Source organism: Nelumbo lutea, chromosome 1, assembly GCF_056320005.1.
Source record: "Nelumbo lutea isolate HS-2025 chromosome 1, American lotus-T2T, whole genome shotgun sequence".
Classification (NCBI taxonomy): domain Eukaryota; kingdom Viridiplantae; phylum Streptophyta; class Magnoliopsida; order Proteales; family Nelumbonaceae; genus Nelumbo; species Nelumbo lutea.
Window position 1 is genome coordinate 116,366,894 of NC_142684.1, and position 130,329 is coordinate 116,497,222.

General features: G+C 38.7%; 3 protein-coding genes and 1 pseudogene across 8 annotated transcripts; 1 reads left to right on the top strand and 3 right to left on the bottom strand.

Annotated features, from left to right (window-relative positions):
- Nucleotides 1-13,864: 13,864 nt before the first annotated feature.
- On the top strand, nucleotides 13,865-43,666 carry LOC148876976 (NEDD8-conjugating enzyme Ubc12-like). 2 transcript variants are annotated; one of them, XM_088979523.1, is made up of 6 exons: nucleotides 13,865-14,363; nucleotides 28,593-28,706; nucleotides 42,475-42,583; nucleotides 42,814-42,892; nucleotides 42,983-43,099; nucleotides 43,192-43,666. In XM_088979523.1, exons 2-6 carry the CDS (start codon nucleotides 28,598-28,600, stop codon nucleotides 43,327-43,329), a joined length of 552 nt encoding a protein of 183 aa, XP_088835649.1. In that variant the 5' UTR covers nucleotides 13,865-14,363; nucleotides 28,593-28,597; the 3' UTR covers nucleotides 43,330-43,666. The 2 variants fall into 2 exon arrangements, with proteins under 2 accessions (XP_088835649.1, XP_088835656.1); XM_088979530.1 differs by having other exon boundaries at nucleotides 14,235-14,363; nucleotides 28,307-28,706.
- On the bottom strand, nucleotides 26,085-26,694 carry LOC148876977 (mitochondrial import inner membrane translocase subunit TIM17-2 pseudogene; annotated as a pseudogene).
- A 2,624-nt stretch (nucleotides 43,667-46,290) lies between the features above and the next one.
- Nucleotides 46,291-93,900, bottom strand: LOC148876978 (aminopeptidase P1-like). Of its 5 annotated transcripts, none has more exons than XM_088979562.1 (8): nucleotides 93,674-93,900; nucleotides 93,244-93,307; nucleotides 82,103-82,330; nucleotides 81,836-81,958; nucleotides 73,801-73,885; nucleotides 70,525-70,592; nucleotides 54,595-54,661; nucleotides 46,291-46,625 (listed from the first exon to the last, which is right to left on the bottom strand). In XM_088979562.1, the coding sequence occupies exons 4-8, from the start codon at nucleotides 81,862-81,864 to the stop codon at nucleotides 46,464-46,466; spliced, it is 411 nt and encodes a 136-aa protein (XP_088835688.1). In that variant the 5' UTR covers nucleotides 81,865-81,958; nucleotides 82,103-82,330; nucleotides 93,244-93,307; nucleotides 93,674-93,900; the 3' UTR covers nucleotides 46,291-46,463. The 5 variants fall into 5 exon arrangements, 3 of the variants coding, with proteins under 3 accessions (XP_088835688.1, XP_088835670.1, XP_088835679.1); XM_088979544.1 differs by having other exon boundaries at nucleotides 82,103-82,382; XM_088979553.1 differs by lacking the exons at nucleotides 81,836-81,958; nucleotides 82,103-82,330; nucleotides 93,244-93,307; nucleotides 93,674-93,900 and adding an exon at nucleotides 77,575-77,849.
- A 1,133-nt stretch (nucleotides 93,901-95,033) lies between these two features.
- LOC148876979 (putative NAD(P)H dehydrogenase (quinone) FQR1-like 2) lies at nucleotides 95,034-104,834 on the bottom strand. The gene is made up of 2 exons (XM_088979576.1): nucleotides 103,877-104,834; nucleotides 95,034-95,514 (listed from the first exon to the last, which is right to left on the bottom strand). Exons 1-2 carry the CDS (start codon nucleotides 104,419-104,421, stop codon nucleotides 95,286-95,288), a joined length of 774 nt encoding a protein of 257 aa, XP_088835702.1. The 5' UTR covers nucleotides 104,422-104,834; the 3' UTR covers nucleotides 95,034-95,285.
- Between the last annotated feature and the right edge of the window lie 25,495 nt (nucleotides 104,835-130,329).

A 130,329-nucleotide genomic window follows, 5' to 3' on the forward strand; every position in this document is an offset into this window, starting at 1 on the left:
ATGAAACTATTTGTATTCTATTATCTCTTTTCCTCACTTGTGTAATTAATATAGTTATTATCAAATGAGTTTCACACCCATAAAACGCAACACATTCCCACCTTTCTTTGTTGGATCATTCAGGAGTTGCATTTAAGTGAAAAAAACAAAATCCTGGTTCCTAGAGAAGAAAGTATACATATTTCCTGCTCTTCTCAATTTCATTTCAAGTTATTGGCACCTTAACCGAGCATTTTTATCAATATACTATAGCTAAAAACCAAAAAATTAATATCTCAAGATGCCTGTAACCATTAAAAGCTATCTTATAGTTCCACAAAGAAAACTAGAACAACCAGAAAATTAATATGGTAGAATAAATTATACCTAAACAAAGAATATGGTAAAAATTGGGTCGAACAAGCACAATAAGGTAAAGAATCAGATAAATATGTATTAGTGTTCAATATAAAAATAAGAAACAGAGCAATAATAAACATCAATAGCTCAACAGAAAATTAAGAAATAAAGTAATATAAACATCAGTAGCTCAACAGAAAAATAAGAAACAGGGTAATAATAAACATCATTAACAGAGTAAGAATCAACATAAAAAAAAACTGTTGTAACCTTTAGTAGCTTAACAAAAACCTGAGATGACTTGAAACAGAGCAATAATAAACATCAAACCAGAAGATCTGGAACAATGAGTTCCCAACAACAAATCAAAACTAAAGTAGAATCACAATTACCGCTAATCTAGAACAAATAAAAAATCAAAAATAAAAAATAACATCAATGAGTTCCCAACAACAAAAAATAGTAGATCCGTTTCCCAACATTAACACTAGAGAGTTCCCAACTACAAAAAATGGCAAATCTATTATAAACACAACAAAAAATGCCAGATATGATGAGTTCTAACATTAAAATGCGAGATCTGGTGCTGAGATTTGGAACGATGGTAAGATGGCGCCAGAGATATTTGGTGTTGAGATCTGAAGGGGGATTTTGCTCACCGAAAGAAGACGATGGTGAGATGAAGGGGGAACTCATAAAACGAAAGAAGATAAAAATGATACAAAAAAGAAAGAAAATATTAAATGGATGCCAGATCTAAGCTAACCTTTGAAAGAAATCGTCGGAGATGGTGCCAGAGAGATGACTGTTGGGCGGTTTGTAGGAAGAACATGACTGTCTTCGAGGTGCTCTTTATAAGGCTCCGTTTGGTTTGAGGGAAAGTTTGGATGAGATGGGAAAGGGTGGGAGGGGATGGGATGGGATGGGATGGGAAAGTGTAAAAATTTACACTTCCAATGTTTGGTTGTGGATGTGGGAAAATAATGGGAAAGTGTAAAAAGCATTGTGACGAAGAGGAAGTCGTGGGGTGCTTTGTTCATGAAGACAAATAGTATTTTGCCAGTGGAAAGCTCGTTGAACCCACTACTATCATCACTATTTGCACATCTCGATCGATCAAAAGCTCACTGAACCCAAATCTCTATAAGGACCGGGTGATATCCCCTCCTCCCCGAGTCTTCCTTTCACTCTCCTCCTCAAGATCCTGTAAGCTCCAAACCCAACAATCCCAACAAAGATCAAGTTTGCTCCTACCAGCAGAATGATCCCAATAGCATAACCCAACAACTGCAGTTTCTGTCACAGAAACTCTAGCATTCTTCCATAGTTGTCATCTTTTCATAACCCATCAGTTCCTTGTAAGGCAGTTCGATGTCGTTCCTCCTCAAAACCCAATGTTGCTCTGCTTCAAACCAGAGAAGTTGTCGTCATTGCTTTGCTTTGAACCAGAGAAGCCGCTACGAACAGGGAAGGTAGCCGAAGAAGAAAGAGAAGTTGTCGCCGCCAATAACAGTTCATCGTTGGTTCTCTGCTTCAAACAAGGAAGGTAGTAGTCTCTACTCTGATTCTCTGCTTCAAACCAGAGAAGTTGCCTCTGCTTCGAACCAAGAAGCCGCCGCTGCTTCCAACGGGGAAGGGGAGGCACCAGTTATTCGTCAATAGTGATTTCCCAAATTTTTCCACCAGGGTCACAAGTTTTGGTGTAACCCCAAATCCATGATTTTGGGATCTGACATCCCACACTTTTCTCACAAATGGCCATGTTTTCTTTTCCCAACATATCGATTTTTGGGAACCCGCATCCCACCTCTTTCTCTCTCAATCCCAACTTTTCTTTCAAAACAAACACATGGAAAATGGAATATTCTTTAAAGATGTTTCCCATCCCATCTTTTTTTTAGCCAAGTGGACCATAAAGAAAGTCATTTTTTTGGGTAAATTAATTGTTGAAACCTCACCTGAAGTTTATAACCATTGCTAAAACTTCACCTAGAGTTTGGTGATTGCAATTACCTCCCCCATACTTTTTGACATAGTTGCAAATAAATCCCTTTGTTGGAATCCACTAATAAGAGGCACAAAAATGTCCAAAATACCTATCCAATTACTACTAAGGCTGATCTCTACAGAAAAACAACAACCACAACAATAACAACAACAACAACAATAATAAAATAGAATTTAAAGTTGCAACTTTATTTTTGAACGTTTGATATAAAGGGCAAATTTGAAAAAAAATGAATTTCAGAAAAGAGATTGGAAGGATTTTGGGATAGAGCGTAATTCATAATTTGAAAAATAAACATCTTGGTGAAAAGTAAATGCATGGGTTTTTTTTTTCATGATTTTCATGCCTCTTTTTAGAGGACTACGTGATAAATTTTTGATGATGATAGTATATAATATATTTTTTTCAATTTTTTTATATTTCTACATCTATAAAAATTATTCTTATTTATCACATTTATTATGGTTCATTAATATAAAGATATGTCCAAATGAAATTCTTGCAATGGTAATGAGAATTAATAAAATTCTTATTATTCTTTATTTATCATTAATAAAATTCTTATTATTCTTATTTATTATGGTTCATTAATAAAATTAATAATTTTTATCAATTACCTTTGTTAGAATTTTATTTGAATTTTTGTTACCTTTGCAAGAATTAACTTCTATATGATAAATCCAACTTCAGCTCCTTCAACTTCAACCGTTGAAAACCTTACAATGAGATGCTATAAAAAATATCACTTACTCATATCTTGTCATCCAATGACGTGAGCTTTAAGTTAATGGAAATGAAAAATTAACCCACCATACGGTAGGAATAAAGAAGAGAAAACCATCTGCTAACTTAATGATCAAGAATTGAACCAATGAAAATAGATTAAAAATATTTAAAATACAAGAAAATAGTTTAAATAATAAATTGCTCATCCATTTGCAACTTGAAAATCTCTTCATGGTGGTTAATGTGGCATAACATTGGCTATGGAGAACATAAGATGTACTTTTAGTTTTTTTTTTAATTTAAATAAATGAAAAGGTAAATTTCTAAAACTTCTCATAAATTTTTTTATCATTGTTGACCCCCGTAAAGTTTGGTAAATGCAATCACCTCCCATGAACTTTTTGACACAATTTCAAGTAGACCCTCTGTTACAATCTTCTAACAAAAAGCACAAAAATGTCCAAAATACCCATGTAGTTATTTTTGACCAAAATGTTTATTTTCCAATTTTTTTCTTCATATCAGTCACTACCTCAATCCCTTCAATCTCTTTTTTGGAATTGATGTATTTTCCAAATGTCCTTCATATTGCTCAAAGGTAAAATTGCAACTTTAAACTCTCTTTTTTTATTGTTCATAACATTTATATGATTTTTTATGTATAAAACAACCTCAATAATAATTACATGGGCATTTTAGACATTTTCATGCCTCTTGTTAGAAGATTTTACAAAGGGAGTTTACTTGCAATTATGTCATGAAGTTTAGCGGAGGTGATTGCAATTACAAAACTTCAAGGGAGGTTTTAATGACTAAAAACTTCAAGGGATGTTTCAACAATTACCATGATTTGTTTTCCAATTATTGAAAGGGATTTTTTTGTATTTTCCCTATCAAGCATTAAATGGGAATGTTAAATAACATTATTGCCATTTACTTGTTTTACAATTATGAACAAAAAGAATGAAGTTTGTGTTAAAATACAAAAACCTTCCTTGAAGTTTCTAACAATCATAAAAACCTCCCCTATAGTTTCATTTTAACAAATGCCTCCCTTGAACTTTTAAGAAACTCAACAAAAACCTCCCTTCCGTCACTGTTCCAGATGGAAAACGTTAGATTGATGCACCGGTTTTCTCCAAATACCCATTCTACCCTTTTATAAATTATTTTACATACAAAATTAATTACTAAAATAACTCCACTTTAACTCAACAAAAACCTCCTTTAACGATCATCTCAATAATTTTGCATACAAAATTACTAAAATATGTATTTTTGTTGAGTTAAAATGGGATTATTTCAATAATTTTGTATGCAAAATAATTTATAAAAGGGTAGAATGGATATTTGGAAAAAAACTGGTGCATCGGCCTAACATTTTCCATCTGGGATAGTGGTGGAAGGGAGGCTTTTGTCGAGTTTCTAAAAAGTTCAGGGGAGGTTTTTGTATTTTACCCTTTTATGTAATAAGCATTAAATGAGAAAGAAAAGTCATTTCTTGACAGGAATTAAATGGGAAAACAAAATTACATATTCACCACTGCTCCTTCTATGATTCAAACATTAGAGATATGGTATTTTAGTCTAGTAAAATTTTCAGAAACCAACCACATAACTATTGTACTTTTGTAAATAGTACAGATTTTAACAAAAGGGGTCTACTTGTAACTATGTCATAAAGTTTAGGGGAGGTGATTGCAGTTATCAAACTTCAGGGGAGGTTTCAGCAATAACCAAAAACTTAAGAGGAGGTTTCATCAATTTACCCCTTTTTTGTATTACACAACAGTACAATACACATTGTAGGGGACTATTGATGGGGAGAAAGGAAGACTGATTTGAGGTCCACTGACCATACCATGGAGCCTACAGTTTTGCATATTCTAACATCCACTTCCATTTTGGAGGGGCAACGACTGGGCATCTCAACTATTGGGTCATTTGCAAAATATGTTTATTCTGATCAAAATACAATGGGATATTTATTTCAACCAATATTTCATGATTTCTTCTAATGTTTTGGGATTTCAATCATTTATTTCTCTTCTAAAACCAGAAGCGTTATTGAAATAATATAGATTAATAATATAAAGGGTTCGACTATGATATGGAAAAGATATTATATTTGAAAATTTTATGACTAGTCAATTGAAATCATAAACGTGGTAGCCAATTCAATCAGGTGTTATATATCAAAATTCATGGGTGGATTTTGATTGATCAAAACTCTTCCCATACCATATCTTTTCTGCATCATAGATTTTTCCTAATATAAAATATAATCCTAACATAAAAATGCTAAAATATTTGATTACAAATTAGAGTTGTAAAATAATCCCATATTTCTACACTTTTTTGGAAAACAAATCATTGACTAAAGGGTACAAAATGAATCAAATTTCTGGAATATGGTGCCGATATGGTCAATTTGGGGTCTAGAAAGAGAAAATGGAGTATACCAAATATGGCTTTAATCAAATAAGGTTTGTATGAATTCTTCGTTAACCATATCTAGTCCAATGCTGACCATGATCACTCAGCATCCGACATGGGATCAAACCCATATAAAGGCTCTATGTGACCTCACGTGTACTATGCTCTATTCACACTCATTATTCTCACCGTAATGTATAAAAGTCCAATAACCTATGGCCTGGTTTAGTCGTACAGTTCCAAAGAAAAAAAAAACTGAGGCATTTCATCATTTTGAGCATAAAATGAAAATGTAAAACTTATGAATTATAGCCATTTAGTAAAACATATTAAAGTTATCGAAATATTCTCGATAGGTACCTTGTACTTAGGGGTGGATGCGAATTGAGCTTTTCACGAGCTATTCGAGTTCGGGCTGGCTCAGTTCAGACCAAGCTTCGAACCGAATTCGAGCCTAAGTATCGAGCTCATTTATTAATTGAGTCGAGCTCAAATAGTATACAATTCGGTTCATTAGGCTGGCGAGCCTATTTGAGCCCTATATATATAATTTTTATATGTATATATAATATTCATATATAGTTATATAATTTATATTTAAGTTTATTGGTGTACACCCACTTATATTGTGGTCCCTATTGTATTTTATATTTTCTTACTTTGTCTAATGGGATGGGAGGGAAAGAAAAAATCCTCATAACATTCGATTGAATCATGAACTGCCGAACTAGTTTGAGAACTTGAGAAGTGAGAAGAGAAGATTGAGAACACGAAAAGTCACAATCTCACAGATGAGCAGAGAGCAAGTGCGACTGTGCAAGTGTGCAACATGTGAAGATGCCGCCACCGAAGAGGATTGATTACCTATTGTTTGCGACTCTACGATTCCAGGTCTCCTCCTCCTCCTCCTCCTCCTCCTCCTCCTCTTCCTCCTCCTCCTTCTTCTTCTTCTTCTTCTTCTTCTTCTTGCAAGTTGCATCCACACCATTAAAAAGGTATTTGAAATCTGTAATTTTTAGTTTAGGACCTTTAGGTTCAACCATTCATCTTACAGATTCATTTGTAATTCTTATGGGTTCTACAGGGATTTTGGTTCATTTTACAGATTCCTCTATAATTTTTAGTATTTAGTTCCCAGACTACAAACTAAAATATCCAATTCCCAAACTAAAATATCTAGTTCCCAGACTACAGACTAAAACATAGTATTCGAGCTCGGGTAGGCTTGGATTCGAGCTCGAGTAGGCTTAGTTCATTTCAAGCTCGAGCCGAACCAAGCTCGAATATAAGTGTTTTTTATTCGAGCCAAATTCAAACTGATATTTCTAGTTAGAATCAAGCTCAAGCCTGAATTCGAGCTTGATATTTTATTGTAGAGTTGAGCTCGAATAGTCAAATATTCGGCTTGACTCAGTTCGTATCCACCCCTACTTGTACTTTAAGTTGAGTGACAATTTAGTACCCAAACTTCCAAAATGCGACAATTTAGTACCTACCTTTAACCAGCCGTTAAGTATAATGGAAAAAGACATAAACGCTCTTCAAGTGTCATTTAATTTTCTTTATCAACCATCAGCAACAACTGTGTAAGAAATGCCCTTCTTGGTTTTTTCCTTCCAAGATTGATGAATGCTGAGATGCGTTTAACTCAAAGACTGATGACTCATCGTTGGCCTAAACTACTGTTCACCGCCACTGTTCATCCTCTTCAAGCTCTCAAACAGCGGCAGTGCATAGTTCTCACCACGGCCATTATCTTCCTTCCTTTTTTCTCCTCTCAATGGGAACAGTTGTCGTTTTGCCATTTTATACCCTCATGGTTCTGGCACCTAAAGCTGAGCTAGTAAGCTTTCTGTGATTCTTCTCTCTCTGATTTATCAACAAATCTCTAATTTATCCTTTAATATTTACAGAATGGACCAACATATTGTATTTCTTCTTGGAGTTGTATTCCAAATTCCTTTTTAACTTTTGCCTTAACCAAGCCAATGAATTCAAGCATCTCTCGGGAATTTGAGCTGTCGGTATTGATGAAAAAGTTAGCATGAACTTTGGAAACCTCTGCACTGCCGACTCTGAAGCCTTTCAATCCAGTCTTCTCAATAAGCTCCCCTGTTGAAACTCCCATGCCAGGAGGATTTTTGAACACCGATCCAGCAATTCGTTCCAGCACAGGCTGAGACCATCGCCTCCTGTAAATAAAACCATATCCCATTGGCATCTCTGAGGAGAACAATGAAGAATTCAAGAAGCAAAATTTGAAATCCTTGTTACTTTTTCAAATATGCTTGTTGACGCTCCTTTGTTGATGCTGAAGGCAACAGACGAAATGTTACAGCTACAATTGCTGTCAAATCTTGCATCGCTTGAAAGGGTGACATGCGGTACCCAAAGGCAAGATCACTTCTGTACAAAATTTGATGCCTCCCATCCACTGTAACAATCTCAATTGTATCAATGGCATCGACAGTCTCCTATATAATAAACATATAAAAGATCATAGACCCTCACTGGTGTGGTTTCTTGACAAACAATTCCAAGCAGGTCGGAGCAGGATTACCTGTCCATTGTCTCCAACGTTCATGTAAACAACTCCACCTACGGTCCCAGGAATCCCAGAAGCAAATTCAAGACCAGAAAATCCTTCATTAGTGCACTGCACGCCTAACCGATTGAACAGGTAACCACTTCCCATTCTGTAGACGCCGGGTTCGATCCTCTCTAGGAAGTCAATCCGGTTCAGAATAACACAACCTTCAAACCCAGAATCATCGAAAAAGACAATTGGAGCCATTACCGACGATAATAAAAGGGATGCAGTGCAGCGCTCACAACAATATCTGTCGTTTAGCGTATGGTCTGGATTGTTTGAGAGTTTGGGCTCTGTTTCAAGAAGATGATGAACAATGTGTTTTATTTTAAGGGTAATTTTATCATTTTCAAAAGTCTTAAATAACACATGAAGTAACGTGATATACATACGGTAGGTGTTAAATTATCACATTTTGAAAGTTGGAATATTAGATTGTCATGTTTTAAAGTTTGGATATTAAATTAGCATTCAACCTAAAGTATAAAGTATAGGGTATCCATCGGAAATTTTCCCTAAAGTTATTACACAGGACAAGTGATGAGAGGTAAGCAAACTGTAGCTGTTCGGAAGGATGAACTTGGGTTGTTTTGGGAGCTTTTTGTGCAGGCTCCACTCAATTTTTTTATTTGTCCTATATTGATTGTAAATACTCTTTTACCCCACGTCCTCCATGATAATCTGTAATGCATTACAAACATTCAAAAAACCCATTTTCCCTTGGAGTCCAGATCTGCTCGTCAGAGAGCTTCAAACCAATCTCACAACTTATTCCAGTTATACATTGGAAAATGGAAACATTTCCCATACTTTGTGTTATTGTTCATGGGGGGATGTTCTCAATACACTGTGGAATGGGCTGTGAGGTCGGTGCAAGGTTAAAAATATTGATATGTGGGCGTATCAAGCAAATCGATGCTGTTTTTTTTAGTTTTTTTTTTATTTTTTTCTGAAACCGGTTCAAGGGGCCGTTTAGGTCTTCTCTATCCCCTACCCCCGATACACCCACTATAGGGACGTATTGGAGGGTTCCCAAAATAATACGTATCGGCTGATACGTGTCGATACTTTGAATCTTGAATCAGTGTAATGTGGGCTCTGTGAGGAGCAAATCTCGATTTTTTCCCTTGATGGTTGTGTAGGTGGAGTGAAGCACTATTATTGGAGAACAAATTAGCTAAACTTGATAGTTGCTTTCCAAATTGTGGGACCAACCATTTTTCTCTATGACAGACACAAATGCAAGTGAGAGATAGAGTGGTTGTGGGCCATAGGCTGTTGTGGAGAAAAATGATTGGTCCTGCACCTACGCAAACACCACTATCAAGTTCAGCTATTCCTATCTCTTATTATTGATTAAATAACCCCCACGCAGCCATCAAGTGCAGCTAATCCAGGTTTACAATTAGCTTGTTAATATTCAAGGTCCGTTTGGTTTTGTGGTTGAATTTGGAATCACCTATTTCCCCTACGTGTCTGGTTATAGGAATTAGAATTAGATTTCATAAGATATGTACAACTCATAAAGAGAGTTAGCATCTAAGTAAAGAAAAATAAGGTTTGGAGGGTTTAAGTCACTTGTTTCTTATGGCTTTCTTTCTGTTCGTTGAAATGAGATTCTCATTCCTAGGAGTGGGAGGATAGAATAGCCATTTCCTCAAATGGGGGAATGTCATTCTACTAGAAACAGGAATCAAAATCACATTCCAATTTTGATCTCAGACTCCTATTCTGGTTAAAAAGATACCACAAAGAAAGTGGCTAGTGAAATTGAGACCCAAAGATCCTCCTCCTTCACTGTTCACTTGGTTCCATTTGATAGTGAAGTTGATACTCAGAGATGACAATGTGCATCAAGGGTTTGAACGGTTTCTATTCATTACTACAAACCTTTGATGTCCAATATAAAAACATATAAAAGCAGTAAAAAAGGGGTTTTTATTGTTGAGTCCATCCATAAACTTTAGTATTTTTTTTTTCTCATTAGGAAGAGCAAATAGAAGGAAGAGGTATTGGAATAAAAAATGTATCTCCTTGGAAAAAGCTGTCCATGATTTTCTAAGGAGAGAAAGAGGTTTTGGGAAAGGAAAGACTTAATGACCTAGCGTGTTTTGTTTTAATATATAGAAAAGCTTTATATACTATAGGTAAAGTAATAAAGTATGATAGAAATAATTTGAATGTAAAACCTTAATCTGTTTATAAATTGGGAAAATTTCAGTTTATTACCCCAATTTTAAAACGTGTCAATGCAGTCAAGGTTTTTAAAATCGATCCAGAGAATGAACCGGTTAGGGCACCATTTTTCGATTTGGCGGTTCGACCTGTGATGTCATAAATAAATAAAAAAATAAAAAATATTTATATATAATAAATAATACCATAGAAATTTAAATAAAATATAAAATATACATAGAAAATATAGGAAAAAGAACAACATATGAAAAAAATAAAAATAAAAAATTATAGAAAAAATACCAAAAAATATAGAAAATTTTCCAAAAAAGCTTGTTTAGACTACAAGTTGCCGCTGCAAGCCTGCAAGTGCTGGTGAGTCTTTTCGCCGTTGGACACTGCTACAAGTGCTGGTGAGAGTGAGTCTTTTCGTCGGGTACCGCTACAAGTGTTGGTGAGGGTGAATCTTTTCATCGCTGCAAGCTCACCGGTTGCTATCAGTCAGTGTGTGTCACCATCGGACGCCGGAGGTGCTGGCCGTCGTAGGTAGTTGGTCAGTAGAGTTGTGAGGGTTGAGAGGAGGGAACTCGGGAAGGGTTAGAAGTTCTAACCCTAAAGCTAAAGGGAGTAAGGGATTTGAATTGGGTTGGGGATATACTAGGTATTTTATTTTTTGTTTTTTTATTTAAAACATTGAAAATAAAAATACGAACCACGCGAACCACTACTCGGGTCAATCAGTTTAGCGGTCCAACCGCCTGGGTTAGTGGTTTTCTGACCTTTTCAACGTTTTTTAACAATTTCCAGTTTTTAGTAAAACCAGACACCGGGGGCTGACTTGTTACCGGTTTTTCCTATCCGACCATCTAGTCCGGTCCGGTTTTGAAAACCATGAATGCAGTACACAAACTTTTTAAAACTGTCAATTTAGTCTAAAATCATTAACAGACGTTAAATGGCATGTGAAATGACACAAATGCCCTTTAAATGCCATATAATTTTCTTGTCGCCATTCCTTTGTTTTCCGCAATTTGAATCAATTCCAATTTTCCCTAATTTTCTTGTTTAGTTTTATCCGTTTGTAATCAACCCCAGTTTTCTTGTATCTAAGTATCGACAGTCTATTTTTTTAGTTTGGATCAACGTTTTTGAACTGTCGTTGACCCAGATAGTCAGACCATTCGGCTTAGGAACCGTCTAGGCAACCGGTTCCATTTTACCTCAAACCCAACATCTAGTAAAAAACCGTTGAAAAAGTTAACAAATCGTTGATCCGGGCGGTCGAACTATCAACTCATTGACCCATTCAATGGTTTTTTACTATTTTTTTAATTCTTTTTTAATTTTACTGTTAGAACAGGCTATTTATTCGAACCGAACAATTAGACTATTGACCCGGAAACCGGTGGCACAACAGTTCCGTTTCCGGGTCATTTTTTAAAACGTTGGTTTGGATAATGCAAACGGAGTTTCAACGAAAACGGGATCAGCTTCAGCACCAGCTACCGATCATGCTAGTGACTTAGTGAGTATAAGCTTACTAAATTACCCGATACTTCTTAGCATAGCAGCTCATCAAAACCTGAATTTTCACACAACTTACAATCATTCTACTAGTAAACCAACGATTTTCCTTCACCTAATTGCGCTGACGGCCTGACGCAAAATAAACCATTGAAAAGAGGAAAATAAGGTGAAGTTTGTAATTCTAATAGAAAGAAGCTAAGAGGAGACAATGAATCGGGGACGCTCCACCCAGTTGGCAGTTGCCCTACTCGAACCCTCTCTCATTAGCAGGCAGTTGCCCTTCTTGTTGCCTTGTTTGTAGCATAAACAACAAACATCAAATGAAAATGTGCATTTTTTTTCTCTTTCATGGGGAAGAAGGTAGATGAGCTTTCAATAAGATTCCAATAGAGAGAGAGAGTGGAGTGCAGTAGAAACAAATTAAAGTAACGATAGGGTAGTTCAATGCCCCAAATTGCGACTGCAATAGAAAGTGAGAGAGAAATGTCGCATGGATTTATTTAGAGTTTTCAGAATGGAGCACAATATTCCTGTACATTGCGCCAAACACACCAAGAAATGTCTTATACAGTTTGGTACTTCCACAAAGAGCTTTTAATTTTGAACGTATTGAAACTTCCAAAACAAGGAGTCATGATCCATGCAAAAAAAGCAAATTGGACGGCCATCAGCTACCAATCGTGCTAGAGAGTATAAGCTTACTAGCTCTTCAATTTTCTTTTAATTCAGATTAGTGTCCTTGTTTTGGTTTAGTTTTTAGGTGGTGTTTGATAACAGTTTTTTCAGACGTAGTTAGAGGGGTTTGGAAGTATATATGAATTTGGGTCTGAAAATCATTTTCAGGTTTGAAATAATAAGACATGGATTAGGTGTTGAATGCCTTCAAATACGTTTCATACCTTACCAAAAGTCCAAAATACCCTTGAACTCCTACCTCTCTCATTCTGTCTCTCTCTAGATCTCTCTCCTTTCTTCTTATTTTTCTTGTCGTTGCAACTCCTCCAATGAACTGGCAGCGGCGAGTTCTAACATTCTCTCTCTCTCTCTCTCTTTCTCTTTCTCTCTCTCTCTCTCTCTCTCTCTCTCTCCCCTCTCTTCTTCTTCTCTCGCCATTGCAACCGAATAGTTTAATTTATGGGTAAAATAGTAAAATTATTGAATTTCAGATGTTGAAGATTTAATCCAACCAATGATTAAAGTATCGGTATCAGGTATCGTATCGAACAATTCGAATACAGATACGCTTTTGAAATGCATGGATACGGACGAAAAATATGAAAATGCATGAATACGTTAGGAAAATACATACAAATTCCATAAATACAATAGTATCATTAAATTTAAGATCAAGATAATTGCAAATAATATATAAATACATAGAAAACGTATATTTTAGTGATATATATGAAGAAATATATTATAATTAATATATCAAGATGCATAGATATCATATAATTTTATTTATAATGCATCAATCAAGAGTCTAAGGCACTAAACATATGCATATATTATATTTTAATTATTATATAAATTAATTTTCTTTTTTTTTTAATTTTTTAACTAACAAAAAGTCAACTAAACATTAAATTCTCAAATACAAATTAAAATATTAAATAATACTTTATAAAAATCTAATATTAACTTAAATTATATCAAATTTGTTAAAATATATAATATATATATCATTTAAATTTTTTTAATTTTTAATTACTAAAATAATTATTCCTTTATTAATATTTTATTTATAATATTTTTCTAATATGAAAAATAATTTTTTAAAATAAATATATATTAATGAATTTAATAAATTCAATTTAACTTTTCAAATTTCAGATTTTAGATTTAGACAATGTTTTTTTTAAAAGGATTATTTTAGAATTTCAAAATGTTATTATATGTAACATCATTAACTGACGGAATATTCACAACGGATAGTAACTTCTAACACTACCCCAAAGTTCATGGTACTAAATTGAAAATTTTCTTTATAAATAAAAAATTATAGAAAGATGGATCGTAGAAGCTTCTTGTAATCTTGTTTGTTGTTTAGAAACCTGGGGTATTGTGCACATGGTTTGTGAGATATAGACACGTACTATCAATTATCATATAAAAAAATCCCAATCCAATGGTTTGTTCACAGAGATTATTCTACGACAATGTTACGTGTTACTGGATCTTGTTCTCAGTCATCACGTGGCGTGACTCCACTAATCTCCTTAGTCCTCAAGTCCTGATTAATGTCAGACCGGCGTAAGTGCGTAGCAGGCTGATGGGATACCTCCGTCATTGCACGTAAAAGGGAGGCGATCCTCGTCAAATAAAGATTGCTCCAGTGCATGACGGGACCTGTCGATTATCGAATATCGACTCGGATGGGAAGATATCAAGAGAGAGAAGAAGGAAAGAAAGACAAAGGAGAACGAAGGAAGAGAAATGAAAGCTTTTTAAACAGAAGACGCTTTCCAGAGTCATTCCCAAAATTGTCACCTTTTTTCTTTTCGTCTGCCGTCCGGAGGCTGTGATCATCTCCCTTGTTTTTCGCGGCTTTTCCTCGAACAGGTTAGCGTTATCTCCCATTCATCTCTGGTGCTCTGATGGATTTCTATTTGTTCATTTTTTTTCCTCTTTCATGGGTGCACTGAATTTAACATTTGTTCTATACGCTCGAAACCCTAAAATTTGACAACATTCTACCAGAAAAATTAGTCAGGTTTACATGTTCGTTTTAATAATTACTATCTTTCCTTTTCCTGTTATCTGCGTTTGATGGATCCTTCTTAGGGTTTGTGTAGCTCGATGTTGAGTTTCAGAGTTTCAATCTTAACTTTAATTAATTAATTTATTATGATCGTTTTTATTTTGGACGCTCTTCAGGGTCTCAAGTTAAATTTGTTATAATATTTAAGGTTCTCAAATTTTCATCTTCCTGTTTTGGTTTGATTCCCCATGCGTTACTTTTTCTTCAAATCGTAAATTATTCGTCTTATGCTCTCTGCACGGTGTTTATTGGGTTGATCCATTTTAGGAGACATGTCCTACCTATTTGGATTTTCCTTTCAGTTTATGCAGACAAAGGTTCTGATTATATTTACAATGAGTTTCAGAGGTCTATCTAGTTTATTGTATCTTCCACGGCTTTGGAAGGTTTGGGTTGTTTATGGTTGGAATTTTTATCTTTTGAAAAAGAAAATTCTTTGTGAAGTATCAGTTTTACATGGATACGGACGTGGGAATTGGAATACAAATCATAGGCAGACAGGATTCTGGCTCGACAAGTGGGAAAAACATGGATTGACAGGCATGTCTACGGAATAGTAAAATATTATTGAAACGGTCCATGCTTTTCAATTGTTAACGTTGAGAGTTAGGGAATGAGATTTGAGTTGGATGTGGGATGATGGAGCGACTGCAGTCTGTGGAATTTCTGAAAGTTGTAGTGAATGATGAGATTTGAGTTGGAGAATGAGTGGTGACTCCTGATCTGGCGATCAAGGGAGTTAGGGTTCTAATATACTGAGACAAGGGAGGAGAGCGAGACTATCCTTGTGATGAGAGTGGCAATTATGGTGGCTCAGATGCCTTATGCTTGAATATTGTGATGATTCTGAGTGTTTTGAGTATGCCGAGTGGGGTCTGATCTTTGTTTTATTTTTGCTTCGGAAGCTTCTCAATTAATCCTTTTTATAGTTGATCTTCTCTTTTGCGCACCTTTAGGGTGTGCAAGAAAAGCAAGGACACGTTTAGCACGGGAATATCCTTGTCAGAAAGGTATCTCAGTTAGTTATGCCAGGCCAACTCAGGTAGTTGCGGGAAGGGCACAAGGAGACTTGTATTGGACAGAGTGTCTTTCCCTGATCCACTTGTGTTTCTATGATTCTCTCTGATGCTGGTCCTGCCATGTGCCATTGCCTGTAATACTATTTCACATATCATGTTGTGTTATGAGGTGGTGCTTTGCAGGGTTTCAGTAGCTTGGGTGGCTGTTACATGCATTCGTTTGCACTTGCCCGTTATTTTGGACATATTGCTCTTACAAGAGAAAAAGATGAATGTTAGGGTTTCAGTAGCTTGGGTGGTTGTTACATTCATTCATACTTGCCTATGATGTTGGGCATATCCATTATCATACAAGAGAAAAAGATAAATGTTACATAAGTAGCATTCATCATGGGTGTTAGATGATCATTTATATAAAACAAGGATAAATAGGTTAATGTTAAATAAATTGAATGGGGATTGCATCTTTTTCTGGGATCCTTAAATGGTGCCTTCATATCCTCTATCCCATTTGACTGTAGGTTGTGGATCCCATCACCTGATGGGATATATTCTCCATATTTTCTCCAAAGCTCAGTGGCATTCAAATAACAATCGAATTTCTTGTTAGAAAGATTTGATTCTCTATCTCTTCCTATCTTGGATTATTTATATGTGAAGTTACATGTGTAAAGATAAACCTGTCTGATATGATGCAAAGAAGAAGAAGATACAACTGCAAGTATTTTTCTCTCCACATGCATTCATCCCCTGCTTGAAAGGTGAGGAGTCAATCAACCACTTGTTCCTTCACTATTCAGTTGTAGTCTTGAAGAGGACCTGTGAAACTTTTACCTAAACTTGGTTGCGCTTCAATAGGATCCTCTTCATGGTGCACATGACTTCAGGAATTAGAGGCTACAGGTACTGGATGTGAGGCAAAAGGTGTTTTGGAGACCACCCACACTGTCACGTGGGTACCTTGGGAGCAAAGGAACTGAAGAGTTTTTGAAAATAGACCTCAGCTCTTGGGGTCATTCAAGACAGAGTCCTTTATATGTTGGCTTTAGTGGCCACTATTCAAAAAGAGTTTAGGAATTGGAGGCCACAGGTATTGGATGTGAGGCAAAATGTGTTTTGGAGAGTAACCACCCACAGTCACGTGGGTACCTTGGGAGAAAAGGAACTGAAGAGTTTTTGAAAATAATCCTCAACTCTTGGGGTCAATCAAGATAGAGTCCTTTATATGTCAGCTTTATTGGTCACTGTTCAAAAAGAGTTCCAAACCGTATCTCTGATGACATGCAGGACTGTTTTTGGTAGAAAATAGAAACTTATACAACAATCTCTTGGTGATTCTCCAATGATGACTGTCTCCACTGGGGAGAGTTATACAAGAGCAGTCATTTCCCCCAAACTTCACTTTGGTGGCAGTTCACTAGGCAATATTGGGCCTCCCAGTGTAAGGACTTCATTTCCCATAGGTAGAGCATATGGTATGGGCATTTTAATACCTCTATTGGTAATGCTGACCCCACTGATATAGCACATGTTGTGTTACTCTAGAGCTTTTTGATAGTCGTAATGTTATTCCTTTTGTAAGGGTGACACCATTGATATAGTAATGTTATTCCTTTCATGTACATCTCATTTTGTAATTTTTTTATTCACTTTGATGAAGTTTTTTGATCATTGACTCATTGTTTTTTAATAAGTAAGCTTTTTGATCGTTGTTGGTTAAAAATCTTACTTAGAACTATCCCTCAAGAATCTATGTGGTGGCGTTCTAGAAATAAGGTACCTCAAGGTGTGAGGCATATACCTTGTATTTTTAGGAACAAGCTTCAAGGTTAAGCCTTATGGTCTTCTGTTCAAGATTCACCTTAAGGAGTAATACTCACACGATGTAGTGGTCATGCTTTTAACTTGAAAGGAATGATCTTATGGAGCTTGATCCTGTTCATGACTTTCCTAGTTTATTTGGGAAGTGCATAATGCTAGGGTATAAATCTATGCATAATATTTTTGGAAGGTAGTCGATGGCATTGCGACACTCATTTTCCTTGGTTAAGCTGTGAAGCTTTTGAAAATCATGCTTCTTTTTGTTGGGTTGACTTAATACTTCCCAATATTATTTCCTTTCTATGCTTCATATTTAGGGTTTCTTGCCTATAAGGGAAACTTTTGGGGGTTAATATCCATTTAGAGCATCAATAGAGGGGAATTACTTGGGATGGGCAGCTTTTTAAAAATAATAGCAAAAAGGGGCATTACTCCTAGTTGTCTATATACGGTATGGATTACTGTAGCTATATACATTTATTATTCCAAAAATGTCCCTATAAATACAACCAATGTTTCTAACTTTTTGATGAATGATAATAAATTTATTAATTCAGAAGCAGATTTAGAGTGAGTTCATACAACATCCCAGGGAGAGGCGCGAGCTGCAGCCCCTCCTTGATTCTTACAAGTAAACTAGGAAAGAAAAGCAAGAATCACAACTGAGCCCAAAACAATTCTTCCCTATTTACCCCTTGCTTAGCTAACACATCTGAAAAAGTATTTGCTGATCTCCCCACCCACTGTACAGTGACCAACATATTCCTTGTCAACCAACTAAATTTCTTCATTTCATTCTTGTAACGCCACAGCCTCTTCAGGATTTTTCAACCAACCCACCACCACTTTGGAATCCCCCTCGATTGTTAGGTGTTGTACCCCCAGCTGGTTTGCAAATTGCACCCCTTGTACAATAGCTAAAAGTTCTGCCCTGATGGAGTCCCCAATTCCCAAGGGACCTGAGTAGAGCAACAAAATCTCTCCCTAATCATTTCTCAAAGCAACCCCCCATTCCGGATAATCCTAGATTTTTACCCATGCTACTTCCATCAAAGTTCAACTTCAGGGAGCCTTCGGATGGAGGAGATCAACTTGTAATTGATTTGTCCTTTAGAGATGAACACCTCGCTATTGTTGACCAATTTCTCCAAAGGTCATTAAAGGAGAATTGATGAAAGATTTCCAAGGTTTTTAGCCAAGGTATTGCCCTATTTAACACACAATCTTTCAATTCCTGATTGCTCATTTCCTTTTCTTGAAAAATTTTAATATTCCTTTCTTCCCAAAGAGTCCAAATCAAGGCAACACGAGCATATCTCCACATAATTCTCCCTATTGTTTTTTTTGATGAATAATAATAAGTTTATTGATTCAGAAGCAAATTAGAGTGAGTTCATACATCATCCCAGTGAGAGGTGCGAGCTGCAGCCCCTCCTTGAAACTTACAAGTAAACTAGGAAAGAAAAACAAGAATCACAACTGAGCCCAAAATAATTCTTCCCTATTTACCCCTTGCTTAGCTAACACATCTGACAAGGTTTTTGCTGATCTCCCCACCCACTGTACAGTGACCAACATATTCTTTGTCAACCGACTAAATTTCTTCATTTCATTCTTGTATCGCCACATAGCCTCTTCAGAATTTTTCAACCAACCCACCACCACTTTGGAATCCCCCTCGATTATTAGTTGTTGTACCCCCAGCTGGTTTGCAAATTGGACCCCTTGTACAGCAGCTAAAAGTTCTGCCCTGATGGAATTCCCAATTCCCAAAGGACCTGCGTAGAGCAACAAAATCTCTCCCTTCTCATTTCTCAAAGCACCCCCACTCCGGATAATCCTGGATTACCCATGCTGCTTCCATCAAAGTTCAACTTAATCGAGCCTTCGGGTGGAGGAGACCAACTTGTAATTGATTTGGCCTTTAAAGATGAACACCTTGCTACTGCTGACCAATTTCTCCAAATGTCATTAAAGGAGAATTGATGAAAGATTTCCAAGGTCTTCAGCCAATGTATTGCCCTGTTTAACACACAATCTTTCAAATCTTGGTTGTTCCTTTCCTTATCTTGAAAAATTCTGAGATTCCTCTCTTCCCAAATAGTCCAAGTCAAGGCAGCAGAAGCACATCTCCACATAATTCTCACTATTTTTGTAGGCCAATAAAAGGTAGAATGGTTGAAGAGCATGTGCACTTCTACTGGTAGACTCCAACTACCCCCAAACAACGAAAGTATCCAAGCCCAAAGGTCTGCAGAAAAGGGACAAGATACTAATAGATGGTAACGATCCTCACCGTGAGCTCTACAGAGGATACACCAATTAGGAGAAATACAGAGAAAAGGTCTTCTCTTTTGTAGGTTGTCTAAAGTGTTTACTTTCCCATGGAAAACTTCCCAACAAAAAGCCAAAATTTTTGGGGGGATTGGCCTACACCAAATTTCTTTTGACGGAAAGGGTTGGTGAGTAGAAAGTTGAGAGATGGACTTGAAAAAAGAAGCATAAGTGAAGGTTCCATTGGGTCTAGGAGTCCAAACCCTCTTATCTGGCTTGGAGGGATCCAAACAAACCTGATTAAGACACCCAAGCAAAAAAGAAAGAGACTCAATTTCAGCATCCCTAAGTCCTCTACGAAAACCAAAATCCCAAGTAGGATCTAAGGGTGTTCCCAAGGGTGGTGAAACAAATTTCGAGACCACCTCTTTTTTGTACAAAGAAAGAGAAAAAAGAGAGGGGAACAAATCCTTTAACGGTGAGTCTTCTACCGAAATATCCTCCCAAAAAAGGATAGAGCTGCCAGAACAAACTTCATACCTGATAAAATTGAGGAATTGAGGAAGGGTGTTGTGAATAGCCTTCCAAGGTGCTGCTAGGTTAGCTTGCCTCGATACACTAGCATCCCATCCATTCTCTGACCTCCCATGAATGCTTCCCACCACCTCATGCCACAATCTCTCTCTTTCCAAAGGCCATCTCCACAACCATTTCCCTAATAGAGCTTGATTCTTTCTAGTTATCCTCCCAATTCCCAAACCCCCCTCTTCTTTACTTCTGCACACAATTTCCCAATTAACCAAGTGGTCCTTTTTCTCTTGTCCCGGTTCCCATAAGAAATCTCTCATCAACTTCTCCAACTTCCTAGCTTCCCTAACTGGTATCCTAAAGACAGACAAATAATAGGTAGGTAAGTTAGCCAAGTTAGCTCTTATTAGGGTAATTCTGCCTCCTAAAGAGATATGGTTCCTCTTCCATGAGACTAATCTCTTCTCAAATTTTTCTAACATTGGGGTCCAAAATCTACTCTCCCTAGGATTTGCCCCTAAAGGAAGCCCTAAATACGACGTAGGCCAAGCAGAGGTGGAACACTCAAGACACTCCGCAATAGCCTCCACCTCCCCTACCTCCAAATTTATACCTGCTACGCAACTCTTTTCCATATTTATTCTCAAATTAGAGACACTTTCAAATCCTTTTATTAGCTCCTTTAGGTTTGCGACCTTGTCACTAAGACCTCCTTCACAAAAAATCATTAGGTCATCTGCAAACTGAAGGTGGGTGACGGGGACTTGGTGTCTCCCTATTCTCCAACCCCTAATGGCATCTTCGCTGTCAGCCTTAGTAATGATCCTACTAATCACATCAGCTACTAAGGTAAAAAGGAATGGTGAAAGTGGATCCCCTTGCCTGACACCCCTGCAAGCTGGAAAAAAATCCCTCACCGTACCATTTACCAGAATAGAGTAGTGGCAAGTACTAATACACCCAAAGATCCAACTACACCACTTGTCCCCAAATCCACCATTTCGCATAACCTCTAATAGAAACTCCCAGTCCACCAAATCATAGGCCTTTTCAAGATCCAATTTACAAATGAATCCTTTCCTACTAGACCTTTTCATTTCCTCCACACACTCATTCTCCCTATTGTTGTAGGCCAATAAAAGGTAGAATGGTTGAAGAGCATGTGAAATTCTGCTGGTAGACTCCAACTACTCCCAAACAACGAAAGTATCCAAGCCCAAAGGTCTGCAGAAAAGGGACAAGATATTAATGGGTGGTAACAATCCTCACCGTGAGCTCTATAGAGGATTCACTAATTAGGAGAAATACAGAGGAAAGGTCTTCTCTTTTGTAGGTTATCTAGAGTGTTTACTTTCCCATGGACTACTTCCCAACAAAACACCATAATTATTTGGGGAGCTGGCTTGCACCAAATTTCTTTTGACGGAAAGGGTTGGTGAGTAGAAAGTTGAGAGATGGACTTGAAGAAAGAAGCACAAGTGAAGGTTCCATTGGGTCTAGGAGTCCATACCCTCTTATCTAGCTTGGAGGGATCCAAACAAACATGATTAAGGCAACCAAGCAAAACAGAAAGAGATTCAATTTCATCCTCCCTAAGTCCTCTACGAAACCCAAAATTCTAAATAGGATCTAAGTGTGTTCCCAAAGGTGAGACAAATTTTGAGACCACCTCTTTTTTTGTACAAAGAAACAGAAAATAGCGAAGGGAACAAATCCTTTAAAGGTGTGTCTCCTACCTAAATATCCTCCCAAAAATGAACAGTGTTGCCAGAACAAACTTCATACCTGATAAAATTGAGGAATTGAGGAAGGGTGTTGTGAATGGCCTTCCAAGGTGCTGCTAGGTTAGCTTGCCTTGATACACCAGCATCCCATCCATTCTCTGACCTCCCATGAATGCTTCCCACCACCTCATGCCACAATCTCTCTCTTTCCAATGGCCATTGCCACAACCATTTCCCTAACAGAGCTTGATTTTTTCTAGTTACCCTCCCAAGTCCCAAACCCCCCTCTTCTTTACTTCTGCACACAATTTCCCAATTAACCAAGTGATCATTTTTTTTTCTTGTCCCGGCTCCCATGAGAAATCTCTCATAAGCTTTTCTCCAGTTTCCTAGCTTCCCTAACTGGTATCCTAAAAACATACAAAAAATAGGTAGGTAAGTTAGCCAAGGTAGCTCTTATTAGGGTAATTCTCCCTCCTAAAGAGACATAATTCCTCTTCCATGAGGCTAATCTCTTCTCAAACTTTTCTATCACTGGGGTCCAAAATCTACTCTCCCTAGGATTTGCCCCTAAAGGAAGTCCTAAATGACATAGGCCAAGCAGAGGTGGAACACTCAAGACACTCAGCAATAGCCTCGACCTCCCCTACCTCCAAATTTATACTCGCTATGCAGCTCTTTTCCAAATTTATTCTCAAATTAGAAATACTTTTAAATCCTTTGATTAGCTCCTTTAGGTTTGCTACCTTTTCGCCAAACCTCCTTCACAAAAGATCATTAGGTCATCTGCAAACTGAAGGTGGGTGACAGGGACTTGGTGTCTCCTTATTCTCCAACCCTTAATGGCATCTTCACCATCAGCCTTAGTAATGATCCTACTAATCACATCAGCTACTAAGGTAAAAAGGAAGGGTGAGAGTGGATCCCCTTGCCTAACACCCCTGCAAGCTGGAAAAAAGTCCCTCACTGTACCATTTACCAGAATAGAGTAGTGACAAGTACTGATACACTCAAAAATCCAACTACACCACTTGTCCCAAATCCACATTTTCGCATAACCTCTAATAGAAACTTCCAGTCCACCAAATCATAGGACTTTTCAAGATCCAATTTACAAATGAAACCTCTTTTTTTTTTTTTTTTTGATCAATAACATCAATTTCATTAAATTAAGAGAATAAAGGGAAATGAATACAGAGGGAGATAAAATAACTTAGCTCCCCAAAAAACATAAAACTCAGGGAAAGCAAAGAAAATTAAAAACTAGCCCAGAAAACAGCCTCCCTAGTCACTCCTTGCTTGGCCAACCCATCCACAAATGAGTTGGCACTCCTCTTCATCCAGCTGTACTAAATCTCTATGTCCCTACCCAGCCATAAGAACTGTGTTTTTTCATTGTTAAAGTTCCACAAACCACTTCTCTCTGTCTTCAACCAATTAACCACCACCTTCGAGTCACCTTCCAGAATCAAACAACTAATATTTAGATCTTTTGCTCTTCAAATTCCTTCAAGCGCTGTAAGGATCTTAGCTCTAAGAGAGTCACCTTCTCCAATAGGGCCAGAGAATAAAGTAGTAACAATCCCTTCCTCATTCCTGAAGACTCCTCCAATCCCAAAGGGCCCTGGATTCCTTACACTGCTGCCATCAAAATTCAGCTTTATAAAGCCCGAGGGGGGAGGGGACCAGAACGGACAAAGAGTCCTCTTGCATCTTGTAGTGGAAGCAATCTCTTTCCAGTTTCTTAGCAAGGCATCCATAGGACAATCTGAAAACGACTCCAAAGATTTTAGCTAGTGGACCGCTCTTATAAGGATTCGGTCTAACGAGTCTTCCAAAGTTTTTTTCCTTGTCAGAAAATATGCGTGAGTTTCTTTCTTCCCACAAAGACCAGCAAACCGCTGCCCTAATACACCTCCACATATTCTTCCCTCGCTTCTTAGGCCAATTGAAAAGAGATGGGGAAAACAAACCTTGGACAGTTTCCGGAGGATACCAAGAACACCCAAAACGGGAGAAAACCCACTCCCAAACAAATTTAGCAACCTTACAAGAGACCATGAGGTGGTAGCCCGATTCCCCATCAGCTTTACAAAGAGCACATCTATTAGGAAGTAAACAATAGTTGGGTCTCTTTCTTTGGAGTAAGTCTAAAGTGTTGATTCTTTCCAGGAAAATTTTCCAACAAAAAAACCCCACCCGAGGAGGAATAGGTCTGCTCCAAATTTCCTTAACTGGAAAGGACAACCCCAGGGGGGTAGGAGGCTGAGTTAAAGTTTCAAAGAAAGAAGCACAAGAAAAGGTACCAAAGCTAGAGAGGGTCCAAAATATGGTGTCTTCCTTAGCAGGGTTTAGGAAGACACCCTCAAGGGAGGCTAGCAGAGCTACTAGGCTATCCAAGTCCGTATCCCTAATTGCCCTACGCAGGCCAAGGTTCCAACCAAAGCCCGAAGTGGAAGCTGAAGGGACTAAGAAAGAAGAAATGGGTTCATTTTTCAAGTCTGAAAGAGCATACAAGGAAGGAAACTTGTCTTTTAGAGGAGAATCCCCGACCCAAAGATGTTCCCAGAAATTTATTCGGTTACCAGAGTTTAGACCATACCTGATCCAAGGGGAGAAAACTGGAAGCAGATTGTGGATGGATTTCCAAGGAGAAGCTGCTAAAGCCCTTGCCAAGATTCCAGGATCCCAACCATTGTCTTCCAACCAATGAATGCTAGCCACAATCTTAGTCCACAATTTATCCCTTTCCAAAGAGAACCTCCACAACCACTTCCCCAGAAGAGCCATGTTCCTTTTCTTGAAATTACCAATCCCTAGACCTCCTATTGTTTTACACCTAGAGACCACCTCCCAACTCACCCTATGATCTCTCTTCTCCTCTCTAGGCTCCCAGAGAAAGTTCCTTATTAATTTTTCCAAAAGTTTTGAAACCTTTCAGGGGATCTTAAACACTGACAGAAAGTAAACAGGAAGGTTAGCTAGGGTAGATTTAATGAGAGAGACTCTTCCACCTAAAGAAAGATAACTCCTCTTCTAGGCCGCTAGCCTCTTCTCAAACCTCTCCACTACCGGAGCCCAAAAGCTGACACTCTTAGGATTATCTCCTAAAGGGAGGCCCAAGTAAGTCATGGGCCAATCCGTAATAGCACAACCTAGCTCATCTGCGGATTCCCTTAGGTCTCTTTCGCTCACATTCACTCCCGCCACACAACTCTTGTCGAAGTTTACCTTGAGGTTAGAAATCTGCTCAAAAAGTTTTATTGTCAACTTTAGATTCCGGATCCAATTGAGGTTCCCTCCTTCACAGAAAAGGATAGTATCATCTGCAAACTGAAGAAGAGTTAAGGGAACCTCCTCCCTTCCTACTCTCCACCCTCTTATTAGATTCCTCGAGTCTGCTCTATGGATCAATCGCCCAAATACATCAACAATAAGGGTGAAAAGAAAAGGGGAAAGAGGATCTCCTTGTCTTATACCTCTCAATGCCGGAAAGAAGTCCACCACGTTCTCGTTCACCAGGATAGAATAATGGCAAGTCCTAACACAACCCCAGATCCACTTGCACCACCTGTCAACCAAAACTCCTCAACACCTCCATCAAGAATGACCAATCAACCAAGTCGAAAGCCTTCTCCAAATCCAATTTGCAGACCACTCCCTTCTTCTTTGACTTTCTAAAGCTCTCAAAGCTCTCATTTGCAATGAGGATCTGATTGGTGATCTGTCTTCCCTCCACAAAAGCACTTTGGTTGGGTGCAATAATAGAGGAAATGAATGAAACCTCTCTTACTAGACCTTTTCATTTCCTCCACACACTCATTCGCAATTAAGATCTGATCTGTTATTTGTCGCCCTTGAATTAAGATCTGATCTGTTATTTGTTGCCCTTGAATTAAGATATGATCTGTTACTAGACCAATGTTTCTAACTTTCTAATGCTTTTCTTTCACTTTTCACTTTTGAACTTGAACTTCAAAGTTTACTGTAGTTTTCATGGAATCGAACCTGGAGAACAAAGTTTTCTCTTACACTTACATCTCTGTAAGAACCATTCTATTTCTCCTCTTTTTAGCTGGTTTTATATGTTTTTGTGAACTTATTTTCTCTCTCTTAGGTTTTTATCTCCCTTCTCCTTAACCTTCATGTTAGTGCCCTATCTCCTGCTTCTTTTTACTGCCAAATAACCCCCAAACCAAGAAGAAGAAGAAGAAGACCTCTCTATTGAAGTTTCAAGAGTTGGAGTCTGTGTCAGTTTTTGATTCGAAATTTTTCCACTAGGATACCCGGGAAAATTAAATGGGTTGGGCACACTGGGTACTGGCTCCTCCAATGGATGAAAATTCTAAGGAGCACCAAGAACCTTGCTTAGCATGATTCCAGTTCCTTTGATCAAAGCAAGCAACACCCCACTACAATACACATAGGTGCTGCACCGAAACCCTGACATATGCATCTGGAGGAACCTGCTGCTGGCAGCACCAGCGATGATGGAGTTCCAAGGGTCTTCCTTCTATCGAATATAGACCATGGTGCAATCAAAGACGAAGATAGACCGCCCTAGACGGTGAAGCTACCACCGATGCGGGGAGCGTTCATGTGAACGACTTGAGAACCGCCGGTTAGACGCTCACCTTTTGGGGAGTTGTAGACGCCTTTGAAGGTGGAAGACTGATCTGCTAGCGGAACCCATGCTGAAAGATCTGCTGACATCATCTAGGATTCATTCCGGGCTAGGGATCTCGAGAAGTTTCCAATGTCCCCATCTGATCAGATGAGAGAGAGAGACCTCATATCTTAATGTTCCTATATGATATTTTTCACAAAAAGTAACCTTGAAATTGTAATTCTTAAAAAAGTGTTAGTTTTGTTGCTATTAGGGGCAAAAAGTTGCCCTTATCTACTAGAATCCCTCATTTATTCAAATCTCCACCCATTACCATTACTCAATGTTGGTCCTAGCCATCTGGGATCTTGGGAGGGGTTGATGGACCTAAGCTTTGACATTCTTAGCTCAACCTCAAATGGATATTTTCGTGCTTGTTGACATGAGATTTAGTCGAATTCCTACTTTGCCTATAAAGCAAAGATAGGACAAACTTCAAAGACTAAATGGCCTTGATTCCTTCTTCCATAACCTGAGCTCTCAGAGAAGAGATAAGAGGCCCTATGGAGAATGTGGTAAGAAATCCATAATAGAGTCCAACCACCACAGCGACCAAATTGATTATCTTCATACATAAGGAGAATAGATTACCTAGTGGAAAAGATTTCAAAATCATAAAAATCTCCCTTTTTCTGTTTTTATTGTATTTTGTCAATTACTTCAAATACAAAATGGCCTTCTATCTCTAACTCAATTTTAGTTTGCCATCTATTGTGCGTATCACTTTGCCTGCATTGTGGATCTAAAAATTCTGGAAATACTGATATGGAGGTTTCATGTGTTATGCTGAATTGGTGGTCCATTTCAGGATTGATATTTACAAGTTATGTTTTATCCTATTGATCTTGAATAGTTAAACTTGGCTTTGCACAAGTATGACAATTACTTGCCAATGCTGTTATTTTTTTAAGAGTTCAGTACATGAGTCTTACCCAGCTAACATGGAGTCCTATTTTTTATCATTATCTCTTCTCAAGAATTGACAATTAATTTTTCATAGTGTTGGAGGATTCCATGGAAGTCAAAATTGAATCACAAAATCCTATAATGAGCACCCAAAAAAATAAAATAAAAGGGAGGCTGATTTGCTGACTTGGGAAGAGCTATTCTTTTCTGGGCAGCTTTGTAATACGAAGTAAACTTTCAGGGAGGATTAAGAGATTTTACCCTCCCTCCTGTTGTATCCTCCTTTCTAAACTCTTTATTAATAAAAGTTTCTGTTATCTATCAAAAAAAAAAAAAAAATCTCAGTCAAGTAGGTCATCAAAGGCCCTGTACTGGGTCTGCTCTGATTGCCCTAATATTTGTGTGCTTGAGTATCTATATGGTGTTTTTGCTGGGAACCTTTGTTACAAATGATTTCATTGTTTTATTACAGTGAACCTTTGACTTGGAGAAAGCAGTGTTTTATACTTGAATTACTATTCATTTTTTCCTAGTTGAATGAATAATGGCATGATTAGTAACTTACGTTTAGCTCTCCTGTTATTCTTTTGATCACTACTTTTTGAACTGTGATTTGTGGCTTTCCTTCATTTTGTATTGGAATGTTGTTCCCTTTATACATCTCTTTCCACTTTATTGAATAGAGTTATTTTATTTCTTAACCAATAATGGGAAAACGATTAAGATAGTGTTTGATTACTGCTGAATTGGGTGCTGAAAGAAGAGCTTGGAAAGTATTTCAGACTTGTAACAGTTTAAATGCACAGGTATTATTGGTATATGATAAAAATTGTAAGGATAAATTAATCATTCCAATTCCTGTGCTGCCATCATTCTGCAAATAGGTAGTCTGCAAGTATTTCAGACTTGTAACAGTTTAAATGCACAGGTATTGAGCATTTTAAACTTTGGAATCTCTTCCTTGTACTGCTTTTAGTGCCTATTTCTGCAGTTATCAAAACCAACCAAGATTTTCGAAGTTTTAAGAAAGGTAAAGTTCATATGCTATATGCCATGGGATGCTTTAGATACTAATTTCTATTTTAATTGTAGGCATAATGATTAAGCTTTTCAAAGTGAAGGAAAAGCAAAGGGAGATGTCAGAAAATGCCAATGGAAGGGCACCTGTCAAGAAACAAAGTGCAGGGGAATTGCGTCTTCATAAAGGTTTCTCTTATAAATGTTTGATTGCCTTTTCATTTACAAGTTTTACGGTCCATATCAAATGTTTTAATTATTCTTAATACTATCATAAGTAGTTCATTCTTAATAATATCATAAGAAATAGGTGCCAGCAGGTCTATTGATATTGCAATATGCAATTCTCTTTTCATCTCTTTTTTTCTTCATCTTCTCCTCCTCTCAAAGCATAACCACTTTACAATTCTCTTTGTTTCTATTTTTATTAATTGCTTAAGGCAGAGGCCACCTTGGAGTATCTCTCTGCTGTCAAATTTAAAAACGAGTCCTTTCTAATATTGCACTTTGAGCAGTTCTATATTCCTAGTTTGTTAAGATATTTGAACCATTATCTAGTCTTGTCAACTATACATATGCCACCCACAGGTAGCAGACACCATGCCTTATGGGTCCTCAACTTATATGTGAGACAGTTGCTTCCATTCATATCCAATAGAAAGATATTAACTGGATGCTGACTATTGGTGTCATCCATGGTTACTCAGTTCATTACTGGATGCAATTTGGCTCCTTAGAGACCCAACTCGAGTCAGCTTCCGTGTTTCTGTAAATACATATACATTTAATCCTTTATAATAGGAGAATATCAATGTTACATAGATAGAGAGGATTGAGCAGACTTCCAAACCCAATTCATTACTAGATGCAATTTGGCTCCTTAGAGACCCAGCTTGAGTCGGCTATGAAGGGGCATGTGAAGACTGAAGAAACAAGAGGAGGAAAAGGAGTGCAGGAGCTCATTGAACAATTGGATGGTAATATTGTGGGAAAGGGGATAAAAGAATGAAAGAAGTGGTGAAGCTGTTAACAATAATCCAATAGGTGAAGGGGCGGGTAAAGAAAGAAGAGGAGGAGAAAGAATGTATGGCATGCTTCTTGTTTCAGAGTATACAACAGAAAAAGAAATTATTGGACAAGGCTTTTAATGGAGAAGGTTGTAACTGAGGATGATAGAGATCTAAGTGAATCAACTGAAGATGAGATTGTGATAGATGAAACCCATGAAATTAAAAAATAGGTTGATTTGGAAAAGGTTGTAAACATAGAAGTAGAAGTGTTTAAATCAATGGGACTACTACTAGTTGTAGGAGGAGAGGAACTTGTTTGGAAGAAGTTTAAGGAACTGGATGAGAATTATCCATTACCTCTGAGTGTGATTGGTGTTAGCCATGAAGAAAGTCTTTCAGGGCCTGAAGACATTAGTGTTGGACAGAAATCCGCTGGAATTTCTTTTTTTTTTTTCATATTTTTTTGAGAAGAGCGCAGCTAGGGATCGGAAACGATTAACAAGAAGACTAAGGATTTGTTGGAGCTTATGAAGGATAATTTTTCGGTTAGAAGATTTAAGAGTAAAAGAAAGGTAAAAGACTTAAAACCTCCCCTAAGGTTTAAGATAAATACTTATACCACCCCTATGGTTTCTGATTGGACTTAGACCTCCTCTCCCCTATCAACAAGATATATTGTCATATTTAACAGATTCAATAAAATAACATTTTTGCCTTCCTTTTTTCTTTAAATTTTTAAAGAAAGTCTTCAGGGCCTGAAGACATTAGTGTTGGACAGAATTCCGCAGGAATTTCATTTTTTTTTTTGAGAAGAGCGCAGTTAGGGATCGGAAACAATTAACAAGAAGACTAAGGATTTGTTGGAGCTTATGAAGGATAATTTTTCGGTTAGAAGATTTAAGAGTAAAAGAAAGGTAAAAGACTTAAAACCTTCCCTAAGGTATAAGATAAATGCTTATACCACCCCTATGGTTTCTGATTGGACTTAGACCTCCCCTCCCCTATCAACAAGAAATATTGTCATATTTAACAGATTCAATAAAATAACATTTTTGCCTTCCTTTGTTCTTTAAATTTTTAAAGAAAACCACCAAACTGTAATTAAAGAAAAATACAGGACAGAACAAAGAAAGATCAGGCTTACAAATCCAATGAGAAGATTATCTTTCTCGACTAGCACTTCCATGATGTTTTGAGAGATTAGAATCAAATACACATTTTTTAATTATAAACTTTGTTGTGGCCTCTGTTGCTTTAAGCCAAGCCTGTTAGTCTTGTTCAGAAATCAGAGCCTTCTGATTAAATCATGGCTTATTTCATGAAATAGCCTCTGTTATCATGCTATTTTCTTTGATTATTTTTACATCTTTACTACCATTATATCCTCCAACTATAGTTCTGATTCAAGTATTTATTTATTTTGGTTTTTTTAGGTTTTTTTATACCAAAATTAAGTTTAGGGACCTCTGACCTTTCCTTGCCCCATGTCTCACCAATCAGTCCATTTCCTGAGAAATAAACAAAAGAATTAATGTCAGAATTTGAAATTGAACTCAATGCATTCAAGCCGCTAGCACTCCTAATCTAAATATTAGAATTTGAAATTGAAGGATCCACTAACTATTTTGTTCAAGACAGAGTAGCACCACCGCTGGCGCATATGCGAGTCATGGAAGATGCAAGAGCAACTCGTGGATATACTACTTCTGATTTATGCTCCAGGGGGACGAAGAAAGAATATATAAATGGACAAAATTGGGTTTTGAAAAAAAATTAACTAGCACATAATGTGATGTACAAATGGATCTGGATGGAGTGTTAATGGAGGGGAAGTATTTGTTCAGTGACCTCACTCAATGAGGGAGGTGAGGTCTTAGTCCAATTTAAAAAAACAGGGGATGTTTCAGTATTTAGGAGAAACCTCAAGGGAGGTATTAAGTCTTTTACCCAAAAAAAAGCACCGAAGTGTTGTTTCAAATGTCTTTGCTATATTAAAAGGATGGCTATTTGGGATTGAACCAAATAAGAAGATGATGGAATACAGGAAAATCCAAAAGAATTAGAGAATTTGCTGCTTGTCTTGTTCTTGTTCTTTTCGGGATGTTGGATGGGAAGCACCTATTGTTTTTTCTTTCATGTTTTTTCTATCTGTTTAGTAGGCTGGTTTTGCTTGAGTTTCATTGTTGTAAAGATTGATTGTGGGGTGTGGTTGTGTTTTGTGATAATTTATTGTTTTTTTTTCATCTTTGCTTTTGGGAAGCTTGGTATTTGATTTTCTGGTTCATGTTTTGATGGACTCTAAGCTGGCAGAGCTTCTTCGAGGGAACTCCTTCCTCTAGAAACAGAGATAAGAGAGAGAAAGAAGAGGAAGAGAGAAGGAAAACAAGGTAGTTATGATTCTTCTCTCCATTATGTTCTAATCAATGGCCTTATATTAGGCTCTCACACTAATCAACTCTTCATGACTTTGAGCTCTGCATGTGGGTGGTTAGGACGTGGCCTACGGTTATAAACAAATCGCAGGGGAGGTTTGTAATGTTTGGCATGTGCTGCAGCTGCCCTTGCATGGGCTTCATGACCCGTGTGGGCCTTGGCTTTCCTGCACCGAATGGGCCCGGTGACCTGATGGTGGGTTATTCGCCTGGGATCCATCATCTCCCCCACCCTTAAGAACGACCTTGGCCTCAAGGTCCATATGGGGAAATTGTTCTTGCAAGTGACTGATGTCTTCCCAAGTGGCATCTTTTGGGGACAGGTTCGTCCATTGAACAAGGGCCTTCTCCACTACTTTGCGACTTGTCTTTATCCAACGGAAGTCAGTGATGACACTAGGCTCAACAATCATCTGCCCTTCACTAGTAAACTCTGGCAATAGTGGTTTTACTAAGGCTGCATCTGTCCGACATGGTTTGAGGAGTGAGACATGAAATACTAGGTGGAGTCAAGCAGTACTCGGCAGGTCTAATTTGTAAGCCACTGCTCCCACTCTCTCTGAAATGCGAAAGGGACCAAAGAAGCGGGGTAAAAACTTCTGCCACTCTTTTAGCCAGTGATGACTGTATGTAAAGTTGTAGTTTCAAGTAAAGTAGGTCCCCCACTTGGTATTCCGCCTCGCGATGTTTCTTATCATACTGCATCTTCATGTAATTTTAAGCCTTGAGTAAGTGATTCTTGAGTGATTGAAGTGCTTCATCTTTGGCTTCAAGCTGTCGTTCCACCTCTGCAACTGTTGAAGTGCCCTTCTCATAGGGTAGCACTGAGGGTGGATCTTTTCCATACAGGATCTTGAATGGGGTGGTCCTTGTAGTAACACGATAAGTGGTATTATACCAAAATTCAGCCCACAGGAGCCATTTCAGCCAGAGTCAGCTTTTCTCCTACAAAACATCTGAGATAAGTCTCTAGACAGATGCCTCCCACCCAAAGGACTTTAGGCCAATTAGCTTGGTTAATAGCCTGTACAAGATCATTGCTAAGGTGTTGTCATTGAGGTTGAAGGAGGTTTTGGCAGACATCATCGCACAAAATCAAGGAGCTTTTGTGAGTGGAAGACAAATCATTGATCAAATCTTAATTGCTAATGAGTGTGGAGAACTTTAAGAAGGCTAAAAAGAAGGGAGTGGTCTGTAAGTTGGACTTGGAAAAGGCTTATGACTTGGTGGACTGGGAATTCTTGAGGAAAGTTTTGATCAAATTTGGGTTTGGTGGTAGATGGTGCAATTGGATCATGGGCTGTGTCCGGAATTGTCATTATTCAATGCTAGTGAATGGGACAGTGGTAGAGTTCTTTCCAGCCAATAGGGGCATAAGACAAGGAGACCCTCTCTCTCCTTTCTTGTTCATACTAATTGCGGAGGTCTTGGGGAATTGATTCACAGAGCAGACTCGAGGGGTCTCATTAGAGGTTGGAGAGTCGGGAGGACGGAAACCCCCCCACTCACTTACAGTTTGCTGATGACACGATTCTATTCTATGAAGGTGGCAATGTGAGCTTTATTAGGAACTTGAAGCTGGTGGTGATACAACTGTTTGAGCAAATGTCTAACTTGAAGGTGAACTTTGGGAAAAGTTGTGTAGCAGGGGTGAATATGGAGGAGGGAGAGATCAGAGAGAGTGCAGAAGTGTTGGGGTGTGAAGTGTCAGGGTGGCCATTGAATTACTTAGGGTTACCATTAGGTGACAACCCTACGAGGGAGAGCTTTTGGAACCTAGTGGTGGAAAGGTTTGAAAAAAGATTGGTCTCTTGGAAGAAGAATTACCTCTCTTGGTGGAAGAGTTGCACTGATTAAGGCCACGCTTGCTAATTTACCCACCTACTTCCTGTTTGTGTTCAAAATCCCAGTGAAGGTATCTAACAGGTTGGAGAAGTTGATGAGAGACTTCTTGTGGGAGCCGGGAGAGGAGAAGAGGGATCATAGAGTCAGCTAGGAGGTAGTGTCCATGAGTAAAATTTGTGGTGGTTTGGGGCTCAGGAATGTTAGGAGAAGGAATATGGCTCTTCTAGGGAAGTGGTTGTGGAGGTTCCCCTTGGAGAAGGAGAAGCTATGGGCTAGAATAGTGGAAAGTATACATGGGCTGGAGCACAATGGTTGGGATGCTGGAATCAAAGCTAGGACCACAAGCTTTTCTCCTTGGAAAGCCATTCACAATCTGCTTCTAGTATTCTTCCCCAATATCAGGTATGATCTGAATTCCGGTAACTCTGTAAAATTCTGGGAACAAACTTGGGTGGGGAATGCCCCTCTAAAGGATCAACTTCCTTCTTTGTATGCTCTATCTGATCTTAAAAATGAGTCAGTTTCATCCTTCATTACCCCGTCCTCTTCCAGTTCTGGGCTTGGGTGGAATTTGGGTCTCAGAAGGGCCTTGAGGGATTCAGACTTTGCTAATATTTTGAGCCTCTTGAACTTCTTGCTAATGTTGTCTTAGACCCCACAAGGGCGGACTCTAGAATTTGGACCCCTACCCCCACTGGCTTCTTTTCTTGTGCTTCCTTTTTCAAAGTCCTAAGCCAGTTCACTAGTCCTGTAATCCCCCCTTTCCCTGTTGATGAGGTTTGGTGCAGAGCAATCCCTCCTAGGGTTGGTAGTTTTTGTTGGGAAGCCTATCTGGAAAGATTCAACACTAGTGATCTACTCCAAAAGAAGCGACCCAATACTTGCTTGTCACCCCATTGGTGTGTTCTATGTAAAGTGGATGGGGAGACTGGTTTTCACCTACTGGTGTCTTGTCATTTTGCGAGGTCAATTTGGGAATGGGCTTTTTCCCTCTTTGGGTATAGATGGAACCCTCCATTAGATCTGTAGGGCCTTTTTTTCCCTTCTGTCTTCAAGTGGCGTAGGAAAAGGGGAAGGACTATGTGGAGAGGTTTGAGGGCTGCAATATGTTGGACAATATGGGAAGAAAGAAACTTCAGGATATTCTCAGCGGCTGAGAGAGGGGTGGAAGAACTAAAGGCTATCATTCATTTTAGGGCTGTACAGTGGCTGAAATCTTTGGAACCATTCACAGGTTACACAATGGATGAAATGTTGAGGAAGTGGGGTGAAATAGCAAAGTGCACACAGACCAAGTCAGTAATGAGTGTGTCTTGGACACCTCCACCTGTTGGGTTCATGAAATTAAATTTTGATGGGAGTAGTAGGGGGAACCTTGGACAATCAGGGATTGGGGGTGTTTTTAGGGATAATAATGGGGTCATTTTTGCCTTGTTCTCAGGCCCAATTGGAGTGGGTGACTCCCTTAGAGCTGAGATCTTTGCAGTTATGGGAGTCTAGAAAGCCAAGGAGATGAACATCAGAAAACTCTTAATTGAAGGGATTCAGAGGTGGTGATAGGGTGGTTGAATGCTGATAGCAATGGTTTATGGAGGTACAATAATCAGAGGAGGAAATTTGAGCGGCTGGTGTGGGAGATGAAAGTTAAAATGTGCTGGGTCAAAAGATCAGCCAATTCTCTAGCTGATGGTTTAGCTAAACAATTGGTAGAAAGGGATTCAATGTTTTGGGCTAAGTTGTAATTTTTTGTCTCTACCTATTCTTTTGTTTTCTTGATTGTACTTGGAAGATAAGTGTGCTTGTCTTCCTTATGTAACCTCTTTGGTGAATTAATGAAATTGTTATTGATAAAAAAAAAAGTCTCTAGACAGTGGTTAACCACTTCCAATTGCCCATCAGTCTGCAGGTGGTAACTGGTGGAATGATAAGTGTAAGTACCCTGTGCTCGGAAGTATTCTTCCTAGAATCGGCTCACAAAAGTGGGGTCCCGATCCGTGATGATAGTTGTCAGTGTTCCATGGAGTTTTGCCACTTCACGAGTGTAGGCCTGAGCTACTTGAGATGCTGTGTATGGTGGGACAGCGCAACACAGTGTGCATTACTTGCTCAATCTATTCACAACAACCAGTATAACAGACTTTCCTCCCGACTTGAGCAACTCTGTAATAAAATCCATAGTTATCTTGTCCCATACTTGGTCTGGAATAGGTAGAGGCTGTAGCAATCCAGCTGAGGTTTAGGCCTGTTATTTCTGGGTTTGGCATACAGAGCAGCTTGCAACAAAATCCTGTACTGCCTTATTCATTCCCCACCAATAGAAGTGGGCTGCTATGTGCCTATAGGTTCTGATCATCCCAGAATGACCTTCTATCGACTCATGGAACAACTTCAAGAGGTTTGTGTGGAAAACAGATTTGGGCGCTATCACCAGTCGCCCTTTGTAAAATAAATCTGAACCCACCAGGGAGTACCCTGCTCTTTGGTTTGCCCCTGAGACCAACTGCTCTCGAATTAGTTTTAATTCCTCGTCTTGTTGAGCTTCTTCCTTGATGTGATCAAGAAAGGGATGGATAGGTCTATAAGCTGTCAAGGAGTTCATTTCTTCTCTTCTGGATAAAGCATCAACAACTGTATTGGAGGAACTAGGTTTGTATTTGATGGTGAAATCATAGCCCATTAACCTGCTGGCCCACTTTTGCTATTCAAGGAGTTCATTTCTTCTCTTCTGGATAAAGCATCAACAACTGTATTGGAGGAACTAGGTTTGTATTTGATGGTGAAATCATAGCCCATTAACCTGCTGGCCCACTTCTGCTATTCAAGGTTGAGGATCCTTTGTTCCATCAAATGTTTGAGACTCCTTTGATCAGTCTTTATTGTGAATTTTTGCCCTAACAAGTATGCTCTCCATTTGTGCACAGAGAGCACCAAGGCCATCAGCTCCTTGTCGTAAGTAGACTTTAATTGGGCCTGAATTGACAAGAACTTACTGAAATAATCAATAGGGTGTCCCTCTTGCATCATAACTGCACCAATTCCTCTGCCCAATGCGTCACACTCCACTACAAACGACTTGGCAAAGTTGGGTAATGCCAACGTAGGCGGTGTTGTAGTCGCCTTTTTTAAGGATTCAAATGCCACTTCTGCTTGTTCTGACCAAGAGAAGGCTTCCTTTAACAGATTTGTAAGAGGGATGACTAGAGATGCATAGCATTTTATGAATCTTTTGTAGTAACCGGTGAGGCCTAGGAAACCTCGCAAACTCTTAATGGTTTTGGGCCGATCCCACTAAGTCATCGCCATAAATTTCTCGAGATCGGTCATTACAGTTCCCCAAGAAATTATGTGCCCCAAATACTGAATCTGAGTTTGGCCGAATGTGCACTTGGAGGGCTCGGAAAATAATTGATTTCGCCGGAGTATCCCAAGGGTTAACTCCGGATGTTCTAAATGAGAAGCCCAATCGCTGCAATAGACCAAGATATCATCGAGGAACACCAAGATAAAGCGCCTGAGGTGGGGTTGGAAAATATCATTCATGAGGCTCTGAAAAGTGGAGGGTGCATTAGTCAACCCAAAAGGCATGACCAAAAATTCATAGTGGCCATCTATTAGACATTTATGCCCTTAGCTCCAATCAGATTGATGTATCTTTTGACATTTATTGTAAATGAATAAAGTACATAGTTGATTCATGTCATTGTGGTATATTTCTGTGTAATACCCTTAAACTGGACACTTATGAAACTCGTGTTAGTTTAGAATCTTTACAGTTGTTGGATAGATCTTGGGAGATTTATCCTACCAAGGCTAACACTGATGTGCTGCCAAATTGGTTGGGGTGGCTTGTCTTAGTTGCTAGGGTGAGACTTGAGGTACATGCAGTGTGGGTTTTCTTGAAACCCTGAACTTGACCAAATTCTAGTGTTGCCCTGGACCTTGGAGATAGATGGGCAAAACTGGGCTGTCTTTGATATGCCAATCAGTGAGATCCTTAGAGGGGGTCAAAACTTGGGTATGTTGGGACAGTTTGAGAATTCATCTGAGTGGGTGATTATAGTGATAGGATTAGCCCCTTTGTCCGACAAAGTGAATGATCAGGGAATGCACTCTCTCTGATGGAAACCTAAACTGTCGACAGTTGATTTCAAACGTTGTGTGTGTGTGTGTGTGTGTATTATGGTTTCAAAATGTTTGCAAAAGGTTTTAATTCCTGGGATCCATGTGAGTAGAGAGTGCAACAATGTTCCCTGCAGCCGAGGGAGAGGTCCTCTCTTGTCGGGCAATGTTTGATCATTATGGGCTGAGAGGTTAAGTGTAAGACCATTGAGGGTAATACCTGATGGGCTAATCTTGCATTTGCCCACAGTCATTGGGTTTTCATAAGGTGGTTGGACTCAGGGGTTCATTGTCCCCCACAATGAATTCGGCCAGGCCTTGTAACAAAGGCTAGGCTGAACCCATGTTGTTGATGTGTAGATCAATGTTTGGGTCCCACGCCATACAAAGAGGCCAACTGGGCAGCATGTTAAGGGTAAGTGAGCACATAAGCTTGATGGGCCTAAAGCTCAATTCGAACTGGGCTTAAATTAGTTAATTAAAAGGAGGCAAGATTTGATTTATAATTTGATTAGGATTAGCTGAAAGGATAAGACAAGTTTTATCCATTTAAGAGTCCATATCCAAATATCAGATTTGGATCAAGAAACTCTCTCCTAATTAGATTAGGAGGCTGATCCAAAGAAGACTATAAATAGGGGGTGAATTTCTCAGTTTTAACATACACAACCACCTGTAGAATTCTCTCCAATTCTTGCCATCCCTACCTAGTTCGTTCTCCTCTTGTGGAATAGATCAAGAAAGGTTCTTGATATTGTTTCTTGGGTGAAGAAACAAATTGAAATCATGCTCACCATCTTCTATTTGATTCTTGCTGAAGAATCCTGGTTCTTGTTGAAGAGCCATCCTACTGATCTTTCTTCATCACACACTGTGTCGTCTTCAGTGGGAGCGGGTTTTGGTCTTCTCCTTGGACATGAACACCTTCATTGGGAGTTACTGCTACTTCGTATCAGGTAGATCCCTCTCCTCCCTTTTGGTTTCAGATCTGATCCGGTTTTGGGTTCAAGATTGATCATTGAAAATGCAATTTTCTAAAATAGGGAATGCGATTCCCAGATGGGGGAGAGAAATTTTTGAAAATTTGCCCAACCTTCCTGTAGGGTTTGGCCATCCATATGATGGATCTCTCATCCCTTCACCATCATGGGTCCTGAAGGCCGTTTTGTGGATGTGTTCCGGGTGGACCCAGATTTATTGGTAGTTGGATCGTGGGTCCAATTTGGAGAAATAAACGGCATGCTTCAATTCATCAAATAACTCATCTATTAATGGGATTGGAAATCTATCCTTCACAGTGATGCTATTGGGGGCCTGATAGTCAGCATAAAATCACCATGTTCCATCCTTCTTGACGAGGACTGGAGAAGAATAGGGATTGTGGCTAGGTTGTATGAATTGATTGGACAACAAGTCAGCTACTATTTTGTCAATTTCAGCCCGCTGAACATGCAGCTATCTGTAAGGCCTAACATTGGTGGGTTGGGCTCCCAACTGAATAGGGATGTGGTGATCATGAGTACGTACGGGGGGTAGGCTGTTGGGTTTTCTGAAGACATGTTGATACGCTGCTAAGAGCTGTTGTAAAGTGGGATCCTCCGTCACAATATGAGTTTTGTGGTCACCATAGATTGTGGGTCCTACTCCCAATGAGCCCAAATAAACCAGGGTGGTTGCACTAGAGTGAAGACTATAATTGATAACATGTCAGGCCGAGCTTGTTGCTGGTTCAATTGGCCCATTTCCCTTCAAATGGCATGGCTTCCTATTCATCCAAAAATCCATAGTCAAGAGGGTTCAATCACATACTATTGGCCCAAGGAGTTTCAGCCATTGGATCCCCAAGACTAAGTCAGCCCCACTAAAATCCAAAGGGTATAAGTCCACACTGAACATATGGCCTTAAATTCTAAGGCCCACAGTCCTGCACAACCCATCACATGGAATTTGCTGCCCATCAGTTGCCTTAACAGCAAAGGGAGTAATCGCTTGGACCTCTACGCCCAATTGTCGAGCTAGGTCCGGAGTGATGAAGTTAAGGGAACTCCCACTGTCAATTAAGATGCACACTTTTCTACCCTTAAGTACAGCATACACTCTCATGGTCTCAGTGGAGTGAAGCCCAATCAAGGCGTGGAAATCTCTGGGTTTTCTTCAATGGAGTCTTCTGCCTGGTCAGAGACCATGGGTCTAGTGTCCACATCTTCACTCTCATCTTGGTTGTCAACAATTTGGAGGAACATTTGTTGGGCCTTGCACTTATGGCCCAGGGAGAATTTCTCCTCACAGTTATAGCACAATCCTTTTTCCCAACGGGCCTACATCTCAGCCCAGGTGAGTTTTCTCATAGTTGGGGCCGGCAGGAGTTGTTGTCAAACCGGTGTTAGCTCGGTTCTGGGTGTCAAGGGTTTGGGAGCCGGTCCAAGAATTCCCGACCGTAGTCGAGCTAGGCTCACAACGGTCAAAACAGTAGAGGGCTGCAGGGCTTTCACTTCCAACCTAATGTCTTCCCTCAAACCACCAATAAAACAACCAGTGAGTGCATGTTCTGGCCATCCATGCACTCTCCTGGCTAACTGCTCAAATTCAATTTGATACTCTCGAAAGGAGCCTGTCTGTTTCACTCTAGATAAAGCTTCGTCAAAATTTTCGAAGCTGGAAGGTCCAAATCTTATTTGCAGGGCTTCAATAAAATCTAACCAAGACAGTTGTGGGTGTGAACGGCGGTACCATTGGTACCAAAGGCTAGCCTCCCCATCAAGATGGATGGAGGCAATTTGTACTCTCTGGCCGACCGGAATCTCATGGAAATCAAAATACCGCTCTGCGCGGTAGATCTAGGGGGAAGGATCGTCACCTGAATACATGGGAAACACCAGTTTGGGGCTGAGAAGGTTGAAGGTGCCGTTCAGTTGAAGACCGCCGCTGCTCGATCCCTCTTGGTCTGCCTCCTTGCTCAGCTGAGTTGACATCCGTTCGAGCTGAGACACCACAGCAGAGAGGGCATCTTTGATACCCCTCGGTTCTCCCTCCATCCGATCTATTCTTTCTTCTTGTGATTGGTTGCGAGTGGTGGACATGGCGGATCAGGGGATCTAATACCAATTGATGGACTCTAAGCTGGCGGAGCTTCTTCGAGGGAGCTCCTTCCTCCAAAAACAGAGAGAAGAGAGATATGAAAGAGAAAGAAGAGGAAGAGAGAAGGAAAATAAGGTAGTTGTGATTCTTCTCTCCATTCTGTTCTAATTGATGGCCTTGTATAGGCTCTCACACTATCAGCTCTTCATGACTTCGAGCTCTTTATGTGGGTGGTTAGGTGGCCTACGGCTATAAACAAATCACGGGGGAGGTTTGTAATGTTTGGCATGTGCCACAGCTGCTCCTGCATGGGCTTCATGACCTGTGTGGGCCTAGCTTTCCTGCACCGAATGGGCCCGGTGACTTGATGGTGGGTTATTCGCCTGGGATCCATCATTTTTTGGTCAGTGTATAATTTGATGGTGCTTGGGTAGATTTGGAACTCTTGTTTCAGTCCCTGTCGGGTGTCTTTTGGTCATTTTCCTTGCACTTCTTTTTATTTTATTACCATAAAATGTCGACGTTACACGAGAGTTGTGTGTCCGGATAGCTTATTACAGTCATTCCTTAATATCTCATCTAGAAAGCCCTCCAACTTCAATAGTATTAGTTTCTTATCCCAGTTGTTTTCATGCATTTCAGTTCTTTCTACATGTTCAAAGTATTTTGCATTTCTAATTTCTGACATCAAATGTAATATTTTGGAATTCATTATGTATGTAATATGTTTAGCATTTCTCGTGTTATAGATATTGGTGAGCTGAATCTACCCAAAACAACAACCATATCATTCCCCAATGGAAAGGATGACCTGATGAATTTTGAGATCACAATTGGTCATTTTCCTTGCACTTCTTTTTATTTTATTACCATAAAATGTCGACGTTACACGAGAGTTGTGTGTCCGGATAGCTTATTACAGTCATTCCTTAATATCTCATCTAGAAAGCCCTCCAACTTCAGTAGTATTAGTTTCTTATCCCAGTTGTTTTCATGCATTTCAGTTCTTTCTACATGTTCAAAGTATTTTGCATTTCTAATTTCTGACATCAAATGTAATATTTTGGAATTCATTATGTATGTAATATGTTTAGCATTTCTCGTGTTATAGATATTGGTGAGCTGAATCTACCCAAAACAACAACCATATCATTCCCCAATGGAAAGGATGACCTGATGAATTTTGAGATCACTATTGGTCATTTTCCTTGCACTTCTTTTTATTTTATTACCATAAAATGTCGACGTTACACGAGAGTTGTGTGTCCGGATAGCTTATTACAGTCATTCCTTAATATCTCTTCTAGAAAGCCCTCCAACTTCAATAGTATTAGTTTCTTATCCCAGTTGTTTTCATGCATTTCAGTTCTTTCTACATGTTCAAAGTATTTTGCATTTCTAATTTCTGACATCAAATGTAATATTTTGGAATTCATTATGTATGTAATATGTTTAGCATTTCTCGTGTTATAGATATTGGTGAGCTGAATCTACCCAAAACAACAACCATATCATTCCCCAATGGAAAGGATGACCTGATGAATTTTGAGATCACTATTCGGCCTGATGACGGATATTATTTGTAAGCTTTTTTTTTTTTTTTTTTATCAGCCATATTATTTGTAAGTTTATTAATCTTTTGCAGATGCAATTTTCCGTTTTGGTTTTTTTGGACAACACTGTATTTATGTATGTATTTCTTTTAAGAAGTCAATTTAAGGTAGAGAGGTTGTTTTACTGTTTAAACGTTGTGGTTGCTTCCTATATTTGGAAATATTATAATTTAGATGATACTTGTATTTTCTGTCACAGGGGTGGAATATTTGTGTTCACCTTCCAAGTCTCTCCTGTGTACCCTCACGAGGCCCCAAAAGTCAAGTGCAAAACGAAGGTGGGCATGCACGGTCCTTTTGCTTTACAATCTTTGTTTTGTTCTAGTTTTGGTATGAGATCCTAAATGGCACCAAACATAAACATACAGGTCTATCATCCTAATATTGACTTGGAGGGAAACGTCTGTCTCAACATTCTTCGTGAAGATTGGAAACCAGTTCTGAATATAAACACTATAATCTATGGATTGAATCACCTTTTCACGGTAATATGTCATTATTTTGTTAGTAGCTCTTTGTGGTTTGTGATGGCTCTCTAATCTCTTTACTTTGCAATCTTGTTTATGTATATACTTAGCAACCCAATCATGAGGATCCCCTCAATCATGAAGCGGCCGCAGTCTTGAGGGATAACCCTAAGATGTTCGAATCCAATGTTAGAAGGGCAATAGCTGGTGGATATGTGGGTCAAACTTTCTTTCCTAGGTGCATGTGACAGATCCTGGTGACAAATCTCAACTGCAATAATATTTTCGACGCTTGAAGGTCCAAAAAGCTGTAAATTTGGTCGAAGAACATCCTTCGCTGTGGCCTTCTTTCAAGAAGGTTATTGATTTCTCAGAACCCCCCATCCCCCCCCATACAACCCAAATCCGCAGAAAAGGTGTTTGAATGCCGTTGTAACTTCTTTATATATTTGTGATAACTGGGAGAGACGATGTTTTCCTTTTTATTTTGATCATGAATATGGAGTGGACTTGGGCTTGAGACATAAGACATGTATGCCTCTTTATTGCAGCTCTTTGTTACAATTCTTCTGGATATTTCTGCAAGTTCTCTTTTGTTTTGTGGTGACGGGTTATTACCTTCGCAAATCGCAATGCAAAGATAATTCCGCATGCACCTTTCGCAGCCAAAAAAAGAGGGTTTCTTAGCTAGAGCACATTTTTTAATATAAAATTTTTATTCAATTTTCTGTTTCTACTAGCGTGTACAGCCGGATGATCCAGTATATCACTGTTTCTGTGAAGGGATCCGAAGGTAATTTATCCGTTCAAGGGGGTAGCTGGCTAGCTGAAATGCACTTTAATTTATTAAGTCCAACCATCGTCTGTCTGCCACACGACTGATAATGAAATAAGGGTGGCAATATGCAATTATGCATCTATGCGAGTCCGGGCCTCAGCGAAAAAAATACATGTGAACACGAGTCCGGATTTCCTGAAAGCAAACAATTAACAAGCGTGTGAACATGCTATAGGATTATTTCCCAGATTAGATTTGTATGTTAAATTCATATAGAGATCTCTTGATGTGCCGCTGAATGCCAGTGTGTATATATGCATTTTCTTCTTATTCTTGAAGGTTTAGAATGTAAAAATGATGGGCACACGGACCACTTATGCATGTGGTTAATGGTGAGGGCATGTTTCGTAAAAAATATGAGCGGCCATATTACTAGTACGTGCAACCCAATTTACTAAACAGTGAAGGAATTTTCTTATAAAGTCTGCAATCTGCGATCAACATATGGATCCGCAAAGGAGTGTGAGAGCCAAACTCCAACAGACTTGTAGTCACAATTGTAGAATTTCCCTCATTCAATGATAAAAGAGAGCCCCAACTCTAAAGCAAAAGTCAGAGCTGCATGAACTACTTTAGCTTCTAATTCTTATGGGGAAGCTTTAGGAACTTTAATAGATCTGCCATAGATAAAAAAATGTCCGAGTGATCACGGATCACCACACCTAATCCCCCATCTGACAACGTTAAATCACTATTGAACTTAATTTTTTACATAGGAGGGATAGCTTCTTTCAAAAGCGGGAGGATTCATTCAGCCTTGAGATGGTATGGACAAGGTTCAAAATTTCGTCACGTATCAGCCGATACGTATCATATCGGAGCCTTCCTGATACACCCCTACAGGGGATGTTTTGGGTCGGCAAGTGATTCAGAGGGTAGACCGGTCTTAAACCGGCCCCTCTGAACCAGTTTTGAAAAAAAAAAAAAAACTTAAAAACAGTACCGATACTCCCTACCAGCATATTGACTCGTATCAATATTTTGAACCTTGGGTATAGATGTTGAATTCAACTATGATAACGGAAAGACTGGTATTGGAAAAACTTGTAACAAAATTCATGGTCTATGGATGTTGGATTCAACTATAATACTGAAAAAAACATGGTAGTGGAAAAACTTGTAACAAAATTCTTTCTGGCTGCATGATTTTTTCCATAAATGTTTCATTGTAATGGTTATGTCACTTATCAAATAAAAAGGGCGAGTATGCAATATGCAGGTTTTTTTGTATCGTGCATCTTGATACTTTGAATCTTGTTCCCAACTACATTTTCCACCGGCTGAATGTCAATGAACTGTCATCCATGGTTCCTGCTGCCGTCCACTGTCGTATATTGGGAACTTGGATTTGCTTCTCATAGAGTGCTCCCCACAGTACATTGAAGTGCACATAGGGGTGCTTATTATATGGTTTAGACAGCCAACTGCACCAAGTCAATTCGAAATTGACAGTTTGGTCTGTTCTAGTCTTAAAATGGTTTGGTTTGATCTAAGAATTTCCTCAAATCATATTTTATTTTTATTTTGTTTAGCTTTTAAAATTTTAGAAACCAGATCAAATTGTAAACTGAATTAAACCATATTAAAAATATACTGTTAATTTATCTATATATGATATATACATTTAAATATATGTATGTATTAACATTTCATACATTGTTATTGTTTGTTTCAATTAACTTGTAATTTGATGCCTTGGGAGCTGTTTATGTTTGAAAAGTGTGAATGTAATTTATATATAATAGTAATAATTGGCACTTGTTAACATTTTAATTTGATATTTAAATTATATTTGTTATTTATGTAAGCATGTATGTTATTTGGGCTTTCTAATTGGGTTAAGCCCAATAAAATGGTCCAAACTTTATTAAAAACCAGACCAAACTGTAGCAGAACAGTTTGGTTTCTATGCTAAAATGATTTAATTTGGTTTAAAAATTTCTCAAACCATAATTTATCAATTTAGTCTGAAATCTTCTCAAAACTAAACCATGAACACCCTAGCTGCACACTGGGAACATCTCCGATTCTCCGGTATTTGTATGTTACCATACATTAAGACATGTTCTCCCAATGAATCCTATTCAAAAAATAAATATTATTATACTATAACATATTAAATACCTGGACCCCATTATTTTAGAAATGCATTTTGTAGGTAATGCGATTTATTGATTGGAGCATAGTTCCGTCCACGGCGTAATGCACGAATTTACAAAGTAGAAATTTTAAGAAAGTGCAGACAGAGATTTGATGCACATCTTATTGTTGATATGAACTCTACATTACTGTAGGCAGCACATGTAGGGCAAATAATCAAGGGGTGAGCCGTTCCTTAAATGATCCATTTATCGCATATTAAGCATTCGTAGGCTCTGAAAAAATGATCTGGTTTATGATTAATGGTTGCTTTGGACCAGGGTACAAATGCTTCAATGGAATATAAGTGAACTTTTCGTATCAGCTAAATTCGAAAATCCTACAATGATTGCATAACAGCACCAACAATGGTGGATCACACTGTCAAAGGGCTTCCGGTGCCATTTACGCGCTAATGGGTTCGGTGGCTTTCTTCAGCCATGCCATCTCGGTTTCATCCAATAATGGTTCCAAGACTTCCCTGCATCTGGCATGGTATGCGTTCACCCATTCTATCTCTTCAGGTGTTAGGAGTTTCAGATCAATCAACTTTTTCTGATATGGTGCCTGCGGATAAAAGAGACTCTCAGAAATTAAAAGATACTACATCAGACTGACAGATTTCCCCTTGTATAGTAAAATAAACACATAGTAAGTAGGGTCATCTAGATTTCATCATATGATTAATAAGCAATTCTAGTAATTTATCAAAACATTAACAATTCTAGTCAAGAGTATCTGATAGGTTAAACACAAGATTTTATTTACTAATCTTATACAACTTATCACATTGTTTCCAATGATGTGATGAGGCTTGTCAATGTGGAATTAGAGGTGCAAGTTTTGATTATTCAGATTAATGTCATCAAAGGGAGAGGTAACTCTGGCTACAGTTTAACACATTGTGAATACTCGGCTGATTTTTGACTTGCCTTGGTAGAATTGTTGGAGCCTATTTATCCTTGTTGATCCATCTTACCATATCAATAATACTCGTCTAATTCTTCACTTGCCTTTGTGGCATTGAGAGAGATGAGCTATACCTAGTGACAAGGATAAGAATTTACATAATAGCTTAGCTGTAGGGCCATATTGAGGCAATACCACCATCTGCACTTTTATCTTTAGAAAACCCCTTTATTTTTGTCCTCTTTCATGTTCAGACGTAAGTCTAGGTACGATATCATCTAAAGCCACTCTACACCAAGAAAAAAGCATGGGGTGCCTCCATGTACCATGTTAACTCTTGTTGACAGAAAAGACAACTTGGACCACACCAAAACAACTAGAGTTATTAAAATTTGCCAATGCCTAGTAACCAGTGTTCTGTGACTTGTAAAATCTTTCTACAACTAGAGTAATTGATGTTAAAAATTAATCTAACTTCATAGGAAATCCAGGAAGGGGTGGTCATTAAGGACACCAAAGTGGTTTCTGACAATGCCACAAAAGCAAAAGCCAAAAATTGGAGAAGTATTAATGATATGGCAAAATAGATCAACAAGGATAAAGAGAAGAGGCCACAACATTATTACCAAGGCAAGTCAAGAATTAGCCAAGTATTCATAACGAGTTAATGATTTGACGGCAAGCAAATAATTAACCTAATCTACATGACCACTATCCTAGTACAACCATGCTAAGGATTAAATATTTGTTGTTATACACTGAGGAGGCTGCTAAGGATGGCAAGCTTCTCACAAAGGTAAAATAGATCAACAAGGATAAAGAGAAGAGGCCCCAACATTATTACCAAGGCAAGTCAAGAATTAGCCAAGTATTCATAACGAGTTAATGATTTGATGGCAAGCAAATAATTAACCTAATCTACATGACCACTATCCTAGTACAACCATGCTAAGGATTAAATATTTGTTGTTATACACTGTTGGAATGTTAGAATGAAGTCTCTTTGTATGAGTGTTCGGCTGATAAGAGTTCTTATTAGCCCATACTTAAGTTTAAGTTATCCTGTAACTGGGCCTGTGTTAATGGGCCTAAGTCTGTTTAATGTTTTAAGTTAACTGGGTGTCCCATCACTAATCAGGGGCATTCCACTAATTACTTGTATCATTGTACTACATTCAAATATAAATAATAGCATGGTCGACTGGCTAGTACAGTTTGACATCCACAGCATATCAGTGGTGTTCTTCTCCTCTCTACTTCGAGTACAGCTCTCAAGCTCACATGGTATCAGAGCACTAGCTTCTCTTTGGTTTCAGCAGGCGCACCAGCTTCTACTCTCTTATCTTGCTGTTCTTTCCATCTTCTTCCTTCTTCTTTTCTGGGTTGCTGAAAAACTAGGGTTGTAAGAGAAAAAAGCAGATTCGAACCTAGGGTTTCCCTTTTTTGTAGGGCTCAAGGGAGGTAAGGCCCAGAAGTGGATGTCCTACTAGGTTCTTTTTTCAGCAAATAGTAGCTATTTGGCTACTAAGAGAGGTCTGTATAGGACAGACCTAGTTGAGGACTGATTTCAGCAGTCCTAGCCCTAGCCGAAAGGGGGATAGCTTCTCCACAACTGCAGCTTCGAAGCCCCAGTAAAACCAGCATAGCACAGTGGTAAACAGCTCCAAGTTCAGGTTGGTTATCAGTCTAGAACCTCTCTCCACTGCTGTACCCGAACTGCTTCAGCTCAAGTGAAGATTACCTAGGGAGCTGCCTGCTCCAGATTGTCCAGCACTGTACCCGAACTACTCTAAGACCGAAGTCAGCATGTCCTCACTATCCGGAGAAGTTTCCTCCAGAGATAACAGACCTGCCGCAAGGTTCTCTAACCTGGAAAACCCTAATCTGCACAGTTTACAGATTACAAACGTGTTGCTGGATGAATATAACTTCAGAGAGTGGTCCATCTCAGCAAGGCTGTTCATTACTTCTCATGATCTCACCGGCTATCTGGATGGAGACAAGAAAGAACCTGAAGTTGGCAGTCCTGGGCATGTCGTGTGGCGCAAGGAGAATGCCACAGTCATGTCTTGGTTGCTGGCCTCCATGACTCCTCGGGTGGCTAGAACTGTTCATCATTTCCCCACTGCCGCGAAGATTTGGGAGAAAGTATCCAAGACCTACGGCCAGAAAAAGAACAATGCTAGAATCTACAGATTGAACCAAGACATTGCAGCTCTAAGGCAAGGAGACATGTCTGTGGCAACATATTTTGCAACCCTGGAAAGCCTTTGGGAAGAGCTTGATCATCACTTGATATTGGATTGGGAAAATTCCAGGGACAAAGAGAGACATGATAAGCAAATTGAAGAGAGCAGAGCCTTCAAGTTTCTGACTGGCCTAAACCCAGTATATGAGGGTATAAGGTCACAAATTTTAGGGAGAGATGAATTACCGGAGCTTCACCATGTCTATTACCTGGTGAGGAATGAAGAAGTCAGGAGAAGGGAGATGCAAGTTGACTCCCAGACACAGTCAACTGGACTATCTGGAGAACATTCAGCCCTAGTCTCCACTAAGGGAAATAGATATCCAGACAAGAAATCCCTCAAATGTACCCATTGTGGTGGTGAGAAACACACAAAGGAGAAATGTTGGGTCTTGTATCCTCATCTGAAGCCAGCTGCTTTGAGAAAAGACAAAAGGCAACATAAGGGTCACATAGCAAGTGGGAATCTTGCCACCAACAACAATAGTGACAACTCACAGAGTACTCCGACAGTGTCCTCTTCCTCCACAAGGCAGGCTGCCGACTCCTCTGGACCAAGTACTTTGGGCTTCACAGCTAGTGAGGTAGAGGTTCTCAGCCGGGCAACTTCAATTCCAAGGAAGTATCTTGGAGGCCCTAGATCCTTTACTTCAAACTGTGTGGCAAGAAAACTCTTCAACCTCTGGATTTCATCCTTCCAGTCACTAGTGACAATTATATCATCAACATATACTATCAAAGCAACAATTTTACCTTCTCCTCTTTTCACAAATAGTGTGTGATCAGATTGACATTGCTTGTATCCTTTCTGCTGAACCGCAACATGGAATCTGCTGAACCAGGCTCTTGGCGATTGTTTCAGCCCGTATAAAGACTTCTTCAACTTGCACACCTTCTGTTCATTGTCTTGAGCCTGAAAACCAGGGGGTTGTATCATGTAAACTTCCTCTTCAAGGTCACCATTCAAGAATGCGTTCTTGATATCAAGCTGATGTAGGTCCCAGTCAAGGTTAGCAGAAAGAGAGAATAGAATTCTAATGGAGTTTATCTTGGCAACAGGAGCAAAAGTCTCTGCATAATCAACTCCATACACTTGTATAAACCCCTTTGCCACTAAACGAGCTTTATACCTCTCCACCGTGCCATCAGCCTTATGTTTGACGGTGAACACCCATTTACATCCAATTGGATCCTTTCCCTTAGGAAGATCTGCAAGTTCCCATGTGCCATTTTTATGAAGAGCATTAATTTCTTCTTTCATGGCCTCTATCCATTTAGGTACTGAAAGAGCTTCTACTACATTCTTAGGGATAGGGACACTATCAATGGAAGTAAGAAATGCATGAAAAGATGGTGAAATGTTTTCATAGGAAACAAAGTTGGAAATGGGGTGTTTAGTGGTGCACGATTTAACACCTTTCCTATGAGCAATAGGACGGTCAAGGTCATTAGCAATAGAGGTATCAATTGTAATGGGGTTAGGGACATCATTTGGAACCAAGGTACCTGAGTGAGTATGATCCACCCCCGAGGAGTTTCATGGCACTGGAGGTACAACTTCTACATTCTCCACAACTCTTGAATTTGGTTGGCCTTTGTGACGACGGAAGAAGACACGAAAAGGCGGAGGATCAGGAAGAGGAGGGAGCTGAACTAGTTTCTTCTCATTCCTACACTCCCCCTGAGGAGAAACAGGGAAAAAAGGCTCATTCTCAAAGAAAGAGACATCCATGGAAACATAAAATTTCCGAGAAACAGGATCAAAACAACAATATCCCTTCTGAGTGAAGGAGTACCCCAAGAATATGCAAGGAATAGCACGAGAATCCAATTTCCCACGAGTGGGAGATAGATTTTGGACAAAGCACCGACAACCAAATACGCGAGGAGGAATGGGAAGAAGGGGGCCTTAAGGAAGAGAAACTGATGTGGGGCTTTGCACTCTAACCAACGAGAGGGCATACGGTTAATGAGGTAGGTAGAACAAAGAACAGCCTCAGGCCAAAAACGTTTGGGGACATTCATATGGAGTAGTAAACCCCGAGCCACTTCAAGGAAATGTCGGTTCTTTCGTTCAGCAACACCATTTTGTTGTGGTGTTCGGGCACAAGAGCTACGGTGAAGTGAGCCACGCGAAGCAAAGAATTCCGTGAGATCACTATGAAAATACTCTATCGCATTATCTGACTGAAAAATTTGGATTTCAGTTTGAAATTGAGTGAAGACCATCTATTGAAAATCTTGGATAATTTTTGGGACATCCTCAGATGGTAAAGTAACTGGGTCCCACACATCAGAATGAACAATGTGAAAATGAAATTCAGATTTACTATTTTTTTGGAAGAAAATGAGTTCTACAATGTTTACTCAATTGACACATTTGACAAGAAAAATCTGAAACGAACACTGACTTAAACAGATCTGGAAACACCACTTTCAAAGACTCAAAAGATAAATGACCAAGGCGACAATGCCATAAATAAACTTGACTCTTACAGGATTGACTCTTAGACTCTATAACATAAAGACCAACCTTATTCTCCAGCATGTAAAGTCCATCAACCATACGTCCTCTACCAACAGTTTAAGGAATTAGTAACACTACTAACAGAGAACAAATTAATGGGAAATTTTGGAACATGTAAAACATCAGAGAGGTAAGGCCAAGGGGAAGAGAGACGGTTCTTTGACCAACTATGGAAGCATATGATCCATCAGCTAGTCTCACCTTGTCTCTTCTAGAAAGAAGGTGATAGGTTTGAAAGTAAGAGGACGTACCAGTCACGTGTTTTGACGCTCTAGTAGAATAAATGATCCATGGAGAGTTAAGGGTATGAGAAGCAACATGGAAAGTTGTGGTAGAGTCAACTGATGTAGACGCAAATGAGATTGAGGGAGGAGCATCCATCTGACGAATTGCTCTACCATAGAGCTCTAAATGGTCACGGAAGGAATTCATAATATCCTCCCTTGGGTCAGATCCAGATGAATGTGTCTGAGTCACAGTATGGATGGGGGGATGATTCTCTCGAGTAGCCATGTTGGCCATAGTGTGTTTCTTTGTACCTTGCTGTCTTGACCTTTTATTCATATCTGAACTTTGCTTCTTATTCAGATCTTGAGCCCATTTCGGCTTACCATGAAGATCCCAACATGTATCTCGGGTGTGTCGGGGCTTCTGGCAATGAGTACACCACAATTTATCTTTATCATCCATTTTTTTTTGAAGATCTCATTTCCTGGAAGAATTTCCTCCACTAGTAGTAACACTCCCTGTCGCGGCCAACACAACTGCATCTCCAGCAGAACTGTTAATCAAATTCCTTCTGCTTTCTTTAGATTGTACAAGAGCATAAACTTCCCGAATTGATGGAAGATCCTTAGAACCGAGGATCTGAACCCTGATAGACTCATATGTAGGGTTCAAACCATGTAAGAAAGCAAACACTCTCTGCTGGGAGACGAGTTTTTTGTACAGCTTTGCATCTTCATCACACTTCCATTCCACACTCTGATAATGATCCAACTCCTTCCAGACAAAAGTCAAGTCAAAGTAATATACAGATAGACACCTCTCCCCCTGTTTACAAGTAGACGATTCTGCCTATAGTTGGTAGATTTTTGCATAGTGTCGCAGTTCCAAATATTTTGATTTTGCTTGTTCACAGATCTCATTTTCCGTTTCAGCCCACATGAAATTCCTCCTTATTTGAGGTTGCAAAGAGACTAAAAGCCAAGACATAACCATGCCGTTTTCCTGATTCCATCTATCATATTCAGCACTTCTAGAATGTGGTTCTTTTATTCTCCCATTAATATAACCTATCTTCCCACTTGCAGTGATGTACAGCTTGATCCCTCTTGACCATTCTAAATAATGTAAACCATCAAGAGGGACAACAGCCATGGGAAAGGATAGGTCCACACCCCCACTCATTCCATTCAGCGTTGAGAAAACACTGGATGTAGCAGAATCTTCACCACTCATGATTTCAGATTCAAAAAACAACACCCAAAAGAGGAACACAGCCTTAAAAAGTTGTTACAAAAGGTACCAGCCACTTCCAAACCTTCAGTCCAAAAAAGCTGCTGTTGCAGCACATAAACAAGGTACCGGCCACTTCCAGACCTTCAGTCCACCAAAAAGCTGCTGTTGCAGCACATAAATAAGGTCCTTACGACCTACAGTTTCACAGGGATCGAACAACCCCACAAAAATGGAAAAGAAAGAGGTGCAGCTCACCTCACATCCAATCGGCAGACCTAGTACAGGTCCAGTGCAGGCACACGACCAGAAAAGAGAAGAGAGTAAAAAAAAAGTTACTTCAGTCGAACATTAGGACAGCCGAACAGCATATGAGAACAAAGTAAAAAAAAAAGGTTACTTCAGTCGAGCATCAGGACAGCCAAACAGCAGATGATAACTTCTGAAAGGCTGTCACCCTCGAAACAAAGTTTTCTACATGCTGGAAATCTGGAGCGAAGAAGAGGAAAAGACAGACTGCTTGACTTCACCCTTCAGACCTAGACGTCCTGCTCTAATACCATGTTGTACAGGAAGAAGAGAGAAAGGGAGAGAGGAGATGAGAGACGAGAGGACTGAGAGCCCAAAAAGATACTGCAGGCGGCGCAGTATGTTACATTTATACTAGGGCAACAACAACTAAACATAAAGAAAAGGAAAAGTACAATAGTACCCCTGCGGTACTATACATATATAAAATAACATCTGTTAACAGATACTATCAGCATCAAGTTCAGAGAATGTTTCTGGGGCATAATGGATAATTGCTGCATTTGGACCAACAGATGAAATAATTGGGAAACTTAACCCTTGGAAATGCTGCAGTAAAACCATATGCAAATGAAATCAGAGAAAGACAGAAATATGTGGTGACACTGGAACAGGATTTGGTGGTAATTAGTTCTAAATGAACAAAAAAATACATTGAACACATATACATACATACAGAGGAAGAAGGATACAGAGCTAGCCCCTACTGAATCTAAGCAAGCCCAGGCTGGGTTAGTGAATTGTGGGGATTACCTCAAGGAGGGGCAAATGATATGTAGGTAATGAGTTAGTGAATTGTGTGCTCGATAGATTTGCTGGCCTATACTGAGGGGGTGCAAACTTGTTTGTACTGTATAAATCACATATAGCCAGGATACAATTGAAGGAAGTCTGGGATCTTTGAAAAGAACACCAAAAGAAAAGAGTCATTTTCTAATCTAATAAAAAATAATATAAAATTACAATGAAGGTCCAACCAAAGAAACAGATATCTGATATATATACAAAAGCATAAAATTTCAATTACTGAAGATTTACTCTTGCTTGTCCAATATAGATCATCAAACAATAAATAAAATCATTACCTGTTTTGATGCACGGAAGCCCTCTAACTTATCACCTGCAGTTACCTCTGTTAGCTTCATGGTTTCCCTGTCTCATAAATAATAAAATGTGTCAGTCAGCAGCAGTGTTGCATTCTGAAGTTCTTATCTCTTAGGGGGAGAGAGATGCAAATGGAAACATACCAAATTCCTTGTCAGATTTCAATAATGTTACATTTCATTCAAAGAGTTAGCAGAATCACAATGGAAAGTGGACAAAGCCCAGGGAACAAATTTCAGAACACTATACTTGCTTAATGATGAAGCAAAAAACTGGAAAACAGGACATAGTTGATGGAAGCCTAAGCTAATACTTTGGGTCCCAAAAGGGTTTCCTACATTACTAACACCTTATAGGTTGTGCAGTACCCTTGATGTGTATTCTCTGGAAATGAGAATCTCTATTGCTATCTCTTGATTTATTTAGTTATTAGCTGATTTGATCAGTTTGACTAGTCAACAGTCCAACAAAATCTGTTTTTAGTTCTTGTCTTTGGTTAAAAGATTCCTGTCTTAATTCTTAGGCAAAAATAGCAAAGATTTAGAACTAGAAAATCCTAATCAGGAATTGATTATTTCAGTCCTAGTTTCCTTTTCCTTTCTTGCTCTTCCTTTAGTCTAGACTCCAGAGTGAAAAGGTCTCATCGTCCCCATTATGAGAGTAGATTGAATGGCTGCAACAAAGAACTTCTGAATTTTCTTTTATTGATTGGGAAATAGGAGAAAGCATGTAGGTGCAGAACCAACACTAGATGTTGGGTTTGGGACAGATATGGAAAATTCTGTCAGGTCTTTCTTCTACCAGTTGAATGGGTAAAGGATCGTTGGGTTCCCTCAAAGAGATTTGGAAACCACCAGTCCCATCAGAGGTAGCTTCTATGGTCTGGTCAGTCTCTTCAGAAAAATGCCTCATGAAGGACAAGCTTATTAGTAGAGGTAATGATAACATTTGAGCATGGCTGTGTACTTTGCCACCAGGAACTAGGAATAATAGATCACATATTCCTTAACTGCCCTCTCAACTCTCTGCTTTTTGCGCATTTTTGGTGAATCTAAAGTGGTGCAGACCAAGAACTATAATGGAATTGCTGCAAGAGTGGAAAGAAAATGGTCTAAACATGAGAGATAAAAAACTGTGAAGCACTGAAGCACCATTCCTCCATCCATCTTTCGGATAATTTGGAGAGGATCTTGTCAAAGGATTTTGGTGCTCAGAATGGCCCTTGCTACAGTCCACTCCTGGATAGAAGCACACAACATATTCAAAGGAGTTCCCCATCATAGCTTGTTTGAACAATTTTTTATCAGCATCATAGTTTTTTTCTTTTTTTTTTTTTTTTTTTTTTTTGGGGGGGGGGGGATAGAGAGCAATTTGTTGTATAATGCCTTATTTTACATGACCTACATGCGTACTGTTCCTATTTAAAAAAAAAAAGGAAGCTTCATGACTCTACATGATAGAACAAAGCTTGATGCTGCTGTGCAAGACCTTCATGGACTCTCCCTCACAAGATCATCCACAATGAAGTTGGCCAATCTAGGAGCCCAATGGAACAAAGGGGTTCACTCAGGATGCCAATGATCTTAACCCCCTTTCACTATAAGTAGTCCCCAAGGGCCACTGCATCTACTCCCCTTCACTAAGAAGCATTCAATATGATATCTTATAGATACTAATAGCCTAAGCCCATGTATCAGTGAAAGCATCTCAGATGTTCCTGAAGAACTTTTCCTTTTAGAAAGAAAATAGATCCTCTCTCAAGAATACCTCAACACATGTGGTACAATCCTGTTAAGAGTAAATACTCATGCAACTCTATTTATACCTAAAAAAAGAAAGTAGAAAATCTTCTGTTCACCCTCTTGTATTTCTCTTGATTCTAGTAACCACTTAAAATTATAGTTCTTACTGCTCTAGATTAGTTCTCTGTGTCTAGTTGTCTTAAATTTTTTGGTTTACCATAAAATTCTGTGTTGGGTTACTGCCCAACTCAGGGACCACTTTGAGGGGGTTCATCTCCTACAGAAACAAAGGGAAAGAGGAATAAGAATTTGGAAAAATCTCTTGGCATATCACTCTCTTCTGCCGCTAACATTACTTATAGCATCTTTTCATTACACTCATTACCCACCACTCCTCCCATAACTGATCCTGATTTCGCATGTGCAGATCCTAACCGATTATGCTGATGTGTTCTTCTGCCTTCGGATGTATACAAAACGAACTGGGCATGGGACATTCTTCGCATCTTCCACTGCTATTTCCCAGGTGGCATTGTCCAGAGCCCAGTCCAGGCGATTAAAACTTCTTGCACAAATTTCTTACCTCGCTTCACCCAACAGTAGTCTAGCACCTTCTGGTAAGCTACCTTGCCTATTCATGCTGTTACTCAAAATGGGCCGTAGTAGCGGAGGGAAAGCTTCTGGTTTGCTCTTTTTGCCACAGCAGTAGGGCTGTAATTTCAAATAAGATGACTGACCCATTTGGAATTAAACCTCTCTATGCCTCTTATCATAGTGGAGCTTCATTTGTGACTGAGCCCGGCGTAGATGTCCTTTAATATTTTTATAACTTCATCCTGTTCTGTTAAGTGGGCGTCCACCTCTCCAACTGCTGAGGGCTCTCTTTCGTAGGGTAGAATAGAAGGGGGATCCCTTCCATATAATGCTTGGAAGGAAGTCATGCCGAAAGAGGTGTGGAAGGAAGTATCATACCAAAGCTCCACCCATGGGAGCCACTTAGTCCACTGTTTAGGTCTGTCACCACTGAAACAACAAAGATAAGCCTCTAAGGACCTCTTCACCACCTCCGTTTAGCCGTCAGTCTGGGGATAGTAGCTAGTGGAGTAATGCAGTTCAGTGCCATGGGCATTGAAATAGTCCTTCCAAAATTGGCTCATGAAAGTGGGGTCTCAATCTGTTACAATGGGCAACGGTGTGCCATGAAGCTTGGCAACATCCTGAATGAAGATCCATGCCACTTGCGATGCTGTGTAGGGGTGGGAAAGAGCAAAAAAATGGGCATACTTAGTGAGCCAATCAACAACCACCAGAATAATTGGCTTACCATAGGAAGTGGGGAGCCTGGTGATGAAATCCATGGTAATCTCCTCCCAAACCTTGTCTGGTATGGGGAGAGGTTTCAAGAGTTCCTGTAGGAGCCGGGCTGTTGTATTTATTTTGCTGATAGACATGACATGCTGCTACATAGTCCCACACTTGTTTCTTCATGCCTAGCCAGAAATAATGGCTGGAGAGGCGTTTTTATGTGCATAGGATACCCGAATGCCTAGCAGTGGCTATGTTGTGGAATAAATTGAGGAGCTCCTGGCGGTATTCAAAAGTGGGTGCAACCACCAGTCGGCCTTTGTAGAAGAGGTCTCCTTGCTGAACGTAGTATCCTGGGACTGAAGAGGGGTCTTGGGCCTAGAGCTCTCTTATATGGCCCAAGGTGGGGTCCTACTAAGCCTCCCACTTATGATTGTCCAAATAAGGGATAAGTGGACCTAGATATTACGGTGTAATGGAACTTAGGTGCTTGTGAGAGAGCATTAGAAGCTCGATTCGTGGCTCCCGATTTATATTCAATATGATAGTCAAAGTCCATAAATTTGTAGGCCCATTTCTGTTGCTCAAGCGTCAGAAATGGCTGGTCCAGGAGGTATCTTAGGCTCTGTTAGTCTATCTGAATGATGAACCAATGACCAAGAGATAAGCCTGCCACTTGAGGACCGTTAATACCACCACCGTTAACTCCTTCTCATAAGTGGACTTTGTTTGGGCCTTAGGGGAAAGGCCCTTACTGTAGAAGGCTATAGGTTGGTTGTCTTCGATCAAAATAGCCCCTAGACCAGTCCTTGAAGCGTCAACTCAACAATGAAGGTCTTGGTGAAGTTGGGTAGTGTTAGAGTGGGGGTGTGGATATTGCGGCCTTGAGGGCCTCAAAGGCCTGTTTTGCTGAATCATCCCATTTCAATGCCTCCTTTTTAAGTAGCCGGGTCAAGGGGGCGGCCAATTGTCCGTAGCCTTTAATAAAGCGGTGATAATAACCAGTTAACCCCAAGAAGCCTCTTAAGGCTTTTTTACTGAGTTGGACCTAGCCCACATCATCATGACTGAGGTTTTATCTGGGTCAGCCATGACCCTTCCCCTTTCAATTATATGGCCTAGAACCACTTCGAGGGGGTTCACCTCGTACAAAACTAAAGGGAAAAGAGGAAGAAGAAGAATTTGGAAAAATATCTCAACATGTTTCTCTTTTTTGCCACTTAAATTACTTATAGCATCTCTAGATTACAAACGTTACCCACTACTCCAATAACTGATTCTAATTCCTCCTCCTTATCCCCCCTCCTCTTAAGTAGGCCTACACCTCCTTGTGTTCGGGAGGCTTATGCCTCACAACTCTAGGTAGTGGAACACCTCACATCACGCCTTTGCGTTTTAAAACATTGGTTCCTAGATCTCTTTAGGATGTTCTTCTCTCTTCGGAATGGAAGAGGGCAATGAATGAGGAATTTCATGCTCTTCAATCTAATCATATACTTGGGACCTCACTTCTTTGCCTCCAAGGAAGAAAGCAGTCGGTTGTCGGTGGGTTTACACTATTAAGCACCTTGCCAATGGTAGTGTGGAGAGATATAAAGCACACTTAGTAGCCAAAGGGTATACACAGACCTATGGCATTGATTATACTAATACTTTTTCACCTGTTAGCTAAAATGGGTTCAATCCAGGTGCTTATTTCCTTGGATGCACACTTTGATTGGTCATAGTTTCAATTGGATATTTAAAATGCATTTCTTCACGATGAGTTAGAGGAGGAGGTGTATATGGAGCAACCTCCATGGTATGTTGCTCAGAGGGGAGGAATGTAAGGTGTGTCGGTTGAAGAAAGAAATTTATGGGTTGAAGCAATCTCCTTGGGCCTGGTTTGAGAGATTTAGTAGTGTAGTACTACAGTTTGGGATAACACAATGTAGGGTTGATCATTTAGTGTTCAGTAGAGATACCACCTTTGGGAAAATTGTGTTGGCAGTCTATGTTGATGACATTATTATCATAGGAAGTGATGAGCATGGAATTAAAAAGCTTAAACAATTCTTACAAAGCTAGTTCCAGACCAAGGACTTGGGGCATTTGAAATATTTTCTAGGTATAGAAGTAGCAAGGTCAAAGTGGGGAATCTCTCTCTCACAAAGAAAGTATGTGCTTGATTTGTTGGAAGAAACTGGTCTTCTAGAGGCAAAGCCAATTGATACCCCCTTTATAGATTCGAATGTGAAGATGCCTGATAGTAAGGGGGAGCCCCTAGCTGATCCTGGATGGTACAGGAGAGTAGTTGGAAAATTGATTTATTTAACTATCATAAGACCAAACATTTCCTTCAGTGTTGGATTATTGAGCCAATTCATGCAGAACCCAAGGACAATCCATTGGGAAGGTATTGTTAGAGTTTTATGCTATTTGAAGGGTGCTCCAGGTAAAGGGTTGTTGTATAAGAAAGGGAGAGAACTTTCCTTGGAAGGGTAAATAGATGCTGATTAGGTAGGGTCAGTTACTGACAGGAAATAAACAACTGGTTACTACACGTTTTTGGCAAGAAATTTGATTACTTGGAATAGCAAGAAGCAGAATGTGGTGGCTAGGAGTAGTGTTGGGGCCAAGTACAGAGCCATGGCCCACACTACATGTGAGTTGGTGTGGTTGAACAAACTGTTACAGGAGATGGGAATATCAATCACAACCCCCATGAAGCTACTTTGTGACAACCAGGTAGCCATTCATATCTCCTCCAATCCAGTGTATCATGAGAGGACCAAACACATAGAGGTGAATTGTCACTTTGTTAGAGAAAAGGTGGTTAATGGAGAAATCATTACCCCATATGTGAAGTCTAAAGATCAACTAGCTGACATGTTTACTAAAGGCTTGAGTGGTACTCAGATGAAATACATTTGTAACAAGTTGGAGTTGTATGATATATATGCTCCAACTCGAGGGGGAGTGTTAAAACACAGTTTTTGTCCTAGGGTTTTTTTAGTCTTTTCCCTTCTTTTAAATCAGTTTTTTTGTCTCTGCTCTTAAGTCTCTGTATATAGCAGTAATATTGTATTTTTACTTTTCATTATAAATTAAGCATACAGGGGTGACAGTTCTCTCTCTCATTAGAGACTGGTTAGCCCTATTCTGTTCGACTTCTTCTTCTCCTCTTCTTCGTCTTCATCACTTCTTCTAGACTCATACCAGAAGTTTTCTTTTATTTATTTAACTAAATACAGGCCTGATAACATATGAGAATAGCTAGCCTGTGTATCAGGTTTACAAGAGAATAAAGCCACGTCAGCAAGAAGTTAGACCAAGTGGGAATGTCGTTAAAACAATGAAACAGACCTCTCTTTCCTCATACCTCAGGAGGTTTGTTCCCTTTAGACGAACCCTGAGTTAGGCAGCACCTAACAATAACCAAAGTAGGCATGGTTGAACTATCCTATCATAACTTCTATATTATTTGCTTGTGCTCTAGAAAAGTTTGAATCTATGTGAAAAGCAATATCCATTTGATCATCCAAAAAGGGCCACTACCCAATGTTGGTCCCAGCTAGCTAGGGTCTTGAGAGGGGTAAACTGGAAACAATCCTAATCTTTTGGCATTTTTTTTGCACAGAGTGACCACTATCAGACTTGGATCCACATCCTCATGCTTGCTACAACTTCCATATCCTTTTCCTTTTCCATAATCACTGGTGAAATTTATAACATGGGAATAAAATAAAACTATAAAGTACCTTGCATGGAAGGAAATGCACAAAAGACAAAGGCACTTTCAGGGGTCAGGGGAGAGACCGGCTTTGTGTATAGACCACACCTGCCTGATTCGAGATATAATTCCATTACAGCTGAGATGGTGATATTTCTCCAGGGGCTAGGATTTATATAATCCCTGGGTTTTGAATGCTTCAAGATGGAGAGTGGTTATCAGGTGATTGGGGACTAGATGGGAGGTCATAGACCCTTGGAGTCTGAGACACTATATTACAGAAGCAACAGATTCAATACTTCAAGTGAATATTTTGTTCAGATGGATCCCTAAACTGCTACTTGTATGCAGATGGTCTTGCCAGGGCAAAGCTGAGAAGGAATAACCATTCTGGAGATCCTTTCTGCCAAGATAATCAATAAATTTGTTTCTCTGCTTGCTTCTTGATATTTTTCTTCATTTTTTTATCAGCAAAGGAGAATTTTATTTGAAATTAGAGTTAAAAAGTGTTACAACTTTGTGTATGCCTGTATGGGGTTAGAGCTCCCACAATATTACATATTTCTGTCCCTCTTTACATTGCAGCCCAAAACAGTTGGTACCTCAATGCCCCTTGTTTAGCAAGATAATCAGCTAGCCCATTTGCACTCCTTCTAACCCATTTAAATTCAGCCTCTACCTCCCTTGCGATCTCTTCCACTTCCCTTATCACTTGTTTGAAAGTCCACGGAGTAGTTTTATTGTTTTTAGCGCAAGAGATGATCACCTTGGAGTCCCCTTCAACCTCAACATGCCTCATTCCTAGTTGCTTACCTATCTTCAATCCTTGTATCAATGCCATTAACTCAGCTTTTAGAGAATTGCCCATGCCGATAGGTCCAGAGAACAATGCTACTATTCTCCTTTCAGAATTTCTGATTACTCCCCCGATACCTGACAGTCCCGGATTTCCAAAGGAGCTTCCATCAAAATTCAGTTTAATCCTGTTACCATCTGGAGGTTTCCATTCCATCCATACTCTCTCTTTCACTCTTGAAGATTGTGATACTTCTGTCCAAGATCTTATAATGTCTATGACTGAGAACTCTTGAAAGATATGTAAGGATCTTATCCAATGAGCTACTTCAACTTTAATTGTGTCGATTACCTCCTCCCTTGTTCTACTCTTATCCAAAAATATTCTGTTATTCCTTTCTTCCCATATTACCCAATAAATAGCTGCCTTTGTAGCTTTCCACATAACCTTCACTCTTTTCTTTGATTGCCTCAAAAAGTCTCGGTTGAAAAGTCCTGCCACATCTTGAGGGGAACCCACCTGCAACCAAAGAGAAAACAAAAAGAATCCCAAATGTGATGCACAAAGGAACAAGATAATAATAGATGTGTCAAGGTCTCACCACTTTCCTTACAAAGGGAGCACATCGAGGAGAAAGGCAAGCAAAAGGCCTTCTTCTCTCCAGCATATCACTAGTACTAACCTTGCCAAGGAAAATTTCCCAACAGAAAGGCTTGAATTTTTGGGGGAATAGGCTTACTCCAAATTTGTTTTACAGGGAAGTCCCCTACCGGGTTGCTAGGTGTTGCAAGAATACTAAAGGAGGAACAAGAGAAGAGGCCATTCTAGAATCTTCCAAGGATGGGTCCAAATGAACTTGTTCTAACAGATCCAACAATTTGACTAAAGAGGCACATTCATTTTTCCTGAGGCCCCTCCTGAATCCCAGATTCCAATTGACCCCATTTGGGCCAGGATTACCCAAAATGCTCACTGTTTCCCCTTTGAAATTTGAGTCAGGGAAGAGATCTTTGAGTGGACTATCTCCCACCCAAAGATGTTCCCAGAAACGAACTTTATTACCCCATTTGGGCCAGGAATTAAGGAATGTTGGATAAATTTCAAAAATTGCTTTCCGAGGAGAAGATGAGGAGACATGAGGGGCAGCTTTTGCATCCCAACCATTTCCAACCAAATCATGAATACTCACAATGACTTTGTGCCACAGCCTATCTCTCTCAAACGGGAATCTCCACAGCCATTTTCCTAGTAGAGCTAAGTTCCTAAGTGAAATATTTCCTATTCCCAAACCCCCTTTATCCTTGGGCATTCTAACTTGATTCCAATTTATCAGGTGAGCCTTCCTCTCCTCCCTTGGGTCCCAAAGGAAATCTCTCATGTATTTTTCTAACCTCCTTGCTACTCTACAGGGTACTCTAAAGGTTGAGAGGAAGTAAATAGAGAGGTTTGCCAACGTGGCTCTAATCAATGTTATCCTTCCCCCAAGAGAGATATAATTCCTCCTCCATTGAGCTAGCTTCCTAGCAAATTTTTCAACAACAGGCTTCCAAAAACCTTCTGACCTAGGGTTACCACATAAAGGTAGACCCAAATAGCTAATTGGCCACCTTCTAATTTCACATCCCAAAATCTCTACAAATCTATGAAGTTCCCTTTCCTCCTAATTGACCCCTACAATGCCTGTTTTGGTCCAATGTATCCTTAAACCTGTCACCCCACAAAGTTATCCAATAGCAACTTAAGGTTAACCACTCCTTCCTCGTTACCTCCCTCACAAAAGAAGATTGTCTCATCTGCAAATTGAAGGTGGGAAACAACTAACAACTAGGTAGAAATCTGCTGAATTAAAAAATATGAAAGAAAAGAAGTTTCTTGAAGAGAGAAGAGAAAAGGAGAAGAAGAGAAGAAGAGAAGTTGGAAAGAAAAGAGAGCAATGATCTGGCTGCCCCCTTCACTTATTATTTATACTAAAAATAATAGAACAGTAAAAGACAACTATGCCCTTATAGGGCGGCAAACATAAAACAACGTATATAACACTCAAAAAAATAATAAAATTAGGACTCACATAACTATTGTGGTCCCCACCTCCTATCTAACAACTAACATAAAACATCTACTCAGAAAAATATCATAAAACTAATTAATCTTCAACACTCCCCCTCAAGTTGGGAGTAAATGTCACACATTCCTAACTTGCGTAGGTCATGTTCAAGCTTGTTCTTTGCCACCCCTTCAATGAGAACATCAGCCAGTTGCAACTCTGAAGAGACATAAGGCAAACAAACTTCTCCGGTTGTTATCCTTTCTCTTATAAAGTGTCTATCAACTTCAATGTGTTTTGTCCTATCTTACTGAATTGGATTGTGGGCAATATTGATTGCAGCCTGATTGTCACAGTATAACATCATAGGTTCCTCTGCTTTCACCCCAATCTCACTCAAAAGAGATCCAACCCAAAGAAGTTCTGAGACACCATGAGACATGAATTTATACTCAGCCTCTGCACTTGACCTTGCCACAACCGTTTGGTTCTTACTCTTCCAGGAGATCAAGTTTCCACCTACAAGGGTACACACTCCTGATGTAGACCTCCTATTATCTAAGCATCATTCCCAGTCTGCATCTGTATAGGATTCTAGCTTCAACTTCTCATGATTTGTGAAAAGAATGCCTCTGCCAGGGTGCTTTTTTAGAGATGCAAGTATTCTCTCAATAGCTTCCCAGTGCTGAACCCGAGGTGCATGCATGTACTGACTCACAACACTAAGAACATAAAAGATATCTGGTCATGTCATACACAAATACAATAGTCTGCCCACCATTCTTTGATATCTCCCCACATCCTTTACTAACTCACCATCCACACTAGACCTGTTCATGGGCCGGGCCGGGCTTTCATTTGTCATTAAGGGAAATATGCTAGGCCCGAGCCTGGCCCAACCAATGGGCCTATAACTTAGGCCCGAGCCCAGCCTGATAAAAAGCCCAAAGCCCGAGCCCGAGCCTGAAGCCCAACCTAATTAAAAAAAAAACAATTTTCCCTATTCAAATTAGAATTAAAAATTCAAATAGTTTTTTTTTCCTATTTAAATGAACAATGGGCCTACAAGATGGTATTTTTCCCCTTTCTTTTATATTTTAAAACACAGTTTTACATTCTTAAATAAAAAAATTTATTCAAATGGACATAGTCACATTACTCACTTTAAGTCTAATATTAGGTCGGGCCGGGCTATTTTGACAAAACCCGAGCCCGGCTCAAATTTATTGTGGGTCGGGCTTTTTGGCCCGAATTTAAGCCCGCAGGCCTATAACCACGTTCAAGCGCGTCCGGGAGCCGAGCCGGGCCGGGCCGGGCCTGCCCGTCGGGCCACCCTACCCATGAACAGGTCTAATCCACACCATTAATTCTATGATTTGGATCAATAGGAGTGTCTGCTGGTTTGGTCACCAGCTTCCCAAACTCCCACAGTAGGTCAAGTACATACTTTCTCTGTGAAATGAAGATCCCATGCTTGGATCTTACAACTTCAATCCCCAAGAAGTATTTGAGCTCACCAAGATCTTTGATCTCAAATTCTTGCTACAATGATTTTTTGAGATCATCAATCTCCTCCAGATCATTTCTCGCCACCACTATATCATCCACATACACAATCAGAATTGACACCAAAGCATCTCTCCTCTTCACAAAGAGGGTGTGATCAGACTGTGTCTGTGTGTATCCAAAACGGATGAGTGCCCCTCTGAACCTATCAAACCGAGTGACTATTTCAGTCCACACAGAGATTTTCTAAGTCTACACACCTTTCCCTTACCAACATCTTCATAAAAACCTGTTGGAATGCCCATACATACCTCCTCCTGTAAATCATCATTGAGGAAAGCATTTTTGACATCAAGCTAGAACAAGGGCCATGAATAGGTGGCTACTAGAGATAAAAGGATACGAACTGAACTCATCTTAGCTATTGGTGCAAGGGTTTCCAAATAATCAACACCATAGGTCCGAATATACCCTTTTACTACCAACCTTGTCGTGTACCTCTCTATCTTGCCATCGGCCTTATACTTCACGACCAACTGTCTCCTTGTCTAGAGGGAGATCAACTATTTCCCAAGTTTGGTTTTTGACCAAAGCATCCATCTCATCTTGCATGGTTGTTTTCCACTCAGGTTTGGAGAGAGCCTCAGTAACATTCATGGGTATAGACACAGAATCCAGGAAAGAAAGAAAAGCACGGTAGGAGAGTGATAAGGCACTGTAGGAAAGTCGGTGTGAAATGCAGTGGATTGTACACTTTCTCTTCCCCTTACGAAGTGCAATGTGAAGATCAAGGTTAGTGGGATCAGCTGCAACAATGGTGTTAGGGACAAAGACATTATCATCAGAAAACATAATAGACTCAGGCTCAAGAGGAATACCTGGAACTGTATCTACCGAATCTGGAGTTTCAGAAGGACTGACAGAGAGTGGTGTGGGTTGAGGATGTGTGGAGTCAACCATAATCTGTCGGCACTGATATTTCTGTGAGGTTGCCCGTAGTGGCTTAGGTAATGAAACTGGAGGTGCAGGTGCTAGCTGAATTGATGTTGATGCTGGCTGAACTGATGGAGGCACCAAAGAAACAGGAAGAGAAACAGATTGTGAGTTCTCCTCCCCAAAACTCTCCCCCTGAGGAGAACAACTCGACAAAAAGGTAGATTCAAAGAAGGTAACATCCATAGTGGCAAATCTGCTCCTCGACACTGGGTCATAACAGCAATACCCCTTTTGGTTCTGAGCATACCCAAGAAAAACACATTTCTTGGCCTTAGGATCTAATTTTTGCCGATGAGGGCCAAGAATGTGAACAAAAGAAACACAACCAAAAAGCCTTAGAGGTATATGAAATATCTCCCCATCTGTAAAAAAAAAAAAGACTAAATGGCACCTTAAACCCCAAAGTCCGTGAAGGAACACAGTTAATCAAATGCACAGCTGTAAGAATTGCATTTCCCCATAACTACACAGGAACTAAAGCACACACCATAAGACTCCTTGCCACCTCCACAATGTGTTTGTTTTTCCTCTCAGCAACTCCATTCTGTTGTGGTGTATATGAACAGCTACTCTGATGAACTACACCATGTTCTAAGAGATACGTGGTCAGGTCCTTCTCAAAGTAGTCTCTGGCATTATCTGATCTAAAAGACTTAGTTCTCACTCCAAATTGTGTGAGAACCATCTGGTGGAACTGTCGTACCAAGTTAGGAACCTCATTGCGTGATCTGATCAAATATATCCAAGAATATCGTGTATAACCATCCACAAACAAGAGAAAGTGACGGAATTCTCCCATGGAAGAGAAAGATAAAGTGACACAAAAGTACTTCTTTTATTACTTGGTTTAAAACACTATCTACAATGCTTTCCTAACTGACAACTCTCACACTCCAAAGTAGATAATTCACAGACTCAAACAACTTTGGGAAAAGACATTTCAACAAATTAAAAGAAAGATGTCCCAAGCGATTGTGCCAAAGCATAATCTAGTTCACTGACTCTGACCCACTACTACTGTTGTTGCTGCTAGCATGATGGCCCTGATGCCTCGGAATCTCATCAAGAAGATAGACTCTATTCACCTCACGACCACTCCCAATCATCTTCTTTGACTCCAATTCCTGCAAAACACAATTACCAAGAAGAAAGGTCATGGAACAATTCAAATTTTTTGTCAAAGAACAAACAGACAGTAAGTTGGTATGAAGTCTAGGGACATGTAAAACAGAAGATAGAGTTATATCATTGGTCACTCTAACTGTCCCCTTCCTAGCAATGGGCATATGTGAACCATTTGCTGTAGATACTTTCTCTACCAGAGCACAACTGATAGGAACTGAAAATGGTAGGGGCATTAATCATATGCTCAGATGCTCTTGAGTCTATAATCCAGGGAGGCCCCTCCTTACCTTGAGTGGATGCAGGATTTGCAGTTGCACATGAACTACCTATATGTGCAAAGGAAGTGGCGTAGTCGGCTCCTACATTTTGTTGCCCATCTGGAAGGCTAGAGCTAAGTGAATCTTTCTTACTCATAAGGTGTCCAAACCTCTCCAATTAAGTTCTCACTGTTGCTACTGTAATGGATTCCCAACCAGTTTGGGAAAGAGGGGTTGAAGAGTCTCCTATAGTGGCTACATTTGCATTTCCCTTCTTGTTTCTTATCCAAGCAGGCATAAGATTTGGATGAAGCTTCCAACAAGTGTCCTTGGTATGCTTAGGCTTCTTGCAAAAATCACACACCAAGTCCTTATCTTCCATTCTAGTCTCACTACTCCCCTTGTCTCTATTCAGCTTAGGTTTTGTCGTACCAACCATAGCCGACTGATCAATCCTAGGCTATCTCAGCATTACATTCCTCCTACTCTCCTCTCCAGAGACAAAGGCATAAGCCTAAAAGAGTGTCACACTCTCCCTAGAAAGAATATGCTGCCTAGCAATGTCAAATTTAGGATTCACCCTGCCAATAGCTCAAAAACCCTATTCCTCTCTACTAGTATGTGATAAGTTACTGCATCATTTACACTTTCCCATACCACAGTTTCCAAGTGATCTATTTCCTGCCATAGAGTTTTCAACGTGTACACAAGAGGTTTTTCTTCCTGTTTCATACTTTTATCACCTGATTTTTTAACTGATAGGCTCTAGTTTCATTTTGCTTTTGAGAATAGGTTTCAGTCACTCCATCCCAAATCTCCTTAGCAGTATTAGCCCATAGGAAATTTTTTGCAATATGAGGTAACATAGAATTACACAGTCAGGACATTACCATGTAATTCTCCTACACCCATCGGGAAGAGTCTGTATCAGTTTCTTCTCCTCCCTAGTGAGATACCCTAATTTTCCACGGGCACCAATAGCCATCTTAGCTGATTGTGCCCACTCCAAATAATTTGTACCATCAAGTTTTGCTGTGTAATGATCCCAGACTCAAAAATATCACTACTACCTCCTACACCCAACCCCACAATACTGGTAGATTTCATCTCGATGTTCCAACTCTCCATCTTACTTCAAACAATTCAATAGTAAGAAAAAATAGATTGGAGACCTTAAAAAAACAATTTAATATCACACAACAGAAACCAACCCTTCCGAAAGAAGAAAACCCTAGATGGAGGGAAATCTCTCTCCTCCCCATGCCTCCAACAGAGAGAAAAGTGAATCGATCACTCCGGGAGGCCTAGAAAATTTCAGAAACCAAACCGCCCTCTTCAGAAAATCAAAAGAAAACTAACAATACCTGGGCACCCAAGATCAAATAAAAAACAAAGAGTCCAACTTTTCTGAGACTCTTCCCCGTACTCCAGTTCTTCCTGATTTTGATGTCGAACAGTAGATCACCTTCCCAATGACTAGATCTCACCAAAAAATCTAAGAACTGGGCAATCTATAGCAGATCGATCAGCCCTTTACTACTTCATGCACTCGGCTGATTTAAGGCTGCATGAGAATGCTTCAAGAAACCCTAACCTGGCTCTAATACCAAGTAGAAATCTGCTGAATTAAAAAATATGAAAGAAAAGTAGTTTCTTGAAGAAAGGAGAAGAAGAGAAGAAGAGAAGTTGGAAAGAAAAGAGAGCAATGATTTGGCCACCCCCTTCACTTATTATTTATACTAAAAATAATAGAACAGTAAAAGACAACTATGCCCTATAAGGTGGCAAACATAAAACAGCATATATAACACTAAAAAAATAATAAAATTTGGACTCACATAACTATTATGGTCCCTACCTCCTATCTAACAACTAGCATAAAACATCTACTCAGAAGAACATCATAAAACTGATTAATCTTCAACAAACCTCTTGACTTCTACCTACCCTCCACCCTCTAAACAAGCCTTAAAATCATCATTTTTAAACCTTCATATGGTTTTGTGTTTTTCCTCGTTGAGATGTGCAGTCAGTGGCAACCTCTATTGGGTGGTTTGGCCAACCCTTTTTTATTACATTTATTCTTTTTTTATAAGTAAAAGCAAAATTTTATTAAAGCAAAAAACTTGATACACCCAAGAAAGCAGGTCCTAAGATAACCCCACTAACAACCAGATTCCCACCCAACTGAAATAAAACTATAAGAAAACTCCAAAGAAACATATTTGCACAAAGACAAAGAAGAAAAACGGCAACATTTATTCTCTTTTGATCATGTATCTCATTTTTTATGAGTCTAAAATAAATTCATAACCTAGAATTTAGCACTATGAAGAAGAAATCTTAAACTTCAGTTAGTACACAATTCTTATAATATATAATGATTTTGTTGGTATATTATAGCTAGTCAAAGAATAAATAAACTTACGAATGTTTCCTCTTATTTGTTCCCTCTGGATCCAAGAAGCAACCAGCAACCCCATAAATCTCTTGCATCTGCAAATTGGAAGAAACTTCATGTCTAAGAGTTCCAAAGAAAATAATGCAACAAATGCATATAGAAAAATAGCATCCAAACCAACATATTAATTAGTTTTCTTCTGTGAGTAATGAATAATCTCACATGGTTTGTGATTTCAATATAGATAGACATTTTTCCTTGTAGAGATAGAGAAATTCTGGAGATATTTCGTTAATTTTGCTAAGATATTTGAAAATTCTAAAAATAGGAAAATTCTCTAGAAACATGGAATTAGTTAATAAACCTTCAAGGAATCATCGGAAGAAGTCTAATTGCACAATGCACATTAGGCTCAAGAAACCATTAGCAAAGAATTGTATAAATCAAATAGGACAAAGCTAAGAGACAAGGTATCTTTCTGTCTCCCTTTTAGTCTTTTAGCCATTTTCTCTTCATTAAATATGTCATTTACTTGTCATTTTGACTTTTTCCTTTTTTGTTACTATATGTTTTATTAGATTGAAAATCCTCTTTTGTAGTTTTATGGATTTTTATTTTTCTTTTGAATTATAATGACTTAGTGAATCATATCAAAATAGTAAGCCAATTATCCAATCACCAATCTCCCATTGCTTCTTTTAGGAAAAGATTTAAAAATGATGATTTTAATGAAATATTGAAAATTTTTTAATAATATTCTAAATTTTAAACCTTAAATATATAGCTTACCAATGAAATTTGAAGTATTGTCGACATATTGGCAAAATATCAGAAATATTAGGAAAAAGATTCCGAGAAAACTTTGTATCACCCCCTAGAAAAATAGGGATATTTTGGGAAAATTTTGCCAAATATTGCTGATATTGCAAGCCATGATCTCAAATTATATAAGATGCACAAACATCAAATACTAGTAGGGGCAATCATGGGTCGAGCCCAGGCTGGGCTTAAAACCTATGATAAACCCAAGCCCGGGCCTGGTCTGACCTGGACCCCAGGCCTGAAATATAAGCCTAGGCCTAGGCTGGGTTGGACTTGGCTTTGGGTCTCTAGCATTAAACGATGTGGCCACCCAACTCTCACAATTGTCTACTTCTTATATAGATAAATGCAAAGCCTTGATTCTCATAATTAGTCAATATGGGACCTTGAATGTAAAATGAAGGCTTTGCATTCATCTATATAAGAATAGACTACAAAAGAGAATGAACAATGCACTCTTACGTGAGTTGACTTGTCGACATCTGTCAACTTTAATATATATATATAATACATGTTAAAATGCTTATATAAAATACTTAATATAAAATAAAATAAAACATATATCTATATATATCATATAATATATATTGTGGGCTAGGCTGTGCTGGAAATGATCACCCATACCAAATAGTCAGCAACCTAGTGAAATTGTAAAACGACCTGGAAAAATTGTTTAACATATTTACTTTATTATATTTTTGAAGATAAATAAAAAAAATTATTAAAACAGGAAAAACAGGATACAATCACCCGAATGAAATGAAAAACCCAAAGTACAACCATCTAAAGCTTAACACCTTTGTATGCCAAACCCCCAAAAATCCAATCACCCCGACAACCTAACCCCAAAACAAGCAAAAAGCACCAACATGACACAACAAAGAAACATGGACAAGAATACCATACAGCACCCAAAACAAAACAGAACCCCCACCCAAGACCCATAGCTACAAACCAGACCCACAATGGATTCCAAACTACTTGTTAGTTTTCTGACTACAATCTTCCTGGTTTCTTCTGGCTGTGCTTTTGTTTTTCCTTACTTTCTTGTTAGGTCCAAGGCCAAACAAACCTCCTTTTATTCTTGTGAAAACCTTTGAAACTGGTATCTGTTGTTGACTTCTCTTAATCTTCTGAGTTTTTAATCTTCTTACTGTAATTAATCCTCCACTGTCTACTTCCAACTTCCCCTCAGAACTTTTACCCCTATCCGGAACAATCTGCCCCTCCAAAACGTCTTCCTTTTCCTTTATGGGATTCTCCCTGCCTCCATCAAACTTTTCCAATCCTTGGTTTGTTAAGTTACTTGATTTTCCAACTTTATAAATTTGTTTTTCCCATTCCTTTCCTCCGCAGACCTGAAGGCTTCCTTCACAAACTCCTCCCCTCCTATGAAAAATAAACCTAGAATTTTGTTAACTTCCAATTCCTTGTTTACAACTTTTTCAATGTCCCACATAACCTCCACCTGATCGTCTCATCTATCAATGGATCATCCTCACTTTCCTCCCCTGTGTCCATATTCAGCCCCCTTTCTCCATTTTCTTCTAAAGGAAAAGTTAAAACACAAAGGCATGTTCATAGCCATGCATACAAGGAAACAATAAATAAATGATCCTCGTAAGAATGACATTTGAACAGGCATAACATATATATTAAGAACCATAAAGTAATAATTTTTGGACAAAAACTTCCTATATCAGCTTCCATGGGGAGGGAGGGAGGGAGAGAGAGAAAACTAATTGAGGGTGATTCATGAAACATGCAATAGAATAAAAGTTATTTTTTTAGGAGCCTTGGTTGTAATCTGCCATTTCAGGCTCATTTTAATAAAATTTTACCTTACCTTTTATAAAAAAAATAATTTTTTTTATTTCCTTCTTTTTTAGAAAGTGTAACTTGTATTTATATTAATGCATGGCAAAAAGAATTCTACAGTATAAAAGAGAGACTGTACATTGATGTAAAATAATATGATATGACAACCTCCATCCATAAAAAATCATAGGTCAAAGAACTGTTTTTATACAAAAAGCCCATTTCACCCCAGACCTAGCTAAGCCATCCAGTCATCCACCAAGTTGAAGTCAGTTGGTAACTACAGCTGAAGATACATTTAATGTGTCCCTAATCTCAAGTGAGTACTAAGACTCCAGCATTTGAAGGATCAGTGCTTCCAATTGAGCAAAATAAAGGTTGTAGGGATACTACAACTACAATGCCCTAAGGACCTGGTGGGGTTACCTTGGGAGGTCCCATCAAACTGATGCCTGGATTCTCCCAATACCCGTAGAGGTAAAGGTACCCTAACAAGAGGCTTTGCGCAAAAGGAGCAGAGTGCTTCAGTACAAACATTTTACTTCTGCCTTGAAATATCAAAATGCAATACAAGTGACTGCAATTAAGACAAATTACTTTTTGCTCGTATAAAAGAAAAGTTGCAAACTTAGGAGCCCAGAATACCAGGCCGAATAGCTCTACCTGCTTATCCAACCAGACAAGATACTGAACAACTGCTGCACCATCCCGAATATGTGCCTTTCTTAATCTCCAACTCAACAGTGTTCTAAAAGTACAGAAAAGCAGTCCATAAACATAAGTTTATTATGTTGGATATAATATTAATCAAGTAAATAATAAGAAGATGAATTGAAGTATATATATATATATATATATAATGAATAAATAAATTTTTATCAGATGGGAAGAATCAAAGTTCAATTTTTCAGAATGAGAGAAAGAGAGAGGGAGGGAGGGAGGGAGGGATGGAGAGAGAGAGAGAGAGAGACCTGCTAGTTTGCAAAACTATGCATGTAATAATGGTAACCCAGTTAGTCATCATTGAAAATCTAATTCAAACATAACAATGGATGTTCTTTTCTGTCATCCTCATTGTGTAACTTATAAGACCATGAGGAAGTATTAACATCTTCCCTTAATTGAGTATTGAGATAACCTTAGCAGATAACTGTGAGATGAAAAAAGGATGATAAAGCTGCAACTGTACAAAACATCTTCCCTTAGTTAAGATGTTCTTGTCTGAAAGTGTGACAACTTTGTACGAAGCATATCAAAGAAACTACAGGTCCAACAAGAAACTATAGTTTCTGGAAAATTAGCACATTTTCTGCAAATCCAACAAGACCACAACTGTAATCTAAACATGTTGACTGTTTGATAAAGTATATCACTTTAGGAACAAGCATCTGATGTTAGAAAGGTAGCATATTAAGGTATAATAAATGCCACTTAACCACAAGCTTCAAATAAATGAAAGTGGACATTGAATCAATTTAGATTCATGTCTCTCAAGTATTACTTCATCATGCAAGTGCTTTTATGTTTATTCCTTCTTGTTCTTTTGTCCATATATAGCAGGCATAGCTTTCAAGGCTCCAAGGCGAGGCTAGGCAACAGGGGGGTGGCGCCTTGTCGCCTAGGCGGGTGCGTAGGCATCGCCTAGGCAATGGATTTTTTTTATGTAGAAAACATAGAGCCTAGGGTAGTTCCCTAGGTACTATAACCATATTTCCTTAAGAATTATTCATAATGTTCATAAGAAAAAGTTCAAGTTGAAGTATAGAAAATCAATATATTCATGAGAATAAAAAGAAGAAGGAAAAGAAAATTCAAAAAATATAGGGGTTGAACCCTTATTTTTGTTATAGGAAAATAAGAAAAGAAAATGTGTTGATTAGAAAATGTGTAATAGTAGTAGTAGTAGTAGTAGTAGTAGTAGAAAATGTGTTGATTAGACAAAATTTTAAGTTCTTCCTTACTTATTGGTTCAGGTTTTAAAGTCTTTGGGGGTTCAATACAGCATTTAGCAATGTTTATATTGATTAAACCCTAACAAATAAGAAAATAATAAAAAAATAGTATATAAACACATAAAATGAATATTTTAGTTTAATAGTGCCTATATTATAATTATAATGTCAAAAAATAAAGAATAAAAAGTATTTTACAATACATAGTACAAAACTGTTTGGCGATTAGGCAAGGCGAGCCTCAAAGGGCGCCTTGTTGCCTAGGCGTCGCCTTAACAACTATGCTAACAAGGCAGCTGACTTACTGGCCTCCTTAACTTGCACTTATTTTTTCCTAAAAAAGAATGGTCTATTGTGAAAAACAATTTTATTCCCTGCATATTCACATCATAGTAATATCCAAAAGACAAGGAAAAGCTCATAGCACAACACTATTGTATTGTTAGACCCTTGTAGCTTATTTAGGATAGTTGAGAAACTTCTAGTATAACTCAAAATGTAATCTTTATTTGCAGTAAATATATCTATCTACCTTGATAGCTTTTGCAAGGGCCAATGGTGATTGTTGCAGGAGAACCTAATCAGAATTCAGCTTTTAATAGAGTGCATAACAGCATGTCTTAGACAGTTGTATGCCCTTAGCTCCAATCAGATTGATGTACTTATGACATTTATTGTAAATGAATAAGTGCATATTTGATTCATGTTCTTGTGGTGTGTTTTTGTGTAATACCCTTAAACTGGACATTTAATGAGACTCATGTTAGTTTAGAATGTTCATAGCCATTGGATAAGTCTGGGGAGATTTATCCTGCTAAGGCTAACACTGGTGTGCTGCCAAGTGTTGGGTTGGCCTATCTCAGCTACCAGGGTGAGACCCAAAGCACATGCAGTGTAGGTTTACTTGAAACCCTAAACCGAACCAGATTTCCAGTATTGCCCTGGACCTTGGAAATTAGTGGGCAAAATTGGAAAGTTACACTTGACCCCTAGACTCGATTATGATACTACACTATGTGTCAGATTGGGCTATCTTTGATATGCCAATCAGTGAGATCCTTAGAGGGGGTCCAAACTTGGGTATGTTGGGACAGTCCGAGAATTCATTTGAGCGGGTGATCATAGTGACAGGATCAGCCCCTTTGTCGGACAAAGGTAATGATCGGGGATGCACTCTCTCTGATGGCAACCAATTCTGTCGGCAGTCGATTTCAATCGTTGAAATTTGTTTTGCAAAATATTTATATACAGATATAAATAAATATATATATATACGGTTTCAAATTGTTTGCAAAAGGTTTTAATTCCCGGGATCCATGTGAGTAGAGAGTGCAGCACTGTTCCTTGCAGCCGAGGGAGAGGTCCTCTCTTGTCGAATAGTGTTTGATCATTATGGGCTGAGAGGTTAAGTGTAAGACCATTGAGGGTAATACTTGATGGGCTAATCTTGCATCTGCCCACAGTCCCTGGGTGTTACAAGGTGGCTTGGCCCAGAGACCACTTAGTGTAAGTGTTGGACCCATGGAGTCCATGAGATGGGCTCAAGGGGTTCGCTGGGCTTTCTAGTGAATTCGGCTAGGCCTTGTAACAAAGGCTGGACCGAACCCTTGTGACTTATGTGTAGATCAATGCTTGGGTCCCACGCCATACAAGGAAGCCCAATTGGGCAGCAGTTTGGAAGGGTAAGTGAGCACATATACTTATTGGGCCTAAAGCCCATTTCAAACTGGGCTTATTTGATAAGTTAAATAAAAGGGTGAATCTGAGATTAGATTAGCAAATAAGATAGGGTCTTACCCTATCCACTTAGAGAGTCTAAATCTGAGTACAGATTCAGATCTGAAAACCTCCTGATAAGATTAGGAGATGGTTGATCTAATCTGCATATAAGATAAGGGTCTATCCTTATCTCTTAAAGGGAATTCAGATCCAAATATAATTTGGATCAGCAACTCCTAATAGGATTAGGAGATGATTCCTTTAAGGTTATAAAAGGCAAAGGGGGCAACAACTTTTAGAAGTTCATCACATTCAATTCAGAGAGAGAACACAGCACTCAGTGAGACTGAGTTGTTTTCTCCTTGCCGCTACCATTACTGCCAGTTCAATTTCCTCTCTAGTAGGAACGATCAAGATTGGATCTTGATACCAGCCTTTGGGGAAAGGCTGATCTGAAGTTGTGCTCATAGCCTCTAGCGAATTCTTGTGAAGGATTTGATTCGTTGGACAAACATTGTTGATTCTGCTCCATCCTACACTGCGCCATTTTCAGTGGGAGCAGTTTTTTATTCCTTCCTTGGGCGTGAACACCTCCATTGGGAGATATTGTTTTTCCGTATCAGGTATATCCCCCTTCTACTTCTGGTTTCAGATCTGGTTTGGTTTATGGTTCAAGATTGATCCTTGAAAATGTAGATTTTCTAAAACAGGGAATGTGATTCCTAGATGAGGGGAGAGGAAATTTTTGAAATTTCGCCTAACCTACCTGCAGGGTTCGGCCATCCATATGATGGATCTCTAATCCCTTCAGCACGAACTAGGATCAACCCATATGAAGTTATGTTTTGTCTCTTCTGCTTCATTTTCAGCATTCCTTATCAAACCAGCTTCAGAAGTAACTCCTGAATCTTTCAAAAATTCATCTTGATCCCCCTTGATTGCAAGGCAGCTTAGCTAACCTGATGCAAGCAAGACTACATCTGATTTCACAGCATCATAGTCATGGACTTCAATTCCATTCTCCTCCATGTAATAGTGTACCTACACACCAAGAAATATATATATATATATTTTTTTTAATCAGCACCAAGAAAGCATTTTATTAAATTAATAGAAAAAATCCGGTACAAACTTTTTTGGATAGCCTCAGCTACCCCGTTAAGCTTAAATAAGACTATCAAAAACAGAAACACTATGAACTTTAAACATTACAAGTTACAACTGAGCCAAAAAGCTCTGCACCCTGTTAACCCCTTGCTTTGCTAGCTGATCTAACAAGCTATAAGCTGACCTTGGAACCCACTGGATAGGCAGCTGCATACTTCTTGACAATCTTCTAATCTTTTTTATCTCATTCTTGAAATACCATGGAGCCTTCTCAATTTGTTTCATCCAGCTAAGGACTACTTTTGAATCTCCTTCAATTGTTAACTTTCTCACTCCTAGTTCCAAAGATTTTTGCACCCCAAACACTACTGCACTCAGTTCAGCTGTTGTAGAATCCCAAGAGGACCTGAGTGTAATCCCAATATTATTCCACTTTCATTTCTTATTACCCCTCTCATACCAGAGGGACCCGGATTGCCAAAGCTGCTTCCATCAAAGTTTAATTTAAGGAATCCATTCTCAGGTAGCTCCCAAGACTTTATTAGTTTCTTCTTTGAAGAAAAGGAAGAAGCTGTTATTATCCCCCAATTTCTGATAACATCATGGAAATTAAAGTCTGAGAACAGACTCAAAGACTTAACACAGTGTGCTACCTTTACCATAATCCCTTCTACTGCAACTTCTTTGCTTCTTTTCTTTTCCTCAAAAATTCTAAGCTTTCTTTCCTCCCATAATTTCCAGATCACTGCTGCCCTCAAGCACCTCCACAATACTCTCCCCCTCCTTTACGGCCATCTGAAGGTAGAAGGATCAAACAATCTGTCCTAACTCTTCGGTGTTCCACCTGCAAACAAAGAGTGAGAAAAACCAGTCCTAAATACAACAAGCAAAAGGACAGTACATAAGAATATGATAAGCAGGTTCACCATTAGATTCACACAAATAGCACCAGTTTGGGGCAAGCACCAGCCTGGTCTCTTTCTCTTAACAAATCACAAGTATTAATAGCACCATGGAACACCTCCCAGCAAAAAGCACCTACCTTTGGAGGGATAGGACTACACCAAATCTTGTTAACTGGGAAGGGCAAAGGAGAATGAGCAGAAGAGTACACACCAAGAAAGAATTGTTGGGTACTGGCTGGTAAAGGTGGGCCAGTTCAATGATAATACTAGGGGCGTAATTCAGCACATCCAGGTTTTGATAAAAGGGGCATACCCCTAATTATTAGCCAAACAGCACATGTTTTAAAAGAAAAAAATAACCACGTGTATATATGGTGATCACCACAACCAAGGGTATGTTTTCTCTTTTTACTAGGGCCCCATCCTGATTATCAAATATGAGATGTGCACAATCAGTCCACTAACATATAGTGATTATTGATTATTGTAGGACAATGTAAGTGCAATCTTGGATGAATGAGGAAAAATGCATATGGCCCTTGGGTCTCACACACTATAAGAGATGTGAAATTTTTGGTATCCAATCCAAACACCTCATTTAGATTAGTCCAACCTGCTAATTCTATAGCAGATTATTTGGCTAGAGGAGAAAAATGGAGAAGATTTGTTTTGGCATGACTCGGAGAGAAGACAAAATTAATCTTTGCTGGCTTTTCTCTATTTCTTCAACTGAGTGTTATTTGAATTGACCTAGCTACTGATAGAGAAGCTAAAATGTCAAAATTGGAATTTTCTAGACCTTTTATGTATTTTAGCCAATAGGGGTCTTTTGGTCATTTACATGTATCCTTAGCATTTTGCTTAGTTGTACTGGGTAAGGAGGCAAAATTATTTTTTGGAGAGATGTTGGTGTGAAGGCAGAGCCTTGATGGAGAGGTTCCCCTTGTATATTCTTGCAGAAAACAGAGATTCTAGAGTGGTTGGCTTATATGATTATCAAATAGGGAATAGTGTCTTGGTGCCCAACATTGAGAAGGAACTTGAATGATTGGAAAATAGAGGAGCTGGCATCACTGTTCAGGCTACTCGGTAGGGCCTGCTCGAATCCAAATCGAGAGGACACATGAAGTTGGAGAAGGGAAAACTCAGGAAACTTCTCTGTCAAATCATTTCACAAGCAGCTAACCAGTAACCATAATACTTTCTCTCGCAAGGAAGTTGGCTGTCCCACATTCTTTCCAAAGCTGCATTTCTGATGTGGTCTGTGGTGCTAGACAGATGTCTCACTAGAGACAATTTGATCAGAAGAGGTGTAAGCATACAATCAGATACTTGTGTAATCTGTGGGAGAGACAGAATCGACCATTTATTTTTGCAGTGTGCAATGGTGAGACATATATATATTATCAAAAAAAAATGGTTAGACAGATATATACTCACTTCTGGAAGGGGAGGGGACTAAGTGGGTACGTTATGGAGTACAGTTCCCACAGCAATTTCTTGGTGCATTTGGGAGGAGAGAAATCAGAGAGTGTTCCAGAACAAATTTGCTAAGCTGATGAACTTCTCGAGAAAATTATGGGAACCTTTACCAGTCAAAGAAGTTTGGTTTCATCCTATCCCCTCCAAAAGTGGGTGCATTCTGTTGGAAGGTTTTCCATGGTGCAATTAATACTTGTGACTTATTACAGAGGAAGAGACCTGTTTTGTGCATATCCCCAAATTGGTGTATTTTGTGTTAATCTAATGGTTGGGGGCAATTTTGCTCCATTACAATCTGGAAGCCAGTCATTGAAAGAACAGAGAGGAGGCTGGATGGCTGGAAAGCAAGATATTTATCCATGGGGTGAAAGGTTACCCTTATAAAAAGTGGCTTATCAAGTTTGCCTACTTATTATTTATCTTTGTCGAGGGTTTCACCAAAAATTGCAGAGAGAATGGAAAATATCCAAAGGGATTTCTTATGGGAAGGAGTGGGGGAGGGAAGAGGTACAAAGCTCCATCTAGTTAAATGGGATAGGTGTGTAGACCCAAAGAGGGAGGGGGTTTTTGGTTTAGGAAGGTGAAATTATTTAATAAAGCCTTGCTTGGGAAATGGTTATGGAGATTTGGGATGAAAGGAGAAAATTTCCCTATGGAGGGAGGGTGTGGTTATGGGGAGACGAGATTTGGGTGGGAACCAAGGGATGTGTGCTCCTCAAATGGGGTGAGTTGTGGAAAGGAATAATGAAGTTTAATCAAGAATTCAGAATTCTAACAAGCTTTGCAGTTGGGGATGGAGCTAAAATAAGATTATGGGATGATGATTGGAGTGGAGTGGGAAGATTGTGTGAGGTATGCCCAAGTATTCAGGTTGCCGGAACCGGGGGTTAATATTCTAAGCTGTTATGAAAGAATTGGGGAGCAGATAGTTTGGTGCCCAAGTTTCAAAAGGCCACTCCTTGAAAGGGAAATAAAGGTGTGTTTTATGGAAATTTACGGTTAAATCATGTTATTCAGCTTTATGCAGGAACCAAATGGATTTTGAAGTAATTGGTGGGGTCTGGGGTAACACAATACCCTCTAGAGTGGGAGTTTTGCTTGGCTGGTGGCTATGGGCAGTGTGTTGACAGTGGATCACTTGAAGTCAAGAGGGTTCAGCATGGCCAGCATGTGTGTTATGTGTAAGGAGGAAGATGAATCTGTCAGCCAGTGTGTAGACTCTCTCTCTTCCCCTCTAAAAAGGGCAGCCCAGTGCACAAGGTTCTCGCCAATGCGGGGTCTGGGGAGGAACAGATGTATGCAGCCTTACCCCTGAACATACAAGGAGGCTGTTTCCAAGATTTTGACCCTGGTCACCCAGGTTGCAATGGAGCAACCGAACCATTGCACCAAGGCCAACAGTTTCTGAATAACAAATACTTGTTTCCTCATTAAAGAAAAAAAACAGAAGAAGAATTACTGCACAATGCAAAGTTTCACTTCCATATTAAAATTGTATTGTATGCAACAAAAATAGTATTTCAAGAAATTAACCTCATCAGACATCTTTCTCTTGTCCACATAAAAGAAAGCCAAATTGGATGTTACTATAGCAAATGCATGAACAAGAAGGCAATAGGCAACATCATTCCCTCGAACATTATAAAGCCAAGCTACCTGTATATTAACAGTAATAACAGAAATATGTCCATTAGCAATAAAGAAAGATAGATGATACAGAAGCATTTTGAATTCAAATTCAACATCAAAAGTAAACGAAGTTTGAGTGCAGAACCTTGGAAAGGGATGATAAAAACTTACTTCATCAAGTGCTGTAATGATGACCACAAGCTTTCTCCTGGGTAAGCTTTCTTCTCAAATCCTTCAACTTTTCAGCAACGCCACCTGCAAACTCCAATGGATGTACAATTACAGGTTTGATTTCTGGCTGAGGCCTGTTCTTCCAAACTTCATCTACTAAATTCGTGGATGTCTGAACCAGTTTCCATTGCTTTCCTGTGAAAGCTTGCTCCCATCTTTGTGCAGTTTCTATTGACACACACCAAGGATCAACCCCAATAGCAGCATCTTTTGGCAGATTCTAGTAAATCATCATACCCAAGGACAACATTTAAATTTTATTACTGACAATTAATGAAAATACAAAAAAAAAATGCAGAATTAGAATCCATGCTACACAGACAACTGTATAGGAGTGCAGTATCATGTAGGATACTTCAAAGCGTATCATGTTGGATACCTGGTCCAATACTTGTCAAGTTGTTGCCTAGGCAGGTGACAAGACACCCTTAGGGTGCATATCCTGAATGCCATGTCTTTAGATAAAAAAGGCGCCTGTCTAGGCAGGCAGGCAACTTATTAGCATGTGTTTAATGCATAATACCACACCAATGTTTTAAAAGGAATGGGAGGCATACGCCCTGAGGTGCACACCAAGGCATTAACAAAAAAAAAGGGTGCACATCAAAGGCACTAATACCTCTGAGGTGTATGCCTAAAACACCTTTTGCATGAGCCATACTAGAGGTGAAAAGGAAATCTGGGAGCTCCCACCTTTGGCTGGGGGGCTTCACCTTTCTAATGCAGTCCAATTTAGTTTTTTTGTGCTAAGGGGGTCCTGTCAAAGTGGAAACAATCTAGCAAAAAAAGAAACAAGAAAACCAAGATGAGATCTGCCTCCTCTTCTCAAGGAGGCGTAAAACTATGCCTCACACCTCCAGGTAGTGGAATGCCTTGCATCACATCCACATTTTAAAACATTGTCCTACACTATATATACTTATGTTCTGTTTTAGCTTTACTTAAAACATACAAGATTTGGTGGAGAGAAAGAAAAAGGATAAAATAGGTTTCTTTTCTTCTGAAGTTACTCTCTCTCACATGAAATAGAAAGGGTCTACACCCCTTTTTAATACATGGTAAATAATAAATGCTAATTATATTAATACTATGTTTGAAACACGAAAAAGATTTAAATTTCTATTTCTTTTAAATACAATGATTTACTATGTATTGGGATGAAATTCAATGTTATGTAATAAAAAGGTTTGTTATTCTTTTTCAATTCATGTTGTTTGGTATATAAAACTAAGTAATTAACATAGAATTTAGTTTTCTATTTTTCATATTCTGCTGCCTACCTGTATCAGGTCCATTCATCCCAAGAACCCAGATGGTTGGCACCAGCATTGGATAAGGGCACCTTTAGGAGACACCTAAGCACCTAGGAGACTAGGCGCTCCACTATCACCTAGAATTGTCTACATGCCTTGACAATGCCTTGTCCAGCCATGATCTTATAATATATCTAGGGTGGGTTATAATAATAGTCAAAATATCATTTTTCAAGATCTTTGCAATATCAGTGAATTGACTAAGTTTCTTCAAAATCTCCCTATTTTGCTAGGGATGATACAAAATTCTCCAAGAATATTTTTTCCTAATATCTCTGGTATTTTGCCAATGCATTTGCAAAACTTCATTGATAGACAATACATTTAAGATTTAAAATTTTAGAAATACCATTAGAAACCGTCTAATATTTCATTAAAATCATCATAATGTTTAATGTTTTGCCCTAAAAGAACAAATAGGTATTTGTAATTGCATGATTGATTTATTATTCTAATATGATTCACTAAGTCACTATAATTCAGAAGAAAATGAAAAAGGCACACAACTACAAAAGTGGATTCTCAATCTGATCAAAACATAACAAAAAGGATAAAAGTCAAAATGACAAGTAATGACATATGTAAAGAGGAGAATATGGTTAAAAGACTAAAAGGGAGATTAAGAGAAAGATACCTATTTAAGTCTCTTAATCTTCTGTTATTTGATTCATGTAGTTGCTTATTATGGTTTTTTGAACCTTAAATGTGCGATTATACTTTTTCTAACAATTCTTTGAAGGTTTGTTAACTAGTTCATGTTTTAAAAAGAAACTCCTGATTATTTAGATTTTCTAAATATCTTGGTGAAAAACTGAAAATAGCAAAATGTCTCCGAAAGTTCTCCATCTATGTATGGTGAAATGTCAATCAACACCAACCTGCCTACTGTTAAATTTCATTTTTCTTTTTTGATAATTTACTTTTAAACTTCATTTTCCTTTCATATGCTATCAAGATGGGAGTTTTTTTCTTTTTTTCTTTTTTTTTTTTTTTGGAAATTGCAAAAAGAAGAAAAGACAATATATGTATCTCATACCTAAAAAGTTCACTAGTTTTGAAGTTGAATTTAAATATATAAAACTCTAAATACATGGTTTAATGAAAGTTCTGAAGCAAAATTTATAAAGCAAGATGTAGCATGAAATATTAATTTCTCAGAAAAGACTATTCCTCTTTTTGAATGTTTGAAAAATGTCTTCAGATTCCTCAGATATCAGAGGTAGTATCTTCTTATGAATGCTACAAGAGCAACAAGAAAAAGACTGAGACATTGTAAGATTGCTTACACAACTATCAAATATGAAGTATCTAAATAACAAAATGAACAGAATGGGGTTCAATTGTATGTGTTATAGATCAACATCAAGGCCCTAACAATTTGGAAAGTTGTTATTAAGCATTTACATAGAAAAATAATGTAAACAGTGTATACAATTAGACAAGTCCCCTCTACAGGACCAATTTTCAGAACTTCCAATAACATGGTCATTCACATCAGCTATCCAAATCTCCAAAGATGGGTCTTCTCCAATAAAAACGAAGACATTATTTATCTAGCCAATATAGATACATCTAGTCAATATAGATACTTAACCCAATAAAAACTTGGAACAATATAGATACATCTAGCCGGCACCTAATAACTTACAACCCAAGACATTATTTATCTAATTACTACTACTAGCAATTCTTATACTTCCTTTTAAAACCAAACTAACTGTACTTCTAAAATGAACTGAACCAAAAATTCATTTCAGTGGTCATAGGTTGGATGAGATCACAATCTGAAAGCCCTAGGACTCTATGATCATCTAAATCTGTGCCAGATGGATTAGCAAGGGATAGACTATACAGAGAGCAAATGTATTGGGGGGATGGACTGCCATTATTATGATCAATGTTTTAAAACACGGAGGCATGACACAAGGCATTCCACTACCTAGAGGCATGAGGTGTAGTTCAGAACGCAAGAGGCGTAAGCCTCCCGAACACAAGGAGGCATAAGCCTCCTTAAGAGGAGGGGGGTTAAGAGGAGGATGAAAAGGAAGGGGGGATCTCATTTTTTTCTTTATTTGTAGTAAAAATATTTTATATTAAGAAGAATAAAGATGCATAACATTAGTTGAAAGGGGGGTCTTTTCTTCCCTTCCCTTTCCTTTCCTTTCTTTTCCTTTCCTTTCCTTTCCTTTCCTTTCCTTTTCTCTTTTTTTTCTTCTCTTTCTTTTTCTTTCCCTTCCCTTTCTTTTCCTTTCCTTTCCTTTCCTTTCCTTTTTTTTTCTTTTTTCTTTTTTTTCTGTCTTTTTATGTCAGATGTGCATGAGGCGCATGAGGCGTACGCCTCTAGCACGCCTCATGAAAAAAGCACAAGAGGTGTACACCTCTTGCACCTGAGGCATACGCCTCAGAGGTGTCAACGCCTCTGGCATACACCTCAGGGCGTTTTGGGAGCACCTCACCTGGAGGCGCGCCTCCCACGCTTTTTAAAACACTGGTTATGATGTGATGCAGATAGATACAGGGATTTTGGTGGCTGTTTTTTATTATTGTATGCTCTTCCCATTTTATAAGCAGGAAGTTTTCTTGTACTCTTTGCTTCAATTTTCATATAATTAATGAAATGTATTTTTAATCAGACACCTATTATCCTACACAAGGTGTGTTTTGTAAAGAGACTGGGCCGAATGGGTCCTAGTATCTTCTCTTGTAATATCTTTTCTTTTATTGTTGGCTAATGGACCTATTATTTCTTTTTGTTTAATCTCTTTATGTTACTGCCTAGTTGGCTGCCCACTTAAGGGCATACTTGTCATTACTCTAACTTTAATTCTTAATAAAAAAAGGATAAGAGGAGAAAGGGAAGATAATTCGATTCTTCTTCTTCTTCCTTCTCTTTTCACCATCTTCTTCTCTTGTGTTGCTGCTCTTACTTCTCTTCTTCCTTTTTCTTCTAATCTTCAAATTTACACCTAATATTTGATGACTAATTTACATCTTGGTATCAGAGCAGGTCTATTTCTTCCTTTTTTTTCTTTCTTCTTCTTTTGCCATACACCCTTAGATTAAGAGAGTGTATGGAGAGATAGATTCTCTATAGTTCAAAGGATCTCTAGCCTAGTTGGTAGAGGGTTTGGAGAGTTTAAATCTGGCTGGATATTGCCAAGAAGCGGAGCTGTTCTGTTGCTGCCCAAAATCCCAGCCAATTAGAGATTTTCAAAGGTACAAGTAAAGGTGAAGCTTTGGGTGTGGCGCTCTGTGCTTGGGAGGTGTCTTGTGACTCCTAAAGGAGGGCGGTTCAGGTAAAGGCTGCATCTTCTCTCTTCCTCCCCAACAGCTAGACGGAGTAAAACCCTAGTTTTCAAGCATTTGGGTTCTGGTTTGACTTCAAGTAAGTTTATATAGACAAAATTTCTGGTTCTTTGATTTTCGTTTGATTATGGAACCATACGGAAGTGAGTTCAAGCAAGTGTCGATTTCTGGCCTTGGCTCGGTAGATTCCATTTTGATTGGTGTAACCACAATCAAGCTAGATGGGACAAATTATCTTGCTTGGGCACAGTCTATAAGAATTTATGTCTGTAGTAGAGGAAAACTCAGGTATCTCACAGGTAGTAAAGTGAAACCCAAAGAGACAGACCTTGAATTTGAGAAATGGATGCAAGAGAACTATACTGTCATAGGATGGTTGGTCAATTCTATGCAACCTCATATAAGTCAGCATTATCTCTGGATGTCTTCAGCTAAGGAGATATGGGACAGTTTTATTGAGACCTATTCATAGAAGTTGAATGTAGCCAGAGTCTATAAGTTGAAAAGTGATGTGAAGAACCTAAGACAGGGGGAGAAGAGTGTAGCAATCTACTACTCTATACTGAAATCCCTATGGCAAGAAATTGATGTTATGGAGACAGTTGTATGGGAGAGTAAGAATGATGTTGAAATGTAAAGGAAGTTGGTGGAGAGAAATAGGGTGTTTGAATTTCTCACTGGACACAACCCTGAGTTTGACATCATTAGGCAAAATATCATGGCCAGAGATATGAGGTTACTCTTTCCCAAGCATATGCTATGATAAGCAGTGAGGAGAGTAGGCGGCAGGTTCAGTTGCAGGATCCACCTACAGAACACTTTATACATGCTGGAATAAAGCCAAAGGGTCCTACTGAGAAAAAGGAGCAGATATGTGAATATTGCAAGAAATCGAGGCATACAAAGGGCACTTGCCGGAAGCTTCATCCTGAGATTCTTCGTGATAGGTTTAAGAATAACAACAGCTCTAAGAAGGGCAGTCAGGTAGGAAAGCCTAAGGCAGCTAATGTTGCTACAGTACCTGAAGGAGGAAATAAGGAGAGTGAAGAGAAATCAACCACTGAGCAATTGGCAGCAATGAAGGCGGATTTTGAAAAGTATGGGAGGCTACTAAATCACTTGGAAGCTATTGTTTCTTCATCTCAATCTTCAAGCAACAACACATCATCTTCATCAGCATTTGCTCACTCGGGTATTCGTGCTTCTGCAAATCATGCTTCAGCTTCAGGTAATCATAAAATCCCTTGGATTATTGATTTCGGTGCATCAGACCATATGACCAGCCTATCTAATCTCTTCTACTCATACCACCTTCTCTTTGGCAAAGAGAAAATATCCCTGGTTAATGGGTCTCTTGCTCCCATCTCTGGTAAAGGAGATATAAAGACCTCTGACATCCTTTATTTATCCTCTATCCTTCATGTCCCTAAACTTAATACAAACCTTTTATCTATTAGCAGCTTAACTAAATCCATGAATTGCAGCATAACCTTTTTTCCAACTCATTGTGTTTTTCAGGACCTGCAATCTCAGAGGATGATTGGGAGTGGCCATGAGGCAAACGAAATATACTTGTTAGACACACCAGATCGAGCTTTGGGACCACCTCATGGAGTTACCTTAGAGTAAGTTTTGTCAGAGTATGTTAACAAAGTCTCGTTATGTCACTTTCGGTTTGGTCATTTGTCATTTTCTGTTTTGAGTCATTTGTTTCCAAATATTTTTAAGGGAGTGTCTTTATCGAGTCTTCATTGTGAGTCGTGTGAACTGGAAAAGCATTGTGGACATTCTTATTCAGTAAGCAATAAAAGATCTCTATCTCTTTTTCATATTGTTCACTCTGACGTGTGGGGGCCATATCATTTGCCAACTATGGGGGCTTACAGGAACTTTATCCTTTTTATTGATGACTACTCTCGTTACACTTGGATTTATCTCATGAAATCCGGGGAAGAAGTACCAGCTATTGTGCAAAAATTTCATGAACTCATCATCACCCAGTTTAACACGTATCAAAATATTCCGTTCTGATTATGTTAAGGAGTATTTTGAAAGAACCCTCTCCACCTATCTTGAAACTTTTGGGGTTATTCATCAAAGTTCTTGTTCCTACACTCCACAACAAAACGGGGTGGCAGAAAGGAAGAACAGACATGTGGTTGAAGTTGCCAGATCCCTCTTGTTTGCATCCCATCTTCCCAGATGAGGATATTTTTTCTCTTCCTCTCCGTGTTTTTGGGTGCACTTGCTATGTGCATATTCACAATCATCAAATGCACAAGTTTGAACCTAAGGCTCATAAATGTGTTTTTCTAGGATATGCTTCCACACAAAAGGGATATTGTTGTTTTGATCCAGTTTGTGGCACCCGTTTTGTATCCTGGGATGTCACCTTTGCTGAGTTGACTCCTTTCTGTATCATTTCTTCTGAGGGGGAGAAATATGAAGAGCCCTTTGCTATGTCTCCAGCTATTCCTCTTCCCATTCCTCTTGAGTCCTATCATGAGGTGTCTACTTCTCCCACTAGACCTACCTCCGATATTCCTATTCCTCCTCCTCCTCCACTTCATTCTCCTATAATTCCTCCTCCTCCTGTTCTCCAAAGATGGTACCAAAGGCAGAGATTCAGACATGGGCAAGTTGTTTCCACTTTTACAGAAGAGTCTCTTGCTCCTCTCATCATTACTGAGGTAACAGGTCAGCCTTCTTCTGACCCATCTATAGCTTTCCCAAACCTTGACCTTCCTATTGCTCTCCGCAAGGGCAAGCGGAAGTGTACAGCCCATTATATCTCCAAACACCTGTCTTACAGCCTTCTCTCTCCTTCCTACTACTCTTTTCTTGCATTTATTTCTTCCCATGTGATACCCGGGTCCGTACCGGAAGCCTTATCTCAACCTGAATGGAGGGATGGTATAATGGCTGAACTGGATGCTTTGCATAAGAGCCATACCTGGGATATTGTTGACTTGCCTGAAGGGAATGAATCAGTGGGTTGTAAATGGGTGTTTACCATTAAATATCACTCTGATGGCTCTATTGAGAGGTTTAAGGCTAGGTTGGTTGCTAAGGGCTACACTCAAATGTATGGCATTGACTATCTTGAAACATTTGCTCATATCGCTAAAATGACCTCAATCAGGGTTTTGTTATCTCTAGCCGCTACTTTTGACTGGCCCCTACACCAATTTGATGTTAAAAATGCCTTCTTGAATGGAGACCTGCGTGAAGAGGTCTATATGTCTTTGCCTCCAAGGGTGTATGGGAAGGAAATACAAGACAAGGTGTGTAAACTGCAGGAATCTATTTATGGTCTCAAACAGTCTCTTCAGTCTTGGTTTGAGAGGTTTAGGGCTTCTCTTGTCTCTTTTGGCTACACACAAACTCAATCTAATTATACCCTATTCTTGAAGAGAAATGGCTCTCTGGTGACCTTCTTGATAGTTTATGTTGATGATATTGTGGTCACGGGTAATGACACTCAAGAGGTCAGTAAACTAAAAAGGTTTCTCAACTCTGAATTTGAGATCAAGGATTTGGGAGATCTTCGGTATTTTTTGGTCACTGAAGTTGCTAGATCTAAGGATGGTATCTTCATTTCTCAGCGTAAATATGTCCTTGACCTCCTTGCTGAGACTGGTAAACTTGGAGCTAAACCAATCTCCACTCCTATTGATCCTAATCAAAAGCTTTCTGCTACAGATGCTGAACTTTTATCTGATAAGGGGGTGTTTCAGAGACTGCTTGGGAAGTTGTTATATCTTTGCATGACTCAGCCAGATATTTCCTATGCAGTAAGTGTTATTAGTCAATTTATGCATTCTCCCAGAGATACTCATTTAGTTGTTGCAGAAAGGGTTCTGTGTTACTTGAAAGGTACTCCAAGAAAAGATATTCTATTCGCTAAACATGGACACATGAAGCTAGAAGCTTTCACTGATGCCGATTGGGCAGGATGTATTGATGATAGGAGATCCACCTCAGGTTATTGTGCTCTGGTCGCTGGGAACATTGTGTCATGGAGGAGTAAGAAACAGTCTGTAGTTGCTAGATCCTCAGCTGAAGCAGAATACAGGGCAATGGTACATGGTGTGTCAGAATTATTGTGGCTACGATCCCTTCTAGAAGAATGGGGGGTTGACTACGAGAAGCCAATGATGCTCTACTGTAACAACCAAGCAGCTATCAACATTGCACATAATCCTATTCAACATGACAGAACTAAGCACATTGAGGTTGATAAACATTTTATAAGGGAAAGAGTTTCCTCAAGAGAAGTTTGTTTGCCATTCATCACATCAGGCGAGCAATTGGCTGATATCTTGACCAAGGGAGTTCCAAGAGGGAAAATGACACACTATATAAGCAAGTTGGGCATGAATGACATCTATGCTCAGCTTGAGGGGGAGTGTAAAGAGACTGAGCCGAATGGGTCCTACTATCTTCTCTTGTAATATCTTTTCTTTTATTGTTGGCTAATGGGCCTCTCTTAATGGGCCTATTATTTCTTTTTGTTTAATCTCTTTATGTTATTGCCTAGCTGGCCGCCCACTTAAGGGCATACTTGTCATTACTCTAACTTTAATTCTTAATAAAAAAAGGATTAGAGGAGAAAGGGAAGATAATTCGATTCTTCTTCTTCTTCCTTCTCTTTTCACCATTTTCTTCTCTTGTATTGCTACTCTTACTTCTCTTCCTCTTTTTTCTTCTAATCTTCAAATTTACACCTAATATTTGATGACTGGTTTACATCTTGTTTAAACAGACAACTGTCATATTGGGACTTACAGATGTATGTGGGCCTAGTTTTCTTAATCCATTAGGATCAAGCCCTTATTTTCTAACCATCAATGATCAGAGACTATTAGATTCATGAGAGAACCCACATCAACATTCACCGACAATAGAGGTACTCAAATTTCTAAGCAACCCACATTCCTCCACTTAATAAGATGATATTTTTTGTTCAGATGCCCTCCTTCCGGTAGGAAGTTCCTCTTAAAATTCTCAAATGTTTCCACCAAAGTTGCTGTCTCCTTAAAGAGTAAGACAGAAAATAAACAAGAAGATTATATCATGTGCCTTTGATGAATGAAATAATGCCAACAGGCAATATCTCTTCCCACAATCAGACTCTTACCAAGTAAAAACTGATAACGCCTTTGAATTACAACCTAAAGGAGTAATCAAATATTTAAATAACCAGTTCATTTTCCACAATAGCCACTTCTAAATGCCAAACTAGCATACTGGCATATTTTCTCAATTCCTCCCTACCTTTGCAATCATTCGCAATTTCCTATGAGGGAATTCTTACCAAATTTATGTTGAACCCAAAAACAATTTCATTACACAACAGAGTACTCTTTAAATGAACAGTGACCCCTCTGTTTGCCTCAAGGAAGAGAATGTTGCCATAAAAAAGGCCATTATCTAGTGTTGGTCTCAGTTATCTGGGGTCTTGGAGGGGTGGAATGGATATGGGCATAACCTATTGCATTTTTGCACAAGGTATCCACTCTTAAACTCAAACATGTTTCTCACACTTGACAGCCCGAGGTTTTTTTCCAGTAACAGATCAATTGATTTTATTAATTATGCAAAAAGAATAGTGCATTTACAAGTGCCAAATGCCAAGCACTCCTAGCTTGGTCTGGCTGTAACCAGAAAAACTACCCTCTATGCCAAGCACTCCTAGCTTGGTCCGGCATTTACAAGTGCCAAATGCCAAGCACTCCTAGCTTCCTCAGCCCTTGATTTTTGCACAAGAGAATGCTGCAATCTTGCTTCTAATATGGTATACCTCAATCCTTTTCCTTATAGTTTGAAAACCTTTCACAAGTTTTGGACTAAATGTGTCTACTAAACGGTTACCACAAAAGAAAATACCAAAACAGAAACAAAAAACGAGGAAAAAACGGTTATGCTTTAAAAGCTCAACTCTCCCGGATCCCTTTTCTTCTTGCATATTAGAACTTGAGTTAAGGAGAATGCACTGAGCTATAGGCCTCCATCATTTCACTCCAGAAGTTCATTTAATCCAGATTCTGTCTGGTATGATTATGAAGACTACGACTCATATTAGAAGCAAACAATTAAGGGAGAAGCCCCTGGGCATATACACAAGGGGTTTAAATATATTGGCTGCTGAAAGAGACGCCTATAAAGCCTAAAACATTACGAGTTTTAGATATTGATCATTCAAATGGAAAATTTTCTACTATAGCACGTAAAGGGTTTTAAATATGAATTATTTTGCAGTTAAATATTTATAAATGCAGAGCATGTTTTTGATATAGCCAGAGAAACATTGTATGAACGTATCAAAATAAAGGGAGACAAAAAGAATATTGGTGTTGAAGGGCATAAAATATTGTCGGACACTATTAATTGCTCTGAAAAAGGCGTTAGTACTTTTGTTCGAATGGAACAAAAATTAGTAATAAAGCTAGACAAACTCACCAGCGCTGCCAGTAAATCCAGAAACAAATTCTCGCATTTTGTCCCGCGCAGACACATATTCACTCTGCCACAGATGTCCATCAACAGAAGAAGCATAAATATTAAAAACTTACCAAATTGGAACACAGACAAGAAAAAAAAAAAAAAAAAACTAAGTGGATTCATTGAGATCAAGGTTCGGACTTTTATTAAAACAAAAACTGAACAGCAAATCGATTGCCATTGAGGTATCAAAAAAACAAAAAAAAAAAATAGTCGACATAAGTTCCTTATGTCAGATATTTGGATTATTATGGTTCCATTGCATTTGTTTCTCCGCAATTTCCCTGCCCTTTCTTTTATTTGATTTTATGTAAACGGCAAGAGACAAACACAAGCACGCCCTATTAAATTGGATACCATGAAGTAAAGGGGAGAGGGTGGAGAAAACCTGGTGATAGTCTTCAGAGGGAACGATTAAGGCATCGAGAGGGGGAGAATGAGAAGCCATTAGAGGCCTCAAAGCGTCAAGAGGATCTCCTCCCATCGTCTTTCTCTCTCTCTCTGACTTCTTTTCCCGGCGAATTTCCAGCATGGGCGACCTGTATTATGCTGATGCGGTAATGCCCCTATCAAACACAGACGAAAACGAGAGCGTCCCTCGCGGGTGAGACACCCGTAGACAAGTAACTTATATATATATATATATATATATATATATATATATATATATATATATATAAACTAACAAAGAAAAGATCAAACAATGTGGGCCCGTTAATGGTGATTATCATTACACATTTACACCCAGTTCCGTAATTAGCTGGAACAATGATAATGGAGTATGAATTGCTTCTACGCTTCTTGACAGACTATTTACGATCAGGATCAAATATAAGGAAGTTTGTTTTGTTCAGAAATATCTTAGATCTGCTCAGAGGAGCTTTTGGAATTTGGATAAGCTATGTTGCGAGTTCACCACTCACCAGCCGAAGCTCGTGTCATGCTGCAGATTGAAGCAACTTCATAAATCTTGGGGTCTTGGACAAGGCCTTATTTCATATTTTAAACATTGGAACATGTTTATCAAAGAAATGTGCTGACTAATAGTGTATACCTTCAAGAGGCTTTGCAACCTGTGTGGTGGCAATTGGCAAAAATGCCTTCACTCTAAGCTGATTGCTATTGTCAGAATTCATCTCTTGTGCTGGTATTCTCCCCAAATTGCTTTTATTCAATTCTTCTTGAACTCATAGATAAAAAATGGTCCAACTAGGAACCTCCTGACTGGTCTATGGCAATATCAGATGAACCACCCAGCACGAACTTCTTGCTAGCCATTAACCTTTTTCCTTGTCCTCTGTACAGAGTTTTGGTCTATGGACTATGGTTATCCTGAAATTTGAGCACTCCCTGCATACAAGTTTAGCCATTGGTTGGGTTGTTTATTTGGTTCGACAATTGTAGGATAAGGGCTTAGAGTCCCTTTGTAGTGATCTGAGTAGGTTGAAAATACAATCAATTATTTTTGCAAAACCATGCAAATGCAATTTATAATGTAGCAAAGAGAGACCCTGTTTTAATAAATCAAAAACGAGATACTCAGCAATGAAAAACGAAAAATGGAAATACAAAGGAGCAAGGCCATTGTTCTGTAAAGGAAGAACTAGAAGGAAGAACCACGGTACGAATACCACCCATTGCCATGAAGAACCCCTCTCTGTAGCATTTCATAGCCGCTGATCAAATTGTATTTACAGTTCAGCATTGTCTTCAAATGGGGTAAATGTCTTAATTATTCAAGAGCAATGTACACAAACGAACACATCCAACAACTTCATTATTATTAAAAATGTAATGAAACAGGGAAAAAGTCCTTCAACCATATACAACTTTCTCAACAAACAATGGCACACAAAAGTAAAAAAAAAAAAAAGTAAAGTATCAAATCAATGGCAGTATATGTTCACAGTCTAGACTCTTCAAAACATGAAATTCCATAAAAATCACAATATGAATTTTTTAATCAACAAGAAAAGAGACAAGGGTGTGGTCAACACAAATCATGCTCGGCCAAGCCTCTTGACAAATGCTGCCATGTATTTGCCCTGATGTTCTGCAAGCGCCAGCTCTGTCTCACTTGGCTCCCTTGTGCCATCTCCTGCAAAAACTCCAGCACCATATGGAGAACCTCCCCTAATGGAGTCCATTTTGAACATCCCGGCTCCAAAAGTATATCCAATGGGAACAAAGAGCATCCCATGGTGAGCTAACTGGGTGATTGCTGTCCAACTGCAACAAAAAAATGGAAAAACATAGAAAGGAGACAAGGTCATTGAATAGATCACAATTCCAAGCTAAATTAGAAATTATTATGCATCTCTAATTGCAGCTATAGCTAAAGACTGGAACAGGCCTAGGATCAGCACAGAACTTCACAACACAAAAATGCTCTTTGAATCATCACTTGTAATTTGCAAAATCTATTGGAAGATGAAAAAAATGAGGGAAAATGATATTTACAACTTATTGAAGGCTGAGTTTAAAAGATAAAAAGATATGACTTTGGGTGGGGGTGGGGATATTTTGTCTGTGGCATCTTGTTCTCAACTTCTCAGTTAATACTAAATAGCTAGTGAAGGGATGCAATAAATCAGATATTAAATTTCCCTTCCACTTGAATTACCATCTTCCTTCTTCATAAGTAACTAAACAATTTCATCTTTTATGAAAATGAGAGATCCTCAATATTTTTATTTTACAACATGAGAATGGAAGCAAGAGTTTTCTCATAAATAAATAGCATTTAAGCATATTTTGTATGACTTTATTCATATTTCTATAAAGAAAGAAGACAGATACTCGGTACCTACACTGGACAGCCTGTTCAGGAAAAAAAAGAGGGATAGTATGATATCTTTTTAGCTATATATATCCTTTCACTCAACAAAAAAAAAAAAAAAAACTATTGATTCCTGAATTAAGATTTTTGTATTCCACTAAAAAGACCATGAATGATATTTGTATTGTTCCTTTGAACTACTTTGTGCTCAAAAAATTCTCATGTTCCTTTCCTGTGAAAGTAAGCAACATATTATATAAAGCAAACAAGGGAAAGACCCATTGAACTCTTCTTCCCTTCAGAGAAAAGTATCTAGTTGACCGTATAGAAATAATTTTCAGAATACCATGGGGAGATACTATACCCACAGCAAAACTTTCAAAAAAGGACCACAAGACCATTTTTTACAATGAAGCAACAATTTCTTACGCGAGGAACTGATAGCTGTTTATTTTTGTATATGATACACATATTAGGTATGAGCAGTTCTTCCAATATCAAATGGTTGAATGCTAGGATCTTATCCATGCATACTTCCAACACGAAAAACGCAATATTGGTTGGAAAGCAAGTCTCCATGTGAAGTTCACCGAGCAGGAGCCTCTATACAGCCCCTCTCACCAACTGATAAAGCACAGGTATGTCATCGGGGACAAACTCTTTGATCAGACCAACAAACCCTTCTAGCATTCCTATGATGAAGGAAAGACAAACTCAAGTCTAGCAGAAAAAATACAGCCAATGAATGTATTTCCAAATCCCCCAATGTTTTTGCAGAAGCTTGGGAATCCATACCACATTATCAGCCAGGAAGAGAAACATATGGTTTTCTTAAGAAAGCACATTACAGAAATATGCTTGTACAGGTTTCCCTACCTTTCTTTCAAATCAAACATAGCCTTAAAGATGCAGTAAATATGGTCACTTGGTACCCCTCCAAATAGGAGGCATGGGATCAAACCCACAGAACAGCAGGCTCTCCATAGGTATGGCCAGTTGCCTCACGTGCACCCGGCCACAGATCTAAGGGTGCAAGACAGGGAAAAAGACCCAAATGGTTTGGTTGTGTGCAAAGAAGACCGTCTACAGAACCGGTAATAACAAGTGATATGTTACAAATTGAAGGGGCTAATACAACTAGGGGCAGACCAAAAAGGACATGGTTGAAATAGTGAAAAATGATTTAGGAGCCAATAAATTTACAATGGATATGGCACTGAACAGAACAGAATGGTAGAATAGGATTCATGTAGCTGACCCCATATAGTTGGGAAAAGGCTTTGATGATGATGATATAAGATAAGGGTGCAAGACAAAAGAAAATTAGAGGTGATTTGGTATTGTTCCTTTGCCCCACAGATCTGAAAATATTCTTTGATAATTGGAGGTCATATGTTACAAAAATAGAGCAAGATTGATGTAGACTAGTATCTTTGTTGTTTTTAGCTTTTAGATTCAGATCTAGGTATTTTACTAACAGTAACAAGTCTAGGAGAACCATTAGTTGTTTCCTATTATTAGCAGGATTTTGACACTAAAATGTTTACCAGTTGTAAAACATTCCTTCAACATTCCCATTTGCAGTAGGAATAAGTTGTTTGGTATAAACATCTGCTTAAAAGACAAATTCTTGTGTATGTTTCCTTTGATCACCAGATATCTAGATACAAAGTATTTTTCTGGGAAAAAATTTGTTTTTCCAATTACCACTCAGGATCTGTTTGTTTCCAGTGCAATTCTAAATGGGATAATTTTGCACCAAGTCCAGCTCTGCATCCATTTGTTTATAACCATGTTTAACAGTCCTACGAGATACAGAATTTGTACTTTTTGTCTCATTTCCACTCACTGGAAGTACAAATGTTGCATCCCAAAAACTGATGCAAAGTTTGCACCACTTCCCTCCCACCTCAGTCCAAATAATCTTGCTTCCTACCTTACTACCAAACAAATAATCCTCCTTTTACCTCCATTCCCTTTCATATGAGGTGGGGACTACATCATTTTACTTTTACAAACAAACAAGACAAAGTCAACTCTGAACCTAGCCTATTTGCACTCCCATGAATTTATACCAGTGCAAACAAACTGAGCCTCAGGAACACAATCCATAACCTTGCAAATCCTCCTGGCTTTCACCTTGCACTAGGATGGATAAAAGATATTGTTCAATATATAACTCAAGCATTATTAATAACCCAAATATATAAATTAAAATATCAGATCGAGATAATTCATGTAAAAAGAAAAACAAAATACCAAATTAAAAATGACAAAAATTGATAAATTGATAATCGACTTTCTTTTTTGATAATCAATGTTGACTCAGTAATGAGAAATAATCATCATTACAGCAATAAATAAAACAAATAAGAGTTAAACAATTTGAAAACTCTAAATAAAACAACTCTAACAAAAGGTTATAAAAGAAGAATTTGATGGTACTACATGTTTATTCACCACTTAATTAAAGGATAGTCAACCATCATGTCTGAATGTTTTAAATATTCCAGTCCAAAGTGCAAGGCACATAATAAAAAACAATTCAAAGAAGAAAGAAATACCAAACCAATGCATTTACAAGCAAAGCATGCTAAGATAGGTCAGATAGCCCATGGAGATAAAGAAGAATTTTTCCCTGTTAGTATACATGGTTGAGAAACAAAGGAAATCAATCTTAACACTGGACGGGGATTAACATATACACCAAAGAATGAAGGAAGCTTAGGCCTCTGCAAGCTTGAAGCCTGGAGCTGCAGCTATGCCGCACACTTCTGCTATTTTACCAAGCAACAAGTGTCTTCCTAGATAAGAATTTCCGGAACTTAAAAGCCTCAGCTGAAGACTCTTGATCTTTGGAAAACAATATATGATCAGCAACAAAGATCACGAATTCCATTTATAAATAAACAAACAAGTACAACAAGAGGTTGTGGATTTACAATTCATTGGGATTTCGTTAACATAGCCCCTTGTTTAGCCAAAAATCAGCCAAACTATTAGCCAATCTTTGGACCCATTTGATTCCTAGATGCATATCTCTTGAAAACCATCTAAAGCATCTGGCTTCATTTTTATGGCTCTAAACGGCTTTACTACGCTTCATTAGCTAACTGATAAACACTATCGAGTGACCTTCAGTAATCAATCTTTCAGCTCCCATTTCCTTAGCTTTTGGCACCCAAACATACTGTCATACATTCTGCCCTGACTGAATCTCCTTCACCTATTGGACCTGAATACAATGTAAATAAATCCCATTCTCATCCCTTGTTACTTCTGGATGGTCCTGGATTACCCAAATTACTTCCATCAAATTTAGCTCCAACCACCCCCTAATTTGTGGTGTCCAATCCCTCTTTACTCTGGTTTTTCAGATGATGACCCTGCAACCGCCTCCCAATTTCTGAAGAAATCATCCATTGTGAAGTCTAAAAACAAGTCCATCATCTTCACCCAATTTGCCTGGAATGATTTCAATTATTGCCTCCTTACTTATTTCTTTCCCCTCAAAGTTTCTTGCATTCCTTTCCTTCCATAAAGTCCAAACCACAGCAGCTCTTGTGTATCTCCACATAATTCTGCCTCTTCCCACACCTGAGCATGGTCACATCAAACAACCTATCCAAGCTAAAAATCTTTGGAAGAACAATATGAAGGCCAACTCCATGCTAATTGCCTCATTCAAGATCATGTTTAGTGGGATAGATGTGTGAAGTCTAGTAAGTTTCTGCAAAGATAGTGAAAGGTTACTTGTACCAGTTGGTTCACCATAATATGAAAACAACAATGGAAATGGTTGCTACCTTTTTTGATCAACAGGAAGGGGAGGAAACATTTAAATTGGTTCATGCCACAATAATCTATATGGAAGAGTAGTTATGTTGAAAATGAAGAATAGAAGACTATTATTCCAATTCTGCACAAGGAAAAAAGTACATACAGAATGAACTTTTTTATGAAATTCATCTCTATACTAGTTCTATCCAAATTTGTTTCTTTTCTTTATGTGGCTTGCTGGGATTTAGGTTGCCCATGCCGCCAGTCAAGATGATGAGCCAAAGCAAGAGGTGGAACGGGAAGAGCAAGCCCCTGAACTTTAGGTGGATCCTAGAGATCTCAATTGTGTAGCTGGTGGTCTTGCCAATGCTGGGTGGATAAGGATTTTTTGTATGGAATAACATTATGCCTTTGTAAATCTGGGGAAGATTTTGTTTTTGGATTTTGGTGGTGAAGATTGGGGGCTTTCCTCTTGTCCAGATATGGAAACAGTATTACCATGAAATGGCCAAAAACATTACTGTTGACTTAGAGCTTGGTACCAATACAGACATAGAAATATTGTTGAAGCACTTGAACAACTTTTCTTGTTGGAGATGCAAACAATACTCTGATTTTATTCAATCTTTTGCCACCCTGACAGGAGTCTTCTAAAAGCCTAGTACACAAGAATAAGGTTTCAATCTTACTTACTTGAGAATGCTAAAATGTCAAGTTTAAAACAAAATAATAATTGGTGGCCTAGGAAATCAACTCTTATTAGAGAAATTATTAAATAAAATTGAGTCCTTAAAACCTCAATCCTACAATTGAGTGGTAAATACTCCTACACCAAAAGGTACGTGTCCCCTCAATTCAACATGGAATACTATTAGAACTCTTCCAATTGCTCCTTGAATTTTTTTTTTTTTTGATCAATAACAATTTCATTAATTCAACATAGGAATAATTACAAAAAGGAAGACAAACTTTCTTATCTTCCAATTACAACTTGAGCCCCCAAGAAAAGAAAAGAAAAAGGAAAGGAGGAAACAATAAAATTACAACTTTGCCCAAAGCATTGATTCCCTTTCCACCCCTTGTTTAGCTAATCCATCAACAAAAGAATTAGCTGATCTTTTAACCCAACTCATCTTAAATTCCATCTCTTGCACCAGCCACTTAAATTTCCTCCTCTCATTGCTATAATTCCATAAGCCATTGTTGTCTTTATTCAGCCACCCCTATCACCACCTCCAAGTCCCCTTCAATTATGAGTTTTCTGATATTCATCTCCTTAGCTTTTTGGACTCCTTCCATAACTGCAAAGATCTCAGCTCTAAGGGAGTCACCCACTCCAATTGGGCCTGAGAACAAGGAAGAAATAATCCCATTCTCGTCTCTAAAAACACCCCCAATCCCTGATTCTCCAGGATTCCCCCTACTGCTCCCATCAAAATTTAGTTTTAAGAATCCAGCAGGTGGGGTGGGGGTGGGGGGGTCCAAGACACACTCATTACTGATTTGATCTGGGTACAGTTTGCAATCTCACCCCACTTCCTCAGCATGTCATCGGTTGTGTAATCTGTGAATAGCTCTAGGGATTTCAGCCACCGTATAGTCCTTATATAAATTATAGCCCTCAGTTCTTCAGCCCCTCTCTCAACTTCTGAGAAGATCCTGGAATTTCTTTCTTAATGATCATCATACTACAGCCCTCAGTCCTCTCCACATAGTTCTTCCCCTTTTCATACGCCACCTGAAAAAAGAAGGGGAGAAAAGACTTTGCAAGTCTGATGGAGGGTTCCAACTACACCCAAAGAGGGAAAAAGCCCACTCCCAAATTGATTTTGCAAATTAGCAAGACACTAGTAAGTGAAAACCAGTCTCCCCATCAACTTTGCAAAGAACACACCAGTGAGGTGACAAGAAAGTATTGGGTCTCTTCTTTTGAAGCAGATCACTAGTGTTGAATCTTTCCAGATAGTCTTCCCAACAAAAACTACCAACCCTAGGAGGAATTGGTCTGCACCAAACCTCATTAACAAGGATGCTCCTTGAAGTAATTTGGTTATAGAACTATATACTTATGTGAAGTTTAATGGGAAACTCCCCTTGATTAGATCCCTTTTGATGAGAACAAGGAAAAATCCTTCCACTTGACCTTAAATAGATCCACTTATCTCCTCGGAGTCAAATTGCCATATTTGGCACCCTACTCCTTGGCCTTTTTTCAGTAAATTCCTTTTTATTTTTTGCATTACAAGATCAAGAGTTTAATTAATGATTAATAAAATGATTGTATATGCTCGACTCTCCAAAAGGGAGAGAGGGAAACAGCAAATGCTAGCACAAAGAATCTAGTACATATAGTAATAAGCTACCTGAAATTTTTGCCCCAAAATGGAGGTTGTTCCCACTCCACTAGAAAGCCGTTGCTGGCCTCTTCTTGGTTAAAAGTTAATAGTTATCTATTGCTCCACCAAGTGTATTCTTTTTCATGTGAAGAAAAAAAAAAGCAGCTTGCAGCAAACTCACCACATCTTGCACTAAATAAAAAAAAAAAACATTACAATTTATTTTCCCCTTGCTTGTATCATTTGTATGATGGAGAAGGACACTTCACTAGCCTTCTCCTTCATTGTATAGGCCTAGGCAGGATTCTAGATCCCTTGTCAATGGTAGGTTTGCATGTCAGGTCTAATTGCTGCTTGTATTGGAAGGCTTTTTTTTCTTGTTTTGCAACCCGCATCAAATAGAACATGCTGAGCACAAGCTTCTTCATGTAAAGCTGCTCAATTTAGATCAGGAAAATTGTACAGATTTTATGAAACCATGTTCTATGGCGCGAATCCGTAGTCAATCCTATTTCCAATAGGAGCAGTTGACAATTGAATCTGAAGGCTAGTGTCCATGTTTTTGTCTAGGTAAAATGAAGATGAACAAAAGAACTTTTGCATGTAATGCGTACATGCAGATATACAAATTGAGATTTCAAGGAGGTAAACTCTATTTCTTCTTAGTTCCCATGTGATGGCCTCTACTTTTTCTTTGTATTTTTTTTATTGGTAACTGCAAATGGCCTCAAGTAAATTCAAAGGAGTCTCTTAATGAAAACTCGAGGGGAAGGCCTCACCTTCCCTAGGGAGTGTGGCACCACCTGGAAAAAAGTAAGGCCTTTCTCAACAAGGACGACAGGATATTTCAGGTCATTATTGGACTCATCTGCAATGTAGACAACTAAGGCAGAGGCGGTTGCTCTTTGATTCAGGTCCAGATTGCCAAGTGATATAGATTCTCTTCTGCCAATGCTATTCAATGAAGGAGTAAAAGGTTAGGTCCAGATCAACTGGATCTTAAGAACAAACTCAATTGAACATGGCTTAGCTAAATTAGGTGTGGAAAGGCCTTTATTGAGTACAAAAAGCAAAATGGATAATTAGCTTTTGGTCAAGGATTGGGTCATATAGTCCTCTCTTTGGCATTCATTATATATTTTCCACTGCACTCTCTTTTAATCTTAATGTAACATAACTTCACATCTCATTGCTTTGTCATACAAGTCTCCCTCACCCAGCAAAAGATAGTATCACATTCCTTTTTCTAACCCTTTTTCAGAGCAAGCAGGTTACAGAACAATATTAAAAGCTGATGATGGATTTCTAGTCTAGGTGAATGATAACAGAATTTTCCAAATCAACAGGAGTATTACCTTACCTTACACGAAACTTGCATCTAATCCAATGATGGTTTTATTAAATATTTCCCAATTTAATATCATCCGGTCTTGATAGATATACATCAGTGCTAAGTCACTTATTTTTAACTTCAATTGATTTCTCAAAGAACTGGTTCTTATAATCAGGAAATACTGCATATATGTGAAAAAAACAACAACAACAAGAACGGAGACCAAAGAAAGACATGATGAGCCTAAGTAGTTGCATGTGTTCTCTGTAATATATTAGAATAAAAAATGATTAGCTCTCTTTCTCAGCCAATAGAACAACCAAGATTAACAAGACTGGAGTTGGAAGTTAGAAGTAGCCTTACGCAGTAGTTTCTTGTCCTCCTCCTTGTGTACCAGTGCTCACAAAGAAACCAGCTGGCTTGCCTGCAAGCTTCTGTTCCTTCCACAAATGCCCTGTAGAATCGAAAAAAGCCTTCATTTGCGCAGCCATGCATCCATACCTTGTAGGAAATCCAAACAGAATCCCATCAGCCATCGGCAACTCCTGTGCAGATATCACTGGAATATCCTCATCTTTAGGAGGGACCTTCATCTGCTCTAGAACCTCTTCTGGCAATGTTTCCTGGACACGAAACAAGACCCCTTCGACACCTTCAATCCCATCCACCCCTTTCTTCATCCGTTTTGCCAACCCCTCAACATGCCCATACATTGAATAGAAAACAATGAATATCTTCAATTTCTGTACAGGCTGAGGTGCCGTATCTTCAACTGAAGCACTGGCATCAGTAGTCGGGCTCTTGTCCTCGACGGGAAATGGCGCATCTCTCGCCGTTTGTGGAGGATCATCGGAAGCAACTAGTGGCAACCGCTTTTTACTTGGCACACAGCCTCCTCCTTTTCCCATAAAAAATCCAATCCAGTAACTCAAAATTCAAGAAATCACCACAAGAAATGTTCGATTAGAAAATCTTGAGCTAACTCGTCTCCTTCCGAAGATCTAACTATTTCCACCCATAAGATCCGCTTTCGTTTTAAAGATCCAATTCGTCTTTCTTCGGCCTGAAAAATAAAAATTCGCTTCTTGGGAATGTCTTAAGCTTCTGCGGCAGCGTATGAAAAGAACCGAAGTGATTTGACTTGAAATCCGAAGCGTAACTCGATTTTACAGGCCTACGAGTTTCTGACCGGTCGCATATCTAAAAACTATTAATCCAAACGGTTTTTATATGCTTTTGTTCTCATTGCCGCCCAGCTGGATTTTGGATTTCTGTAGCTGGAGAAGGATCAGTTCAGTCCCCAGTCCCCAGTCCCCACTCCGTCCATTTACAATAAAGAAATCCTATCATACGCCTGGTGTGTACGATACCAATACCTTACTTAGGGGTGGTGACACTTTACTCCCCTGAACTTTTGGATTCAGCACTTTACCCCATATAAGGGCAACTTTTGCGTCTTAATATCAATAAAACTAATATTTTTAAATAAATTTAAAAAATAGATTAACTTTTTAAAAATAACATCAATTAAAGGCAAAATCACTATTTATTTTCTTCTTCTTGCAATATGTTCACCAGCGTCACCTCCAGTAACATTGTCGGAGGTGGGCGGAGGCAGAGGTGGCAGCAGTGAAAATTGTCCAAAAGTGACCATGCAAAGTATCCCTTCACCTTCACACCCTCCCTGCATTCCAAAAAAAACCAACATTCTTCACTTCCGTCTTTTACATTAATGTTTTCCCGGTACCCATCAATCTATTGTAGTTTCAATTTCAATGCAAGGATGAAATGGAAGGGGAAAAGAAAACACACAGAAAAGAACGAAAGAATATTATCCCAACTCACTGGATGGCTCTCTGAAGGAAATAGAATAGCGACGATGATAATCTATTCTCAAGTCATCTATCAAGGCTTCCTCCAACGTTAATGTAGTGTTGTCTACCTTTGAAACTCCTAACAAACAAATTTGATGATGCGCGAGCAGAAAGCTCCTAGCTGGAGAACTGCCTGGACGTACTCGCATGGAAAGCTGGATCAATCTGTAAAACAGTGCTCAGAGGGACCGGGGTGGAAGACCCGGTGAGGTCACTCTGATGCTTAAATTAGTACTTTATGTGTTTGCGAGCTAAGTACAAATGTTAGAGAGCTTGAATGTGAGTAATTGTGCATACCTTTGCGTTGAGGATCGGTGCCCTTATATAGTTGAGTAGTCGTGAACCTTACGAAAAGGCTCTGGGATCCCCGGGTTGCATAGATAAGACCCGTTCCGTTTCCCAAGGAGAGCAATGCGCCAGTTGATAAGGTTTATCACTTTCCTTCGATTCAGACGGGGTGAGGATGAGCCCTGTTACTAGACGTCGTGGTACCGAGAGATATGAAGTCCGTTGGGGAAGCTTCTGGAGTCGCTTACATGGCGCTTTGGTTCTTTGGTCCCGAACTAGCACCTCGGTTCTTTGGCTCCGAACTGGCACTTTGGTCCTTTGGCCCGGAACTGAATTAGGTGTTGAGGTGCCTTTATGCTGAGGTGCTCAAGATCCCGAGCTCCTGAGTTGCTGGCGAGGCTCGCTTGCTGAGTTGTCACCCTACTGGCTGATCGCATCCATGTGTACCTCGATCACTAAGTCAGGCCAAATTGCCCCCCACTCCCCGTGCCAGGGATTGCAACCTTGGTGTGGGGAGTTTACGGTCAGCGCAAGCAGGTTGGCCCAATTTCTTCTTGGCTCACCTCCCGATTTTATGGTTAGACCGATGTAACCCATGTAGCTCAATGGAAAAACCAGGTCACATATCGGGGACGTGCAGACGCGACACAGTTTATAAACTCCGCAGATGCCAAAAATCGTGCTCAACTGAAATCTTTCCTCGAAGAGAGTGCGGGCAGTTTTCATGAGAGTCGTAGGATCACATCGATTGGAGCCGTCAGTTCCCAGATATTGTGGCTATAAATAGCGGGGACCCAGGTCCCCTTTCCTTTGTCTTTCAAAGTGCATCCGAGAGTTGAGATCACGCATCCGTTCTTCAGCTCGCGTCTTGTATATGGGGCAGTTCGCTTCCTCTTTCGCTTTTGGTAGTTCATTTGTTTCCTTTTTATTCGTTATGTATGGCCTTAGTTTAGATAACCTTCTAGATGGAAGCAGTGAGTCCGCTGGGGCCGAGGTGGGTACCTCAGTATAGACTGCGGAGCCTCATCCTGCCAAGGTGGGCACTTCGACACAGGATGAGGACTCCAATCCGTCCAAGGTATACTCACATCGGCGAGAGCGGGAAGCTTTTGGCAAATCGGCCTCCTCCTCACACCGAGGTCGCTTGCTAGACAATTTCAGCCTGTCTACAATGACAACGAACAGGCTCCTCTCCTTAGTTGATTGCTATAGACTCCCTAATGACCTCATTTATAGTATCCCCTTAGGCAATTTTCCTTGGGATCATGGTCATGACGAGATTGTGGTCTTCGAGGAACAACTCATAGCTGGCCTTCATTTTCCACTCCACCCTTTCATAATCGAGATCGTTAAATTTTTTTACATCGCCATAGACAAGCTCCACCCGAACTCCATTCGCAATATTGTAGGTATCATCTCCCTTTTTCACGACTATAACCGACCTCTTGATCTCGACATTTTTTCCTCAATCCTTTCCATCAAGAAAAATTTTGCATGTATTCTACCTGAGCACAAGCATAGTTACTACATGTCTCCTCTCCCCGGGTACAAGTTGTTACATGAGCTCCCCAACAAAGTCCTGGCTTGGAAGAGGCGTTACTTCGTAGTCCATAATGCGGAATGGTGACCTTTTGCAACCCACTGGAGACCCGCCATCCAGGACCCCGACGTTAGGCTAGATAAAAAAGCGTGGGAGGAAGTCTAGGCTTGGGTGAAGCTAGGCTTGAAGTTCGAGAACTTCGTGAACGAAGAGAAGCTCTCATAGGTCGGCCTAAGCCCTCCCAGTAGGTCGCTAACTGTTGTGTTTTTTTTCTTATTTTGTTTTACTTTTGTGTTGCATCTAACTCTGTTCGTTGCTTTCTTGCAATCACCATGGTCGACTTCTCTGCCGATGAGATCTTCAAAGGCATGTAGAAGGGAAAGAAGAAGAAGAGGGCCTCTAAGAAGGCCCGCACTCAAGAGGAGGTTCCCACTTCGGGTGTTGGTGTCACCACCTCCAAACCCCCAACCAACACCGAATAGCCCCCGGTAATCGACCTGGTCGAGGAGGACTAGGGTAGAGCTCCCCCACGCCAATTGCCCGAAGAAACTACACGTTCCGAGGCCCAGCAAGCTCAGGAGGCCCATCGGGCAGCGACATCCCAGCTCGGAGCGTCTTGAGCGCGAAACTTGGTCTCCTCAAGAGCAAAGATGTGATCTTCCGTAAAGAGGTTACTCGGTGGGCCAAACTATTTTTCTCAATACTTATGTCTCGTTTCTTCTCTTTTCAGGTGAACTCTTCGATCCATGCCATGGTCTACCAGTCCGAGATGAACTTGAAGCGGGCTCTTGAGACCAAGGAGTCATCTCGCAAGGCTCACTCTGACCTAAACTTGGCTCGCAGCGAGAACAACAAATTATTGAGGGATGCACAAGCTCAGAAAGAATTGCTGACTGTTCTGATGGAAGAGAAGGAGGAGATGAAGAAGAGCGAGGCGACCCTTAAGAGAGAAGTCTAGAACCTTGAGGAGCTGGTGAAGGAGCGGACTAACATCCTACTTCGTTCGATGGAGGAGGCAAAGATCAAGGCCATCAAGGAGTACAAGTCTTCGGCGGAACAACACGAACTGCTCTTTGAGACCGAAATGGCGGACTATCGCAAAGGCTTCAAGCTCAGCAGGTGGTTGACTTGACGTAAGTTTCCTCACCTCGACCTCAGCGCTATCACAACATCAAAGATCATCGAGGAGATGGCCCTCGAGGAAGCTAAGGACTCTGACTCTTAGGAGGAGGAGAGGGACGACCTCCTCGACGAAGAGATTGTGGAAGGGGAAGAGGGAGGTGACACTGCCGACGACCACATGGAGACCAATCAGCCTACCGACGCTGCTACTGGGGACGAAGGGCCCCGTATTGATTGATACCTCTTGCCTCTTTTCTTAGACCCCCCGTATATAGTGTATGTCCCGGGCCTCTGAGTTCGGTTGTAGTTGTTTTTTTTTTGCCATGTACTTGGAACTTTTTGTTAATGAAGCATAGTGATTCAAAGAACCTTTTGTGTGCAAAAAAAATTTCTAAGTGTTGGTTATCCAAAAATTTTTTCTAAGTGTTGGTTATCTCGAAGTGCCAAGCTAACAAGCTGGACTCCAAGTAGGAATAACCCGGTATTGTTGTATGCCGAGGTGGATGGACACTGTAGGGTATATACCCAACCTGTCTATGCACGGGCTACTCTCTTGCCCAAGCCGAAGAGGTGACTAGGACTTGTCGCGCCTATGCCGAGGAGGCGACTAGGACTTATCTGCCCATGCCAAAGAGGCGACTGGAACTTGTCTGCCTATGCCGAAGAGGCGACTAGGACTTATTATAGTGCCGAAATCTTCTGTCAGCTTGGCACCATGGCCTTTAGGCTTCTGGGAGTGACTCATTGTCCTCTCTCCAGCTCGTCGTCTTTTTGACTAGTTCAGTGGTCCCATGGACTTAGGGGAATTTTACCTTGGAGTTGTGGACTCATAAGTAGTACCTTCTTAGGTTGTTGATGTTTCATGCTCGAGGTACCAACTTCCCTTCCAAAGTCTCGAGCTCATACGTGCCTTCCCCAAACACCCGTCTTGTATGGTACGGACCTTCCCAGTTCGGTCTGAGCTTAGCTATGCCGGGCTCAGGTACCATAACTTTCCAGAGAACTAGGTCGCCGACATGAAACTATCACTTCTTGACCCGGGTGTTATAGTACCAAACTATTCTCTGCTGGTATGTCACAGTCTGGATGTAGGCCAGGTCTCGCACCTCCTCTACCAGGTCCAGGTTGGTAAGGAGCTCGTCGTCGTTTGCTTCCTTATCATAGGCCTCAAGTCGCAATGTGGGTACATCGATCTTTGCCAGGACCACCACCTTTGTACCATACGTGAGGTTGAAGGGGGTCTCACCCATTTGGTAGGCCCAAAGGACATTGGACAGCTCATCCACCCACAATCCCTTTACTCGGGCTAGGCGAACTTTCAATCCGTGAAGTATCGCCCTATTAGTTACTTCTGCTTGTCCATTCATTTGAGGGTGTGCCATCGAGGAGAAGTTTTGTTGAATCCCCATCTTGGCACACCAGTTTTGGAACTTAATATCTTCGAACTACTTCCCATTGTTGGATATTAGCACCCGGGGTAGTCCAAAGCGGCATACTATGCTCCTCTAGAAGAAATTCTATATGTTACGAGATGTGATGGTTACCAGGGGCTCGGCTTCCACCCACTTCGTAAAGTAATCTACTACCACTACCAGGAACCTCCTTTGCTCGGTTGCTAAAGAGAAAGGACCGAGGATCTCGATTCTCCACTACGCAAAGGGCCACGGGCTGGTAAGGTACTTCAGATCGGTAGCAGGTTGATGGTGAATATTGGTGTGCCTCGAACATCTGTCACACTTCTTGATGAGCTCAAGTGCATCTGCCTTCATTGTGGGCCAATAGTAGCCTTGCCTTAACACTTTTTGTGCGAGGGCGCATGCCTCTGACATCTTTCACACTTCTTGACGAGCTCAAGTGTGTCTGCCTTCATTGTGGGCCAATAATAGCCTTGTCTTAATACTTTCTGTGCGAGGGCTCTGCCCCCCAAGTGTTTACCGCACAAGCCTTTGTGGGTGCCACGAAGTACGAGCTTAGCTTCTGAGGGTCGCAGGTAGTGCAGGTAAGGGAGCGTGAAGGATCTCCTATACTACCATCCGTCTATGAGGACAAACTTGGCCGATTGATGCTCTACCCTCTGAGTTGCATTGCGTTCTGCAGGTAAGGTTTTGTGGAGCAAGTAATGGGCAAGTGGGTCAATCCAGCTCGGTTCCACTTGCAACACGGGAGCAACTTCTTCTGCCCCCCCCCCCCCCCCGAGAATGCTGGGCCGAGGTAGGTCCTCTATGTACACAATTTGCATAGTGTTGTTTCTCGTGCTCGCTAGGCGTGATAAGGCATCGGCCTCAACGTTCTTGGACCTCGGAATTTGCCTAATGAAACAGGAGTTGAAGCTATGCAGGATCTCTTTGACTTTGGCCAGGTAAGCTGCCATAGTTAGGTCGTGGGCTTCATACTTGCCAATGACTTGGTTGACCACCAGTTGTGAATCGCTGCATACGATAAGGTGCTTTGCTCTCATTTCCTTTGCTAAGTTCAACCCAGCAATTAGCGCTTCATACTCGGCATTATTGTTCAACACCTCAAATTCGAACCGGAGAGCATACTCTAGCTTCACCTCGCTTGGGCCGTAAAGTAGCAGTCCTATAATGCTCCCTCGCTAATTGGACAAGCCATCAATGTGGAGGATCCAGGGTTCCTCGTCCCAGGTCGTTACTACTTTGACCGGGTTCGGTGCCGCACTGGTTGACGCCTCCGACGTGTGAATGGGCTCAGTCAATTCAGGGGTTGGTGCGCCGAATGTGCACGCTGCTACGAAGTCTGCGAAGACTTGTGCTTTGATTGCTGGTCGTGGCTTGAACCGGATGTCGTATTCGCTCAGCTCGATGGACCACTTCGTTAATATTCCAGACACCTCGGGCTTAAGCAAAATCTACCTCAGGGGTCTGTTGGTGAGAATAACGATAGTGTGGGTCTGGAAGTATGGGCATAGTTTGCATTCTGCAAAACTTTACTAACATAGTAGATGGGTCGTTGGACTCGATCTACTTCTTTGATCAGTACCGAACTAACTAATTCGTCACTCGCGGAGAGGTATAGTTTTAACTCGTCCCCTTCTTCAAGTCGAGTTAAAACTGGTGGGGTACTTAGGTACCTTTTCAACTCATCAAAGGCAAGCTGGCACTCTTCGGTCCCTTCGAAATTCTTGCTCTTTTTTATTGCTTTAAAAAGGGGAGGCATCGACATGCCGATTTAGACATGAACCGGCTTAGGGCTGCTACTCGGCCAGTCAACCTCTGGACTTCTTTTATTTTCCAAGGTGGTCTCATTTCTAGGATTGCCTTTATTTTTTTTTGGGTTGGCTTCGATGCCACATCAGTTGACTATGTAGCCTACGAATTTACCCAAAGTGACTCCGAAGACACACTTTATTCAGATTTAATTTCATATTATATCTTCTCAAATTTTGAAAAACATCATTTAAATCAATTAACAAAGAGTTCAAAGACTGGGTCTTCATGACCATGTCATCAACATAACATTCTTTATTGCCGATCAACGGCTCAAAAACTTTATTTACAAGGTGCTGGAATGTTGCCCCAGTGTTTTTCAATCCAAAGGGCATAACCTTATAACAGTATAGCTCGAGCTCAGTTACAAATACTGTCTTGTCCTGGTCAGCAGGATCCATCCTAATCTGGTTGTAACCAGAATAGGCATCCAGAAAACTCAACAACTCATGCCCAAAGGTCGCGTCCACTAGGTGGTTAATTTCTGAATCAGGGTCGGGGACGGGGAGTATGATCCCTGCCCCGTTGCCATTCCTACACACCTTATAGTTTTACATATTTACTTAACCTACCTTATAGTTTTCATTTTACTAAAACATCTCATATATTTTACAACTTATTTACTTAATCAACCTCTCATTAAGGAGTGTTTGTTTTGCCATTAGACCCATGATTTTTTTTTACAAAAATACCCATAACCGTTTTTTGTATAGAAAACAAAATTGACCAAATATCATGGTTTTTAAAAACGAACCGGTGACCAAATCGGTCAGGGGTTCGGTTACCGGTTCAAATAGTTTGACCGTTCGACCCAAACGACCGTCCCGTTCTGAAAAAAATAAAAAAATAAAAAATAGGAAAATAGTCAAAACTGTTCGCATGGTTAACCGACTGGTTCTACGGTTTGCTGACCCAAATCAACAGTTTTGGGGGAAAAAGCGAGTTTGGGGGAAAATAGAACCGGCCAGGTGACTGGTTCTCGATTTATCCGGTTTGACCATCCGGACCGGTCCGGTTTTGAAAACCATGCCAAATATAGCCAATAGAGTGGTTGCTCATGTCTTATTAAGGGAAAAATGGTCTTTTTATTTTTATTTTCTTTTGATTAAATTTATTTAAATGAACATTAGGGTCAACACTGTCATTTTCCACTGTCATTTTCCACTGTCATCTAATGGATGATCGATTAAATCCATTGTAAATTATAAGTGGTATTTTAATAAAATGCTAACTATAAGGTAGATTTTAGTAAATCCATGAAACTATAAGAGATATTTTAGTAAATGACCATTTCTATTATTTAACTTTCGCTTAATAAATCCCATGCATCGCACAAGTCCCCACTAGTGAAAATGAAATTGCGCCAGAAGAACTTGTCAATTTGTTATCCGTCACAAGAAAAGGATTCAATTTTATTGCACCCCAGTGATAAAGTCTATCGGGCTATCATCCATTTGTAACCATACCCCAAATGATTAAGTTGTCTTTATGTTTCATCAATATCCCATACATACAATTAAATACAAAATGTGGTGTGACCTTATCAAATTAAATCAACCATAATTGATGTGCCCAAATCATTTTTGGTTCAAAAGTAAAATTACATAGGAGAAAATAAAATAGATGATTTTGGTTGAGAAATTTGGATTTTGACATCAGCTTGGGTTCAAGTAAAGGTCTTAGGGCTGGTCTTGTATTGGTCATTAAACCAATCAAACCTGTCTAATTTATACCCCTGATTTATTAGAAAGAGTTAAAATGAATTCCAAATGATTTGAGAGGAAATGAGACATTTAATGGGAGAGGAGAGAAGTTACAAACATTGACTATTGGAGAGAGAGAGAGTTTTAAGAGTGGTTTTATCGAAACAACAATGATGAGTTTTATTAGAGAAAATTAAGACATAAGAGGGTTTATGGCTTATTATATTTTAATAATTTATTTTAAACAATAAATAACCTTGTGCGAGAAATGAGAGGAAGAGGTTTGTATGAGCATTGAGGTGAGAGGACTCTTAATCTCCTTTATTCTATACTAGTAATTAAGCATGCATTGCACGTGAGAATTTTTTCTTCATATTAATTACTTGAATTTTAGATATATCACGATTAAGATAGAAAATGAAAATTAACAAAAATAACAATATGATTAAAAATAAACTTAAATGCTTGTAGTAAATGTGCACATGAAACTTTTAAATTACAATAAAAATTATAATTATTATATTTTGTATTCCATTTATGTCATAAATAAATAATTTTTATTTAATATGATGAATATAAAACATTAGAAATGTTCCCAAATGTTTTTGACAAAATTCTATACTTTCTCATTTTTTTTTGTATTATATCTTTTTTTAAATATTTATTATTCAATTATGACATCATGAGTTTCTTTGAAAAGTTAGATCATTGACCCACCATCAGGATAAGAAAATAGCTTTGCTTTCAGATCAATTTGAAATTATATATTTTGTCTATATTATATAAATAATTTTTACTTATCGTGCTTGATTTTAGTTTGACATAATTACTATATAATTTTTTTATTTATTCTTTTCATTATTTGTACTTTTTTATCTTTTAAAGATTTATTATTTAACTATTATATCATCAATTAGTCAATTTGACCTAAACCATTAATCCACCACCCAAAAAGAAAAATAGTTTGACTTCTACGTTGACATTAAATTTTGTATTATATTTCCATCATTGATAAAATTATTTCTTATCTATAATACTTATTTTTGTTTAATATAATGAATGTATAATATTAGAGATGTACCCAATATTTTATTTTTTATAGATATGTGTCCAAATCTTTATCTATTTTTTTTAACTTTTGTGATTCTTTGTATTTTCTATTTTAACAAAAAATTATTATTTGACTATTACATCATTTAAATACCCGGGTTGATTTTAAATTTGGCATTCCATTTTCATTATTAATAAAAATACTTCTTACATTTTATATTTATTTTTGTTTAGTATAATGAATATATACAATATTAGAGATATGCCCAATTATTTTTTTATATTATATATTTTATATATTTTACTTTTTTATTATTTAATTATGGCATTATTTATTAACCCATTTGACCCTAAATGGTTGAATTGCTTACCCACCACTAGGAGAGAAGAAAATGGTTTTGTTTTCAAATTACTTATAAAAATATTTATTTTTATATTATTAAAATTTATGTTGTGGGTTTAATTAGTAGAATTTAATGATGAGAAAAATATATCTTAAATATAGGATTTAAGGAGAGAATATACATTTGATATGAGATTTAATGAGAGATAATAGGAAAATTGTTTTATTTCCATCATCAATAAAAACATTTCTTATTTATTATACTTATTATTGTTCAATATGTGGAATATGTGCTGTTAAAAATGTTCCTAGTTTTTTTTTAATTTTTATATTTTTTTGCATTTTATCCAGTTTTGAATTGTATTAATTATTTAATTGTGGTAACATGGATTGGCCCATTTGACCCACAATGGTTTAATTTCTTACCACCACCTAATGAAAACACTACCTTTTTCCAGGTAGATTTAAAAAATATAAGTTTTTATGTTATTGTAATTATTAATTTATTATGTATGGATTTAATTAATAGAATTTAATGATGAGAAGAAACAAAAATGCCTTAAATATATGATTCAATGACGGTGAATGCAAGTTAATACCTTAAATGTTTGATTTACTGAGAGGAAACTGAATGCATTAATTTCATTGAATATCTTAAAATTACCTCTTTTCAACTCATTTAATATTAAAACTGATTATCCTATTTGCCCTCATTTTTTATCAATAAATTTAAACATAAAGGGGTAAACTTTGTTCTCAAAAAATTCCAAAAGCTATTTGTGCTTTTTAGAGTTTTATAGATTTGCAATCTCCTCTTATTTCTCACATATGTCATCATTTTTTACTTTAATTATTAAAATATAAGAAGTTATAATAAAACACTATTAGGTCATAATTTTCTCTGAAATTGGATTGCCTCAACTTCTCGCACCAACCCTCTAGGTGGCATTGGCCTCGAAAACCGAAGCGATGCTAAGCGGGACGATCCCAATTCATCACTCCTGGCCAGGCTTGACGCTCCCAAACCGACGCTCCAACATGCATTGAGTTGTGACCTTTACCAATGGACAAAGATGTGGCATAGCATTGGAAGAACCACTAGGCATGACAAATTCTCTCTCTACTTCCTTCGCTTGAGGCCGAGACCAAGATCAAGACCGCCCAACCGACATTCACCTTGGCCTCGGCCTCGAAAATGGGGGGCAAATGAAATATCCAATATTCACCACGCCACCAATTCAAGACATGTGGCACACCTCTGAGGGCAATCTTGTCATCTCATGGACCCTAGGGGCATCCTCATCCTTTCACAGTTGGATTAATGTGGAGCCTTAATGAGAGGCATTACGACCTCGGCTGAGCTTCTCCTAGTGCATTTATGAAGGGGTTACGCTTGGCCATGTGGTCTATGCCTTAATTGCCTCCCACTTAAAGACGCCCAATGTGTGGAGCCATTACCAAGCATCCACCATGCTCACACTAGGGAGGCTTCAACCATAAATTGAGACTCAAAGCCAAATGTAACTCTCTTATGCAATCTTAACAACCTTACAGCTCTTGCACTCCCTACACCTTGGCTTTCTTGAGTCCTCGGCTAACTTGACCATCAAAGTCCTCACCCCTAGGACCACACCTTGGGGCTTTTGACCTTGTTGCCATCTCTAATAGCATCAAAATCCATCACTATTACTCTCTTCAATAACATTGTTTTCTCTCTCCAATTGTCAATGCTTAAATTTCTTCCTTAGCCTACTAATTCATCCTTTCCTCTTAAAATTTCCAACCCCTTTTGTCTCTCTCTAATAAAGTAGAGTACAAATTAGATGGACTGGATCAAGTTAAGAGCAAAACAAAGAAGGAAAGTGGTATGAGACCTATTGTGATAGACTCCTAGACTCCCATACACTCCTCTCTCTATTATATGTATATAAGGCCCCGTGTGATGCACGAGAAAAAGATGTTAGGATTTATTGGGCTTAAAACTTATTGCTTTATGGGGCTACACAACCCAAGGGTAGGGATGGGATTAATAGGAATACCCAATTGGGGAAGGGGAGAGGGAGTGAAGTCCACACCCTACCTCGACTTCAGTTATTTATTTATTTATATTATATTATATATATAATATGATTTATGTATATCAAAATATATTTAAAATATTGTTTGCATTTTAATTTTCCCTTTATTTTAAATAAATACCTTTTTGAAAACAAACTTTTAATTAAAAAATTCAGGGATTCAGGTCCCTGATGGGGAACCCATCTTTGTTAGGGACTAGGGATGCAAGCTAAATTTTTTCTTGATGGGGATTAGGGTTAGAGATGGGGCTTAATTTAAAATTTAGGGTCAAGTTATGGAGTATGACCCCCACCCCGAACCTGCCCATTGCAATTCCTACTTGAGGGGTCATCCCCCAAATCCATAGCACCCTCTAAACCCATAAGTATTGTTCCAAAAATTATGGTAATAATAGTGTAGTATCCAATACTTATGAAAATTATATAAATTTTCCATTTTTTATTTGAATAGTTTGAAGTCTTATAATTTAACTTCACTATATTAAATTACCAAAATTAGTAAATTTTAGTAATTAAGTTATCAAAATGGAAAAATCACTAATTACTGCTCAAAATTAATAGTAAATATCAAAATTACTAAAAATATAAAAAAGTTTATATTTTATTTAAATTAATTTTCTAGTGAAAAGTTTTAATTATTATCATATAGTATGATTAAATATTAATAAATTTCCCAAAATTACTAAAAATATCAATAACTACTTATTACTAAAAATTTACTGATAATATCAAAATTACTAAAAATGTAAAAATTAAATTTCCAATGAAAAATTACTTATAATTTTTAATAATTAAATTTGTCTTTATTAATATTTTAATTAATTATTAATTTTCATTAATTATTGATTTCAATAAATAATTTTCAAAATTTTCTAAAATTAAATAACCAAAATCAGTAATTTCAACAAGTAAATTTTAGTAATTAAACTTACTAATTTACAAAAATCTATGGTTTAGGTGTTGATATTTACTAAATAATATTCAATAATATTAATAATTATTGAAAATGTCAAAAATATTTCACAAATTAATTTAACTACCCAAATTAATTTCACATATTAATTTAACCATGTTTTAGGAGAAATTTTAGGTGGAAGAGATAGTTTAGGAGAAATTTTAAGAGGGGGTTGGCTAAGTGATTAGGAATATGAGAGAGAGAGAGAGAGAGAGTCTGGTGAAGAAGAGAGGGCTACTAGGTGATTACATGGAAAGGCTAGGAAGGCATGAGGGAGAAAGGAGAGAGCGCTAAGGAGAAACGAGAGAAGGGACAATGGGAGAAGGAGAGGGCCATTGATGTGGCCTATGTTGCTATATAATATAGTAAATATATTATAATGTGCCTATTATAGAATTATTTGTAGAAACATGTTAGTGGATGATACATATAATTTTATCATCACCTTCATCAACGTCCAAGCCTTAACGCAACTATATGGGAATGGCTACATGCCTATAACTACATGAATCCAATTTTACCATTCCATTTTGTTTAATGACATATCCATTGTCAAATCATTATACTTGAATCATTTCTCACTAATGCCTTTCTTCATCTAACCTTAGCTCTTCTGGTCCCTTCAAATTGCAATAAAACACTTATTCTTACAATGCTATCACTAATACATATAATTACATAAAGTTTATAATCAATAAATTTAAAAGATTCTTTAATCTTTATCTTATGTATAAGTGATAAGACATTTTAAATGGTAATCTACTAAAGCACCGCTTATAGGTAGTTACAAAAAAAACACCCTTATAGTGTTGCAACCAATTTATTTAATCGACCTGAAGTGCAAAATGACAATGTTAACCTTAACATCCCCTCGAACAGATTTAATCTACCATAAAAAATGAAAACGCTATTCTTATCCCTAGTAAAATGCGGGCAACAACTTATTTGATAAAATTTGATGTCTGTTTGAAGAAAGAAGACATCACATACCATTGCTGACAAAGAACTCTAGATGCCACTGTTCTTCTTATTTATTGTAATAAAGCTAAACATTTTTTTTTTGATAGATTTGAAAATCAAACCCTGTTTCTTTCTACAAGCTATATATGAAGTTCTAAGGGTACTTGTCGAATAAAAAAACATAGGTTAATGACAAACCCATTCTTGAACCTGTCTATGTATTCCTATCAATTTTCCAAACCATCCACATTAAACCCGTCCAGACCCGTCCCACCCATTAATCCCCTTGACCAAAGGTTTTTCTACTAAAAAAGTTTTCTTAATGCTTATAGTGCGACTTGAACCCAACTCAATTTATAATAACACCAAAGTTCTTAATATTATTTTAAGCCACTAAGCAATCTTGCCTTTTATGTTACTTGATGAAATAAAATAGATTTTATTAACTTTTGTGTTCATCAAAACAATTCCAACTAAAAATTAAAAGAAATAATATTTAAAATTAGCATTTTATAACTAAATGAAATAAACAATCTATCAAAACCAAATTGATATCAAATGATAATTTTAATCCCAAGAAATTTATACAAATAAAATATTAATGATAAAATAATTTTCTTAGTACTTAAAATTTATAAACTTGTGCATGATATATAATATAATAGGTTTATATTTATGCATCCCAGGTATCAGGTATCGGATGCCCTAAAGTCAAAACCCAAACCCGTCCCAAACCCTATAGAATTTTTATCTAAAATCCCAAACCCATCCCAAATCCTATAGGGTTCTGATAAACGGGTCCTATTAGAGTCGAAACGGATGAAATACCTGAAAATTTCTACGAAATTACCATCCCTAGTGGTTAGTGGCCTTGGAGGGATTCAAAGATAATGGGGCCAAAGCCAAATCATTCGAACTAGTTTCTTGACCATCTTCAGTTGGAAGTGCTTTTGATAGGTAGGTAATATTCAATTGGAAGTTGATTAGTGAGATCCCAACCTCGCCAAAAAGAGACTTTTTTTATTTGAAAAATCATCTACGATGGGTTAGCTGTCGACCACAATCTGTATAAATGATGAATCCTGTGGAGTATGTGGACTGTGGTCTGTGGAGGGAAATCGGATCGGGTACGAATGTAAATGTGAAAACTTAAGGGGGTGTTCGACAATATCATTGGTTTTCTTTTTGAAAACTGCCACATCGGAGGGCCTGAAATTCTATGATCCTTGAAGGATTCTTGGTCATCTTTGTAGGGTCTACCTCAAAGATGGGAGAAGATAGTGAAGACTGATGACATGACTGATAACCTCCCCACTCGTCTTAGAATCATCATTAATGGGCCTTAAAAGCCCCCACCATAAAGCCTTTTTTTGCTCTCCACCAAGTGAGTTTCTCATTGTTAACGACTTAACGCGGATAGTGGCTTTAGCCAATCAAAGCATGTTTTGTTTTGATTATTATTATTATTTTTTGAGTAAAAAACACTATAACCCCTACATCATGGGAGGTGTTTCACACTTTCACTTAACAACTTAAATTTCATTTTGTGCCAAATTTCCCCTTGAACTATCACAAGTTAAGCAAATAAATACCTGTCAAGAAAATAGATGGAAACTGCCCGCGTATAGATAGGGGTGTTAATGGATCAGTTTTGAGTTGGATTCATCTAAGTTGATTTTGATTTGGATGGATTAGATGGACCAATAAGATATATTAAATTGGACCAGTCCAATTCAAAGTATTTATTGGATTGAATTGGACCTGGTCCATCCATAATGGATTTATATTGAATTGGGTCGGATTGAACCAATATCTGGTCCATTGATAGAAGATAAGAATAGATGTGTCAATGGACCAAGTTTGGGTTGCTACTTGAGACTAGTCTAAATTAAAACCAATTTGATCAATAGATTAAACCTTCCAAACATTGAATTGAACTGATCCAAATTCCAAAATAGTCTAAAATATTCATTAGATTGGATTGGACCTCGACTCAAATTGGACTGGATTGGATTGGAATTGACAACCCTACATCTACACATCGCGTCATGTGTTAGACATTTTTAAATATTCAAATTACCCTTTTAAATGATTTTGCCCTTACCAACTTCATTTGGTGTTCCTTGTCACTAAACCAGTTCAATGAAATTAAACATGGAATAGACAAGGGTAAAAACCTTCAAAAGGGGGTAATTCGGAAATATAAAAAATATCTAATAGACAAAGTGACGCACATGGGACTATGGGAGCATTTCCATTCAATTTTCTAATGGAATGCCAACAGGTATGTTTATTTGCTTAACTTTTGATAGTTAACGGAGCATGTATGATACAAATGAAACAATAGAAGTAAGCTACACTAATTACTTCAGATTGGCTCGCTAGGAAGTGAGCTATACTATTTTACTTCTCTTCCAACAAACTCAAAAAACAACTTCCTTGAAACACTGCTCTGCCAAATTCATAACCGGACAAAATTCATATGGAGGGTGGAAAAATGATGAATCCTGTGCGTTCAATCAAACACCTAATCAATAAATCACAATCAGATTTCACAAAAACCACTTGTTTATGTAGCTTTTTTGCCAATCTCAAGCCAAGCAATATTGCCTTAGCTTTTGAAAACACAGACGACTTTGGCTGTAAACCAGCAGTCTTTCGGATCAGGTGGTAGGCAGAGCATTGTAAGCATGTTCTATGAATACTAAAAAATTTTTTGACATCTGTTTCTTAAAATACTTTCAGCCTTAAAAAAATTAAAAACAACTTTTGACAGTTGTCAGAATATTAATTAAGTGTTCATTAAACGTGTTTACTATATTATACCTACTAAATCAGGTCTCGATTAGCACATGTAGCAGCAATGAATTCAGCTTTTTCATCAAAACAAACAACACTAGCACCAGCATACCAATTATTTATGAATGCACCATCCACCAACATATTAACAAAACATGTGTGTAGCTCCGTGACAGTAATATCCGCTGTTGAGTGTTGAACTTTGCTTGATAAAGAAGACAAGGCTTGTTGAGTGCCTCCAGATTCAACACTTAGGCCCCGTTTAGTTTGTGGGAATAAGGGTCTGGAATTGGAATTAAAATGGGCTATTCCAATTTCAACTGTTTGATTGGGAAAAATTGGAATCTCATTTCCATTCCTGTTAGACTGGTATACCCCTATCTGAGGGAATGGCCATACCCTGCCCCTCCCTTGGGAATGAATCTCATTCTTGCTCGCTCACTCCAACTTTCATTCCCCTTTCTATCTGAACCAAATAGACTACGAGAATGGACCATTCCCATTCTGATTCCAAAAGATTTCAATTTCAATTTCAATTTTTATTCGGATTGCAAACCAAAAAGGCCCTTAAAAAGTTAATTTATTCACATTGCCAATGGAAAAGATTGGGTCAAGAACCTTACCAAATAGACTATGAGAATTGACCATTCCCATTCTGATTCCAAAAGATTTCAATTTCAATTTCAATTTTTATTCGGATTGCAAACCAAAAAGGCCCTTAAAAAGTTAATTTATTCACATTGCCAATGGAAAAGATTGGGTCAAGAACCTTACCAAATAGACTATGAGAATTGACCATTCCCATTCTGATTCCAAAAGATTTCAATTTCAATTTCAATTTTTATTCCGACTGCAAACCAAAAAGACCCTTAAAGAATTAATTTATTCACATTGCCAATGGAAAAGATTGGGTCAAGAACCTTACCTAGATGCACAAAGTCATTCTTATTATTCAGAAATACAAACATAGCATGTTTTTGTCAAATTTAGATAATGAAACATCATTGAGCCGCAGCAAAAGCAAGCTACAAATTGATATATTTGAATCATTTCTAAATCTGAAACCCATTTGAGAACCAAGCCAGACGGGGTTGCATAAGAGAATAAAGTGCATGATCAATGGATTCAGCATGCATGCACAAACAAGACACAGAGAGTCGTTGCTCATTCTACACTCAACCATCTTCATCATAACTGGGAGACTGTCATTAATGACATACCATCCTTGACACGAATGGTCTGACCATTTAGTCCAGAAATTGTCTATACAATTGGTTCTGTTTCACCCTTAACCCGTTTTTTTTTTTTAATTGTTGACTTATTCAGTGACCAGCTGACCTAAGTGATCAAACCGTCAACCCATTAAGCCTGAATAATAGTTTTGGCCATTTCTTATTTTAATTATTTTTATGTTTTAAATTAGAATGGACCATCTATTCAAACCAAACATTTGAACCACTGATCCGAAAGCCAATGGCCAAAGCAGTTCGGGTTTGAGATCGGTTTTTAAAACATTAATTAATAGTCTGCCACATGGAAAACTTAATTCAAGGAATAGCACTCCTACTCCAAAATAAATTTCCAAATTATAGAATCATCTAAGCTTGCTGACCCTCCCCTTAAAGGTGAGAGTCTATTAGATTCAGACTCTTCCATCTTCACTTTATGAGATAAACAATATGCCGATCTAACTGAAAAAGGACTCGCTCTTCTCAAAAAGCCAGATTAGTTTGTCATTCATTTATCACTACGAACTTACATATTTGCTATTTCTTCTACTAAGTGTCTTATCCATGAGTCAATGGATTTAACAGCTCATACACTTTCTCCATCCGACAATCCAAAGGTTTATAAAAAGGAATTCTAAAGTTTGGCACCGTTGGAATCTGATGAGGGTGGATTTGGCCCTCCAATGATGTTGTGACACATGGCACCTCAGAACAACTAGGTGACACTTGGAACCACTCAGGCAACAACTTGCCAAGTTAATGGTGTCCAACCTGGTGGCCTGACCCAGGCGTGACTTGGCGACCTGGCGACCTACGAGACGTGTTCGCCGACAAATTCGGCATGCATACCCCATGATCCTTTGAAGTTGGCCCTCATTCCGGAAGATGGTCAATGTGCATGGAAGTTACCTCCGAGGATCTCGGACCAGTTAGACACAACCTCCCAGATATCTCGGGGGCGGTACGTGAGCAAGGCCTATATAAAGGCACCAACCCCAATGACAGCGGGGGGAGGGGGGGGGAACTAAGCAAATTCTAGCTCTCATACTGTGTGATTTTTAGCTCGTAGTCTACTATGAGAGTACTAACTTAAGCATCGGAGCGACCTCACCGGGTTAGCCACCACGGGTCCTCTAACATTTGGTTCCTTGCAGGTCTCTAAAGAGCAACGAATCTCATCAATTCAGCTCATCACCAGGCAGATCGGCACCTGGTCAGCCTGGCACCTCACAGGCAACTTGGCACCTAGTAAGCCCAGCACCTCACAGGCAGTTTGGCAACTCATAGGCAGCTCGACACCTAGGCAGCTCAGCACCTCATAGGCAGCTAGGCAGCCAAAGTTCTCCACTTCGGCCTGAATCATCGACCACTTGGAAGCAAACCAAATGACGAGGTACTTATCCAAAAAATCGATACTTAACCAAAAATCGATTCATCAGAATCCAATGGTCCATCCAAATATCAATTAAGGTACCATTATCCATTTTCCAAATCACTCCCTTGTCAAGGATTTTTTTGCTAAAATGAAACACCGATTGATGTTCTCCGAGCAAAGGTGGATGGGTAGAATATAAGGTGTCCAGATGAATTAGACGAATTGAGTTGGATTCAATGATTTGAGGACATAGAAGGTCAGAGGCCCTGAGGTGGTTCTCTATGGAGGATCTGTGAACACTCAAATCAGTAAGTGAGATTGGGTGATCGATTAAATCAAGTTAACTAGGACGAGCTAACAACTGAGCTATAGAGATCAGGAACCTAGAGAGTAAGAAAGCAGAAAACAAGAAAGCTAGAGTGAAAATGTAGAAAAAGAAGGTAATTTGGATGGTATGCCCTTAAATATCTATTGGGAAGTGTCATTATGCTCCTCCCTTAAGGGACACTATTGTATCTTAGGCTGTATTTGTTTGAGGTGTAAATTAAAATTAGGTAAACTTTACATCTTGGTCCGTTTCGTAGAGGTATTAACGTATATTGTAAATTGGTGTAAAAGTCCATTCATGTCAGTATTTCCCTTGAAAATCAATGAAAAGTTTACATTGATTTTATGCATGTAAAATTTACCTTCTTCTCCATCCAAGGGTTACCTCTACCTTCTTCTCCTCTTTGTCCTACAATGATCTCCTCTCTTCCATGATCCAATTCATGATGACCCACCTCATGTCTACCTTCCCTTACCTCAAGATGCTGAAAGTGGGGGTTTTATTGAGTCTGCACTTATTTCTAACAGCGAAAAGCTGGTGGTGGTCGCCAGTGAAGTCATTTGGTTTATTTCTGCTACTTGGATACTGCTTCTAAAATGCACAAATAAATGAAAATAAACCTACGATGTAAAAGGAATTTGAACAAAAGCAAAAGGGAAACTGAAATTACTCAAAACAAGAAAAAGTTCTCTTCATTCATTTACACCTACATGGGTATCTCTGAGTTTTTCTTTCCTCCTCTTCTTCTGTAAGCCATTACCATTTGGGGCAGCCCATCTTCGGGAGCTGTGATTTGTGACCATAAATTGAACCCATAGTTGGTTACCAAAAGTCTTTAAATCCAACTGGTTCAATGGCTGGGAGAGTTTTAGAGCAGAGGAGTGGGAAGGCTTTCACTTATACACTGTGACTACCAAACAACATTAGCATTAAATTCAAAAAACACCCTAGTTTCATTTTCCATTGATCACTGAACCTAAATCTCATTTTTCAATGGTGTAAAAGTGAATTTACACCTAAAACAAACACAACCTCAAGCTCATGCTTGATTGACGTTTTAGGAGTGTGTTTTGCACTCTCAACATAAGAGCAAACCTGAGAGGAGTTCAGACAACGTGCCTCACACCAACCCCATATCACGTTTCAGTCGGGCATCGGGAACATCGAACATCTCCCCATGAATAAAAATCTATAATTATGGAGATATTCCCAATGCACTGCTGAAATGTGTTATAAACTCAGCATGAGATGCCCTCTGTGAGGAGGAGCAAATTTGGTCTCACCCAAGAGGTGTGAGCCATTGGACTTCACTTAGCATTTGCCATGTGTCATCACTAGTCTGAGGTTCAGAGCAAGCACCTGCATGTGAATGAGTTTTGTTTTTTTGGTGAATAAACTGATGAGATTTCATTAAAACACAAAGAAAACATCAAAGGACAGGCACTTACACATCACAGACTCCACTGCTAACAGAAAATAAAAAAAAGAAAAGAGGAAGAAAAACAAAAAAACATAAGCACACCACACTACTAATCCGACTACAAAAGGCTAAGTCTAGATTTACCACATCAGAGAGACATAAAGGACTTGCAAAGTTGGATTTAAAACTCTCAAAAAAAATCACATTTGGCTACCACATGAGCTACTTGATTTGCTTCCCTTGGACAAAACTGGATCTTATAGTACCTTCTAGATGTGATGTTTTGAATATCCTTGCAACAAAAGAAGATATCCGGGTCTTTATAACCTTCAGTGTTATTTATCATTTTAACAAGATAATCACAATCTAATTCAATATAGAGGTATGACAAATTCATCCTATCTGCAAAAAGATTGCTTCTAGAAGGGCTTGAGCTTCTGATTTGAGAGGCAAGGAAGCTTTAATTGGGCCAAAACCCATACCCCAACAGCATCCCAAATAGTCTCTAATTATGAAGCCAAAAGAAGCCTGTCCAAATGCATCAAAAAAATCACCATCTACATTGATTTTCATATGGCCCTGATTTGGTGGTAACCAAAAAGAGTTCTTCTTGATCTGGCTAGTCTTGGAAGAGCCTTCTGATCTCTGTTGCCAAAGATGATATCTCTCCACTATTGACCTGCAAATGAAGGAGATAACTACAAGAGGATTTGAATTTTCATTTTCAAAGTAACAAGCATTCATGTCTTTCCAAATGCCTCATAACACTAGGGCAATATCTGCTAATTTGTCCAGATGAGTCTTTCCTAGTTGAAGGAATACATTCATTAACCAATCTTTGAAAACTGGAAAGTTTTGGCCATTGTTTGGATTAACGCCACAGCTCGATCCAAACCAAATGCATCCTGATTTATCACACAAGAGCAAAGCATATAGAATTGATTCAGAATCTTTTTCACATCTTTTACAAGTACTAGAGTTTCCTAATCCTCTTTTAGCAACGTTTTCTTTGACTGCTAATCCATTAACACAACATCTCCAAAGGAAATGCTTGATTTTCAGTTCAATTGGGAGACTCCAAACAAGATTCCAAAATCTTTTATTTTGCATTAAATCCTCATTATTTTTTAAACCCTAGCCAGATTAATTTATTGTTTAACTAGGAAGTAAGTTGACCTAATTGAGAATTTTCCATTTTTACACCCTAGCTAGATTAATTTATCATCCCATGGGTTTGAAGGAATCTCCATTTCTATGATTTTTTGGGCAAAGGCAGGAGGAATATAGGAATTTATCATTTCAATGTTCCAACTTCTATTATCTTGATTAATTAGATCTACTACTCGAAGGTTCTCACTATTTTTTTTTTGCCTCGACCCCATTAATTTGAATCCATTTATGTTTGGAATCCACGGATCATCCCAAATTTTAATACTGGTGCCACTATCCACTTTCTAGCAAATTCTCTTTTCCAAAATTTTTCTTCCTTCCAATATACACCTCCACCCCATGAAGGCTGGCTTTTGAGCTTTGCATGGGTAAAATGGTGCTCAGGGTAATATTTTGCTTTTAGCGCAATTGCCTATAAGCTTGTAGTATCAGAACAAAGCCTCCATGCTAGTTTGGAAAGTAGAGCAAGGTTAAAAGCTATAGGATCTCTAAAGCCTAACCCCCCATCTGATTTGTTTTTACAGATTTGTTTCCAATTTACCCATCTTATCTTTCTCTTATCCTCTTTATCTCCCCACCAGAAAGACTTTGGCTTTTTGTCAATGAGTTAGAAATGCTCTTAGGAAGTAGGAAGAAAGACATGTAGTAGGTTGGGATTGCAGTTAAAACTGACTTTACAAGGACCTCTTTTTTCTGCTTGAGATAGCAAAGATCCCCTCCAACCTTTAGCTTTATTTGATACCCTCTCAGAAATATATTAAAAAATTTGGTTCTTTTTTCCTACCAACAAGATGATGAAATCCCAAATAGGTAGATGGTTTATCTACTTTTTTAATTTTTAGCACATTTGAAATCATCTTTTTCAGTTTGGGGTGCATGTTATTGCTATAGAAAGCTTATGATTATTGATAATTCACCTATTGCCCAGAGGCTCTTTCAAAAAGGGAGATGGCTTCCACCAGAGCACTAGCTTCCTTAAAATTTGCTTTAAAGAAAAAATAACTATCATCTGCAAAAAAACAAATGAGATACTATTGGAGCTAATTTGTAGATTTTGATTATAGAGAAGTCTTTTTGGGTCACTTTTTGTTTAATAATGGATGAGAAGACTTTTGAGCACAAGAGAAAGAGGTAAGGGGACAAAGGGTCTCCTTGTCTTAAGCCCCTTTGAGGGTAAATTCTCTTTGAATGGGAGCCATTTACTAAGAGTTGGTAAGTAGCTGTGGATACACAATTCATGATCCAAGAAATGAACTTATCCCCAAAGCCCATTTTCTCCATGGTCAGGAATTCCCATTCCACTCTATCATAGGCTTTGCTCATATCTAGCTTAATTGCCATGAAGCCCGTTTTTCCTTTTGTATGAGTTATATAATGCATTACTTCATGAGCAATTAAGATGTTTTCAGAAATGGCTCTCCTAGGGATAAATGCACTTTGATTTTCCAAGATAATATTGTTTAGAATTGGTTTCATTCTGTTTACTAAAATTTTTGCAATTATCTTGTAAACAGTATTATAGAGACTAATTGGCCTGAAATGGACTGCATTTTCTGGACTTTTGATTTTAGGGATTAGAGCTATAAAAGTTGAGTTGAGGCTTCTATTCGTCTCTCTTATGTTAAAGAACCTTCTTACATCCCTTACCACATCCTCCTTCACTAACTCCCAAAAGGATTGAAAAAAGAGGTTTGGGAAACCATATGGCCCCAGAGCTTTCCTAGGGGCCATTTGGAACAAGGCTTCTTTAATCTCTTCTTTTGATACATCATTTTCAAGGCTTTCATTGATTTACTCATTTATTACTAGATAGATTCCTTGCATAGCTATCTCAATATCTGTGGAACAAGAAGATGTATAAATTTTTTGGAAATGATTTTTCATTATATTTTTTATATTTTCTTTTCCCTCTATCCGTTATCTATTTTCAATTTTCAGCTTTAAAATCCTATTTTTTTCTCTCCTTCTGATTGATTATGAAAAAACCTTGTATTCCTATCCCTGAAACTAATCCTGTCTATCCTATCTTTTTGAGCCCACATGATTTCTTCCCTTCTTATCCATTCATCTAATTGCTTTTCAATTTGATTAATCTTTTCTTGATCATAATTTAACCCCTTCTTTCCCTCTCCTTAGTGAGCTCCCCTATGAGACTTTCAATCCACCATTGAACTTTCCCAAATTCTTTTTCGTTCAAAGTCCTCAGAAATCTACTTAAACCTTCACATTTTTTTGGAAAAATGAACTCAACTTGATTATTTTGCTTTTTAGGCCAAACTTCCTTAATAACCTCTACACAGTTTTTATGGGTAAGTCACATTCCCAAATTCTTTATTGTTATTCATGATCCTAATACACCACGGGATGAGATGTGAGGTGTGGTCAGTGGGGAGCAAATCCAATTCATGATGAATGTAAGCGTGCCACGTTATCGCCTTCCACATCAGCTGAGCTCAGTGCTCATCCCAATCCACTGTATTGGCCATGTATCGTTGATGGATGTGGAGCTTTAAATGCAGTTTGGCTTGATGTGTCAAGAACGTACTTTCAAGAGAGGAACGAAGAACATTCCATCATTCTCACCTCTCACGGCGATGGCTCAGTTAAAGATGAGCACCCATTGTTAATATCTGATTCAAATGTGAGCTTACCTATCATCTCATCTCTACCGAGGAATTGAAGGAGCCCGAGAAGAAATTCGCAGCTTAGGCTACGTTTCTTTACGAATTATCTCATCTCTACCGAGGAATTGAAGTAATCTTTTGCACTCTCTTTCTTATTGATGTAAACAAGATTTGTCGTTCGTACACTTTGAAGACCACCTCGAAGAATCTATTGGAAAAGAAACTACAATAGTGAAATCTAGTCTCAGTTATTTTCCTCGGATGAACTCTAAACCTGCAAATCCAATCAATGATCTAAGACACTGATGACTTCTTGCTACATCGGTGGCTTCTACATCAATTTCCTCTTGTTTTCTGGAAGGTAAGGGATTTCATAGTTGATTCCTTTGATTTTATTTGGAAGAAATCAAGATAATAAATATTAGAAGCTCCAACAAGTGAACGATTGAACGTTCTTATTCAACAATTGAGCTCTGCTTCTGAAGAGAGAAAATGCAAAAGAAAGGAGAATAAGTCCCATAGTTGCAACTGACAGGATTGAGTGGGTTTCTTTGAATTTCATTCAACAGTCAACACCAATTATAATGATTCATTTAGATTGCAACTGGAGTTGCTAATCAATTTCAATCTGTCACAGAAGACTGCTGAAATTCACGATGGTTCTTCCATTGTTGAAGTTGTAACTTGTGAGTTGGTTATATTCAGGAAGAGCATTATCTTCTTCCATTGTT

Coding starts and splice junctions, on each gene's coding strand:
- LOC148876976 (XM_088979523.1), top strand. CDS start 28,598: ATGATTAAGCTTTTCAAAGTGAAGGAAAAGCAAAGGGAGATGTCAGAA. Junction 42,584..42,813: donor CCTGATGACGGATATTATTT/GTAAGCTTTTTT, acceptor TTTCTGTCACAG/GGGTGGAATATTTGTGTTCA. Junction 42,893..42,982: donor AAGTCAAGTGCAAAACGAAG/GTGGGCATGCAC, acceptor ATAAACATACAG/GTCTATCATCCTAATATTGA.
- LOC148876978 (XM_088979562.1), bottom strand. CDS start 81,864: ATGTGGACAAGAGAAAGATGTCTGATGAG. Junction 73,886..81,835: donor AGAGAAAGATGTCTGATGAG/GTTAATTTCTTG, acceptor CTGTACTTTTAG/AACACTGTTGAGTTGGAGAT. Junction 54,662..70,524: donor ACAAATAAGAGGAAACATTC/GTAAGTTTATTT, acceptor TTTATGAGACAG/GGAAACCATGAAGCTAACAG.
- LOC148876979 (XM_088979576.1), bottom strand. CDS start 104,421: ATGGGAAAAGGAGGAGGCTGTGTGCCAAGTAAAAAGCGGTTGCCACTA. Junction 95,515..103,876: donor GGAGGACAAGAAACTACTGC/GTAAGGCTACTT, acceptor TTTTTGTTGCAG/TTGGACAGCAATCACCCAGT.